The sequence below is a fragment of the Hydra viridissima genome, unplaced genomic scaffold (genome assembly GCF_058129835.1).
Source record: "Hydra viridissima isolate aposymbiotic clone 2 unplaced genomic scaffold, HvirCarnegie_v1 scaffold_3, whole genome shotgun sequence".
Lineage (NCBI taxonomy): Eukaryota > Metazoa > Cnidaria > Hydrozoa > Anthoathecata > Hydridae > Hydra > Hydra viridissima.
The window spans coordinates 6,598,703-6,742,881 of NW_028324302.1; the positions used below are offsets into that span (position 1 = coordinate 6,598,703).

Here is a 144,179-nt window from a genome sequence, read left to right on the forward strand (position 1 = left end):
ATCAGGTGTGATTGTACTTTTAAGACTGAAATATAATTAAATGTTTGAATAATTCGACTTCTTTTGTTCCTTCTTTAGGCATCTCCTATTCTTCTTTAGGATCATAAGTAATCTCAAAATGATCTGTCATCATAAATAATCTTTATCGTTTGCATCCTATGTTAGAGGGGTTGATAGGGTTTATTGAAACGCAAAATAAAAGTATAATGCAAAAAGCAAGGGTGAAGCCTAAGAGTGGCTATGGTTGCCACTATAGCATCATCAGAAGGAACTTTTGTAAAATAAAGAATTAATACTTTAACAAACATTATCAAATTAACTAACATTTTTCATGAAATCAAATCTTTCAAACAAAAACGGAAACCTTTTACTCACTTAATGACAAACAGGGCTGTCATCCATATAAATTTATAAAAGTGTTGGTAACATCTGCAAGTTAACATGACTAAATATTCGTAGTGTAAAAGTTTCGGAATTTTTTTAATCGGACTTATTAATTGCATCGGCGTTTGTAGTAGCTGTTTAAAAAATTATTGCTAGATCGTTAAAACGTTTAGCGTCGGGTGAAGCTGTCGGACATAAAGCATGCTTACATTGTATCGTATATCAATAAATACTAAAATGGTCGGCATTAAAAGCAGCAGCGGTCCTACTAGGAAAGCAATTCTGAAATAGTAACAGCGGGTAGCGCGTTTCGTAATTTATCTGGGGTTACAGATCATAAATTAATTTTTATTCCGAGCCCGTTCAGCCCGTTTAATTCTTAAATAACCAAAAGAACAAAGAAAAGTAATCCGCAGTGGAAATTTAAATATTCTTAAATGCTCAGATGTTATTTGATGTTTATTAACACAATTTTAATATGAGTATCGAAAGAGTTTTCATGGTCGTTTGTAAAAGTTTGTTTGAAACGATATGCGGCTGTTTTTTTTTCTTGTTCCTTTACTTTGTTATCCATTCTTTTGAAAACGCTACTCTTGAAACAAAATATCAAGTTTTTGTGTATCACTGGCATTAAAGTTTTTGAAGGAATTTTACCAAAGAATATATATATATATATATATATATATATATATATATATATATATATATATATATATATATATATATATATATATATATATATATATATATATATATATATATATATATATATATATATATATATATATATATATATATATATACATATACATATACATATACATATACATATATTCATTCTACTACATTATATCTTTTTATACTTTAGGTTTAAATGAATGTTTTAAATGAATTTTGCAAAGTTGACGAGTATTTTTTCTGTGATACTGTGTTAAAAAGGATTCAAGCATTTTCTGAAAAACAAGTTAAAAACAAAAAAGATTTTCTATCGAAAACAGCCAATTTAGAGAAAGCTAGCATACTGCTTTTTGATAAATGCTTGCCAAGAGGAAGATTCTTAATTCACAAATGTGCTGAATTGGTAGCAAGTGTGAAATCTGTATCAGTAGGTACAGAACCTGACAGAAGAGTAGTTATTTATCTAGATAATACCAAAGACAAGCTGATATCTGATCAAACAAGGAAAAGAAAAATTATGTCTTCAAAAGATACCAGGTAATTGCATTAGTTATATTTATCTTCAACAACATGATTTTTCTTCAGTTATTGAAAAAAATATCTAATTCAAGTAGTCATGCATACAAGGGTTAGATCTAGGTCCCTGTGAAGCTTAAAAAGTTGAAATAAATTGAATCAAAAGTTTTATTCAAGATTTTAATTACTCAAACTAAATGAATTGCATTGTAAACCTTTACATATGTAGATTACAATACGTAAAAAATATTTTTAATCTTCAAGTTAAGAAGATCTAAGTTCAGCATTATGTCAGCTATAAAAAAAGTGCTACTGACACCATAATTCTAACAGTATGTGTAAAAATGTTGTTTTGTGGGGTAAGTTGGCATACACTTTAAAGATAGGAAAGGAGTACATTATTAGGGATCAAATTTAACTACAATTTTTTTTTTTTTAAGAAAATTAATTATCTGTGTTACATAAAAATTACATAAAAAAATATCTTAGAAAAATAAGCATTATTTTTAAACTAATATTACTCAAGGTCATATCGTAATTAAAGTTATTAGATATATAAAATAAAGGGTCTCCATCTGTACCCAAAGCTTACATTGTACATTTAGATGTATCAACTGTAACAATGTCCTCAATTTTGGTGAGCTGTTATATTTGCTACATTTAACCTAAAATGACCCCTTTAAACTTGAACCATTTTTCTTGTAATTTGTATCTTACAGCAATAATATTTATTATAATATATTAAAGTAAATAGAGTCAGTTGATTTTTAATATTATTTTTTTAATGCTTTATTAAATTTTAAAGCAAACAAAAAAGTTAACCTAAATTGTTTTAATTTTATCAAGAGTGGTTCTATAAACAAAATAAGAAAATAAATATCTTTCAAAAAAAAAAATTTAAGATTTTTTTATGAGAAATATATACAACTGTTTAAAAAAACAAACAAAAAAACAGAGCAAAAATATAGAGTCAGGGTGCATTTTAGTATTTTGTATGCGCACCACAAACTTTCACACATGCACGAACATGTCTAGGCATAGATTCAACTAGTCTGATGCATAATTCCCTTGGAAGTTTTTTTCAAAGCTTTTCTAAGGCCTGCTGTAATTGTGCAACACTGGCTATGCTCTCTTTGACCAATCTCTTGTCTATCCAAGCCCAAATGTTCTTGATGGGATTGAGATCTGGAGAATGAGCTGGCCAAGGCATAATCATAATGTTTTTCCAATCAAGCCACTCTTGAACCAAGATTGCAGTGTGAGCAATTATGCCATCATGCTGAAAAATCCATTGTTGTCGTCTTCCGCGAAATGCTCTCGCTGTTGGCAAAAGTTTACTTTCAAAGGTCTCTTTGTAGTTGTACTGGTTAATTCTGCCGTTATAAATAGTGTATGACCCTGTTTCTTTACGGGAGAAGCATCCCCATATTACGACTGATCCTCCTCCACCTTGTATCCTTGGTACACAAAAATGCTCTTTGAACTTTTCACCAGCCAGCCTCTTGATGATTAATCTTGACTTGCGATTTATCACCTCAAAATTGGATTCGTCGCTGAAAATTACTTTGGCCCAGTTTTCTACAAACCAGTGAAGTCTTTCTCTACACCACTTTAATCTTTTTAGGCAATTTGAGACATGCAAAAGTGGTTTTCAAGCAGCAACATAGCAATCTAAGCCTTTCTTATTTAGGCATCTTTGTACAGCCCATCTACTAATACTACCATTACCAGGCGTATTAGTGAACCCTTCAGCAAGTTCGCGGTAAGAAATTTTAGGGTCTTGTCTAATCTTTGGATAGAGATAACTTTGGCCTCTTGAAGTTAGCTTTAAGGCCTACCAAGCCTTGGTAAATCTTTGACATCATTATGTAGCTCGTGGTTTTTCAACGTTGTTTGTACATATTTAAGTGAAACATTGCAAATTCGAGCTATTTCTCGTTGGCTTTTTGTTTTATCTTTTAACAGACCAACAATTTGCCATAGTACGTTGTCTGAAACAGCTTTTCTACCCATTTTGTCTTTTTACTTTACCAAATAATTACCAATGCAAATAACTAAAGATATAAAATTGATAACTTAATTTTATTTTCGGAAGAACGTTTATATAGTTCGAAAGAAATCAACCACCAAATTTTAGATCGCTCAGATAACATTTTGTGAGATATTTCAACTAAAGTTGTTAAATTTTAGTTGACTCTATATTTTTGCTACATTAGAAATACAGGTATGTTCTAATTGAATTAATAATTACTCAAGACTGGTTAACCTAACGAGTTTGAATTGTATACTATTCAGTAGAGAATCAATTAATTAACACAGTTAATACGCTTTTAATCATATTAATTTTTTGGTTTTAAAGATAATTTTGAAAAAAACAAGAATTTCACAAAAAACTAGTGACTATATTTATGCAACCCACTGTATAAATGGTTATAATAATTTTATTATCAAATCATTTTCAATATATTATTAAAACATATAATAAAGTATATTCTGTAACTTCATTGAAAGTAATAAAAGTAATATTCATAATGGCTTTTTAGTTATTTGCTTTCTATTTTTTTTTCCTGCTTTACCAATTTATCTAATTTTATCCAGACAACATTTTAATTTTGTTATTTTTTCCAAAATGATAAGTAAAAAGAAACTTCCTGGATTCTTTGTCTAATAATTGAATAAAGATAACTTTGTTACTTTTTTAGTTTTATAATCAAAATAAAATATGAAAAAATATTCTCTCAAAGTCAGTTACTTAAATGGCAAGTGTAAATTATTTTAGAATTGAGCAAAAAAGACCTGACAAAGAGATTTTTGTACCAAGATATAGGCGCATGGCAAATGCTGATTATGCAAAGCTTTTGTGTGATGTTGACACAAGTACAAGTAATCATAAAGTTGTAAATACAAAAGAGACATTTAAATGTAAAGAGACAAAATACCAAAAAGAAAAGAGAAAAAGACAAGAGAAAAAAAAAGAAAACACTTTTCAAAACTCTAAAGATGATACTAATACCTCATTTTGTGAAATTAGACAATTGAGTAAATCAGTAGATCATTTAGCGAATATCAAAAATGATCGAGGTGAGGAATTCACTAAAACAGTTACTGTATGTGATGGATTTATAAATAAAATAGAAAATGAGGTAACCACATCTTTACAAACTGAAAGCCTAGAGCATTCATCAACAAATAACAAGGATAACAAGATTTCATTAAATGATTCAGAAAAAAATACTTATTCAGAGTTCTTACATGATTTAAATAGAATTACATCTTTGCTCCATCATAGTACAAGTTTTATTGATATGGATTCAGAAACTCTTCAACAAAACAATCATGCTCCAATCCACTCAACAGATTGCAATTCCATTGCATTAGTTGATGTCATTCAAGAACTTATCAATGATATACTGAATGTTGTAGAAAATTTGCAGTATAATCCACATATTTTTGATGCAGCTGTTCCTTCATGTCAACAAACAGGTTTTGAAAATGAAATCAATTTTGATAATAGAATGAAAACTCTTAACACATCAATTGATTGTAATACAGAAGTTCCCAATAATAATGATAGTCAAAAAGATATTGGCTGTAAATCATTAAATGGTTTCTCTGCAGAAAGTGCTATTACAAAATGTAATAATAGTAAACAATCAGAATTAATTTTTCCCACCAAAATTAATAAAAAGCCTCAAAAGTTAAAAAAGAATATTAAAAAGCATTTTAATAATGAAATAAAATTTGAACCAGAAAAGCTACCTTGTGATAAAATTGCAACAACAGATGATCAAGATAAACTAGGAAATGATTGGGATGTGAATTGGACGGAGGATGGCAATTGTCTGAATAAAGATATCTTAGAAGTTAGTAGTTCTTATATTTGTTTAGACTTTTTGAATTGTGTTTTAATTATTTCTAGGTTGAGGAAAATGTTTGTAAGCCACGTTAAAACAACTATTTTTTATGATAATGGTTCAACATCAAAAGAGGTTCGCAAGTCTCCATCCAAAACCATTGGTCATTCAGAATAAGATCTGTCTTCAAGATTGAAATCACAACTATTGATAAGCTTAATCATTTCTGTAGGATTTGCAATACAACTGTATCTTTGCCTTTATCATTACAAATTGCTTTGGCAGCTACTTTTACATCTAAATTCTTTCTTGAAAAATGATGCAGCTCAAAATTTGTGATTATATAATTGACACAAAACTAGAGCAAAAACAAAACAAGTATATAAAAAAGCATTATTTTAATATGGCATACAAACCTTTTCCACAACCTAACATTTATTTACAAATATAAATTTTTGTTTTCCAAGTTTTTATTAGAGATTCTTCCTTCAACAATTATTTAGTTAATGCACTTTTTTTTTCTTTTTTTTTTTTCAGTTTTCTTCTTTGACTGGCATTGATAATCCAATGGTAGAAGAAGCCCAAATTATTGATTATTTACACTTTTCAACAAGAGAAATCAGCTTAGATGATGGTGGTGGGTATTTATAAAATGAAATTTAAGTTAAAATGCTTAAAGTTTTCTGATAATTATTGAAGTTTATGAACAATTTAAGTAAGCTTAACATAAAATATTGTTATTTGCATTAACAATATTAACAAAGCTTTATTTGATTGGTTATTTTAGTGAGTGGATGTGCATCAAATACATGAAAAAAAAAAAAAACTTTTAGAAGTAAATAACTTGATTTTATTAGAAAATGAATTTATTTGTTTCTTATGGTTTATTTGTTTTATGTTAAATTTTTACAATTTTATAGTATAAACTTACTTAAAGTTAGGTTCCCAAAAAGTTTCTTTTAATTTGTGTTGTGTTTTTTTTGAAGAAGAAAGAAAACTGTTTCTTGGTTGAAAATCAATCTTGAAGCTGTTTTTTCTATGAAGGTTTTCTTTTTAAAGGCTATTTTAAAAGTAATATTTAAAAAGTTTGACTTTATATGTTTGATCATTTAGAATTTGGACACATTGTTGAATTGTTTGATTTCTCACCTGTTTTAAAATCACAAGATATATTCAATGCTTTGAAAAGTGCTGGGTAAAAAAATTACAGTTTGAAAATATTTATTTATATGCTGAGCCAGTTACCCATTAAAAGCTTCTTGGAATAATTTTTTTTCCTTGAGATAGCAAATATTTTCTTAAATAAATTAAGTTTGCAAATATATATTTATTATCATTATTTTCTCTATCAGAAAAAGATTAACTGTAAAATATGTATTGGGTTGATTAGAATGTTTTTAAAACTTTAGAGAAAGTTTTAACCTGGAACTTTTAGAATCTTCTTACTACAAGGTAAATATAGGGGAACTCATTACAACTAATTAGATCTATTTACAGTACAAAATCACACTAATAACTGCTCACTTATTGATCTCTTTATGACTTAAAATCTGATGTGAATTCCAATTAGCTACATCCAATGATTTAATTAACATGTTGGTAAATGTTCAGGGTGTAAACGGTTTACTATCTTTGATCAGAGCAAGCTGGAGCTCACAGACCAGCCTTAAAGTTAGCAGATGTCAGAGAGACAAGTCTAAAACAAGTGAACTAAGAAATTTTGTTTTACCCATGGCTTAATAGATAACCACCTGTGAGCAATCAGCAAAGTCTGCAAGATAAACGCTGATGAAAACATTTTGCTCCTATCATAAAATGTACATTTGATTCGCTAACATAGATAGATAATTGACTGTTTAACACACAAATTATACTGGATGAAAAAGGACAAAGTAGCACAGGCGCAGCCAGATAAATGTTAGGTAGATATACATCAAAAAATGTTATATGGGATGTGCGTGGTATGATCCAAAGTCTGCAGCTGAACTCTGATAAATTCTCATCAATCTACCGAATTCAAAAGCTCACTTGAAGATCTACGAAAGCAGACTAGCTGTAGAAAGTCATTGGCAGTACTGAAAAAAAATTATATATAAAAGTCCAACTAAAGTTCTGAAAATATTTTAGACAACCCAATTGTTTAAAAATAACTTTGAATGACGTTCATATTCATAATCTTTCTTTTATGAATAGGATCGACGATTATAATATAACATGGGTAGACGACACGCATGCTTTAGCTGTTTTTTCGTCTCAAAAAGCCGGTAAGTTTTGAAGCACCCAATTGTGATTCTGAATTTAATTTTTTTTTTTTTTTACTTTATTTTGGACATTGTTTGGTTTTAGTTGTATATTTTGGTTTTAATGTGTGCCAATTATTTTGCTTGACACAGCCGTATCTTAGATAAAGAATCATACGAAATAAACGTGTTTTAGAAAGTATTTTTGGTGTTTTTCAACTTGCCATTAATGGTCTGTTTTCGTATTAAGGTTGTTCTTTTTCAGCTCACGAAGCAATAAAGAGTTATTCACCGATACTTCAAATGAGGCAAGTAATCAACGGAACAAGGCAATCAAAACTAAAAGCTAGAGAATTAAAAGGTGATTTTTTTTTTTTGACATCCTAAAGGTCATAAGGAATGAAAAAAGTTTTCAAATGCTTTCATTGTCGTAAAATATTTGCATGAAAAAGCACGTTTCCTAGTTTCTATAAAATCAGTTTCACTTTTTTCTTTCTAGACGTACTTTTGCCATTCAAGAAACGTCCTCCTACCACCGGATCTGTGGCGCGCAATTTAATTTCAGGGGCTTTAGGGATTAAGTCTAACCTAAGCCTGGAACAAAAAAGTAAAGAAAGGAAGTTGCTGAACGAAGCTCGAGGTATTTTTTAGGCGTTTCATTGAATAATAAACAATCGACAAATAATTGACAATTATGTTTTTTTTGTTTAACTTTTTCATTTTAGAACAAAAGAGGCTTAAAGCAAAGAAATTAATAGAGGTATGGGAAGGAGATTAGTAGTTTACTGGTCTATCTAAGATCTGGCTGTTGAAGTTGTTTTGGTTCGCTTTGCAGATTACCGTAATTATTTTTTCACCGTAATTATCGCTTAGCTGATTGCGCAGATCACGGAATTTAGTTTAAAGGATAAGGAATTCAATTGTAATAAATTATAACAACCTGTAATTTTTATTATATGTACGTTATTTAGTTTGTATATAGCAAGTGTTAATTCAAAATGTAAAATATTTAATTTTTATTTTAATGAATATTTATCTGCGTTATTCTTTAAAAGGTTTCTGAAAAACAATCGCACTAATTATTCCAATCTATTGGAATAATTAGTGCGATTGTGTTTTCACTGGAAAAATTTCTTTAACGCCAATGTAAATTGACCAAAAGAAAGTTTTTTATTGTTGACGCTGAAGAATCTACGGCATAAGTTTTTTATCGCTGACATTAAGTGAGGGCTGGTAGCAAGCAGGTGTTCTTTAAAGTTGATCTTTTGAATTTATCTCACTGTATTTGTCTTACTCATGTATATGTCTTATTATGAATTTATCTTATCATGAATTTATCTCACTGTATCTGTCTCACTGTATTTGTCTCACTGTATTTATCTCACTGTATTTGTCTCGTACCATGTATTACCTTTTAGGTTTCACTAAAGAGTCAAGCATTACAAAGAATACACAGCTGCAATCTGTTCATTGTAAAAGAGAATAATTTAAAAAAGAGATAAAAAGAAGGTTTTTTTTAAAAGAAGACTTAATTGAAAATGAAACAAATAACCGACTAGTTCAAAAGATAAACAACATAATTAGTAATTATTTTTGTGTGATAAAAAGATAATCATCAATTCGTAACAATCGCATAAATGAACCGTATGTTTACATAAATACTGGTTCTTATTAAGTACAGATCTTACTAAGAACAGAAACTCTTTACTCGTATGAATGAAAAATATTTTGGGATCAAGTTAGGCTACTAAACAAGAAAATGACTTTGGTAATATCCAAACATTTTTATTGAGCAATAAAAATGTTTGGTTATTTACCAGACAGTTACTTTACTGATGGCGGTCCTCAAGTAAGGTTTTGCATTACCGCACAGAATACTATTTCAGGGAAAAATGCAACGCGCTGAAATCTAAGATAAAATATTTGACTTGATGGCCATGCAACTATAATTTTAAAATTCAAATTATGTTTAAAAGAATTTTTATAGATATCCATTTGAATATTATAAGGTGTGATTATTAAAAGTTCCCAGAACCTTAAATTTATTCGACAGAATTAAATTATTTTCATTTCTATAAAATGACTTTTCAATTTTAGTCACTAACTGTTCGATAGACAAACAAACGACGAAACAAAGAAACTCACATGACTTTTATTTTTTACATCATAGTTATATTTATAAACTGAGTATGTTTTTTTTTTTTTTTAAGGTGAGTTTTAAAAGAATTTTTGATGTTCAGGATCTTAATTGTGCACCCACCGTTGTCATTTTGAATTTATTATTATTATTATTTTAAGAAATAAAAACTATTAGATCTATTTATTAATTATGAAATTTATTATAAATTGATTGTAAGAACTAAATCTCGAACAACATCAATTTTGAGATAAAATTTTAATATTTTCCAAAGATAAATTTTTAATCAAATACTCTGAAATAAATTACATAAAAGTTATTTACATTCCTTTGGTGCTTATAATTAATGTTCTCTTTCATTTGTAAATAAATAGCTTGCTGATGTTTTCATAAATGAAGAAGAGTTGTTATTTCACTCCATGTAAGAAAAAGGATTTATTATCAATGGACTCTTTATATAGTTATTTCATAAGGTTTTAGTGGATGCATAAGAATGAAGCATCACCTCTATGTCGTCATTCTTATGGGATTAGGTTCTCAATGTAACTTTATCATAACATAACTTAAGTTATTTTACTCAGGCAATAATTTCTGTTGTCGAATTAGACCTAAACGAAGCTGGTTTAAAAATTTGCCAAAAACCTTTCTTAATATCTCTTTGCTTTAGATAATAAATCACAGGATTAATGCAAGAATTCATTTGCATTAAGAACACAGCGCTCAAATAAAAAATTTGATGTGCTTCAATGCTGTAATCCAGTTTAATTAGCTCAAAGACCATCCATATATTTAAAGGAAAAATGCATGCAAAGTAGCATGAGATTAGAACCGTAACAGATTTTGCTAATCTTAGATGTTTCCTATGGTTTCTTAAATTTATGTTATGGAAATAATAAGCAGCTGATGTGGCTGACATGCAACTACCATCTGATGAGACTTTAGTGAATGATGAACAATTACCAGCTACAAATCGGCTTTTTTTACGTTGTAAAAACTCTCCTTCTCTTTTGCTAACTTCTTTGGTTATTAAAAAATAAAATACTGCTAGAGCAACCAAGGGAATTGTGTAGTTTATAATGCGCAAAATAAGATACGTTATCATACTAAATTGCTTAGCAATAGGTATTAATCCAGGAAATATCCAAGATAACAAAATGAGTAAAGCTGCTTTTTGATTTGTAATATACTGATTGTAGTTAGACAATTTCGTCAGTAACAAGTATCGATCGTATGACACCAGTATTAATGTTAACAATGACGAACCAACAAGTAAAACTACTATATGTCCACGAATGTAATGGGCAATACAATTTGATATTAAATCAGCGTCTAGAACTTGTGTAATTGTAAGTGGACCAAGTATAAATCCGACAAGCACATCAGCAATGCAAAGCGATAACAAAATATGATAGGATATTGATCTTTTTTTCATCCGCAAGATGATAATCAATACAAGAGAGTTGCAAACAGTTGCCAATACAGTTGCAACAGAAAGTAAAACAGCAAAGATCATTATTTTTGGTGGTTGAAGTAATTTTGTACGCCAGCAAATCATGGTTTCGTATTTCTTTCTAAAAATCTTTAGCTTATATTATTCCACAATTTTTATTGCTGTTTATATAAAGATAAGAAACTATTTACAATCTGCAATATAAGTTATGCAATATTTAATGGTGTGTTAGATATATAGCTCCGTTTGAGTTATGTAATATAGAATATTTGAATAATAATATTCAAATTTGTAATATAGGATGAAAAAATAATTGTGCTCCTTTATCATATAAGGTTTTCGGTAGGGGAGTCGAAGGTTTTGAGTAAAAAATTCGAGAGTTTTGGGTAAGGAATTCTTCTCTGTTGGAAATTTAGGTCAAACTAAACTAAAAAGTTTGAATTAAATATTTGACGATACTTCTTTATTTCTTCTTTATTATGGTTTTATGCAAGTACAAATTGCAAAGCAGAAATGTAGAAATACTTTCACCTTTAAGCTATTCCATCTTAAAAGCTTTCTTTCAGCAAATAAAAAAAATGGTAAACTGTTTTTAAGCTGATGAAAAAACATAACTGAATCAATTTTACATATTTGAAATTTTAAGTGTCAATTTTAAACTTATTTTGAAAATTTAAAAATTTAAGTGTCAATTAAAAACATATTTTGAACGCTTCAATTTAAAAAAATAATTCTAATACCAGAATATTCCAACATCAAGATGTTGCCTTATTTTTCAATTGATAGTTTTTTTTAAATAAGTAATAATCTAAAAAGACTCTATCTAATAGAGCTTATTATAAATTTATTTATTACAAAAGCTAAATCTTCTGCAGCATCAAAAATGTAGTAAGAATAAAAGTTTAAAATATTTATATATCATATAAAATAAATTTTTAATTAACTCTCTGAAATAAGTTCCAGGTTTTTCTGGAATTTGCTTTCTTATAATTCATTATTCCTCCATGTTGTTCCATTTCCACTTGAGAATAAAGTGCTAATGCGTGGCTCACATTGTGAAGAAGGCAAACTTGATTCCTTTAAATAAATCAAAAAGATCTGGCGTGTTTACTAATTATCGATTTGTTACAATTATAGGCTCAAGGTTTCCTCGAAAATAGTTAACTGGATGGACTATTATTAAAAGGTATTATTGCGGAAGTTGGTCTAGGGATAGTTATATCAGAACAACTCTGTTGTTAAGGTCAACCATGCCTAACTTGACTTATAAACCAGATTTCTAATTTAAGCTAAGAATGAGTAAACGGGACGTTCAATTGTTCAACACGAATTTTTTAGACTTTCAACTCTTCACACAAAACTTTTTTTTTTTTTTTTTTATAAATGGTCTAAAATTATTTTCTTTTTAAACATTTGATCTTGTATTCCATTAAGTAACTCAAAAAAAAAAATACTTTTAAGTTTCATTAACTACTGAGGAAATCCGCGACTGGAAGATGTTTTAAGATTTAAAAAATATTTTATCATTATTTTCTGCAGATGTAACACATAAAAATCATTTTAACGCTCGGGTAATTTATATTTTCTGTTAACTGTTACAAATCAACTCAGAACATGCCTCCACACTACCTTTATTCTTTTAAGCTTTTTTTTTCATTATATATATTTTTTCATTTGTTTTGAGAAAAAAAATTACCTATTTTTCAATAGGAAATGTTTTTTTATTCTTTGTGCGTATTAAAAAGCTGTTTAGAATACTGATTTTGTCATCATATCTAAACGATTGTTCATAGCAACGCATATAGCAACAACAACAGTTTGTAATTGCATCCCTTTTATCACCTATAAATAACATAAAATTTTATTGTATAAAATAAGCGAAAATAAAAAAGCTTATAAAAGAGATTTCACAGATAATCAAAAAAATAACGAGGAAACAAAAGCAAGTTCTGCAGGAAATTGTTAAAATCTAAATTTCTTGTTTTTTTCTTTGTTTCCGAATGTAGTAATCTTATAGGAATGATATCTCAAGATTTATATGTAGTTGAACAATTTTCAGGCGTTGTTCACTATACTCTTAACGTACGTACCTTAGGCAGAATCTTGAACAGAACATTTTTTTTTTAATCAATAAATTTTTGTTAAATCATGAACCTTTTGTTTACTTGTTAGAATGTTCAAAAATTTGGCAGCCGTAATGAAAGGAGGGAGTAATATAGAATGATTCTGCTAAAATTTTAGTTTTTAAACATGGGTTCTTTTCAAACTACAGTTCTTTTCTGTAATTCCCTTTTTGTACATTTTTTTTGCTGACTAAGCCGCTTAGTCAGCAAAAAAAATGTACAAAAAGGGAATTACAGAAAAGCCGCTTAGTAAGCGGCTTAATAGAACGTTTTCGATTTAAAACTTTTTTTTTTCATTCACATATATTTATTGTTCATATCATGGTTATAAAAGATTGAAAATAACTATAAAATAGTTTTTAGTTTTTTTTGCCCTGGATCCACCAAAAACGGAGATTTTCATTAACAACAGTAAACCACCAAGCCATATTATTGAGGCCATTAGTTGGTGTTGCACTGATGCAACGTAAAAATGAAATATTCTTCAAATGCTTGTATAGAAGAATCATTTTTTTATATGTTTTAGGTATCTAATGATATTTTCAAAATGGTAAACTGAATTTATTTACCTCAGCTTGATCTTATGATGGTAATAATCAAATTCTTAAAGTTGATAATTTTAATATTTCGAAATCACTGCAGAGTTTTTAGTTTTACCAATAAGAGATGACGTAACTTTATATACTTCTATTTAAGATTGGTGAATGGTTTATCATACAGAAAAATTGTTTTCATCTTTTTGAATTGTTTTTAATTAAAACAAGGGATTGCAAATGAAATTGTGTCAATCTTTATATTGATGGCGTATTCCTAAAAAATATTCTCTCTAAACTGTTAGCCTTTTTCTTCTTCCAGTAAATCAACATTGATTAGGCAGCAAGAGTTTTAGAACCTACTTATAGTGTATCTTCACTTTTCAGTTGCCAACATTTCTTCGCATTTAACGGTCTTTAGTGAAAATAATATCAAAATTTGCTAAAAATAAGAATTTTCCATGTTAATTAAAAAGCTTTACTGATTTTTTTTTTTTTTTTAATAAAGGGGAAAGGGGAAGGTGGAATAGAGTGCTCAAGTATCCCCAATGTGCAAGCGTTCGTGCATCCCCAATAAAATGTAATATATTATAATTTTATAATTCTTCTGGCCCACCAAGACCTAAAACCAAAAATTAAAATTTCGTTTCCGTAATTTTACATTTACTTAGTTTCACGGAATTTATTTATCAACAAGGGTTTCCATGAAATCAATGGATCAGCTGTTCTGCATAAAGCACTCTCTCTTTACTGTCATACCAAAAAAGGAAAAATAACAAATAATTCTACCTCAATTTCTATTTTCTAATATAACATATTCATAACTTTATCTATTTAAAAACATCATAAGTAAAGTAAATTCTTAGATTTTAGAAATATACTGACTATTAAAATTAATAAAAATTATCATGACTGCTTTCTCGTTACGAATTGTTGATGCAAACTATTACATGGAGAAACCTTTACAAGAGTTGGATTTATGTGTATCACAGTTCCGTCAAACTACAATTTATCATGTGCCTGTAATACGTATCTTTGGTACAACACCTCTTGGGCAAAAATCTTGTCTTCATATTCATCAAGTTTTTCCATACTTTTTTGTTCCTCTACACCCTGGTGTTGAAAACACAGTATCATTTTGTAAGCAGTTTGCAATGAGTTTAGATTCAGCTCTACAAATATCTTTTGGTAAAAGTATATCGCAACAGCGTCAACATGTTTATGATGTTAAAATTGTCAGAAAAAAGTAAGTAATAAATAAAAGACAGAAATTAAGAGATGCTCACAGAATCTGATTATTAAATTAAACAAGTAATTTATACAAATTAAGTAATCGTGAATGGTCACAAGCTAAATACCTAATACTTGGTTGGCATGCCCTTCATTTGTTTTTAATGCAAAGACCCTTCTAGGCATGCCAGTGTGAAATTAACAAATATCATCTTGAGGAATTTCTTCCTATGTTTCATGTAATAATCCTAAAACTTTGGTCTTAGAAGATATCTTCTTATTCTTTTTTTTAGAAGCTTTAGTTTAATATGCCACAAAGGTGTTAAGGTTAAATCTGGGACTGAGTTGGCCACAGAAGTTTATTGATCCCATTTTGTCTAAACCAATATTGAGTTGGGTAACATGGAGCTTTGGTTTGGCTGCAGTCTTTTAAATCAAACTCTTGATTACAGAGTCTCCATACCCATACTCTTTCACTGTCGGGAAATAATGCAAATCTTGACTCACCAGAAAAAACTTTTCCAAAAGGTCAAAGGTCTCTTCACCATCTCATGACAACAATCTTTTTTACACTTGATATTAGCTGGGTATAGAAGAGGTTTCCTTCTCGCACCTCTACCATATTAATCCAATTTGTGAAAATACCTAATAGGTGTTCTTTGACTGACATCAGCTTATGCTGCTATGTCAGAGGCCTTAGAACATGGATCCATTTCAATATTTCTTTTGATAAGATGCAAGGTTCTTTTAAAGGCCCAGGGTGACCTAGATGAGGTTTTATGTGCTCTTTGCCTTCTCTGGTGAATTATAATATTACTCTATTAACAGAAGAAAGGAGTGTTGAATGATTTTCAGATATTTTGCAGTGACTAAGAACACCTTCATGTTGACCCATGATATGTCCTCACTGAGATTTGGATAGGTCTGATACTTCTTTGGTCCTTGGCATGTTGCAATACTGTTATATGGAATTTTAGTCAAATAATCTAAATTGATTTAACAATATTACTACTTGTAAATAATATTAATCATGAATTAAAAATAAAAATAACATTTATCTTGGTCTGTGTGTATATTGTTATGTGTGTGTATTAAACCTCTTAATAACAAATATGACATAAGAGTTTCTATTTAAAAATCTTACAAAATAAGTCATTTATTAAAAAATCAAGAAAGCAAACCCAAAGTAACAGACAAAAGTTAATCTTATAAAAGTATTTATATGTTATAAATAGAAAAGTTGTTAATTTCATGTTTACTTTTGTAACAATGAAATTAAAAAATCCTAAGAAATAAAACAATTTAAGTTGTTTTAAAGAAGCTTCATCAAAATTCTACTTTCTTTCATTCATATTTGTACCCAGATTGTGTGTGCCTTATGAGTAAGATTCTATCAAAGACTATATTTAATATAACTCTTAAAAAAAAAAAAAAAAAATACAAAAAAAGAAAAAGAAAATAATAGTATAGTTGCAGTTAGCATGAATATTAAAATGTTTTAATAATATTTACAAATTATTTTAATATAAGAAATATGAGTTAAATCTTTTAAGTATTTTATTTTTTATTTTAGACCTTTCTATGGCTACTATGAAGGTGAAAAAGATTTTCTTCAAGTTTTCTTATATAACCCAGGTCATGTTTCATTGTAAGTACATTATTAGTATATAGATTCAACACTTGGGCTTCTTCCAAAAGATAAATTATGAAATCAATAATATATAAAATTTTTTTTTTAAATTAAAAGTCTAAAATTATATTTTTTCTGGTTTTAATTTTGTATTTTTTGGTTAAAAAATAGGCATTTATTAAAATTAATTAAAAAGTCTATGAAGTTGATGCTTATAATATCCTTTTAAAAAAAAAGATAAGTCTATGAATTTAATGCTTATCCAAAATAGGATTATCCAAAATTAAAAATTTAATAATTATTGTTGATGATAATAATTAATATGATTTAATAATGATAGTTATTGATTAATAATAAATTATTAATAATATGTAATAAATTACTAATAGTATATATTAGAAGTTAAATAGTAATAAATAAGAAGTAATAAGGTAATCATAAGTTAAATAATAAAAAGAACAAAATAATTAAGAACAAAGTTCAAATTTTCATGTTAAACTCTGCTATTTCCAATCAATTAAATTCATATTTACACATTTATAGTTAAACATTAATCTTGAATCTTTGATTAATGTAATACACCATCTTTACTAAGTAATGTACTTCACTTTATATTATCTATTATTTTATACCTTGTGTATACTCTATACAATGAAGTAAGTCTGTTTAGGTTTAAAGCATACACGGAGTGAACTTGTAATATAAAAATCTAAATTATTTTTTCAACTTAAACGTTTTTAAAATCAAAATTGAACTTTGAAGAAAACTATCTTTTAGCCTTGTTTTCCTGAATTAGTTGGTATATTTTTAAAATTTGATTTTTTGATTGATTAAAATCTTTATATATGAAACTTCTTAAAAATATTAAATCTATTTTTAAATAAGTATTAAACCTTTTCTTATTGTTTAGATCTAGTGATCTTCTTATAAATGGTTCTGTAATGAATCAATTCTTTCAACCATATGAAACACATATTCCTTTTATTCTTCAAGTAAGTATATATGTTCCAACTTTTCATCACTAAAGTTTTATAAACAAGTATTTTCAATGTTGTAAATATAGATTAGGTTGTTATGTGTAGAAAAGGTTTTTCATTCTTTTTTATTTAGTTTTTCATTGACTACAATTTACATGGAATGAACTTTATTCATCTTTCAAGTGTTTTTTACAGACCACCTCTACCCAAAAAAGGTTTTAATTTGCTTGGCAATTTTTAATTGAAGTTTTGATATATTATTTTTGAATCATTTTATATTAAAATCTTTCTCAATCCCAAGTTGTAATCTTACAGTAGTATGCTTTGATTTTATCAACATTCTTATTGTCATTTTTAGAACTTTTCAAGTTTTAATTACTTAGCATAGAGACTAAATATTCCATTATTCTGTTTGTATTTTTTCACTTGTTACAATAATAATAAATAGAAAAAGTATGAAATTTTTTAGCTAACTTCTTTTTTTTTCATAGAGTTGACATCAGTTATAGCTAGTTTGAGTCCGCACAGTTCTAACATGTGTCAGTCTCCAGGCAAATTAAAATCAAACTACGATGTATTTAACGAAGAGAATATTCCTGAGTAAGTTCTTTATTTAAGTCATTGGGTAGTAAATATATATGACTTTTTGACTAGTAAGTATGTATGACATTTTTTATGTATGTTTGATTTTTTGACTGTTATATGTAAATGCAGTTAATTTTTTAAATTACAGTTAAAGTTTAACTCTCTATATAAACAATTTTCTATCAGTTTTACATTATGCAGAACATTTAAATGAATATTTGCATGCTATTGAAAGGTTCTATTTTGTTTTAGATCTTTCTGCTTACGTGTTAAAAAGCACAGTACCTGTGCCCTGGAAGTTGATGCATTTGAATCTGTTATTTTAAATAAAAAAAATATTATGGGTAACAATTAAAAATCTATTAATAGGCAGTATAAGCAATTTTTTATCATGCAAGTCATACTGATTATTTTAAAAAAACCATGAATATGGTTGCTTTTTATATTTACACATAATTTGATTGAAAAAATTGATAAAAACCTTAAAGTTTGTTTTGCTTCAGAATTTTGTAAATCTGTAGCAAAACAAACTTAATTTTTGTAATCTATGTAAAAATACTAATATTCTCACCATGGATAAAAAATCTGATTTTCTAAATTATGATTTGATTTTACCAGGCAAAGAAAATTATATCCCTATGTCCTTTTATCAAAAGTAGATTTAATGATGAATTATGTTTCTTTGAATTTAGAATAGCATTACAATATCTTTTCACTAAAGTTTTTTTGTACATCGAAGGAATGTTGAATGAAAAGAAAGTATATTTTTAGTTTCTTAAAAAAAAAAAAGAAAGAATTGTTAAAACATATTGTAGTTTGGTATGTCATTTGTGTGATTAACCAATCAAAACCTTAACATTTGAGTTTCATGTTGATGCTAAAGGAGTATGATGTCAAACTGATTAAATAACTTGTTAATGTAAAGTGATGTTATATCAGTTATTTATGTTTAGAAAATATTGGGACTAATCCTGGCCTAAATGAATTGTGGGAAGATGAAAAGCAAAGGCTTAGAGATAATAATGAAAGCTCTATAATTGAGCTTAATGAATCACAAGGTATTATCTAGCTATTTTGTTAAGTTTTTAATAATTTGACATTTTGGAGTTTTTTGAATCAACCTTTACCTTTTAGTTTGATTTTCTAGTAAAAATCTGAGCTGATAAAAGTTTAGTTCTTGCCAACAGTCCTAAACTAATTGATTCAACACTTGTTACTGAAATACTTTTAAAATTACTTACTAAAATACTTTTTAAAACTTTTATGTTAAAACTAACATTTAAATGAAGTTGAATTATTCAAATAAAATGTTTACAATTTTAAAAAATATATAATGTTTGGAATATCATGCTTAAGTTATAAAAAGTACACTTTTACACTTTTATTATTAGCATAGTTTTTAACACATTTAATGTGTTAAAAATTATGCTAATAATATAACATTTTAAAAAGTATACAAGTAGTTAAAATATTTTTATTACTAAAAACTTTTAAGTTATATAAATAGAACAATTAAATGTGAAAAGAAATTGCTGGAAATGATAAAAAAAAAATTCAAACCTTAGTAAAACTGTTTTTTTTAGACAGAGAAGGATTTATAACAAATGATGAAATGGTGAGTGTTGGAAGATTGAAGGATATCATAGAAGAAAGAAGACTTCAGGTGTAAGTTTGCTACGTTTTATAATTTGCAATTAGTTGCATTGTTATAAGTGAATAAAATCTAAACAAGTTTACCTAGGTATGTCAGCAAATATAAAAAATGAAATATTTTTAAGATTTAAAAAAGGTACTAGATATTTTAAATAATAGTGCACTTTGCATACCTTTTTCCTTTCATTATCTGGCTGGATATTAAAAAAGCCATGTTAAGGTGCATCATTTGTTTTAATTTTGTATTTTGTTCTAATTTTTAGTTGTGAAGTAAGAAGCTCTTCTGAAGAAGATTCCCATTTAAATAGTTTGTTTTTAATTTGTTTTTTCTAATAAACATAATTTTAGTTATATTATATTACTATTGTTTATGCACTGTAATTACATATTTGCTTTTAGCCCTAATGTAATTATAATGCTTTTCATAAGTTTAGGATTTTTGATAAAAATTATGTAAATAGGGAGTGACAGTTGATTTTTCCTTTTTCAAATTTATTTTTATTATTAATACACAATTAAATTCAAGGTACATGTCATTAAAGATCATGGTTGTTAATATTTTTATGAATAATTTTTCAACTTCAAGATAGCAGAGATCCTTCTTGGCATTGAATTGTAGATATTTTTACATACAGTTAGAGAGATAAATATCTTACCACAAAATTTTATTTTGAAAAATAAACTTTGGTGAGTTATTCAGAAAAAAAAAATTTTTGATGAAAATTTTTATGATTATTCTGAAAGTAAATTTAATCAAGATTTCAGATAACAAAACAAAATTAGGTTAATTAACTTCCTTTGCCCAAAATTTAATGATTCCTTAGGGAGCGTTGAAATCTTTACAAAAGATAATTATCTGAACATAAACAATGTTCTCTGAGTGTTATTTAAAAAAGATTTTTTAGCAATAATTCAAGCCATTTTATCAAATAATGAGTAACCGCTAATAATCCACTGATATTTTTCAAAGCTATTTGGTTTTTCATTGAAACCATCAAAATTGGAGTTAAAACCAAGGAATGGTCACATGCTCAGCACAACTTAGTTATTGACTTGTTGAAACAAAGTAAAATATTCTGATGAGTACAAGAAGTGACTGGAATTGCATTAGGAACCATCAATGACTTGGTTAAAAAACACAAAAGATTTGGATATATGAAAACTCCCCCAGATCAGGATCAATGTGCAAAATGACCCAGAATTGATTGGCTATTGTGAAGATGGTGCAGAAAAACTGATTTTTATCAGCACCAAAAGTATCAAAAATTCTTTACAAAGAACTTGGAATTCAAGTGAGCCTATTTACTATTCAAAATCGATTGTAGGAGATTGGATTTAAAGCAAGAGTTCCACACAAGAAACCATTCCTTTCAAAAACCCATCAAGAGCAAAAACTCACATTTGCTAAGTAACTTTTAAATAAGCCATTTTCATTCTAGAAGAAAGTTTTGTGGCTATTAATAACCTGTATCAATTTAAGTAGGTTTGTAAAAAGCCTGTGGCCTTATTAACTTTCTAATAAAATTTTATAAAGCTTGAAAAATTACCAGTTTCCTTATGAAAAAGCTTGTTACAATTTCTGTTTTTTAGCAAATGAATCTGACCAAAGTCTCGTCAATATTCTTTTAAACATGGCTGAGGAAGATGTGCTATCCAATACTCCTTTATCTGAAACAAATTTAATAAATAATGGTTAATTTTTTTACATTTTTTTTATTATCAACTTTTTTCTTTACAAATCCACATGTTATGCATCTCACTAAATGTCTGAGTTTCAATTTTGCAATTTTTTATATTATAAGATAAATTATCAGTTAAAATGTCTTTAATGAAGTTGATGTGAAATGTTTTTTTATCATTCATTATTTTTTTACATAAAATTTTATAGTTAGTTTTATATCTCAATTAGGTTTGGATCATGAAGAAGACACAGAACAAGAAGATGAGGAAAATGAAAGCATTCTTATGTCACAAACGGTGAACGACATTCTAAATAACTCAGATCTTGTGTTAGTATTTTAAAGTAATCATTAGTTATGAAATGACAGAAATCACGGAAGTATCTCATGAAATTTAAAAAATATTCCTGATTCCTTGAGGCTCAATTTGCAGATTGTGGCTATTATTTCTTATAAACTTTCCTTTTGTGACCATTACTTTAGTAATTTGAAATTCATCAGTTTCAAAATACAAAATTTATAAACTTCAAAATATCGCAATTCTGAATAAATTAAGCAAGCTTGTATCATTTCATTCACACAAAGTCAGAAAAAAAAACCTATAATAAATGAACATGTAATTATACTTAAGTAATGTAAAAAAATATACTTAAGTAAAATATAAAAGCAACAAAATGAACCTTAATTGTTTTTCAATTTTTATGTTTGTAGTGTAAATTAATTAGGTAAGATTTCATTATTCTGATCAAGAAAAAAGTTACTGATCTTGTTATGTAACCAAAATTTATAAGAAGTAATAGCTATTTTCTATATTTTTAAGCCAATGCAGTTCAAAAGCACTTACTAAGGAGAAATACTAATAAAAAAAAATAATAGTAGTAATAACAATCATGATAGTAAAAATTGCTTAAACATTTTATTCTTAAAGTTATTTTACTTGATAAATGTTACCATCTACTGTCTAATACAAGTTCTTATCTAATAGGTCTTGTCTATGGAGTGAATCTTTCCTTGATGACCAAGAACATCAAACTGTAGAAATGTTAGATAATAAGCAATTAGTTAAATTTGAAAATGATGTTTACAAAAGTTCTGGAGAGAAAATGGATGTTGATAGATCAATAGTAAATAAAAATTTTTTAATCCCTCAATTGGATGGAAGTTCTGATTTATGTTGTCAAGAATCATCAAGTGAGGAATTTCAATCACCTTTAATGAAGAGAAAGCGCAAACGTTTAAATAATCATAAATCAAGGAAAAAGCTTTCTTCAAGCTTTTATGTTAATGATAAAACTTTTGATTGTTGCACAGATTCTTCTTCTCACATCACAGGAAATTCATCAATTTGTAATATTTCAGAAAAAAATGCAGCAAACTCCTTAGAGAGTAATGAAAAAACTGTTTTTAAGAACTCAAAAAAAGGTATTATGTTAGAAGAGAATTTGTTTACCCCAAAAGTTTATCCTAGTCGTGCTAGAATATCTAATGTTAAGTTTGCTTTCGATAATTTATCTGATGGAACTGTTCTCAGTTCAAAAAGTGACAATTCATGCTCTAAATTTAGCCCAAAGATTGTCAAGAAAAAAAGACCTGCTAAATTAAGTAAGTCTACAAAAAAAACACAAGAGCTTTATAAAGATGCAGAATATATACAGAAAAAATATAATTTGAAATCTTGTCAAGTTGTTTTGAACAAGCCTGATAATGAAATTTTTCGTATACAGACACAGAGTTCAAAGCCTAAAAAGTACAAAACTAAAATGGAAGACAAGTTAGTTTCAACTACAAACCACTTTTCAAGCAAGCCTCAAAGATACAAATCAAGCCTCATTGATTCTAAACCCAAGTTTAATTTACAAATACCAGTTGATGGTATACATTCTAGTGCTTTTGATGTTGAGGCTAATGAAGAAGCTTGTCTCATCTCAGAAAGCTCTTTTGAAAGTGACAGTTCAGAAAACTGGCCAAAACTCACTGGTGTTACAAGTTTAACTCCATCAAAAATCATTAACACTTCAATAGAAAATTCTTCTTTAACTTACCCTGAAAATGACTTATTAAATTCAATGCAGTTATTGAATAACTTACCAAACATGACAATTGCAGGTTTAGATCCAATTTGCAGAACCACTAATAACAAATCGATGACTAAATTAAAAACAGATAGTTATTGCAAAAAAGAAAAGTGTACCATTGTTTGTTCTGTTTTACTAAAAAATATTGCTGAGGAATATAACTTAAAACAAGCTCAAGATGCTAAATTGAGTCCAAGTTCTAATCCAGACATTCTGCAAGACTCAGAGGTGGTAAAAAAAGAAAGTAAAACCTATAAATCAAAAATAGAGAGTAGAACTGATGAAAAAAATTCTCTAGTTCCTTCATCCAAAATTGATTTCTATTCTCCGATTGAATTTGATGTGACAAAACAATCCAATGGTTACAGAAATACTCTAGACAACTCATATATCCCTAATAAAGAGCTGAGAATTGACTCAAAAGGTTCTCCTTCTCTTGCAAACAATATCAAGGCCAAAAGAGTATCTTTAACAAGACAATTATATAAAACTACACCAATTGAGATAAAACAATGTTTTGATAATTCATTACAAACTTGTCCACATACCAGCCTTGACTTTGAGTTAAGTAAGAATTTTCTTGCAGAGACATATAAAGACAAATGTAGTGATAAAACAAATAATGAAGATAATAAAAAGGAAGAAAATTTTAAATCATGTAATTTATTATCTAGTTCTATAAATGAAAATCTTGAGGAGTTATCGTTTAAGACACCAAATTGTTGCAATCCTGCTAAACAAGAAAGTCAATTAGCAATTCTTTCATCAAAAGTTGATGTAATAAATCCTTTAGTTTGCAATTCTGATCAAACTAATTTAAATTGTTTTTTACCAGAAAACTCTAACAAACTTACAGAGAGTACTAAAGCTTGTCATAAAGCTTTAGAGTATCCATTTTCCTCTCTACAAAGTGGTTCAGCAGTTTCATTCTTGGATAGAAACATTTCAAACAAATGTCATATTTTTACTCCTGTGAAAAAAGCTCCTAAGTTTCAAGACATTTTAAGTTCTTTGACTAAAAATAACCTTCAGGAAGTGATATATAAAGCACCATTTTATAGTGACCAGAAAGACGCCACTGATAATGCCCTTGGGTGAGAATTTTACTTTAATGGATTTGTTATAAGATTTGTTTTTACTAATGAGATTTTAACATCTATATGCCCAAAATAAAACGAAGTACCTCTTTAAAACATCTTACTATTCTCAGAATATATTTGATTATAATGGTGTATTTGTTTGTAGATCTTTATCTGAACAGCACATTCCCAGTGATAGAATCAAAGTAAAGTATATAATTTGACAGTGGCTGTTTACATTTATTTATCATTATGCACATTATCAGACAAATTAAAATGAATAAATCTAATAATTATTTATTCTTTTAGAAATTTTTTATTTTGTCAAAGATAATTTTAAATAATTGCATAAAAAATTCCTTCACTACAAATAGTTTTCTTTAAAATTATTTTTACAGATAGATTGACAGTTTTATTAGTATGATAAATGGTCAAGAGTTTTTAAAAGCAACATTTTTGTTATTGACTTTCATTTTATTTTCTTTTACTTTGGAAAGTTTTGTAGTTTAAAAATATTTTTAAAAGGTGAAAAGTCTTCCATTATATTCCACAAAGCTTCAAATTGTAACACTTGATTTATTGAAAAAGAGGCAACTTCTACAGGTTCAATCAGATATTTTTAGATCTTCAAGTGAGTTCACTTAAAATATTTTTGAAAGTATAGTTTGTTATTATTAGAATAGTTAATTTAATCAAAATTAAGTTAGTTACAAATTTTACTTTTAATTGTTAAATTCTTATTTTGATATCTCAAACTTTTTAATTTTTGTTACATTTAAAGATGATTGTAGTGCAACCCAAATAAACCCTTTCTTGACTGACATGCTTCAATCAAATAAAAAAGTAATCATAACTCCTTGCATTCAACCACCTAAATATTCTACGGTAATGATGTGGTTACAAAATAAAAGTTCTAAGGAATGCTCAATTCAAAACCTGGTTCCAAGATTTCCAACTCAAATTCAATTACCTTTTAAATCTGAGACTGGACATATTGAAACTAGTTGTGGTTTAGAGCAATCAATACATGTTCAGATGAGTCCTGATATACAAAAATCTACTCACTTTTCAGCAGAATTTGGAACTCACAGCTTTACACCTATGTTTTCATCCTTATTATCATCTCCTGCATCAGGAAAAAGTAGTGTAGCTGAGGTATTTACTCCAAGCTTTGAAGACAAGTATACACAAAACACTGGTGGAGAAGATGAGTATCAGGTAAATTATTAACATTAAAATTTTTTAGTTATACTTTGAAAAACTTATACAATTTCCATAGTAAAAGTTTCTCTTTCAGGGAAATAAAAAATCAGTCTTTAAAAAAGTCAATTGCTCAGATATTGAGGGGATAACACCTAATAATACCTATGCCTTTAAGACAACTCAACGAAACATGACAGATGCCAAGGCTATCCATTTTGTAGGCTTTGTTTTTGATTTTATATTTTAGAATTTACTATTTGTTTCATAAAGTTCTAAAGAAATTTACTTTATATCAGGTTTTAGTCATTAGTATGATTTTATTTATTTTACTAGAATCAATCTTTAACAATTATCAGTGTGGAGCTTCATATTCAAACTAGGCGAAAGCTGAAACCTGATCCTACTATTGATCCAGTAGTCGCAATATTTTATTCTATGCACCAAGAATTGTTTAGTATCAATGTCACTGGAATATTTGTTGTTGATAGTTGTTTGAAAAATGAAGGTACAAGCTCCAGCTTGCTAAATAAAGCTGGTATAGTTACTCCAACTTTACATTGTTTTGCTGATGAGCTTCTTATGCTAAAAGGATTTGCATCATTTGTCCAAGAGCATGATCCTGAAATCATTGTAGGCTATGAAGTTCAAATGCTATCAATTGGTTATTTAATTGAGCGAGGGGCCTTCCTTAATTATAACATGTGTCATGCAATGTCTCGCATTAGTAACAATGAAGTTTACAGTAAAAATGCTACCAAAGATAAAGAAGACAATTGGTTTGGTCAACTTATCTCCATGGAAATAACTGGGAGAATAATATTAAATGTGTGGAGAGTTATGAGAAGTGAGGTTAGTGGTTTTTATTGAGTTAGAGAAGAAAAAAAAGGAAGACAAGTATGGCTATATTGTGAATTTATTATAAAAAATATAGCATTTTATAAAAGATTTATTATAAAAAATATAGCATTTGTAAAAGATTTATTACAAATAAAAAGTGTTTTTGTTCAAAAATTACATTTGAGTAAAAACCATCTATGTAAACCAAGGCTAAAAGAACTAAAAATGCTCCATATCTTTGAAATATTGTGTCTGTTTCTTATATTGTGATGCAATTTCAGATGTTTGAAGGCAATAAAACCTGCAATAAAAATTAATCTTTGCTTGTATCGATTAGTTATTGGTTCTAACAATTTTCACACATTGACAAATTAAATTGAATATCTAATTCACCCTCTTCACAATGAAGCTTTACAGGAATTATCAATACTAAATTTCTCTAAAAAATTTTACAAAGATATGAGGAATGTGCCTTCTGATCATTACCTGCATTTTCTAAACTGTTTTTCTATTGTATCCAATTGTAAATATCCTAATTATATGGCATACTATAACTAAACAAATACTTTGCACAGTGTGTTAGATGTTAAAAAGTTTTTAAAGCATAACCTTTCACAAACTTTCTCAAATCAGCTGAAATTACCAAATGTTCTTTATTTTAATTCAACTCATAATACAAACTACAAAAATTACAAATTATTACGGTTAATTAAAATTTAATCTTTTTTTCAAAAGACTTTGGTACAGAAGTTTAGAAACAGTGTCATAACCTGCAATTAAATCAAGTTTTTGTAAACAAAAGCATAATTAAAGGCCAAAATTTTTGTGAAATTTAATAATTCAATTACTTTTGAGATATTTTAAAAGTAGTGGAGTATAACTAATTATCAAAATATTTGTGAAATTTTATAATTCAAGTCTATTGTGATATTTCAAAAGAATGGGAAAAGCAAAGGAAGTTTTAAATGAAATAAAGAAAACATAAAATCTGTGGAAAAAAATGTCTTACAGAAAGATTTCTGAACTTTATGATGTTTCAAAACCATGAGTAAGTTGCATTATCAAGCAATTTCATCAGTGCAAAATTAGTTAAAACATGCCTTGGACTGGAAGACTTAAAGTTACAACTGAAAAGGTATTCCATGAATGATCCTCGCAAGACTACTTTAAAACTTAATACAATTATGCATCAGTTTCTTTGCACAAACTGTAGTGTCGATACAACTAACCATCGATTACACCAAAGTAGTCTGTATGGCCTCTGTTCTGTTAAAAAACCATTGATATCTGCAAGAAATTTGAAAGCCAGAAGAAAATTTTCAATAGATCAATAGGTCAAAAGTTCTTTTCTCTGACAAATCAAAGTTTGTGCTATTCAGTAGTGATGGATTTAGGTATGCCAAATGTCCAGTAGGAGATTTGGCATACCTAAATATCAGGAGACTCCAAAACATCAGTTAAACATAACAAGCAAATATTATGGTTTGGGGATGTTTTAGTCGTGACAATGTGGTTCCCATTCATTGGATAGTAGGTATTATGGACCAGAGAGTTTATTTACACATCATAAAGAATGTTATGCTGCTACAAGCAAAGAGTAAAATGACTAAAAAGTGGATCTCACAACAAGATAATGGACCCAAAGCATTGTGCCGGATCTGTTAACGACTACTTTAAATCACAAAAATTGAAGTTCTTGAATGGCCCTCACAGAGCCCAGATCTCAATTCTATTGAGCATTTTTGGGAGTACATCGACTGCCAATTAGTTGGTAGAAAACAAACTAACAAAGACCATTTATTTGCTTTGATTAATGTTGAGAATTTTGGTATAACATTCCTCAGGATTTTCTCATTAGTTTACTTGATTCGATGCCTTTTTTCTGTGATGCTGTTTTGAAGTTAAAAGGATATGCCACCAACTACTTTCTTATTGTAACTGTCTTATTAAAAAATTGACATTTTAATAATTTTTGAAATAAATTTTCATCAATGTTAAGTTGTTCCTAAACTTTTGCACAGAAGCTTTTTCAAAAAAAAAGGATTTAATTTTAATTAACAATTATAATTTATAATTTTTGTGGTTTGTATTATGAATTGAATTAATGTAAACAATTTTTATTTTTAAGCATGAGTTGTATACAAGAAATAAAATCTTGTTAGAGTTATTTTCTAGAGTTATTACAATTATATGTTAATCTCAAATTTGGTTATTGATCCATTCTTCTTATATGATACTAAAATTTTTTTCTTTTGCTACACTCTTATTACTAATCAAAATTAAAAATCAAATTAGATTAAATTAGAGTAATCATCAATGGATTCAAAACCTAACAATGAATAAGCAGTTGTAGCCTGTGCAAGATGTCCTTGGTGGTAAACTCATTTATTGAGGAATACACAAAGTTTAGAGTTTTCTCAATCTTACTTATTCTTCTTTAAAATCATATTTTTTGTCTTCTTTCCTATTTCTTCAGAATTTTTTAGGTCACATTGCAGATTTACACATTTGAAAATGTTTTTTATCACATTTGTCATCAAAGAGTAGCTGCTTATTCATTTAGCAGTTTATCTGAGTGGTGGCTTACAAATGGCTTACGCTGGAGAGTCATTGATTACTACATCAAAAGGTGCCAAGGAAACATTAAGCTATTAGAACATATTGATTTTATAAACAGAATAAGTGAGCTGGCAAGAATTTTTGGGATCTTATTCTACTCTGTTATTTCACGTGGCTCACAGGTTTGCTTTTTAATAAAGTGTTTATCAATCAATATTGATCTTTTTTAAAAAATATTTCTATATCTCTGTAGTATCATGTTGAACTATATCTTTAAAGTATCGTGTTGAGTCAATGATGCTAAGAGTTGCAAAACCAATGAACTACATACCAATGTCGCCCAGTCCTCATCAAAGAGCAAGGTGATGAAAAAAATTATACAAAGACTAATATTTTTTGATTTTAAACTTTTTATATTATGTGCTTTTAAAATCCACACTAATTTTTGAAATGATAAATTGTAAAAACAAGTAAGTAAGAAAATACTTTTGGCGAAGTAATTTATTTCATGTCATTTTTTCATGAATTTCAAATAAGTTTACTTAATATGTGAACCTTTGGCCCTGATCACAGCCTCAATTCTGGCCTGAACCTTTTACATGTTTTTAGGACATACTTCTTGGGTATGGCATTCCACTGCTTGATTACAAAGGCTTTTAGAGATGCAATATTTTTGTGTGGAGATGCACAGGCCTTTGACTCAAAATATGCCCATATAGATATATGTTGTCCAGAGGGTTTAAATCTGAGGAGCTTGGTGGCCACAAAATATTCTCCTAAAATAGGGGCATATTTTTTCTGAGCCACTCCTACTTCTTTCTGGGTATATAGGGTGGAGCTCTAAATACCCAAAAAGAACTAGGAGTGGCTCAGAAAAAACATGCAAGTTTCTTACTTTTTTCAACTTGTTTGGCCTTGAATTCTTCAGTAATGAGGTGCCTTTTGGATCTAGCTCTAGACTTTGCCTTCAGGTAATATTTAACAAATTTCTGATTGTGTGCCACAGAGAGTTCCTTGGCAATCATCCTCATGGATCATACTGGATTGCACTGAATACGGCCTTTGACTTCAATAATTACCCTTAAAGTCCTCACAGTCTTGTCTTACCACTTCCTGGTTTCCTTTCTATGTGACCAAAGTTTTTAAGTTGTCTTAAAATATCATATACAGTTTGTTTAGCCATCTCAAGTCTTGTTATGAGATGTCCTTGGGCATGACACTCAAGAAATGAAGATCAATGGCTATCTTTTTTTGGCAGTCATTGGAAAAAAATTCATATTTTTCATTTTATTACTAGTGTATATATTAATCAAAGGTTCCATAAACATAAATCAAAACAATGATTCTTACAAAAAAAAATTTAAAAAGGGTGCCAAGATTTTAAGGGTACATGCTGTACAAAAAATTTCATTCAAATGCAGGAAATCAAAGTTCCATTTAAATCCTTATAAAAATACTTTTGAATTGGGCACATAATCAAAAATCATTTCAATGCAAATATAGTTTTTGATTCTTTGAGCAACAAACAATTTATCTTTTCATATTAATTAGTAAATAACATACAAATAATATACAAATTTATTTCACAAAGTGAAAATGATTAGTATAGCAAAATTACATTATGTAACAAAAACGAATAAAGTTTTTGTTTGGCTTGAATTTTTAGTGTTTCTAGGTGAAAACAGGGATGCTGGTTTCAAAAATGCAATCTGTTTTAGTGTATCTATGTTTACAATAGAAAATAAGAAAAATGAGTAACAAGCAAGCATCATTGTTGATGCATCAGCAAAGCTGATATAAACACAAAAAAATGAAATATTATTGAATAAAATGTTTCCTGTTTAACTCCATATGTTTTAAAAATATAAATCCATAAGTATTAAAAATGTACAGACTTACTGTCCAACATAATAAATAGCATAAGAGATAACTGTCCCTAAAAACTTAGAGCATGGCTTTCTTTTGCATATAGAATCATTATCCTGTAGCATCATTTGAAGGAAGAACTAAAAATCAAAGAGATTCAACATCTAATTAGTTTAATTTTAAATGCATAAACTATGTACCATTTGTTTTGATTTATCAAAATGATATAGACTTATTATTTCTGTCTACCTTTTTACTTATGCAACTTTTGTTGGGACAAAGTAGACTTTTGTGACTGGCTTGTAAATAAAATTATTTTTATTGATCAGAAATTTCTATATAATTTTGACTTTTAGGAAACACCTTGTATTGGAATCTCTTTTATAATAAAAAAAAAATTAATTTGATAATTGCAAAAATTGCTCTGATATCATAAACATAATCAATTTAAAGTTAAGTTTTTTTATTTGTTAAATTCAAAAGTTTATGTTAATTTTTTTTGACAACTACTTTTATGCTGTTTATTTAGAATGGCTGCTCCTGAGTGTATTCCTCTTGTTATGGAACCAGAATCATGCTTTTATGTTGATCCTATTATTGTACTGGATTTTCAGTCATTGTATCCTTCTATTATCATTGCATATAACTATTGTTTTTCAACTTGCCTTGGAAAAGTAAAGCATTTTGCTCAGTAAGCTAAATGTGAAGACGTTACATTTTATCATTTAAATAAAACAGTTTTTTGATAAATATTACATCTACTGTGATTTCAACATTTTTTTCAGTTTTATAATTTTGTTTTAATTACTAGAATGTAATAATTGCTGAATTATTAATATAGATGCTTAGTATAAATAATATTGTTTTATAAGTAATTTTTGCTTTATGCTAATTTTTGTTGTTATATTTCAGAAATGAGTTGTTTAGTTTTGGTGCTTCATCTCTGAATCTACCATTTGATGTACTTAAGGTGAAAACAACTTTTATTTAGCATTAAACCTTTTATTTTAAAATTTTATTTCCAATACACTAAATGGTATGATATGGTATGAGAGCTTTTTAGAAACTTTTAAGTGATTCAAACATTCATATTTCTCCAAATGGTGTTGGTTTTGTAAAGCAAAATGTAAGAAAAGGTGTCTTACCTAGGTTAGTCTTTCATAAACTAAAGGATTGTTTATTCTACTAAATTTTTTAATTGAATGTGTTATAAAAAACCTTCTAAATTCATTTTCAGATTTTGCAATTGATCAACAATTTTTTTCTAATTCTTCTTTTCTTCATATGTTAGAATGTTAGAGGAGATTCTATCTACTCGTGTAATGGTAAAATCATCCATGAAAAAAGCTAAAAACAATAAGGTTTTTAATTTTATTATATTTATTAGTAATTCTTTTAAAAAATAAATTTTTAGCCATAGGTATTTTTATTTAATTCATACTAAATATACTTCTAGTCTGCACTCACTCTTAAAAATAGAGAGAAAAAATTATACCTGCTTGTTTTTTCTAGACGTTATATAAGTTGCTAGACTCTCGCCAATTAGGATTGAAGTTGATTGCCAATGTAACTTATGGCTACACGGCTGCTAATTTTTCTGGTAGAATGCCATGTATTGAGGTCTGTTTTTTTATTGGAATAAATTAAAGTAAATACAAAGTCTTTTTCAAAATTCTTATTTTAAATGTATTTGTAATAAGTTATATTGAATGAAATAAGTTTATTGTGCTTTATTTTTTTTTTTGTTGAATAAATTTTGTTGTGCTTTTGAGGTTGCTGATAGTGTTGTTAGAAAAGGAAGGGAGACATTAGAGCGTGCCATACATTTAGTTAACTCCACAGAAAAATGGAATGCCAAAGTTGTTTATGGTGATACTGACAGGTTAAAGTGTAAAAGTTTTTTTATGTTATTTTATGCTAAAATTTTATTTTTACAAACAAATTTAATGACATTCAAAGAACATGAATATGCATTTGATGAATATGCATTTGATGAATATGCATTTGATGAATATGCATTTGTAAACATCTTCTCAACTCAAACTAACAAATACTTAATACTGAAATTTTAGTTTGTTCGTTTTGCTAAAAGGTGCTTCAAAAGAAAAAGCATTTGCTGTTTCAGCAGAAATGGTAAATGCAATCACGGCTTTAAACCCAAAACCAGTCAAATTAAAGTTTGAAAAGGTGGGAGTGATGTTAAATTTTGATTTAGGAGAAGTATTATATTAACGGAAAGTTTATTACTTTTTTTTTTTTGTTGTTGCTTTTGTTGTTGTTTTTAGATTTATCAGCCTTGTTTCTTGGTCACAAAAAAACGTTATGTGGGCTATATGTATGAAAGTCTTGAACAGCAGGTACCGATATTTGAGGCTAAAGGCATTGAAACAGTTCGCAGGGATAATTGTCCAGCGGTTGGTAAGGTATACTCTTATCTACTAGAAGCAGCATATTTACCTGTTCTCTAATTCCAGCTTTAAAAAAACATTTTTGCTCTTGGGTAATTTCATGTAAAGCATGACAGCTGTTTAACTGGCTGCACAGATTTTCTAAGAAAAATGAATTACAAGCTCTTATTTCCTACTCCTTCAAAAGTGATAATTTTTCAAAATTGGGGCTAAAATGCTTCCTTTTTTTCATATTTCTTATGGGTATTACTACATAAAGAAAAGCAAATGTAATTTGATTGGAAATATGTATCTTACCATTTTTCAGTGTGAAAAATTCAAAAGTGGGGTCAAAAATTTGAAGTTTTAAGCAGGACTTATTTAAGGTTGTAAAAGTAGCTACAGGCCAAGACAGTTTTTGGGTTCCATAACATATGATTCTAATATTGTTAAACCAAATGTTTTTAAGATTAGTTAATTTTTTTCCGGTGTGAAGTAAAATCACTTCTGATTACTTTTTAGTTTGAAGTTCATTAACGTTTCCATTAAATGTAATTAAATGTAGAAGACTGTTTTCAGTAAGTTTCAAAACAATACTACAGTCCAGGTCTATGTTTAAATTGGATTTTATATCTTTTATATCTAATTTTAATAGCAATTTCAAATCTAATTTTTAAGGAAATTATGGAAATAAAAAGTCAAAAATTCAAATGATATTATTTTGAATTATAGTTTGTTTTGAAATTATTTTAAAAATTATTTTGAATGTCTAGAGACAAAATTCAAAATCATATTTAGTTCCTTAAAAAGCTTAAACCAAGACACAAAAAAATAAATCTTTAGCAATTACAAATTGATAACAGTTGAAATTAAGAGTTAAGCGCAGTTTGATCTACAGCAGGTCCAGGTGCCATCTTTTATTGACACTGTCTGGTAATTGCCATATCTTTTGTTTTTAGTGTGTTATTTTTGACGATACTGGCTCATGAGGAATCAGTCCATGAGGAATATCAGTCCATTTCTATAATTTTTATCAGTATCATTTTTTTGTCTTCCTGTGTATCTTCATTTTGTTTACAATTATATCATCTCTGGGACATGGACTTTGCAGACGCATCATTTTCACATTTTCTGAAATTTTAAAAATTAAGTAATAAAGCCTAATAAGTTCAAATTTCAATATATTGCAGCTTTAAATTGAATGCGAGAATATACATTTACTTAATTTATATTATTATTTCTTCATACTGTCAGTATGTGTTTCAAGAAAATCTGAGGGGATGTGCTTTATTTGAAATTGCTCTCTATGAAGCTTTTAAAAAGTTTTAATAGTATTGGATGTATATGAATACAGAATAGATTTATGCAAATAATCTTCAGTTCTTTAGCAATCTAATAACTAAGTCTAGAACTTCTATAACATTCACCAAGTGGTTGTTTTATAATTTTGTGTGTAATAATATAAAGATATATGTACAGTAAAAACATCTTTACTGTATCAGCTCTTGGTAACATTTTATAGGTTCTGGAGAAATCATTGCGAATTCTCTTCGAAACAAAAGACTTAAGTTTAGTAAAAAAATATGTACAGCGACAGTTTGTCAAGATCATGGAAGGAAATGTCATTTTACGTGACTTTATAATTGCCAAAGAATACCGTGGTTGTGGCAACTACAAGCCTGGAGCCTGTGTGCCTGCACTAGCTTTGACAAAGTTTGTTTTAAAAGTTATTTATGATTATTGAGGCGTTGTAAATTTCTGTTTGGTCTTTCAGACAATAATAAATAGGTCTTTTTTATACAAATCTAGAAAAGGTTTAACTTTCCCAATATGCAAATTGTCTTTCGTCCCAACTTTATACCAAAGACACTTTCTAGATTGCTTTAGTGCCTTTTTTTTTATAATAATTACTGTTTTCTTTATAGTTTGACGAAATATAAATTACTCAATTTAGATTATCAGTTGTTGATTAAATTATGTCTGCTGATTAAACAAGAAAAATTATGTCTGCTAGCTAAACGAGAAAACAACGCACCTTACAATCATGTCTTACTTGCAAATTGATTGACCTGATACAATCATTTCTGAAAATTTGCAATGAGTTGTGACTTTTTATACTTAGTTTTAATATCATCTCATGGTTCCATATCAAGTCTAATTCGACGTGTCAGCTTTGTGCATCATTGAGTAAGAAACTTGACATTGATCATCAAAATCTCATCTGTCTAGTTTTTCAGGATAGCTGTTATTTTTTCATTCTGAGAGTTCTTGTGAGCAGGTGTTGGCAATCTTGGAAAATATCAGGATCTTTTCTTGACACTATTTCTTCTAAGGTTTGAAATGTTCTTTACATTGACAGAACTTATTGCTTTAACAAGAATAAAATTAAATCTTTCAATCTGAAATGCACATAAACATGGTTGGCTGGGAAAGGTAACTTTACCAGTACTTTAATCCTTGTCGCTCACAAGATGGTGAGAAAAAGCGTTAAGAAAATTTCTGCAGTATGCGAAAAGGTTCATGGAGATAAATCGGGTACGGAGTTATCCAAACTGAAATTGGAGAGTATAGAAGCAAAACAGATTTCTTTGAAATAGATTTAAACATTTTCCCCCTCCCCCTAATTCTAGTACTGATTGTTTTAAAAAAACAATATTATTGTGATTTATTAATGTGATATTATTAACTGTACCGTGCTGTTTTTATGTCTTGTTTTTAATGTGTAAGACATGATAGTGACTTTTACAATATCTTTAATTTGCATTTTGTCTGAAAAATCTATTTAAATATAATACTATCTCTACGATTTGTGGTTAAGGTTTCTCTGAGAAGTCTAAAATTTCTTTGTGCCACGCTTTAATGAATAATTTTTCATTTACAATTTAATATTGAAGTGGTATAATCGAGTTAATTCTTGTTCTCACTTTATCTAAACGCAGGAAGCTTTTGAAGCAAGATTGTCGGGCAGAGCCTCGTATTGGTGAACGAGTGCCTTACGTTATTGTTCATGGAAGTCCTGGATTAGCACTAATTCAACTAGTGCGAAGGTAATAAGTATCTAAGAATCTAAGATTTAACCTTATCTTTTAAAATTCGAATGAGATTATATTCACTTTTTTAAATTTCTTGGATTTTTTTTCTTGAGTTCTCTTTTCGTGTTTTTTATTATTTTAAATTTATTTCCTTTCTTGTTTGCAATATTATATTTCATTACGTTTCTTTATTTTGTACTGCTTTTTTTTGACACCCTGAAATGTTTAATTTAGCCCGATGGAGTTTATGTCGAATAATAATTGGCGGTTAAATGAAGTATACTACATTACAAAGCAACTTTGTCCGTCTTTAGGAAGAATATTTTCATTAGTTGGCGCTAATGTAGCAAAATGGTAGGACTTTAGAATTGTTATTCTTGTTTTCATGTCGTTCTTAAGCGGATCTTTAGCTTACAATGCATTTATAACAATTGATTTGGAGAACGAATAAAATCTATCTGTTTTTGCTTTTTTCTTAAAAATCTCTTAAAAAATGAACTCGTGTCCATTCTCACAAAATAATTTATTATTTACTACAGGTTTGTTGATTTACCGCGAATAACTCGGGTTAACGACCGTGAATTTGAGACTGAAGATAACAAAAAGGTTTCTGTTTTGTGCTTATTTTATATTGTTTGCTTTGTTGAAGCACATTTTCAACAAAACGAGCGGTATTTTTTGGTTATTGCTTATTTGCATTCTTCTTTCAGAGGATGATTTCGCATTATTTCTCCAGCAATCACTGTTTAATTTGTTCACAACTAACCAACCGTAAGATATGCTTCGATTGTCGAAACGAATCTCAACGCACCGTCGTCCTTCTCAATTCTAAGTGTAGAGCGATTGAGCGTCGATATATGCATTTCACTACGGTAAAGTGATGGGTTTTATTTTCTTGGTGATTTTTATAACACTGCTCTTTGTTAAAATATTTAAAGAGATAACCTATCTATAAAGTATCGAAAAGAAAAGTTTGTAACAAAAAAACTGAGAAATTTATCGAAATAAAATTTATAATTCGTGCGTTTGTGCGCTAGGGCGCATATACTGATGACATAAGAGCCTAACTGATCGACTTAAATGCTAACATAGTGGCTCTGATAATATACTCACGTAATTAATTTCCAGACTTTGATTCTTTTTTTTAAATACGTATAAATATAAAATTGTTTAAATGTTATTTGATTTAAGAAAATGTTGTTTGGTATACAATAAAATAGGTTTCTTATATACAATAAAATATAAGATATCCAATAAAGTCGGTTTCAATAAATGATATACAAAAAAATAGGTTTCTGTTAGGTTTTTTTTAATTATGTCAAATTACTTAGGTTTTCTTTTTTTTATTCTAGTTATGCCAGCACTGTACAAACACCCGTTTGAACGACTCTGACTGTATATCCATGGACTGTCCGATTTTTTTTAAACTTTCAAATATATCCCGAGATCTTCAAAGAGTTAAAGAAATACGTGATGTAGCTTCAGAGTTTTAAGTTTTCGCGCTTTTTCTTTTATTCTTAAATCTTACATAATGTAACCAGTTGTCATTTGATGTTAAAAATGGATACTGTTTTTTTTGTTTTTTTTTTTGCAAGTTTTTTCCGTATTTGTTCCGTATTTGTTCCGTATTAGTTCCGTATTTTTTTTTTGTTTCTAATGGTGATACGTAGTGTTGTTTTACAAAATTGAATGCAGATTTTTCTGTGGCTCTCGCCCTATTTACTTTGTAAGCAAACTCATGTGTCGTTGCTGAGGTTCATAAAGACATCATTTCGTTCACCGATTCTATGGAAGTTCGTCTGGTTTTTTTTTCACGTCTAACATCAATATCTTACACTGGTTGGATCGTTTCCAGCCGTGTAACGAAATAACTCAAGAGGCCTTCATTAACACTACGGATTCAATAATAAAAAAAGTTGAATTCCATCTTGTAGACACGATACGATAGGATAGGATAATCTTTCGAAAAGTACAAATAACTTTCCATCATCATTAATTCTTTTGATCTCCTTTCAAACTCTTTGCACATTCTGACCTCACTTGCGAACTGCCAACTTTATGGATTGCTTCACTGCCTCAGATCCTTCATTATTATCAGAAAAACATATAGTAACAGGGTGAACCAAACGATCGTTAAAAAAATACTAAATCCTGAGTTTAACTTTAACTTTAACTTTAAAATTAACTTTCGAATAGTTATATTTGTATTGACTGACGAATCGTTAACACATGGTTTTCGTGTCAATCTATTTAATGAGAAAAGTTATCGATAGTATTAAACTCTTTGTAAAATCAATTTATAGTTATTACTTTCTTTACAAAAAATCTGATTTGATTTTTTGAGTAAAATTGAATTACTAAAAAACAGAAAAAAAAAGGCAGACTTTCTGTAGAAGTAAACTTCAAGTGATGCAAAAAAAAGTCCGCGTAACAAATTTAAATTACCTATTGTTTTATATTCGAAAAAAACTGAACCTTTTTACACAAAATAATGCTGGTTACATCGTGGAAACCAAGCTTACACATCTTCATTTGATATCCCAATATCTTTTGTTGTTGATTGATGAGATGTTTTAACAAGGTTCAAATTGCTTAAACTGCGCTCTGTTGTTGCTACAGTAACACAAAATGTAATTTCTAGATTCGCATAATAGTGCTGCAAAAGTTTTAATGATAAATAGTTTGACTTTTCACTTTTTATTGGTTCTTAAGAAATAAAAAAACCGGACACATGCTTCCATCACATTGGGATACGCTTCATTTCCAAAAATATCTAAAAAGTTGTAATTTCATCACCCTGGAATTTAGAATATCTATATTTTTGAATTCCAGGATGCGTAAATAATTTTTGCTTTGAAAATGGAATGTACAATTAGTAAAAACCCTTTGTCCAGTAAAAACTTGTTAAATTGATAAATTTGAAAGGCAAATTTTTTGGTTTAGCACACTCATGGAAAGTTACATAATTTGACTAACAAAAAACCTGTGTAATAAAAATATTTTGGAGCCTCATTGATCAGTGAGGCCTTTCTCTTTAGAGTGGATGGTTTTGACCAAGGCTCTTACGTTATTGTCCGGTGAGAAAGCCCTGTAATGATGTATGTTTTGTTTATCAATTGCTTAAATAAACAAATTAAATAAGATTCATTTCAGAAAACTTTTAGCTTACTTGAGTACTTAATCCTCTAGAACTACTTACAAAAGGAAATTTCTCCACATTCTAGAAATATATAAAACTTTCCAATTTTGGTAGTTAATCAAGTAGGTAAAATTTTTTTTCTCAATTTTACTTTTAAAAATTTTTTATTAAATAACTATTTTAACAAAAATCCAACCATATTCTGAGAAAGAACTCGGTAACAACATATAAAAAAATAAAAAATAATTTTATTAGTTGTCATGTTTACCAATTTAAATAATCATTAAAAAAATGTTTGTGCCACCCCCGCCATACTATAACAGTAACCAAAAGCATTTAGGATATGAAATTTTGGCAAATGGCTAACAACATGTTGATCTGCAAGCTGCAATAAAATTATTCTAAAAAAATAATTTATAAAGTATTTCACTTACATTGAAAACTTTAAAATGGTCTATTAAAAGAAAAAATTTTTTTGAGATCAAGTATAAATAAAAAAGTTTTTACGATATTGTAAGACTTTTAGTTTCAATTATAAAAGTAGATGCAATAAACGTTTGATGAAAATTTCATGCAAATTGAAAATACCATTATTAAATGGAAAGGTCGGGAGGTCAAAAATTTACATATTGAGAAAAACGCATTTAAATAAAATATTCACAATTTTGCCAAACATTTTCAGTTAAAATCTTAATTTAAAAAAGTTACTTAACATGAACCAGGATCATAAAGGTTACTTTCTTGGTCATTACCTGCATCTTCCTTTTTTTTTTTGCTTTGTTGCTGTTGTCCGATATCGATATTCTGCAAAATTTAGACGCTTTTTGTTCATGATTGAACAGCCTTAAAGAGCATATATTCCAGGCATCATATTCATCTTTTCAAATAAAAGAACACTTGCTCTTCAAATATTAAAATTTAAAACAGCATCATAAGTTTTTAACTCCAACTGTGTTAACGAAACATACTTTGTTTTGGGTATACGCAGCCATATCATCCCATTAAAATTTTTATTTTGGTTTTGGGTCTTACCGTAAAGGCATGAGTTCTTCTTGAGATAAATCAATATATATAGGTTTTAAATTACTGACAGCTGAGAGTGAAAGGTTAATGCCTGGTTTATAGGTAGAGATTTTATCAGCTTTTTCCTGTTTATAACGACACCAGCTATTGATACCATCATACCATTAGTTATTTTCAGCTGACGAGGCTTCTTAAAAGAATGTTTTAACTATTGCCTTTTTCACGCATTTAATCAATTGTTTTATAACTTACAACAATTGTTTTTCTTCCAAAGCATGTCTTTGAAGTATAAAATTCAACTTTTTTTTTGCAGTTAGGGCACCAAATGTATAATATTGAGCCCAACCCTTTTTTCTTAGAAAAACGTTCTAAAAAATTTAAAATCAGATTGTAGAAATTTTTTACAATGCAATTGATAAATCACACTATGTAAAATTTCCATGTCAACAATACGATATCAAAAAGGTTTATTTTACTTTGTTGTGGTGTCTCAATTTTTTCAATTTTTTTTTTTCGATTTAAAATTTAATGAAGTGTTTGAAAAAAGACATTTTTCACAAATAATAAAAGGAACTTCTGGCAAAAGTTGAACCATTCAGCAAATTTCTGGTTCATCTATTTCCATGAAATCTTCTTGATTTTTTACTTTTAGCACTTTGTTTTACTCTGTATGGCTTACCAATTGTTTAAGTAATTTTATAGATAAAAAAGTGATAATAAAATAACTTGCAATTCTAATTAAAAACTCGTTGCTATGTATGATGTTTAACAGACCAAATTTTACCCAAACAAAGGAAAAGTTAGATATTTAAAATAATAAATCAAATGATCTCTCAGCAGCCAACAAGCTCTGCAGCAGTATTTACTTCTTAAGCTTTTCCGTAAAAAACTGCCTTTCTGCTGTTGACTTTTCCACAAAGTATTACGTCATTCGAATCAACCTTTAAAAATTTTAAGTAAATATTGTTCTATATGACATCATCAAATCATTTTACTATTAATTTTGTCAACTAATGGATTAACACGTTTGATATATACATACATACATACATACATACACACATACACACATACATACATACATACATACATAAATACATACATACATACATACATACATACATACATACATACATACATACATACATACATACATACATACATACATACATACATACATACATACATACATACATACATACATACATACATACATACATACATACATACATACATACATACATACATACATACATACATACATACATACATACATACATACATACATACATACATACATACATACATACATACATACATACAGTGAGTCCAAAAATTTATAGCCCACCCTTAAATAACTAATTTACATTTGTTATCATATATTGCTATAAGAATTAAAGGGTAAAATTACAAAGTGTTAGCATCATTGTGCTGTCTGTTATCATTAGTATATATACTATAACTTTCAACTTTTCAATTACTTTCGTTCTTGTTTTATTGAAAAAACAGTACAAGTTTGTTCAAATATAGCATGTAAAAATTGTTGGCCCAGAGGAAAGAAAAAGTTTTTTGTTCCTCGCCAAACAGGTATTTGATCAAATCTAGTATCCTATTGGGTAACCTTTGCTTTTGATACATTCTAGTAATGTATTTGGTACTGAATCGACAAGTTTCTGAAGAATAGACAACTCGATGTTATTCAGTTCATTTTTCAAGAGGTCCCAAGTTAATGGATACTTTTCAGCTTGTGTTTCTTCATCCTCCGTTCAATCTCATCCCATAGATGTTCTATGGGACTGAGATTGGGCGATTGAGATTGGTTGAGCCAATCTTTGACTAGACCTGATGCATGTTTCGGATTATTGTCACGGATAAAGAAAAATTCTCGTTCAAAATTAAATTTTTGGATCGAAGATAACAAATGAATTATATATTTTGGACCATACAAATCATCGATAATAGAATCGATCTATTGTATGGTCCAAAATATATATAATTCGCCAATTCCATTTCGCGTGAAGCAATCCAAAAACGGTAACAGAGGCCCCACCATATTTTACCATAGCCACAGTACAACGTGGATCAAATTCTTCCTTGGGTATAGATTATAATGAAACAATATTAGACAAGTAGAGGTTAAAACGTGGTGTGCAAGATTAAAAATTATATTTTCTGCGCGTATGATAACCTCCAGAGTATTTTCCTGCAATCAGCTTATGTAAAATGGTTAACTTTTGTTTTAATCTCTCAATGGATGTTGTGCTTTCAGCAGTATGTTTAAGCCTGCGAAGAGCAGAAATAAACTTTTTACATTCAAGCATTTACATTCAAGCTTTTACATTTTATCTTTCATAGTTGGAAAAGTATTTTCTCAAAAAACTGATTTATCAATAAAGTTATAGAGAACTTAATACCGACGGTAGAATAACAACATTATTGCCAACGTTAAATGAGTTAAAAGACAACAACAAAACATTTCATTTCAAACATTTTTTTTTTTAAAAAATATTAAAAATGTCTAAAATGAAAAACAAAAACAAAAATAAAAAATTGAAGCCCCAAATTTTGAACATTTTCGTTGTAATTCGTTTGTGCATCTTGATCTTGGTACAAATGATTTCTAACTTTAAGAACCACTTATTTTCTCGAAAAATATTTTGTTACGTCAGTTTTTGGCTTTATTTTTTAAAATTCATTACAACATATATAGGAAGTTATTATCTTAAACATTTTATGAAATTATTTCCCTATTAACCCATTAGTTGTTTTAAGTTTATATATTATTTATATTAACTTTTTTAAGTTTACATTTTTACCACAATTCTTTTTCATTCTTGTGTAATTAGATCAGATGAAAAAAACTGGTAAGTTTTGAGTACGTTAATAAACGAATCAAGTCCTTTTACAAGACAAGGCTCCTGATTAAGTTAAAATTTTTTTTTCATCTTTTCTAACGTTTTTGATATAGACGCAGTTGATTACCGAACTTGATATATTTAATTGATTAAAAAACGTAAAAGGTTGTTAACATTGCATGTCTAGGTCAATTAAATTCAGTTATAAAATAACAAATGTCAAGTATATTCTTATTGTTCTGCGGTAAGTACTTTCTGCATTCTGTAAAATATATTAGCAAACGTAAAATTTTTATTTATTTATGATATAATTGTTAAAAAGTGAAGATGAAACGATTTCCTCAGAAACTTTTGAAAAGCTAATTTGTGACACGTTGCAACAATTTTGACATCATGCATTAATGATAGTAAGTATGACCTCAAAACCGTTGTTTTTAAACCTTTCTTAAAACGAGAAAAAGAAAAAAAAAATTGTTTGAATGTTAATTAATAGCATGATATAAGGAGATAGTGGGGTTTTTTTAGGAGATAATAATTTGGTTTGTGAAGAAATAATGTTAAGACATGCATTTTCTACTCATCAAAAGTATATGAGATAATCTATCGCTTCTGTTATCTCCATATGAGAAGATCAAAATTATCTTGTGGATTATGGTAGCATTCGTTATTTTTACGATGTTTTCAAATTAAGAAGACAAGTTGACAGAAGTTTTATTTGCGCATTAACATATACTTATAACCATCAGAGAGATCTGGTTTTTACTTATTTTACTTATTTTAATAAAATTCTTCTACCAGATTAGGTAATCTATTACAATTTTTGTTGCTGTAGAAATTTCTAATTTTTAAGACTTTGGATATTACTCTGAGAAAAACGAATCAAAAATTAAATCTTAGAATACACGTTTTTTTTTTTTTTTAATAAGAAAGCAAGCAAATGGTGTAGAACTAGAAAATTTATCATTTTTGAGAATACTTTTTTACAACTCTAGTACTTAAAGTAAATAAAATGCAATTTAAAAACAAGTTAACAGGAAAGTTAAAATATTTTACAATTAATCCACTAAAATTATTTGAATTCCATCAATATCATTCAATGTTATATAATCCTCAGGTTTGTCCCTGAACAGAACACAAATTAGGAAATATTCCTTTAACTCTAAATAAAGTAAGTTTTTTTTTTATCGAAAAGTAAATTAGTACAAATAGTTTCTTAAGATTTTAGACTTTTAGTAATAATTTCTTATAAACACGTTTCTTTAAAAAAAAAGAAAAACGTTTAAATCTGCGTCCTAAACTTTCGTTTTACACGGATTCATAATATTTTACTGTTGATCTTGACTCCCCTACAATCATATCTTAAAACGTGCGTCTGATAAACAATCAATAGTTAATGAAATGCCAGTTTTAAATACTTATTTTTTAAAAAAAATAGAGTTAAAAACGAGGTGTTCTAGGGCGTTTTGTAAAAACTTATGTTGCTTTTATGTTACGCTTTAAAAAGGGCCAAGTTTTGATTAAAGAGTTCATGGGAAAATATCTTAATGCTGGATTGTGCTTGCTCTGTTAGCTATAGCTTATAAAAACTAAACCAATGAGAAGAATAATAAATGGCTGAATCTAATGGTGAAAGTGAGTGTTCTTCCATGGAATCATTCTCAGGTATTTATTTCTTAAAATGATAAGTATAACAAAGTTTAGCCAGGCTTGCAAAAAATAATTTTTTTTACACGAAGGTTCATGGGTTAGACTTGACATTAAAAACAATAGCAGCTTACATGCATCTCCTAAGTTTTCTGATGATGAAGAAGACATGGTAAACTGTTTAACTGATGCTCAAGCAGAAGTCTTCAAAAGGTTTGAGCCTAATATCTGGCTGTGATTTATGGTTTGAGATATTTTATATGTATGTATGTGTGTATATATGTATGTATGTATGTATGTATGTATGTATGTATGTATGTATGTATGTATGTATGTATGTATGTATGTATGTATGTATGTATGTATGTATGTATGTATGTATGTATGTATGTATGTATGTATGTATGTATGTATGTATGTATGTGTGTGTGTGTATGTGTGTATGTATGTATGTATGTATGTATGTATGTATGTATGTATGTATGTATGTATGTATGTATGTATGTATGTATGTATGTATGTATGTATGTATGTATGTATGTATGTATGTATGTATGTATGTATGTATGTATGTATGTATATGTATGTAATGCATGTATGTACATCTATACATACATTACATAAATTACATATACATATATTACATAAATTTTATATACATCCATTACATTACATAAATTACATATGCATAGATGTATATATTATAGCTATTTTTTTTTCTTTTTTCTAATTCTTTTTATTTCATTTTTTTAATTTATTTAGTGATTATACAGCAAAAGATAGAAAAGATATGAATTCCGAACAAAAAGTATGTTGCAATCTATGTATCATTTCATTAGAGATTTTGTCTTTGGCAGCTAATTATCAGTTTACACTGTGCTGCCTTCATAAAGAAATAACAATTTAGTGTTTATAGAGCTTTGTGAAATTTTCCAGATTGAGAATTAACTTGTACACAAAGCTGCTAAAAGCACTTCACCAAACTGAATAGCAAATGCTCTTAACAGTTTTTCCTGATTATTATTTCTGTGAATACATTTAAGTTGGATAACCTTTTTTGTTCTCTGAGTGCTTTTAAGAGAGTGATATCAACTTAGATGTCATCTGGTACAAGACTGTTATGATGCTGTCTCTTTCACTATCCATTAATAAAATGCAGTGTCAGGTTGGTGCTCACTTACAATAGATCTTGAGGTTGAAGCCAACCAATCGCATCAGCCAACCAATCGCATCAGCCAATGACAAGGTTTAAAACATATCTTGAAAAACATGCCTGCTTTCATACTCACCATAACACATAAGCTTATTTTTATTAAATTAAAATATGCCTAATATCTGAGATGTGTCATGCTAAGAGTCTTAAGTTTTTGAACAAGTGTTGTTTTTTTTTTTTAGAGAGAAAGTGTTTCTGATTGGATGTCTAAATGCACAGATCCAAAGGATGAAAAAGCAGAATACAAGTAAGTATTTGACGAAAAATATTGATAAAACAAAATAACTGCATCATCTCAAAAATTGCTTTTTTCCTTTAATGTTTTTCTTGTTTAGAAATTATTGCAGTTTGAGAGGTTCCAAAGTTCTCAACTGGTTTGTCTAAATTATATGTTTTGTTTTCTATTATTTGATTCAGTAATTCATTACTTTTACTGTGCTACTTATTTCAATTTTCGTAATATTGATTTTAGTGGGATAAATCTTGTTCGTTCAAAAGCGTTTTACATATCTACTTTGTTTATAACACACACTTTAGTGTTTTCTCTTGGGTGAGATGCTTTATGTTTTTTTATACTTTCTTTTCACAGATCCAATAACCAACGGAGTAATGTAAGGCTTTAATTGATTTTTTTTTCCTCCTTTTTCTCTTGTCAGATTATTGCTGGGTCAAAAGATGATGTCCCCAACCCGGACATAAAACATGGTTAAAACAACATGTGCTGATGTTGTAAAGCTTAACGGTTATTTATTCGTTTTTATTGTTGAATATGTAGAATAATTGATAGGATGTTTTTGTGAATAAAGTAGTCACATTTTTAAGGAAATATTTTAAATGTTTTCAACTAACATTTGCTGTAATTATCTAGAGAAAACTCCTTTTCATATATTTAACAACCCTCTTATTTTAAATATTGTATGATAAAAATCGAAAGACTTTACGCAATTTAAATAAAAATAATAATTTATTATCAATCAGATATAAAGATAACATTTTGATGTTTTCTTTTTTTTTTTAAGATTTTTTAAAACGTCCATTTTCAAATAATGAGTCTTTTTATACTTCTACTTTGTCAAATTATTTTTTCGCATTAAACGACAATTTATGATCAAGTGCTTGAAATAACGTCCGATCAATAATCAAATACCATCCAATAATAAGATACATAAGTATCTTAACCTGTAAATATCATATGATATAATCTTTTTATCTTAGTATCAATATTAAGATGCTAGTATTCGGACATTATTTCGGGCCCTATATGATTATTAATGACCACATTCATAACACTCTCCCTTAAAATGTTCGCTTTTCATTCAGGAATATTCCAGCAATTATGTTTTGAGCTAATTTCCACTGCTCTCGATTTTTTTGATTCTTGAAATAATTTCAATAACTTTTAATTTAAATTATATAGTGCAGTAACAACAGTCACCAACTGCTTCTGTTTGTAAGGAATTGAATCAAAGTAATCTTGAAATTTATACCGCTCCCAATCGTAATTTAGATTCTAAATTGATATTCCTTCAAATTTCTTTCCGAACTCGCGAAATCTCAGATTATTTTTCAAACATCCAGCGAAATCTCCACAAGCTTAAAATTAAATATTCGTAGCTTTACAAATGATATACATTTTTATCACATTGATCAACTCCTCTTAAACTCTTCTGCAACTGTACTTGCGCAAACCATCAAGTCAATTGTTTTTGTGCGGAGTGAACAAACATACGCTCTCCCTGCTTCTTCAAAAAATTTATGAAACAATCATCATGGTTGAATACACCATGTTTATAAGTCAACACCTGTGTAAAAAAATTCGGCTGCTTTTTGCAGGTTAAGCGAATGTTATTTGCTTCTCTCTTTCCGTAAGTAATTTGACAAATAATCTTTTCGCTTTACACAAAATTGTACTCGGGAATTCATTATGAAATGTACTTATTGAAGTTAAGTTTAAAATAGGTTTAATTTTGTATTTCTTCTTTCGTTTTATTCCGATAGTCCACTATACTATCTAACACATTAGGATGTTTATCATATTTCGTTATTCATTCCCATACTTTCATATTTTTTATTAAATCCTACAAAATAAAAAATGATGGGTGGCAGAAAAAGCCCTCTATGGCGCTGACAACAATAAAGTGTTGGCTTATAAGATAATTATTTAGGAAAATCATAAACAAATATGTAACGTGAATTGTTAACGTATCAATAAATTCAGACTACTCAGTAGATGAGCAAGATCTCATGAGTATTTGTTGAGATAAATCAACGGATGCTTTAAGTCAAACTTAGAAGCCTTTAAGCGACTTTGAGTTTTTTGACTCATGTGTCAAAAACAAAATGGCATTACTAAAGCATTAAAAATTGTCTCAAAATCAGACCTATGTATTGAGACCGCGAAAGCAAGATTTGCAAAGCACCAATTGTGACAACTAAAAAACCTTTACGTGGCCTATGCATAATTAATGACACCGACCGTTGCATCTGTTACTAAAGTTATGAACACGGTTTTGAGAACATGCTTTTTAACCAATATGTAACGAAACATGTTGGACTGAGAAACTATTTTTTAATCTCCCCAGATTTCTACATGCGATAATTACGTCATAAAGTTACATAAAAATTTTTGTTCTTTACAGTATAGTAAACATTCTATCTTTAAATTCTTTAAATATTTTTGACTTTTCTTTTTTTTTTTGTAAAAAACTTTAGCGCATTTTCGTCAACGGACTGTTTCCAATAACATCAACTGGTTTAAAAAACTTCCTCATGAAGGCGAACAATCAGAATGAGTAAGAAAGTACAACTTAAACACTTTCAAGAACCAGAACCTAATCAATAAAAGAGTCCAGTAAAATTCGATGGTCTTGATGATAGAAACTGCTGGTGATTCGGTATCAATAGTGAATCAGTTCAGGAACTCTTTCTCAGGTTAAGAAGCTCTAAAGAGTTTAATTAATCCTTCGTTGGGTCGCAGAACACCGTTAGGAGCACATCCTCTTTACAAAAGAAAAGCTGTTCTCCGTAGAGGAAGCTCACAACTACCAAGACGACAGAACCTAGTCCCCATAGCCTCCCATCAAGTTGACTATTGCGTTAAACCATAAAAAATCACAGACCATCATGGTTCGGGGATTTTGCACTAGTGGTAAAACATCCCTTATTTTGCCTTTTTTTGTGGATCAAAATCAAAATTTCTTGGGAAAAAATCAACCGAGGCTGCGGTATTTCCGTGGACCCGTCGGACGAATTTAGAATTTTAATAAGACTCCGCTCCGCTCCTGCTCACAAGGTAAAAATGACGCAGCAGTGATACAAGATCCATTTTTAGGGTTTTGTTATATCACGGCTTGAGATCTGGAAAATAGGCTTGCCATATCTCAATCTAATTGGCTGAAACCAGTGGTCATTTTTGGGGCCAGGGCCAGTGCTAAGACCCATACAAGTTTTGGAATCCCTAAAGCAATCCCTGCGGCGGAAGTGGGACCAAATCATCACCGAAAATTTCTTGACACATTTAAGGTTCTTCATCGACACAAAGATTTCACTTAAAAACTATTTCGAAACCGCTCTAATATGTCGTTACCAAAGGTCCATATTAACAATTTGGACCTATGGTTTAACAAAGCAAAACAAATATTACCATCGTTGTTGTTTTGTTAAATTTCATTTGTTTAACAAATTTACATTAGAAAATGTTTCCATCATTTTTCTTTGACAGTGTTTATTCATATTTTTAATAATTAAAGGAAAATGCTACAACTTTTGATAAACATCATTTGGCAATACTTTCAATCCACATGAAGTAAGCTCTTATTTTGCCTGTTTCAAATGGTCTGACCATTGAGTTCTCATCACTCTTGAGAAAACTAAATATTTATCAAGAAAGATTAATTAACCAAAGAAAACAATAAAATCAAAGATTATTATGGATGTCTAAACGTATCCAAAATCTGTCTTGGATAATTACTTGAAAATACTCATTTTGATGGTATTTGATGATTAAATAACAAAAAAGTATATAATCTGTCAAATTTTAAATTATTTGTACCAGACGATGTCGAAAATTTGATTTGATGTTTTGAAAGAATTCCAAAAATCTTTTAAAACTTTATAGCTCTCTTAAAGGACCAAAAAGTTTAGGAATAGCCTATCACCTAATTAGGAAGTATAAAAGTAGTTATAAAAGTATCTACATATTACATATTTACAAACAAATTTAAAAGTTTACATCCAAATGAGTATTTTGCTTTAAATAAACTGTAATTGATGTAACAATGACAATAAATTGTCTGCAGTTTACAGTAAATTGACTTAAATTTGTAAATTTTCTTTATGAATTTTTAAGTAGTAAAAATGATTGTAGATAAAATATAATTTAAATAAATAGCTTAGGATTAAAAATATTCTTTCTTGGGAAAATTACTTCTTTATCTTACGAGCCTTGTTGCAGAAGACAATGAAATGATTAAAGTTATGTTATTTTGTGTTTTCTTTTTTAAAAAGATAAATATGCAAGGTAGCTCTAAATTAATACCCAAATTTATTCTTGTGCAACCTTCCCCTAAACATCTTCTTAAGCATTTTTTTCCAGTCAATTTTTTGTCTTGTTATATCCTTTAAAAATTATATTTTAAAATTTAGTATACAAAAAGTATACTACACTGCTGTTGTTTAAAAAAAGATAACTATCAGTCTTGGTCTTAAATTGTGTTCTTGTTTTTAATTTTTATAAGTTTACTTATAAGTTTAAAAAGTCAAAAAAAAAATTTTTTTTTGAATGATTTAGTTTTAGTATTATATATAATGAATGTCCTTGTTCCATGGGGTGAAATAGAAGAGGAAGAAAGGATTGATCTATCAGATGAAAAAGCAGGAGAGAAACAAAAATATACTTTAAACTCCTTTGAAATACCTCCATTATATGAACCACCATTGTCCCATAAGCACTCCAAGAAAGAGTATATATATATTTTTATAGATATTTTTTAAACTTAAAAATCTATTTCTAACATTTGACTTAATATGATAAAATGTATTTAATAATTGCTGTTTAGTTTAAACAAACGCCACTTATTATGGATGAAACCACCACTTGATAGTATTGGACAAAATCATTTGTTGCAATCTGTTGAGCTCCAACATTATAAAAGAAGAATACGGTGTATGTTGGCTGCAGCACGTTCCCATCAAACTGATATTCAGGTTTTATTTAGTTTTTTTTTGTCTTGAGTGAGGAACATTTACCTTTAAAATATTTTATTTTTTTAAAAAACTTCAATTTAAATAATGATGGTTTAAGAGTAAATATTGGTATATATTGTAATTGTTATGTAACTAATTATATTGCTACAAATAACTTTTCATAACACATCTCCTTATCTCTCAGTAATCTTTAACTTAATTAAAAGAATTATTAAGACCAAGTGCTCCTAAGAACTGCCCTAATGATAAGTTAAATTAAGCTGCCAAAGTCATGTTTGACTCTTATAAACTTTTTTTTTGCTGTTTTACTTATGTTGAATGGTTATACCATATTCAATTTATATTTGCATGAACTATTAACTATAACCATAATGCACTCATGCATTTCATTTTTTTCATATTTTCTATCCATGGATCTTTCCAAGGTTATTGTTTGCTTTTTCTATAATTTCTTTAGTAAATTTGTAATGGATTTCTAATTCATGTTTTTAAGAATTAAAGTTCACTAGGAGGGTCCTAATGGTTATGTTCTGTGTACAATTTTTCTATAATAAATTTAGTCTTTCTTACTACTAATTATTTGAGTAATCACCATGGCTCCAAAGTCTCACAGTATAATCTTTGATAAAGCTTCTTTCTATTTTAGTGCAATTAAAAACATTCAATAAAGTTGGAAAAAAAGTCATTTGATATTGAATTACAATAATAACATATCTTATTCCTAATTCTTATAACATGGTAAAACTTACACAAATTGCTTTTTATATATTTTTTTTCTTGAACGTATTTTATATATTATTGCACATTTATTTAAAGTTATTGTTTAAGAAATGAACTTGATGTTAAGTTATAAAAGTTCATTGAACCTGATGAAGCTTACAAAGGGCTATGAACCTGATGAAGCTTACAAAGGGTCATGAACCTGATGAACACTTATAAAAGTCATTCAATTTTGATGTGCTTAGGAGCGTTTTTTTTGGTGCTGCTCAATCAAATAGGTTCAGTAAGTGAGGTGTGACAATGTCTGTAACTAAGTGATTACAAGACTTTGGAATCTTTTTAATAGCCATGAGAAACTATTTGAGTTGCACAAAAAATGGCAATCTTGTCGTTATCACTCTTATCATTGTTTAATTAGGATATGTAAAATCTTTACAGAGATACCACAAGTTATACATTTCACATTGAAAATTTCTTGTCCTAACTTAGCCACCTTTTTGACCCATTAAAGCTCCAGTTCCAGTTAGCAGCATCAATATATCAAGCATTTTTTCAATATCCAAACCAGATGCATTACAAGCATGTAATCATATTAGGTTCCATTTACATGTGCATTTTACCATCAAAATGTGCAACAGTTAAAAGCTTCTTAATGAAAAATACAATTTTGAACAATCCCTCTAAAGACTGAAATATTTAATAATTTGGAGTACTGAGGTTTATTTTATATTTTGATCCATCATCCAATATTGCTAGATTATCATTTGAATTAGTTTTCATTGCTCTCTGAGTATAAAGAATATAATTACTGCAACTTTTGATAGGATTGGTTAGTGCATTGTATTGCTTATGACAATATTTCTCTGTTATCCCATGAGCCAGACAGCAGCAGTCAAGCTGAGGTTTTTTGCAGCAACTTTCTTTCTGGGGCAGATTACATTTTTTTTGTCTTTGTTGTTCGTAACTTCAAATCGTTAATTACAATAATTAGAAATAAAGTGGTGTGGTTTAATTAATGATTTATCATATTTAAAAAAAAAAAAAAAAAAAAAAAGATAAAAATACTTCATCTTTGTAATTTTACTGTAAATGGTAAATTTTAGAATTTAAGTTAGTTGATTATTTGTTATTAGTTAAAAAAAATGAAAACAGAAGCACATTTAATATATGGCATCTTTATGGTAGTCTGCTTCAGTGTCTCCAATAACAACAGTTAAATAAATACTTTGTAAGTATGTCAAAGTTAATGTTCACAAAAAAGTTACATATTGTAAATTTTACCATTAGTTACACTGAATCATGAGCAAAATCTTAAGAGCTGTTGGTAACCTCTTTAATTTTTAATTTTGTATCAAATAATTGGGTGTGTAAGACAAAACTAAAAAACCATTAAAGTTCCTTACAAAAGATGTTGATAGCTAAAAAAGTAAGCAACTTTTTGGCAATTTGAAATCTCTTTATGACATCATTTGTGTAGCACATTTTAAAAGGAACATGGAAGGTACTTTTACAGTGATAGATAAAGAAATTTAAGTTAAGAAGAGCTACTTTTTTGACCTGATCATCTTAAGGGTTTGATGTCCATTATGTACATGCATTTGTCACCAAGTTAGTTGGATTGTATTTTTTTAAGTTTGTTGCCCTGTCTGTATGTAATGAGGTAAGATTGTATTTCTTTTAGATATAACTCATAAATGAAAATTAATCTTTAGGAGCAAATATATTGAACAGTACAAATAGGCTTCTGAAGCAACAATAGGAACTTCATACAATATGAATACGTGAAGACTTTCACAAAGTTGTTCGATCCTTTCACTTAACATTTTCTTGATCAATAAAGGATTTGTTATTGTTTTGATAAGGGCTTCTTGGTTACTGTAAAGTGGGGTTACTTTGGACAGAGACAATATTCTTTTGAACTTAATGGCTATTTTTTTAAAATTGATAAAATTAAGCCACAAAGCTGAACCAGGGTGGTATAAAATTTGAATGTTTTCTGAATTTTTAGGGTAACTTTGTGCAGATTATTTACTGTAAAGTTGGGTAAATGGGCGGCTTGCGAGTAAATGGCCAACTGATAAAGTTATAATTTTTTAAATTTCATAGAATATGATAAATCATCCTGGTATAATTATTACCAGAATGACCTGCTGCAATCTCATTCCATGAAACATTTTTTTCTGGGAAAACATTGCCTGATTTGCTTTGCTTATTAACCACAGGGTTTTAAGTAGGAAATTCACAAAGTTCTGAAAAGCATTGGAGAACTAATGGGAACATAGCTCTGAGCCGTGAAATCACCAGGCAAACTGCTCTTTAAGTATGAACTGTCTCCATCTCATTTCTAATAAATTTGCATTATCCATGTCTTAAGTTGTGTTTTCCAAATTAATTGTGATTTTCAAGAGTAAGAATTGTCTATTTTTCATTTTTTCTTTATTCTTAGGCATTATCCAAAGTTTTCCTGGAAAAGATTTTAGATGTTTAAAATAAAAAATTACTTTCTCAAAGTTTATCTGAATTATATATTAAGAAAGTAATTTAAAAATTTGTGAAGCTCTTGATAGATTTTACTAACTAAATGTTGATTTGAAGTGAGTTTGCAGCCTTAGTACTTCTAGAGAACCAGATTCAAAAATCTTTTTGGCTGAAAAGCAAGCAGAATATTTGAGTTTTAAAAACATGTTTGATGTACAAAGTTTGCTCTTTATTTAAAATAACTCTGTTTTACGATATTCTAAATGCAGCAGAAAAATACGTTCAAATATTTTTTATCACTTTTACACATATTTGTTTGCTATTCCATTGTTATTTTTTTAGCTTATAAATACGAAAAAAATTCATTTTCCATATATTTGCATTAAGTTGGCAATCCAATTATGAGATATTAAACTCACCCTCTATTTTGGTTTTGTGAGTATCTAGTTTATATAACCACATATTATGCTTCTATATTTATGTATGAAAATTTTCTAATTTTTAAAAGAAAGTAACCAGTGAAAGTCAAGCTCTGCCACCGCCCCCAATACTACCTAAAAGGTTTTGTTCCAGTGAAGGCCAATTAGTGCATTCTATTACTCCAACATTTTTATCCACAGAATTTGCTGTTAAAGAAGATAAACTCGAAAATAAAATCGAAAAGAAAGTGGAAAGTTGTCCTTACCTAAGCGCTTTGTCCTCGAGACAATTGTTGTTAAAATCTATAGCTACCATCATGGCGCATGTTGGGTTTGAAAGTAAACAGCTTCTTTCGTTTTCTTGTAAATACCTGTATAAAGTAAATTTTCTTACTAAATATTTTTCAATATCTTTATAGCAGCATCAGAATCGTCGTTGAATACATTTACAGATGTGGCAGTTGAACATCTTACGAAGCTCTGTGCTTTATTGAGAGAGCGTTTAGAGCATTCGTCGCCCGATGCAAATGCAATGGTATTTCATTTTGCAGTTGGTTTTTCATAAACGGATAAATCTTCTTTTACTATGAAAACCTTAATTTAAATTTTTTCAAGTTGATAAATAAGAGATTTTTTTTTTTTTTTTGCTGTTTTCTAAACTTAATTTCAAGGATATCATAAACTCGGTTTTATCTGGAGCCTTAATGGAAAGTCTATCTTCGTTGCAAGACTATTGGTTGAGAAAAGTAAAACAAGTTGCTGTTAAATTAGAAAAAGAAAATGTTGCGTTGCTTGAGGAATACAATCTTCTTAAAGTATGGTTTAACTGCAATTTAAAACCTGCATTGTTTTTTGAGCAAAACTGATTTCTTTTAACAAAAAAGAAATTAATATTTCGAGCATATAAAAACATTTTAAAAGTTTACAAGAATGAAAGATCAAAGTTCTCTTCAAAACTGTTTCTTTTTTTTTTTAAAAAAAAAACAAACTTAAAAACATTTAGTAAAATCTTTTTTTCAACATGTTTCTTAATTGTACTTTAGGGATCTTCTGCCAAATCTTCAGATGTTAAAGAAGAAAACCCATAACGTTTAAATCTTCGGTTTTATGCCATTGGCGTTAAATTGTTAAAGTATCGCAACATCGAAGTTTACTGACTTTTTTCATTTCACTAACCGTCGAATAATATCGAATGAGACCTTTTGCGTATATGTACAGGCCTTTTACATAAACTATCAGTAGTTCAGATACGTACTAAAGAAATTCTTATCCAAAGCCTTTTGAATTTTTTCATATTGGTGGATGTCTCGTGAATTTCGCGTGCTGAAAATTCTCTGAAAAGTCTTTCAAAAACACTCTTTAAAATAGTGAGATGGATGATAAATATGTATATTTATGACTATAGAATGAAAATAGTTATAAATCTTTAACTTTTTAAATTATGTTAAGCGTTTAAAGTACATATAAACTACCTAATTTATCTCGTAACTACTTTATAGAAGAATAAATTTTCTATAGTTGGTATAGGTAATAAATAGTTGCCATAAAGTCCACAAATGTATGAAGTACAAAAAATATATTTTAATTCTTTCTAGAACTTCCTGTTCTGCTCCACTGTGAAACTTTTTTCTAATTATTTTTACAAAATTTACTTGACAGGCAATTCCTTAATATTTACCAAATATATCACATAGACCAGTTCAGTTACTGCGGACCCAGTGGCGACATTGGTTTTACTTTTGTTAATAACTACATTTTGCATGGTTACCATTATGTATGTATGTATGTATGTATGTATGTATGTATGTATGTATGTATGTATGTATGTATGTATGTATGTATGTATGTATGTATGTATGTATGTATGTATGTATTTATGTATGGATGGATGGATGGATGTATCAAAATTTATTTTAGGTAATTGCTCATAATGAATTTACCATTCAGCTACAAAATGGCTCAGTAAATTTTCCGTGTTCTTAGATCATCTTTTTTCTACTGTTCATAATTAGTAGCACTCTCTAAAAGGTTTCAGATCATTCGAACATTAGAACGATCATTCGAACATTGCAACGATCATTAGAACTATGGAACGATCATTAGTTTTATAATAAAATCTTGCGAGAAAACATATTAACTTACAACATGTCGAATAAGTTCTCAGTGTTACCAAACCACAATTTTTCAGTTGCATCACATTCCAGACAGGATTTTCCGCCTGGTGATGGATGTAGAACTTGATAGCCGCACACACCCTGTAAAAATGACAATACCAACTTCATGTCCGATGGGAACCTCTTTAGGGGTAAATAGTAAATGATTACAAGGTTCACCACAAGAAATTTTAAAAGCAAAAATGGCCGTCCGAGCAAGATATTCACATTCAAAGATTTTGGTTCATAATTCTCATTTTCGCCATATAGATATTGTCAAAACTTAACATATTTTTTTTTTTTTTTTTTCTATATTGAGAAGCTATTTATTGCTACTAATAGAAACAGCAACTGTTTCACATTGTATCCTGTCAATTCAAAAGCTTTGAAGTACTCCTTTATGGAGCCAATTCTTCGGAGAGCCCAAATATTGGCAAGATCTGTTGATACAATTGACACCAGCAGCAAGGGTGACTACTAGCTTTTGCTTGGATCCCACAGATAATTTTGGCAATCTTCAGATCACAAGAAACAACAAAAGGTACCTTGTCAATATGAGGTCCAAGATTTTTTTGATATTTTCATAAGCTTCTGGAGCATGAAGCCTCTATAAAAACCCAAAAGAAATTCTCTGGAAGAAAAAATAATAGCAACAGCTGTGATAAATATTCAGAACCGCTTCTTGAACATTGTGAAGGCTGAGTTTCAGCGCCACGATGAATTCAAGGCAGCATAGAACCAATCCCATGCGTGAGCCTAGGGCAGATCAACACAACCCTGGTATCAGTAGGACAGTCTGAAAATCTTGTGGACCTAACTATCGCGATCCAGGCCTACCGAAACGCTCTGGGTGCCAGTGCTGATGCAAAACTAACATTACCATGCCCTGAGCCGGTGTTCACCTATGTCGTTTCAGACGAGATCATCCTGATACGCGACTATTTGTCTGTTTCATGTTTTGTCTTAAAATTAATGATATGGTTAAAACGTACACCCTAGTATATCCACTCTGCCAAGTACATGATTGTGGTGCCCATTTGCAAACAGTTGCTGTTTCTATTAGTAGCAATAAATAGCTTCTCAATATAGAAAAAAAAAAAAGAGTTTATTAAGTTTTGACAATATCTATATGGCAAAAATGAGAATTATGAACCAAAATCTTTGATTGTGAATATCTTGCTCGGACGGCCATTTTTGCTTTTGAAATTTCTTGTGTTGAACCTTGTACCCATTTACTATTTACCCCTAAAGGGGTTCCCAGAGGACATGAAGTTGGTATTAATTGTCATTTTTACAGGGTGTGCGTTTAATGTCTAAAAAATATTGAATACCATTTGTGTTTAGCAAAAAGGTATAAGAATTGTTAAAAAGTTATTAAAATAGGCATTCAAAATTATGGAATTCATAATTAAATATACAGTTGTGGACAAAATAATAGTAGTGGCTAGTAAAACAATCATTTGTGATAATAATTTTATGTAAATTTAAATATAAGTTAATAAATTTAGGCATAACAGTAATACAAACACTGAATAATGAAATGGGAGTAAAAAATGTTGGTAGCACTGTTAAAATTACTTTAGGGAAGTCCCGAATTTTATATACGAACATATCTAGATTTGTAGGTTAAAATAACATATCTGTTGTTTCCTGTCAAATTATTTATATTAGCTTTTTGTTTATTTGGTTTTAGTAAGACTAATTAAAGGTAAGATTAATTTTAGTGTTAATTTAATGAAATATATAAAATAATCGTATAAATTTATTTTATAAATAGGAGTTATGGGTCGTGCAAAGCATTGTAGTGCAGAAAAGAGACAACTAATTATTAAATCAAAACAAGAAGGAAAAACATAAAAATTTATTCAAGAGACATCAGGTTATTCTCCTATGAGGATTAGAAATGCTCTAAAATGGAAAAATGTAGGCGAAACAAGGGGCCGAAAACAAAAAACAACTGAACATGAAGACAGATTGATAAAACGTGCTGCTGTTGCCGATCCTTTTATAACATCCCACCATATTAAAGAAGATTTAAATTTAAGCGTTTCTTCGAGAACAATACGTAGGCAGTTAGTACAAAGTAAGTTAGTCGCCAGAAGCCCAAGAAAAGTTCCCCTTTTGAAAAAAAAGCATGTGGTAGCAAGATTACATTTTGCGAAAACACATGCAGATTGGCCTGTTTCAAAATGGCGTAATATTTTGTGGTCTGATGAAAGCAAAATTGTTTTATTTGGGTCAAGTGGACGCAGGATGTATGTAAGGAGGCCACCTTACTCTGCATACAAACCGCAATACACCATAAAAACTGTAAAACATGGCGGAGCAAAAATAAATATTTGGGGTTGTTTTTCTTATTATGGCGTAGGGCCAATCTATAAGATTGATGGTCCATAATGACCAAGACAAATACCTTCAAATATTACAAAATACCATGTTGCCCTATGCAGAAGAAGATATGCCCCTAAGATGGGTTTATATGCAGGACAACAACCCAAATCATACCAGTCGCAGGGTAAAAAGTTGGTTCATTGAGAATAGGGTTGCAGTTATGGATTGGCCTGCACAGTCACCGGATCTCAATCCGATCGAAAACCTTTGGACCAATGTAAAAGAGGCAGTTTATAGTCAAAAACCAAAAAATCAGCAGGAGTTATGGCAAGTTGTCCAGAATGCTTGGAACAACATTCCTTTAGAACGTTGTCAAAATTTGATTAACTCAATGCCGAATAGATGCAAAGTTGTGATAAAAAACCGGGGGCATGCGATTAAATACTAATTTTTTACTATTGTTTAATTAAATTTATATCATTTTTTTGTTAATAAAATAAATTATTTGCAATATAACATTAAATAAATTAATACTACTATTATTATGTCCAACCTGTTTTTTATACTTATATTATTATTTTAAATAAAAGCAAAAGTTTAAAATTTTCTACTAATTAGTTTATCATCTCACACCTATTTAATTAATAATCCAGTATTACAATTTCATTTTCAGTAACTGTTTAAAGATAATAATATTAATTCGTTAATTTTAATCATACTACTATTATTTTGTCCACAACTGTATATATATATATATATATATATATATATAGGTTCTTTAAAAAGCTGCTGAGCAATTGAAAGTTCTGAAAATTACAAGCTAGAGTTAAAAGAAAATCATCATCATCATCATCATCATCATCATCATCATCATCATCATCATCATCATCATCATCATCATCATCATCATCATCATCATCATCATCATCATCATCATCATCATCATCATCATAGCAATCACTACTTTTTTGGTATTAATGAAAGTACAGTAAACCTTTTATTCTCTTTCTTTAAATTTCCCTCCTTATTCTGGTTTCTCAGAACGTTAATCTTCAAGGAATTTCACTTCAAGTTTAGGAACCTTCATATCGTCTGCAACTTCAGAGAGAAGTAAAAAACCTTTAATTAACCCTTACTTTTTTTGAGTGAAGAACAAATCCTCTTTTAGATGGTATTTTCTGCAGGATCAGGCGTTTCATATACACTTTAATAGCACGGTCCTTAATCTTTGCAAACTGTTAGAGTACCAGCTAGCTTGTATTGATATCGTACTTTCTTCAAAATTATTTCTGAAATAACATCGTTATCAGCCTTCTTTTCAGTCAGATTTTCAATCATCCTTTGCTACTTTTAAAACATAAAACATTTGTGCAGGGTACAAGAACAGCTACTGAATATATATGGCTTTTGTTCAATCCGCTGATTGAACAAAAGCCATATATATTCAGTAGCTGTTCTTGTACCCTGCACAAATGATTATTATTTAGTTTTTGTTATCACACAGAGTAGCTCACAAAAGTAATGAGCAATTTAAAATTCAATTCAGGTTGATAAATGAGCAGTTGAAAATGTTTAAACGTCCAATGACTGTAAAATGAAACTCAGTTCCATAAAAGGTTGTATTTTAGTTCCTGAAAAAAAAAACAGAATTAATTTAGTTACTTATCGATTGGGCTCAAAACTTTCCGGTCGGATGTAATTAACAATAACTCGAGAAATACTCAACAAGTTAATTCAAAAATTATTTTATAATGCCGTTCTATATAAATAATTTAATTGTATTGGTGTTTTACTAATACAATCAGTTTACCGGTCTAAAATGAGTAAATCATTGAATAATCGGAAAAAGGTTTTGGAAACTTTTCTTCAAAATCCAACCTCACATTCAAAAATTGCAAAATTGTCAAAAGTCGCTAAATCTTCAGTCGGAGACATATTGAGGAGATGCAAGGAGACATACTGAGGAGATACAAGGAGACTCAAACTATCGAAAGAAAAAGAGGCGGTGGAAGGAAGAAAGATTTTGTTGATAAAAACAAAGCGAATTTGATCATCCAGTCAATTACAAGAAATCCATGCCAATCCCAAAGAGCTCTCGCTAAAAAGTTCGAATGCAGTTGTTTCCTTGCTAGAAAAGCACTCAAGAGCAAGGGTTTGAAAGCTTACACCAAGAAAAAAATTCCAAAACGATCAATTGATGGAGAATAAAAATGAATTTAATAATACGTGCTGTAGAGAAGAAGATTCCTTATAAGCAAATTTCTGAGCTTTGCGATGTGGTTAAAAATAATATGGAGAATAAAAATATATGGAGAATAAAAATATATGGAGAATAAAAATATATAGAGAATAAAAATTCGCCGCGCAAGGAAGCTCGTTAAACTTTTCCACCGAGAAAATTTTATGCATTACGAGCTGAAGTTTCCCGGGAAAAAATTAAAAGATATAAAATAAATAAAATTTAAACTTATGGCCATCCTAGGTCAGGTGACTACACAGATGATTTTCTTTTCCTTAACTAATCATAACTAGCAACTTTTAATAAAAGAATTTCCCTGTATGATGGATCCTAGGCAAATTCAGGGTTAACCCCACACACATGCTTAATCTTATTAAGGGGTCACCCAATGTTCAGGTGACCACCCTGATAGTTTTCTTTTCCCTAACTAATCCTAATAAACAACTTTTGATAAAACAGTTTTCCTGTATGATCCTTCCTAGTCAAATTCAGGGTAATCCTCCCCCATACCCTGAACCCAATTAGAGGTACACTCTAGGGTCAGGTGACCAAAATGATATCTTTTATTTTCCTTACTAATCATCACTAACAACGTTTACTAAAAGCATTTCCCTGTATGATGCAAGGATTGTAAAAGTCTATTTGGGCTTTCCTTGATATGATGGCAATGCGCCCGGTTTTCCAACTATTAAATATAAGGCTATACTATGATAATCAAAAATACATTTGTAGCAAAGTGGTTTTTGGGAACTAAACCACACTATGGTAATCTAGGTTTTTCGCAACAAACACATTGATAAATCGCAATAATCTCTCCAAACAAAAAACCTGTTTTACAAATTTTCTCGTTCATTTACATCGTACACTTTTCCTAAATCGTCATAAAAAACCGCTAAAACATATTTAGTTTTCAATGGTAAAAACTATCAAAATTATTAGCTCCATAATCACTTCCTCGCCCGGGCAAGGAGAGTTGGAGGAAAGTAGAACTTTGTTCACTTCCCTGTGAGAAAATAGACCAGTGTGCAAAATTTCTTGAGGATCGGATCAAAACTGTGGATTTGTATAGCGCACATGCACACATAATTTAATCTTTATATGTAAGATTGAGAACGACGAAACATACTGCAAAAAGGATTTCTCACAGTTTCCCTGCCATCAATATTATTATCAGTCAAAAGGTATCTATGTCAGCAACAAAGTATACTCAAACAGAAAAGTTTATTCCGAAGATCTTTGTGTGGCAAGCGATTTGCTCTTGTGTACTTAAGGGTTCTCCATTTGTCACTCGAAAGACTTTGACTTCAGATTTTTATATCACCAAACGTCAAGCGTAATGATGAAAAAAATAAAAAGACTTATTTACTTGTCAAGTAAATAAATGGATGAGTAGGTATAGCAAAAAAAAAAAAAAAAAAAAAAAAAGCAACAATGGAAAACTACAAAATCTCAAAAATAGAGTTATGAAGGGCTTCTTTTTGGATGAACAAAAAAGAGAAAAACTAAACAGTTTTTTGGGAGATCAAAGTTTTTTTTGTGAAATCAGTTTTTAGAGAGAAAGTTTTTGCGATTGACGAGTTTTTGAAAACACAAGAAGTTTATAGGTAAATAAAGAAGAAGAGCAAAAAAGATTTTAATAAATAGAAGAAGAATAGAATTCAACAGAAATAAGGAAAAGTATTTATCAAACAAAAGTAAGCGGAAATTTGAAAACTTCTAATAAAGGAAAAGAAGAAGAGATATTCGTTTAAAGAAGAAGAATAAAAGAGAATTGAAAAAAAAAATATTAGACACTGCAAGAAGAAAAAGAAAATATTATTTGTATTTTGTTAACGTAATAAATAAAAAAGTGCTAACCATTACACATTAATAAATATTATAATGAAAAGTGTAGAATATTAGAATTCACTGAGGACGGACAACATAACCCTAACCCTTTAACAACCAGCACTTCCCCTTTCCTAACCGAATAGTCCCCAGACCCTCAACCTCAACCCTAACCTCTACGATCCTTCCATTTAACCCAAGAGCCCATACCTTCCTTAACCTCTTAAAGCCTCTATAATCCTCTATCATAAAATAAAACGCATAAGATCGCCCTCACGCAATTTTACAAGTTCGTTAATTAGTTAAAAGCTTCCTCTTTTTTTCTTGTTTTTGCGCGTAATAAATTGTCTATAAAAGGATAAGAACTGACCTTGATAGAATACAATCGTCTAGATAAAATAAGAGGTCAGTCAGAACAAGAGATTGAAACTCAAGACAAGAACAATGCTACCCAAATGGAAATGTTTGTTAAATGACTTGCTTCAATATTCCCAGTACCATTCCACGAAATGCAGCTATAGTTCATTTCCTTAGAGCTTACTCGCCAAAACTCTTACAAATGATGAGGCATGGGCAAGAAACAGTTTTTACTGGAGTTTGGAGAAACAATCTATGTGCTGTATAGCGTACTATATTGCCAACAAAAGTAATGGAAATCTGTCATCTTTTTGGGCGCAATCTGTCAATGGACGGAGAAAGTTAAAAGATAAGATGCCGTCTCATAAAAACTCAACTTTACAAAACGCAAAATATGTAGCATAAAAATCAGTCAGGGGCCTGAAAATGTTAAAGAAGTCTGGGCCTCACTTAGCCTCTGTGAGGCCCTGTATGTACCTGACAAAACCTCAACGACATATTGTCTCTAGGCAAAAACATGGTTATAACGAGCAGGCTGAACCGAAACTTTGACTCTGCTTCGTAGTAATGCAAACGCTGAGGCTACTATAACACCGAATGTCAATCTTTTCACCGTATTTTACAAGAACTCATCTCAGTTCTACGTATCACTAGAATTGAGCTCTCAACCAGCATGAACTGTTCCATCCAGCTCGTTCTGTGACCTGCTTGAGTTTTTGCTGATTGGTCACATGTTGTCGTTGGCATCAACACCAGCGCGACATTATACCATTTGTTTAACAATATTTCCCTGCAGCTCGAAACTATGCGCTCTTGTTTACTTGCTTCTAGCATTGGAAGCAACTGGAAAACTCACTTTGTCCTTCGAACGAATAGCCCAGCACCGAGGAAAGAACGGTGCTTCTCTTCAGACAAATTAGGTTTTCAATGTAAACATCGCGTGTCAATCATTGAATGTAATGATTATGTGTCTCAGTACTACAATAAGCTCAAAGCGTTTGAGCATCTTTTGATGTGTCATTATTATCAAAGCGATTGAGCATCTTTTGATGTATCATTATTACCAAGAGTCCAAAATATTGAAAACGCGGGTGTAAATCCATAATGTCGTGGAATATGAAGGGCAGCGTTATTGTCCAACAAGATTGGGTTTTGGTTTAAATTTGGCGCCCAAAATAATGACCAAAATTTTAAAAAAGGTATTATCCTTAGACAAAGTTGTCGAGGCTTGGAACGGACTCATTTATTGATGATATCATTGTCAATAATAACAGTGACAAGTTGCAGAGTTCGAGAACTCTTGGAAAAATATGGCTTGGATTCTAAGTTGCCAGAAAAACTTGTCGGCGGTCGTGTGCTTGGATTGCGAGTGTACAAACAACGCAACCAAGTCCGTTGGAAACGTGACAACATACCTAAAGTTCCTGAAGGAAAAATGACACGTCGGCAAATCTTTTCTTGGTGCGGACAGCTGACCGGACATTTTCCAATAGCAAGTTGGTTGCACCCTTCGTGCAGCTATCTAAAAAGGGTTTCGAGTAGTTGTGGATGGGACTCTTTTGGGGACGAATGTATTGTCAAATTAGTAAACAGTTTAAATGAAAGACTTACAAAAGAAGATTCCGTTCATGGGTCATGGAACGTCAAAAACACTTCCGAAGCAACAGTGTGGTGCGATACAAGCAGCTTAGCCGTTGGCATAGTGTTGGAAGTGGCTAGGGAAATAGTAGAAGACTGTTCGTGGCTGAGAAAGCAAGATGATTCGGCTCACATTAACCTTGCAGAGTTAGAAGCCGTGATAAAAGGAATAAATCTAGCAACAAAATGGGGATTCGAATGTATTACCATAAATTGTGATTCGGTTACTGTTGCCGGCTGGTTGAACTCCTTAATTATCGGTGACAAACCCGTTCGAGTACACGGTCTTGGAGAACTACTTGTCCGTTGCCGGTTGTCGTTAATTGAAGACCTTGTGAAGGAGTGCGGTATAAAATTAAAACTTTTTCTGATAAAGTCAGCAGAAAATAAAGCCGATGTTCTTACGAGAGTACCGCAGAACTGGCTGCATTTAAAACATTCTGCAATGACAGCAAGTGTTGTACCGCCTGATGTGAAGTCATTTCATAATCTTCATCACTTTGGAGTCAATTGAACCCTTTATTTGATGAAACAGACATATCCGAAGGAGAAGGTTAGTAGAAAAGATGTTGAATCAGTCGTGAAAAGTTGCGAAAGATGTTTATCAGTGGATCCTGCGCCAATTAAGTGGGAAGAAGGAAATCTTGAAGTTGGAAAGAGTTGGCACCGTTTAGCTATCGATGTTACCCACTATAAATCAGAGATTTATTTGTCTATCATTGACTGTGGAAAAAAGAGCAAGTTTGCAATTTGGAGAAAGCTACAGAACAAGAAAGAAACAACAGTGTGCTTCCATTTAGAGGAAATATTTCGAGAAAGAGGGCCTCCATGGCAAGTTCTACTTGACAACAGCAAGACATTTCGCTCAAAACTCGTTAGTGAATTATGCGCAGAATGGGGAGTGTCCATCTTGTTTCGTTGCGCTTACAGGCCATCAGGGAACGGAATTGTTGAACGTCATCACCGCACTATCAAGCGAATGGCAGCCAGAAGTGGCAAAGATCCGCTAAAAATGGTATATTGGTATAACGTGGCTCCCAGGAAAAATGGCGAGAAAACATCGCTCCCCTACAAAGCTATATTTTCTTATGAGTGGAAACCACACACAACTTCTGCCAAAACCAACGAAGAAGTTCTCCCAATTATTTTCAAGGACAAGAAGTATTTGTAAAACCACCTGACTCGAAATGTACGAGCGAATGGAACAGAGGAAAAGTTTCAGATGAAGGACGAGGAGTTTCGGTAGAAATCAATGGATAGCCGAGACACATGTCGGACGTCCGTCCTGTTCCCATCGTAGCCAATTTTCCTACTAGAGGATCGGAAGAACCCATTGCGGACAACCTGTATCGCCGAAGATCGACGCGAGTGCGGAAGTTTCCGAATAGATATGCAGACTTTGTGATCTAGAGATCAAGGGGTGTTGTAGTTGCGTCATTGTGTAATTCATTGTGCACAAGGAATATGTAGTTCAATGACCATATACATGGCTCGTTGTGCATAATTCATTGTGCACAATGAATTTAGAAATGATATTTAAGTTGTAAAAGCGGATGAACTTGATGAGGAAATATAAAACGGATATAGAATTTAGTTGTCTTAAAATTACACGAACATCATCGTTAAGCTCAATTTTGCATTAGGAATTCATTAAAATTTTTATGTTCAGATTTTTTTTTTCTAAACCTTAACTTTCTTTAACTATCTTTAGTTGTGCTTTAGCCTTATTTAGTTTGCCCTTGTCAATCAAGATGTGATTGATATTAACATTTCTCAAGACATGTTTAATATCAGGTGGTAAAGCATTTGCAAGAGCATCACCTAAGTTTTTTCTGACTAATTCCAAAGAAAATCTTGAAAATTATTTTATCAACTGAAGAAAGTTGATATGCTCCCTTTGGATCAGTTTTCTGCATCTTATCTTGAAGATAAACTCTATTTTCAAGAGGTACTTTCGAATTTTGAAAGCAAACACATACAACATGTTATTCTGGGCAATTTGGTTGTTATATGATACTTTTCAATCATTGAAAAGTATGTTTTTCTTAGGCTAGAACTAGCAGAAAAATCAAAGATCTTATCCAAATATACATTTAGATTTTGTTTGGTTATTGCTCTACCATGCTTGTAATTAATGCAGCCCAAATTGATTTTAAAGTCTTTTTAATTCACTCAGTAACATCTATAGTATCTGCAGCTGGTTTTACATGAGTAAGATAATATAAGCACTGAATAACCTGTGTGAAAGTACTTTAATTCACTTTAAATAATTCACATGGGCCACCACCATTAGTCTAACTAGACAATTATGAATAAAAAATAAGACAACTATCAAAAAAATAAAGTTACCACTCCTTAAAATGATTAAGTCCTGGTTTATCCACAGTTGCAATTCCAAAAAGAGGCTACTACTATAATAATGTGATGTTATGAGTTTGGTGGCACATGAAAGTTATATTGTACTCTGCGTTATTTGAAGCTTAGCAAAATGTTATTCTCAACAAATAAGACGTTTCAATGAAGAAAATGTTAGAAAAAATGAAGTAAATGTTAGAAAAAATGAAGTAAATGTTAGAAAAAATGAAGTAAATGTTAGAAAAAATGAAGTAATGTTAGAAAAAATGAAGTAAATGTTAGAAAAAATGAAGTAAATGTTAGAAAGAAGAACTGGATCAGGTCATGGAATGCAAAAAGATATATTGCTGAATGACATTCCTTATCCACATGTGCAATCACAAAATGCAATATTTGAATTAGGCTGGGAGGTAGAGCCACATTCTGCTTATTCACCAGATTAAACACTACCAGATTACCGTTTGTTTCCCTAAATTGAATATTCTCTTAAAGAGCAATTGTTTAGAAGATGGGAAGATATAGAAAATTTCTTTGTATCTTTTTTTGGGTCCAAAAATAGAGTTTTGACTAGTATGTTTAAACTTACTTTTTGAAATAAAGTTGATCCAAAAAAAATAACAAAACTTTTGAAATCTCCATTATGATCCTGAAATAGTCATAAAAATCATTTCTAGAATGAGTGTGTGGTTTGTTATTATTTTTATACAAACAAAAGTTCTTTTAAATTCAGTCCCCAAATCACGGTTTCCAAAAACATAAATTCTCAAACAATACACACACACATACACACACACACACACACACACACACACACACACACACACACACACACAATTTTATAAATATTTTTAGCTTTTTAAGTTAGCTATACTTAAACTTCTTAAATTTTCCATTATTTGCATTAATTTTTTTTCGATAAATTCTCATACTATAAAATTCTACATTTCTCCCAGCTTAATCACGAACTGTTGGTTCAAAAATAAATAAATAAAATAGTTTGCCATAAAAAAAACTGTTTTCATTTAAAAAACAATATTTTTAGTTCCTCTTTGCTGCGAATACAGAAATTCAGTTAGAACCATCCTGGTTGCAATAACAATTGATGTTGGTATTGCTAGTTCAGCTGCATTATTATCATCTTTCATCAGCTGTTGCTCACTTTGTTTTTTGGAAGAGCAAGTATATGTAAAAGAAATTCATATTTCAATGAAAGAATGATTCTATCAGATTGGTGACAACTTGATTTCTTGTTTGTCACTTTTAACAATTTTTACCATTTTAAAAAAGATAAAGAGTTTTAATTTCCCTTTCAAGACTCACTCCCAAGCTCTTTAACTTTGATAAAGATTTTGCTTTGTTTGAGACCTTACGAATGCACTCAGCTGCAACCCTACTTTTTTTTAACAACCTGTTCAAAGTTGCTCTACCCATGACAATGTTGTTCGAGAATCAAGAAGTTTGTCAACGAAGTGAAGAGCTGACAAACCGCTGAATGAGATGATTAAAAAAAAAAAACCCTGATTTTCTAAATTATTGAATACTTATGTGGCTGTTCATTCTTGTTAGCTTTATTGATTTAAATTGTTTTTACTTGATTTTATCTGATTTTATTGGCTGTGATGACATTTTGCAGAATCTGGTTGTTCGTATTGCGTTCTTCTTAATAAATTATCTTAATTAATAAGGGCATTTGTGATGCTATAAGTCAACTTAATGTTGATCTGTAGCTAATACATTATGAGCTTTTATTTTTAAGCTTATTTTTGAAATGACGATTGTTAAAACAATCGGTAAAATCTATAATATTGAGAACTTTTTTTCTTTCTAGAGGTAATGGACATCTGAAATATCTTCAGATATGTTACAAAGTTAGCACCTGAAGATAATTCACATATACATTCTACAAAGTCAGGAAACTTTCTTTTGAAATGCAAATGATAAAATGCAATTGATAATATGCATTTGATTATTGATAAAATGAATAGTAATATGCATTTGATTATTGGATTTTGACAAAAAATGTAAACGAAAAAAATGTTGAGTCAAAATTTACCACAGCTTTTTTCAGAGATCACCATAACCCCCTGAAACCCATATTTTCTTAAAGTGGTTTTAAAATTTTTGTATACATTCAAATGATGTCAAAGTTGTTTAATATCAATTTTTTTTCCAAAAGTTTTTGTGACCTTGACCTTCTTATTCAGTTTGTTTCACAGGTGACCCACTGGGTTTCGTAGGTTTGTAAATGATATACTTTTATACACATTAAAAAAAAAAAAACTTTGATGTTTAGAAAAATTTATTTAACAAAGTTGAATGCTTCTAAAACAATACCTTTGCTCTGTATAACAAAGATACACTTTACATTTTTCAAAAACGTTGTTTGTCTTTATGCTCTACTGCGGTCCTATTTTCTCAGAGTCTAGTTCGTAACCCTTATCATCAGTAGAATTATTATCCAAATCACTTTCATTGCAATCAGTTACTTCAAAAATATCCACTACTTGTGTATTGAATTTCTTTTCAGGTGGAGCTGAAATTCTTCTACAGAAAATAGATAAAAACTAAAATATTAAAAAGCATATTAAAGATTATTAATTGATTAATTATGCAATTTAAAAGACTTAAACCAGAATCATTCAAATGTTTTTTATAAAAACACTTAATTATTTTATTGAGTGCTTTTTTATAACAATACTGATAATTGTTGACAACAATCTTAATCAACATATTATTCGTCCCTAAAGCCGAACGGGTCACATGACCCAACAATTTTAAAAGTGTTCTGAATAAATAATAAATATCAAATCCATATTAAAAATTATAAAAATTTCTTAAATGCATCATTTAGATACATAGTAATACTAAATTTTATGTTATATCTTGTATAGAGTAGATATTATACAAGTCAAATCTGTCGTAAATTTACAATTCTATCATGCATAAGAGTGGTCATTGGCAAATGAGATTTTACTAAGTAATCAAAAAAGTTTATTGTAATTGTTAACTCCCCTGAGTTCCATTGATGGAACAATGGACTTTAAAACTTAAAAAAAAGAATTTAAACATAGAATAGACTTTTCTTAAACGCACTGTTTTGTGATGAGTCAAGGGTGACCCGGTGGGCTTTTGTGGGATGGTAAAAGAATGCTTAGAGTTCATTTTAGAGTTATTCAATGCTGCTTCTAGAACGCTATAATGCACTGTTTCTGTTGCTTGTTTACTACAGAACTCAAGAACTTTTTTACTGGTTAAGCAGAGAAGTGCAACGTGATTAACATAATCGCATGCACCTTTATTATTGCTGTGAAACAGTGTTAGTTTTGACTTAAATTGGGATGATGTGTTTTAAATTCAAGTATGTCACTATAAAGATATCATCTTTCCGAACATCTGGTACAAGATTCAGGAGTCTTCTGCCAAATGTGAAGGAGAATTATTAAACTTCTAAACTTCTTTTACTTTCAGTTTAAGTTTTCTTATTTATTTTTCTTTTAAGTCCATTTTGTCCGACTCTAATTTTTGATATTTCGTATTGTTTTTTCCCCTTTAGTCAATAGTTTTCGTAGTCCTTTTTTCATTTATTTTCTACGAAATAGATAAATCGTTTACAAGCTTACATGGAAGGATTGTTATTGAGATTTCTGATAGCCTACAGAGAATTTGATACAATCTTAGTCGTTCAATCAAAATTTCTCAGAAAAGCGAAGTTAAAAAGTATTAAAGTTTTTCGTCTGGGAATAATCCAATCACAAACCATCTTTGAATATCCCAAAAATATAGTCTATCGCCACCATAAAAGACCCAAAGCTCTATTTACTCTAGCCTCACTAATTAATGTTATTATCAAGTGTCTTTTCATAACATTTGGTTTTAAAAGTTGAAATTCATTTTTCAATTTCTTACAGCTAGGCAGCTACTTTATTTAAATTCGGTTTGCGTCACGGGTTTAGAATAGAAATAAAAATTTAATGATCCTAGAATGTTTGACTGCCACTTACACATTTGTCAATGTACATATCGGCAAGACCTTTTAACTTTTTTTAAACGTAATGGAGTGCTTCTCGATCTAATGGGTAACTGATGTAACAATTACGAATGGGAAAAAGCAAAAAGCGTGACTTCTTAGACTTATAGGTATACACATTTGAAACAACCTGTTAAGCTTTTCTCCATTTCCTTCATCGTCAGTTTTTTCAAATGTTTCTGATAAACCAGCACAAAGGGATGATATGATGACAAGACTTATACTTATATAACTACAAATCGAGACCTGATCGCTACGTAAACAATTTTTAAACAATTTTTATAAAACGTTAAACTTTCGTTACACTTTCGTTAAACTTTCGTTATACGTTCGTTAAAATTTCGGTTTTCTACGCACTTTTACAATTTGCCGTTACATTTTTGAACCTTAAGTTATATTTTGAGAGACTCAGGGTGGAATGCAAGAACCGAACTTGAGTCAAGTTCGACTTGAAATCTCAAGTTCGACTTTGTCAAGTCAGACTTGAAAAATTGACTTGAGCGAATGCGTAAACGAGACTTGAAAATTTCAAGTTCGTGCTTGAGAAAGTCGAACTTGAAAAATAGTCAAGGCGTTGAATTTAGGGCATTTATCGGAAAATGCACTTCGCAACCAATAGCGGTAATGGATTTTTTTTACGGGAAAAACCTTTTACTGAAACAAATTCCGTGTAATGATATTTGTATAATATACGATTAAATAAAAAGTTAATAACAGTAAAAAAAAAAAAAAAGTTCTTGCTATGTATTTTTCATCAGAAAAACAAATTCATCTTGGCACTTTCAGTTCCAAATCCTAAGTTGTTGGTAAGCAACGGTTGGTCATATGTACCACTTAAGTGATCAAGACAATTTCTCTTGATTTCTCCATTTTAACAGATTCCATTTGAATTAAAATACATGGAAATGTTCTAGAAAATGCAGAATCTTATTTTGACGCTGTTTGGGGATGATACTATACTAATGTATTTTTATTTATCTTTTTACTAATACTTTAATGAAAATAATGGTTTTTTTTTAAAAATACTGAGAATATATATATATATATATATATATATATATATATATATATATATATATATATATATATATATATATATATATATATATATATACCTACACATATATATACCATTTACATATGTAAGTCAATAGAGATCACATATGGAGACAGGTCTTCTGAAATTATTGGGCCACTTATAGAAACAGAAAAGAAAACTTTTACTGAGCCTTTAATTGCATCTGGTTCATTAACACATGAAAAAGAACAATGCTCAACATTAAAAAAGATATCTCTCTCTAAAAAAATCGAAAAAAAGCAATATAATGAAATTCATGAACTTGATAAAGAACTAATGCAAAAACAAATAGAAATAGCTAACATAAAAATAAACTTACTCCAGCAAAAGCAACAATACAAACTAAAAGAACATGAAATTAAAATGGAAATTTACCAAAAAAAATTGTCACAGTTATAAGTATTAAAAAAAATACAACAGAATAATTCTAATTGAGGAAAATTATTTTCAAACGACATCAGATCTAGTGTTTTTTATTTTATGTTTTAAATTATTATTTTATTTCTTAGTGAAATTGTTTTTTGATATATAGTACTAATTTGAAATGTATTTTTTTTTTTTTTTAATAATATGCAAATATAACTTTTATCTATAATCAGACACACAAAAAAGATTTTTTAAAAAAATTGGTCCACAATTTGATTTCTTTTTGCTTCTCCATAAATATCTCTTGTAAATGCTTCAGCGCCATCTTCTTGATTGCTATTTTGTATTTCATTGTCTTCCCAATGATCATTTTCTAGAAGGGCAATGTTGTGAAGCACAAAACAGGATACAATTATGGCTATGGAATTTTGTAATTTAGTTCGTAAGGGAATGCTAAGACAAGGAAATCGTTTTTTTAATATACCAAAACAACATTCAACTGCCATACGTGTACTTCTCAAACTGTAATTGTATTGGATTTCATTTTCATTTTTTGGGTTTGAAAAAGGTGTCATTAAATATTGTTTACAAGGATAGCCAGAATCACCTATAACATGAACATGTTGGCGAGCTTCTAAAACTTCTTTAATAGCTGAGTTGGAAAAAACTCGTGAATCATGAACACTTCCAGGCCATTGAACACAAGCAGATAAAATTTCTTTTGAAAGACCTGCAATGACCTGGCAATTCAAAGAAAAAAACCCCTTTCTGTTTCGATATATTTCTGGGTTTTCTCCACCAGGGTTTATTATAGGAATATGTGTTCCATCAATTGCTCCTATACATCCTGGGAATCTTTGAATTTGGTAAAATCTAAACAATGGTTGACAAATATAAATATTTTCGTTATCAAAGAAAATTTTAAAGTTTGTATGAAATAGCAAAATGCAAATATCCATGAAAACTTATAATCACCTTTGTTGAATTATCAAAGAATCAGCTTCTGTTGGAAACTTTATATACTGATATCTTTTGTTGGCAATTTGAATTGAAATGTTTTTAACTACTCGACAAACCGTTGACTGATTAACTTTCAGCTCCTCCAACTCTCCTATTACTCTCTAAAAGAGTGTACTTAATTAGATCAAATCATACAAATTTAAATGTGAAGTACTTTATTTATTGTTACTTGAGTATATGATTACTTTATTTGTTGTTATAAAATGGTGTTATTTAAAAACATAATACAAAATCTACAATAAGAATACAATAAGAATACAATACAATAAAAAGGTACCATTGTCTAATACCATTTCTTGAATATCTACTCACTTGGAATGAACCAGTAGCATAAAACCGAAATGCAATAGCCAGTTGTTGTACAGATGAAAGAGGGCACCCTCGATTGCTAACATTGTTGTTAATAATGTCATTAGCCAATATTAAAAAGGTTTCTTTGGAAAATCTGTGGCACCTTTTAAATTCTATATCATTATAAACTTCTAAAGGATTGGCTCTGTCAATAATAAACCTTGGAATGAGATTTGGCATATTTCTTCTTCTTCTTCTTCTTCTAAAATTCAGCTCATACCGATTCATTTTTGAACGTTTTAAAACAATTTTTTTTTAATACTTCATATTATAACTACTTCTTCTCGTGAATTCTCTTTTACTCCTTTTACATGTATCACTTCTTTGTATAACTGCAACTGTTTATTACTAAATGGAATTTACTTTTATACTGTATCACAAAAACGTGCCTTAATCAACAGCTTTTATAATGGTAGGATGTTCGACATTTCAAAAAGCTAATAAACATTTCTCAAAATATGACATGTTGGATCATTACATACGAGTTACAGGATGTTTTAAAAGACACACGTTTTCACAATGTTGGTATTCAGTTTTCTGTAATGAATTCATTGACAAATATACTTTCACAATGTAACCTTCTAAATTAATTAGGTGAATATGCCCAAGTAACTACTTTTGCTTGTTAAAAACTCATTTTCATACTTGCAAAGGTTGTAATAAGTTATATAGTAATAGTAAAGTTTTGTTACGCATCAGCAAAATGATAATGGCGGTCTGTTTTTTTTTTCAAGTTTGGTTTCAAGATTGGTCTGGAGCAGACTTGAAAAAATGACTTGAAAATTAAAAAATTCTCGTTTTTCAAGTCTGACTTCAGTTCAAGTTCGCTTCTTGCATTCCGTTCAAGTCAGACTTGAGATTTGAAGTCTGACTTGAAATTTCAAGTCCGCTTCTTGCATTCGGAAGGAATTTTTGCTCTCTCAAGTCTGGTTTGAAGTCAGACTTGAAAAAGGTCTATTTTTAGCGGTTTTCAAGTCTGACTTGAGTTGAAGTTCGCTTTGTGCATTCGCTCAAGTCGCACTTAAGGTTTGAAGTTCGACTTCAAATTTGAAGTTCGGTTCTTGCATTCCACCCTTAAGGTTTGAAGTTCGACTTCAAATTTGAAGTTCGGTTCTTGCATTCCACCCTCAATTCTTTCGTAAAGTCATTGTAAATCATCTACCTTCTGTTGCTCGGTAACAGATAATACACGACTAGTTATAAAACAAATGTCACTAAGTAGTTTATTCATAATCATAACTAAAGTTGGTTAGTATTTTTTTCTTTTTACGATATGGTTTGATAATAATTCTTGTTTATTTCTAAAACGGTCTTAGAGTATAAAGCAAGTCCATCGAATTTCAAAAAGCGAGCGAAATTCAACATACTTTTATAAACTTTTGTTTGAGCTGAGTTCAAAATGTTAGAGAACTCTCTCAAGCTCATTTAAGAGCTGTTTTTTTTTTTTTTGTTTTTTTTCACATGTTTGATAGGCGAGGGTGTAGTTTTAAAACTCAAAGTTTAGTAACTTTTATGGTTATGTTTTGTAATTATCACTGTTAACTCACTGAAGTTCATTACATATTCAGTTTGTATTTATGTATACAGAACCCAGGGTAGAGTAAGATTAAAAAGCACGGTTCTGCGTTTCTCAACACATAGAATATCTAATCATTAAAACTAACGGCAGGCAAACGAATATACAGTGGTGGAAAAAATAGTAAATACTTACACCAAATACCAAAATAGTAAAAAACCTACACATTTAGAAAAATACCTTCAATTCTCAGTAATTGATAATAACTTATATAACTTTTTTTATTTTTATGTTTAGTGTTAATACATATATCTATAAAAAAGTGTTAATACATATATCTTAACATTATATATACTAACATATATCATAATATATGTTAATACATATATTGTGTTAACACATATCTATAAAAAAAATTACTAATTTCTCTTTGATTTTTCTTATGTAACTAAAAATTATGCTTAAAGTAGCTGGAAATTTGGTGGGATAAATATTAAATAAAAAAATAGTTAATTGCTATTTTTCTTTAGTTTTAAACTGTTATTGCTATTAGAATATTTGTTTGACTCCGTTATATCACAGACATATGAAGAGGGGGCGGAGGGGTGATAACCTCATAGTTAGTCAAAATGAGAACTCTCTGCTACCCCTCCTCTTCAAATCCAATCAAATTTCAAGAATAATTGAGCGTCTTGTTGGAATAATCAAAAACGCTTTAAAACCAAAAGAAAGTGTGGAACCTAGAAGTCGCAAAAGAAAAACAGCTTACCGAGAAGATAAATTAATTATTCGTGAAGCTAAAAAGGATCCGTTTATCTACAGCAACACCATTTTAAAAAGTTTTGAGTCAAATACAACCTCACATCCGATTAGAGGACGCTCAGTTGAAGAAAATTTGTTTTCAAGATCAGTAGAAGTTTACCTTTGTTAAAAAAAACGACATGTAAAAGCTAGAAAAGAGTTTTTTCATAAATATTTTGCATGGATTAAAAAAAAAATGGAGCTTAGTTTTGCGGACAAACAAATCTAAAATTAACATTTTTGGATCAGATGGTAAGCGATTTGTCCGCAGACCACCAAATTAAGAGTTTGACCCACAAGAAAACAATAAAGTTTGGTGGAAGTATTATGGTACGGGGATATTTCTCGTCATCTGGTATTAGTCCTACGTATTTAATAACAGACTTTATGACAGCTGACATTTATGTTAATATACTTCAATAAATAATGCTTCTGTATGCTGAGAATAACATGCCTTGCTTTGGATGTTTCAACAAGACAAAAACCCAAAACATACGGCTTCTATCACAAAGAGATGGTTCCAAAATAATGGTATAAGACAGTTGGATTAACCAGCACAATCGCCGGATTTAAATCCAATAGAAAATTTATGGAAAATTCTAAAAGATGCAGCAGGAAAACAAAAGCCTATGAACAAAAAGGATCTGTGGGAGGTTGTAAAAGCATCATGGTACGCTATTCTGTTATCAACTTGTCAAAAACTAGTCAACAACATGCCCAAAAGACTTATTTAAGTTTAAAAAAATATAGGACACGTAACAAAATATTAACAAATTGTTGTAGGTAATGTATAAAGCAATAATATACCTTTCGCAAAGGAAAAAAAAAGGTTGTTTCTGTTGTTAATTATTTTATTATTTATTTTGACTATTTGTTATATAAACGTTGAACTTTCTTAATTTTTCTCAATATAAAACAAACTAAACATCTCTGTATTTATCATTTTTTCCACTAAATTTTTGGCTACTATAAAACATAATTGTTAGTTACATAAGAAAAATCTTTATGATCTTTTTAAAGATATGTATTAACACTAAACATTATAAAAATAAATATATATATATACTAATTATCATCAATCGCTGAGAATAAAAGGTATTTTTCTAAATGTGTAGGTCGCGTGTTCTTTTTTTTTTTTTTTTTCTAAACGTGTAAGTCGCATATTCTTTTTTTCTACCACTTTATAAACCAATAATCACCAATTAATCCCTCGACAATTAATCATTTAATGAACTTCTATCAAATCTCTTTGATTGATTTTTTTAAAATACGTTTTCAGGCGGTAAAATAATTTTGAAGTTGTTATTATACTTCTTTTAATTTTTCAATTATTGACGCGTTTTAATTGCAATTGGAGTTATTTAAACACTTTAAAATCAACTCGCTAAAGGGTTTGCTATATAGTTTACTTATATGGTGAATCATAGAATCCTTTTGTTACATTTCTGATCTTACACATTAATTCAATTATTGTAAAATAGTTGTAGATAGATTTTCTGAGAAAAAGTATATGTAAATATTCGTATGAAATTCGGCTCCGTCAGAATTACATCTTACTCATCGCTACTTAATTGTCTTTGTTTTTAATGTAGACGACTTTGATAAAAGCCTTGTTAGATATATTGAAGCAAGAAGTAACTAACAAAGAAAAATTTTAAGCTTACCTTTTAAATAAATCTAGTCTACTAAATTTAGTTTTAACTTTTTTAGTGCGTTAAAATTGTTAAATTTTACTAACATCCCTCTTACGTTTGTCGTCCAAACTGCACAAAAAATCTTAATCGTTATACTAATTATTTGAAGTCATCGCCATAACTCCGATAAGCTATGATGGCTCTTTTTTTTTTTAATTGTCTACGATAGTAGCTAAAATTAATTCTCAACTGACAATCGTGCTGGGCAAGATGTTTCCATATAAATGTTTGATAGGAGGAAAAAGTGAGTATTTATTTACAACTTTCGATATGGTATTCTACATTTTAAAGTAAAAAATTCGTCAAAATATTTAAGCATGGGTTTTCACTCGGAGAATAACTTTATCATGCCAATTAAAAATGCTAATATGAACAATTAGCTTTTTTCCTAGTCACTTTTTTTTTCATCTCAACGAACCTCTAGTAGTGTTATTTTTGAACAGAACGAACCTCTTGTAGTGTTATTTCTGAATGGAATGAGCCTCTAGTGGTGTTATTTTCGAACAGAATAGACATGCACTTAATCGCTTAAAATGAACTGCTTATTCATAATAAACTAACAGACGAGTAAAAATAAAAAAATGACATTTTATAAAAAAGGAGCTGTATAAAATGTCCCAGGAATTAAAGGACCTCATGAGTGACTGTCGGAGTGCACAACAAAACATTTATTTATGATATTTTTACCATAACTTGAATAGCTTTCATCTGCATAAAGTTACCTACAACTCAATATACAAAAAAGAACGGCAGCGCAAACAGCAAGTTCATTATTTGAAATCATTTTTATAGTTACTCATGATTAGTAGAGACAAACGAAAATCGCGGTAAAAGAATGAAAAAAGAAAACCACGGAAAAAGCGCAGTAACAAAGTATCACATTCTTATTAAGAACTCTTAAGCACAGCAATAAAATGCTACATTCTTTTAAGAATCTCAACAAAAATGTGGCATTTTCTTGCTGTGCTTTTTCCGTAGTTTTCTTTTTTTTTTTACTGTGGTTTTCTTCTGTCACTAGTGATTAGGAAACATGAACGAGTTTAGGGTCCACAGATCTTTACAAAAACAGATAACGAGCTTTTTATTCAATTTAGGAATCAATCTTTGAAGTAGATATTGATTGAGAGCTCTTATCTTTTTTACACATGTGGAATAAGAAATCCCAGTTTCACAAGCAAATAATTTGGTCCAAAGACCGTAAAACTCTGCTTAAATATAATGGATTATTTTACGGTCTGTAAAACTTACACCTTTTGAAAAGATCAAATGTAATGCTATGTTAAATATACTAATACTTAAGAGAAAGTTGTATCACGAGATAACTGTAAAGAATTATTTGTACGCATGCTGTTAAGAGATTAGCATGTAATATTAATAATCATTATATAAGCTTTATACTGTGCTACATAATTGGTTCGATGAGATAAGCTGATGATTGTAACTTGAAATATAATGAGTTAATCTCTTCATGCAACATTAAGAGCTGAAGCTTTTATTTAACACCATTACGTAGTTACAAAGTTTTTTAACAAATTACAAATAGCAATATATGTATGACTTTTTTATCTTCTCTCTATTATAAGTTGTGCATAGGCGTTACCATACACCAAAAAATTAAAAGCAGAGAAAAAACTGCATACTTTCAAGAATTATCGCCTTGTGTTTCTTTTGTGTTTGATTTTGTTTTATCGAGTGATATCCGTTAACTTTATGAAATAAAACCCGTGACAGTTAGTGGTGACGCAAATTGATTGTAAAACCGCGTGTTAGAAATAAGCCATGTGAGCCTTAACTTTGCAAATTTAAGGCCAAGAATGGTATAAAATCGGAGTATTACTTGAAATAGATTGCCGAATTATCTGCACGTATTACAGCATGTATTGTTTAATGTAATATAGGTAGATGCAAATAAGATTACTTTCTTCACGTCCATTGAATAGACTCGCCTTTAAGGTTGATTAAGGCTCATCCTTAAAAAAAATAAAATTTTTGATTGTTCTTTCAGAAAACCAATTTTTAAAGCCCTATTTCTTTTGGTACTTTTTTGTAAATTAAGTTGAATATCTATCTACTACAAAAATAAATGGTAATAGGATGGTATTAAAAAAATGCTACTAGTAATTCGCATTAACAATTTTTTAACTTTTCCCGCCACCAATAACTAAAACAGTTAAAACTATAGAAAAACACATCCCTATCAAGAATCGTAATATGACGGAAAACTTTTGCAGAGGTAATAATAGACGTAAATAAAGATTGAGAACGTTCGGGCCAAATAAAATATCAACAAGCTGATCGATCTGGTCACAATGCATTTCCAATGACAAATATTGAGATGACCAAAAGAACAATAACAACTTTTAATTTACGAGCTTTTATTTCTATTATTAAATTAATAATGATTACGTTTTTCAAAACATTTATAAAAGAGTTGAAAATATTTACTTTTAATTGATGGGTATATTACACCAAACTACCATTCATTTGGCTATGTTATAGCAACTAAACGTTCACTGCAGTTTTTAGAAATTAAAATCCTTGGTTTTAAGTGAGTTAAAAGAACAATGTTTTAACAATGTTTACGTTTTTTCTCTTTTTTTTTAGGCATTCATCCATATATTCAGATCCAAAAAATGTCACGAAAGCTCAGTGACTCTTCCATTCGAATACTAAAATCAACAGCACCAACGCTTTCAACTGAGGGAACCAAAGTGACGTCAAGGATGTATGAAATCATGTTTAGCAAATACCCGATTGTTAAAAACCTTTTCAACGGCTCTCACATTCAAAAATTAGGGAATAGCAGAGCTGTTGCTCCTCAAGTATGTTTTACAATGATGTTTGCTCGTATACGAGCTATTATGAGCTTACATTAGATGTTTATTATATAACAAAGCTAAAATTAGTTTCACAAGCTGACAACTTGGCATCAAAAATGCATTAAGAGATGAAAGTTAGTCACGAGCTTGTTTAATAATTGTTTTTATTAATAATATTTTAATAATAAGTATGTAACTTTTTCACATATATTTTAGGCACAAGCATTGGCTAATGCCGTAATTGGGTATGCTGCCAACGCTGACAATCTAAGTGCGCTTCAAGAGGCGTTGCAACTTATAGCTCATAAACATGTCAGTTTTAATATACTGCCTGAACACTACCCAATCGTTCGAGACTGTCTGCTTCAAGCGATCAAAGACGTTCTTAAAGATGCAGCAACCGAAGAAGTTATGGAGGGCTGGAAAGAAGGTTACAACTTTTTGGCCAATTTGTTTATTGATATGGAAAATAACATCAAAAAAGAAAACGAAAGCAAAGGTGTGAGTTTTTTTGTGTTTTTAGATTTAGGTGTTTTTGTGTTTCTTTATATCAATTTGACTAAATGCAGCTAAAGATACGCCAAGTAACCTCGGCTGCCGGTTTTTATGGGATGTCATTTTTGATTTTTTCTGAAAATAGTTTTTGGATGGTACTTTCGCTTGTTATTGCTCTATTTAGCAATAAATCTTTTAGCAATAAAAACTAGTTGCTCTTTGTGACTAAATTATCATTTTTACATTTGCAATTTGAATCATAACAGACAAAAGAGTCAAATTTATAAAAAAATATTATTAATAAGTTTTCAGATAAATCTTTTGGTAGCCGAAAAAAATATTAATAATAAGTTTTTCTTTTGCAAGCCGAAAAATAATCCCATTTGAATAAATTATTCTTTTGTTCATCAAAACTTGTCTAATAATCAAAACTCTTTTCATGAGCAAAAAGTCATTTCATAAGCAAAACACTTCTTAAACTCTTAACTCCTTTCTTAACCAAAAAAAGCTTTTACTTAACACTAAACACGCCGTTAGTTTACATATACCTATTTTAACCAATCAATTGACCCATGTTTATAAATTCTTGCTTTTTATATTTCACATCAAATTATTTCAAACTTTCCGTGCACTTTTTACACATGTTGAAGTTTTTTGAAAAAACATTTACCACATATTTGTTACATTTGGAAAAAGCTGTTATAGTTTTGTTTTTTATGCAATATCTTATTTGATACCTGAATACCAGAACTTTGTTGTTTATCTTAAATTTATAAACTGTGAGTGTACAATTTTCTGATTTGTATAGTTTTGCTGAAAAAAGGGACTTGTCATTTGTTGCCTGCATGGCAAGTTTTGAGACTTTTTTTTATTCACACGCAAAGTCCCTACAAGAGTAGTTTTTCTCGTCTTTATTATCTTTATCCGTGGACTCACATCCTTCTGTGGTGTCAGATGAATCAATGCTGTTTTCTAACTACTGCGGTTCGCTATATTCTGAACATTCTTTGTTTATGTTCACGGCGAGCCTGCTTATATACCCTATTATAGATGTAATACAGCAAGTATATGATGAAACAGAAAACGTAATATTATCAACCCACAAAAAATATAGTACAACATACCAAATATATGGTGTTTAGAGTTGTCCTACGCTGTGTGTTTTAGAGTTGTCCTACGCTGTGTGTTTAGAGTTGTCCTACGCTGTGTGTTTAGAGTTGTCCTACGCTGTGTGTTTAGAGTTGTCCTACGCTGTGTGTTTAGAGTTAAATTGCTTTTTTATATATTTTTTAAATTCCATTTTCTAAATTTTTTATTCTCCTTTATTTGTAAACTTTTTATTTTACAAGTTTGAAAAAATTGTAATATAAAAAACTTTCATACAAGTTTGGAAAGCTACATATAGATATTTTGAAGTAATTCATAAACGAATTAAACAGTGAATTTGCGAATTTGCGAACATACATTTAACAAATGAACGTTTTTCAGGTGGCTGGGTTGGCTTCAAACCGTTACTTGTGTCGGAAAAGATCAAAGAGACTGAAGAAATCACTTCATTTATACTAAAAGATCCCTCTGGAAAAGATCTTCCTGAGTTCTTACCTGGACAGTATATTTCCTTTAGGCAAGAACTGTTTGTATAACTTTTGTATTGTTTCTACATTTGCTGCTCTTTTATTTTACAGTTTGAAATCATTCTTGCAACATTTGAGCCGACATGAACGCACAATGTTTCTTAAAATAAACTTGAATAATCGACTTTTTGAAAGGAAAAAATATCTTAACGAGCACCTTTTTTTTTTACTCAGAATTCCCAAGGGAAAAATTGAAAAGTTTGATCATGACATTGTTCGCAACTACAGCTTGTCAAGCATGCCCAACCACGGATTCTACAGAGTTTCCATTAAAAAGGAGCTCTCGCATAACGTCAGCTCGCCTGATGGTGTTGCGTCCGTCTACTTTCATGATAATGTCAATGTTGGTGACGAAGTTCTGGTAAAAGTCTTTTTTCATATCTTACTCTTAGTTCTATCAACGCTCTGTTGTTAATCAAAGTCAAGAGGACCGTGGTGTATTCTGTAAGATCCTGCACCTCTACGATAGAAACTTTACGCGCTGGTACTCTAAGTATACGCGAGAATACACGCGTTGTCTTACAGCAACACCGAGATGTTTGTTTTGATTTGTCATTTATTTGCTGTTGTTTAGGTAGGAAATCCGTGTGGAACATTCGTTTTGAAAGCAGTCGGACCTCGACCGCTGGTTCTCATTTCTGCTGGAGTGGGGTTAACTCCGATCATAAGCATGATGGAGTATTTACTTTCCAATCAAAACGACAGCAAACCAATAGTTTACATTCATTGCGCAAAGAGTGAAGCTCATTTTGCTATGAGACTTCATGTCGAAGAGCTATGCAAAAACAAAAGGCTGACCTCTCACGTGTTTTATTCAAGTTGTGGAGCGGGGGCGTCGGGATCTAAAATAGTAGTGAGTAAACTTGTTGATTAACAATCGGTCATTTAGTCAGTATTTTTGTTTTAAACGTTTTCCTAATTGGTTTATGTTTTTCAATGGATTTAGCTTTTCTCTTTTAGACTCACAATAGCCATTTGACGAAAGAAGCTTTGGAATCAATCATACCACTGCCATCTAATGAAAACGAGTTTTATTTCTGCGGCCCCCCACGTTTCCTTCACTTTTTTAAGGGTATTCTTTCAGAAATGGAAGTTCCGGCTGAACAAATAAACTATGAATATTTCGGACCAACGCAAGAATAATTTAAGATCATCAATTAATTTTTGGAGTCCTTTTTTTTTTTTTAGATCCATGTGTAGATTTTCATGAAGGTAAATAAGAATATGCAGTTCTTTACAAATTTTTCCTTCGGGATTTACGAAGTCTAAATTTCAAAGACACTTAGCGTATACGTGGTCTTCTCCTTGTTATTATTTATATTTTCGATATTTGTTACGTAATTAATATTTGTAAAACGAATCTTTATTAATGTTGATTTAAAGAAATAAAAAGTCAGAAATAATTCTTAATAAAAGTTGAACACCATTAATTTGATTTAAATTTTTCCTAGTAAGGTGTTAGCAGTATATTGAAAATATTTTAATTATGTTTGACAAAATCTGTAATATATTTCATTATTATCATGCGCAATCTATTTCAAGATTAAAGTTCCCTTCCCCTTCTTTCTCTCTCCCCTATCACCCTATATAAATCCGGGAGCGATGTTAATAATAACTATCAAACACTTGTGTAAGAATCTCGGATATCATTTTATAGCAACATGCAGCTTACGTTAAAAGATAACTATTTAAAACTGAATTTTAATTAGTGAATGTACTTAAAAATATTTGATAAACTAAAAAAACATCACAGTGTCACGGCTGGTTCAAATAAAGCGCAATATCTGGAAGTTCAACTTTCGACCACTTTTCAAGTTTTTTATATTAACAAAAGAAGTCAGTAACTGTAGATGTTTATATTTTGACCGCTGACTAATGTTTCTCTGAAACAAGTTTTTCCTGTTGTCTTTTGAATAGCGTTTGTTTCTGGTCTCGACTTTTTAGTAAAAAATCCTAAAATAGTTACAGAATTGTCGCCAACCTTACTAATCGAGCTATTATTATCTGTGTAGATGCAATTGAATTTCTTCTCTTTTTTAATTTTTCGTTAAGAAATGTTTAGTTCGTTAAGAAATGTTTGGTTCGTTAAGAAATGTTTGATTCGTTAAGAAATGTTTGATTCGTTAAGAAATGTTTGATTCGTTAAGAAATGTTTGATTCGTTAAAAAATGTTTGATTGTTTAAGAAATGTTTGATTCGAGTAAAAAATTAAAACTTATGTTTTTAATTTCTTCCGTTTTCCTTCCTCACAATTTTTCAAAAGAAATTGTTCAAAATTCTCTTGAAGTGGAAATGGTGTGGAAGTGGAAGTGGAAGTTGGTGGAAGTAAATTTGACAAAGACTTCAACTTCAACCAACATTTTTTAGGTGCTCCTTGCTCTTTCAACAAAAGCTAAAATGTATATTAAATGTAGTGTTGTTATCAACTTCGACTAAATCGACTAAAAGTCTAGTCGAAAGACGAAATAAGTCGACTTTTAAAAATCGAATAGTCGATTTAATCGACTTTGGGTCTCCTACTAATCGACTAAAAGTCGATTTAGTCGGGTAATCATCCTAAAATTCATATTTCAATTTTTTTACTTTAGTTTTTTTGTTTATTCTCTTAAAGTTCTATTTGTTTCATAGCATCTAAAAAATAAATAGTTAAGTAACGTTAAAGTATATGATTATAATATTCAAGTATTATAATCTTACACTTTAATATTGCTTGATAATTTTTAGTCCATTTATTTTTGAATGAAAAATTTTATTTAAATATTTCGACTAAATCGACTTTTTGTCGACTTAGTCGATTTTTAAAATGTATTAGTCGATTTAAATAAAATCTAAATTTAAATAAAGTTTGAATATTTCGACTAAGTCGACTAAAAGTCGATTTAGTCGAAATATTTAAATAAAATAAAATTTTTTATTTCGAAAAATACATTGATCGATTAATGTATTTTTCGACTTTGAAAAATACATTAATCGATTTAGTCGACAGTCGAATAATTTCAAAGTCGTAACAACACTAATTAAATGCCATCCTTATTATTTTAAAACTTTTCTTTTACAATAAAAAGTTTAAAAAAAGAATTTCTTTCAGAAAAAATGTTTCTATTTGTATTGGTACTTAAATAACTAGCACCATCTGGAACTACTAAAATCTTCTCTGAGAATAGAGAAAATGAATTAATTTTAAATAATGCAGAAACAATTTAGGATTAATCACTTTTTTCCTATATTGAAAACGTGCTTGGAAGAAATTCTGTCGGCATTAAGATTGCTTTGTGTAGAGTTTAGCACTCAGAGTTAGATGCTGTGTTCAAGTTGAAATAGTTCAGTTTTTCAAATTCATCTAGAGTGAGAAAAATATATCACCTTAAGTTTGCAAGCAATTCGAAGAAGTAAGTAGAATTAATGTTTCTAAATGTAGAGAATATGTCTTGTTTTCTTTTTAACACTCCCAATTACAAACTGTAAAGAGCTTTTTCAAAAATGACAAGAGTTAAGAATGGATCCTCAATATTAACTAGTTTTTTAAATGTACGCTGGTTAATGACACTTGAAAGAACTCTGATACACGACTTTTAGTGACTGCTTCAAAAGTAAAAAAAGTTTCTCTTTGAATTGTGTAAACAAAAATTGTTTTTTTAGTTTATAATCTAATTGATCATTACTTTTAAATCAAGTGGGAGTCAAGGGGGCCCAATATTTTCTGCGTTACCCAATATTTAGTGTTTTGAATGATATTGCTATTTGAGAAATTCAGGCAATACAAACTATTCCTTCTGATTTTTTGGTAAATTTTTTGTTGAATTATGCATACTTCATTATAATACATATAAACATCATGTATCTATTAAGTCCACTGTGCGTGCTTAAAAATATTAAATTTTCTGTTATGACAATCAGAAGCACTATCTGCTTCCCAGTTTGCAAAAATTAAAACAGCTTCCGGCCAAAATTTATGATAAAATTGTACCTGGCCTATATTTTCTTCTCTAGTGAAAATCGACTTTGATACAACCTTGGTACTAGAAACTCAGCAGGTATGAATTCGCCGAAAATTACCTTTTTGGAACATTATTTTTCTAAAATTTTTTTTCAAAACTGGTAAAAACTATAAAAAAAGATTTAGATGACTTAATTTGTGAGCTGTTATTTTATGAGGAGATTGACTTTGAATAAATTAATTCAAGAGAAACATTTATTTCGTGCTGATTGTAATCGCATTTTTCAAAACAAAAAATTTTTGGAATGGAGTTCAATATTTACTTACAAGTTTGTCTTTAAAATATGAAATGAGAATCTGTTTCCATTTTTAAGATTGTTCTTTGTGCGAATTCTTATTTGGTTGGAAGTAACTGTTCTATCTTTAAGTAATGATATTCATCGAGAATGAAAATCATTATTTAAAGATAGAACAGTTGCTACCGTTCTTTAACAGAAGCATGGTATTTTTACAGAGGCATACATACATATATATATATATATATATATATATATATATATATATATATATATATATATATATATATATATATATATATATATATATATATATATATATATAAGTGAACACCAATGATGTCTCATTATCGGATTTTTAGAGTTATTCCCACTACTATATAGCAAATTTGTTGCTGCATCATTACAGTTATATAAATCATTAAAAAAAAATTAAGTAACCCGTAAATTTATACATGAAAAAAGTACCACATGTGGTAAACCAGTGATGTTCATATCTTCCAAGCTCTAAAAGAGCACTGTTCATATTAAAACCAATCAAAATCTGAAAGACTGAAAGACTGCCAATCAGCACTGTCAAGTATGCTGACTTTAAGGTTTTAAAGGCTTTTTGCACGCCTGAGGCCAAGCAGTTCTTTAAAGGCCTGCCTCAAAAAGGTCAGCTGGATGATGATGAATCAGTGTCAGAACTGTCTGAGCTGAAATGAAGTTAAAATAACATTAGCATGTTTTTGATTGACAAAAAAAATATTTATTTTGAATACATAGTATGTATTGCATAAATTATGTCATCAATCAAAATATTTATTTTTTTTAATGTAACGATTTTTTTACACACCTCTAATACTATGCGTTTTTTTTCTCTAGCTGCCATATATGTTATATGTTTTTACCTCGAGAGGTAAGCAAGGGTGTGGGGGATCAAAGGATTAACAAAATAATTGAAATAAAACTTTAGTAAAAATTTTTTAAACAAAATGTCACAGAAAAAATATCAAAATATTTAACTGAAAGAATAACATCATTATCCTGCGGTGGGATTTCTATGGCCCCTTTACCCAAATCCCTGAACATGTTTATGGTTCAGATTTAAAAGTTTGGAGACTTAACTCAAGAGCAGTGCTTTTTAAGCTATAATAAGCAGCATATTAAATGTTTATTTTGATGATAAAACTAAGATTTATAATTTAAGGGGAAAACCAGTGATGTTACAAGATGACACCTAATTCTTGCACGCTTCCAGAGACGATATAAATAGATACTAAATAAGGCATAAGAAGTCAATGACTTAGTTTTTTTTTATTTATTTTCACAAAAAATGTTTGGTTTTTAGTTACTTCATTGCAATTTCCAGTGATAAATACTCTTATTTCATTTCTAAAATGGTCTGTATTTTATGTATTAGGACCACATTTAACCAAAACTCATGTATACTTTATGTATATATATAAATATATATATATATATATATATATATATATATATATATATATATATATATATATATATATATATATATATATATATATATATATATATATATATATATTATGCATACATACATAATATAATATAATTACAACCAAGTAACAAAACTCTAAAAGGAACCTCTGAGTTATGGTTACTCACAGAACTTAGCTAATAGTTCAGCATTTATAACTTTGTAGTATCTATCTGAAGAACTAATGCATAAAAAATATTTTATCTTAAAAAGAATCTCAGCTGCCTACCATGCTGTTGTGCTATTAACCTTCTAGCACACAGCATGGGTTTGTTAAGAACTAAAAGATACTTAGACTATATAACAAATACTAGTTGTTTGTAATTTTAAATTTTTACACAAGCAATATTGCTTGTGTAAAAGGAATTTATTAATATTAATAAATTCCTATGTCGATAACTGACAATAGTTGCAAGTTAGTTAGCAATTATCATTTTAGACCTAATAACTACGTTTCTTTGGACAACATAGTCAAGCTAGTCAGCAGTTGTCAGCTTATACAAATTTTTTCTTTACTTCTATTAAACAAACTGAAATTAAAACAAACTGAGAATACTGAGAATTTGTTTTTTTATTTAATTTTTTTGTTATTTAATCATTTTTTCGTTATTTATTCTAAAAAACGAAAAACAGAAAAGTTAACAAGTTATTTAAGAATATGTTTTTATTAAACAAAAAAATATATTTATATTTTAAATTTATGTAAATATGTAATATTCCGTTACTTTTAAGAAAAAAAATCTTAAACAATAGAAAAGATTTTTACTTGCCGTATTCTCTATCAAGTAATATTTTAGAGCACGTTGTGCTGTTAATTATTCCTTAAATCTTTAACTGTTCGTTATTTACTCCAGCTCATTCAAGGTTATAAATTAAAGGAATCTCAAATGTAGAATATCGATATTTGCTCAGGCGCTAGAAGAGCTATATACTGCTCTGTTTTATCACTCTTGTGAAATTTTATTGAAAATTTCAATTTATAACTACAGTTACCAGTCTTTTAAGCTCTTTTTGTTAATCCTTCAATCTTTTTATCACTGTTGTCGTTTCATTTTTATAAGATTGCTGTTTCAACAACCATAAATGTAGCTGGGAGCAGCAAATTTTTATAATGGGATTTTGTGTAGCATCATCATTGACCCCATTACAAATATAGTATTGTGGGTAAATACGATATTTCTGTGAATAAATATAAATATTGCATACTACCAACGTAAAATTTATGCATATTGATATTTTAACAAATTAAATAGAATAGTTTTGTGTAGATTAGAGATAGTAATTGCTTTAAAATAATAACTTCATCCCCTAAGAGTGACAACCAAATAGAAAAATCTGACGGTGAGTCAAGATGCATAGATAAATGCTTTTTTATTCTATGTTTAATGGAACTATCGTCTTATTGTTCAGTGGATGTAGTATAAATAAACACAAATCTTTATTGATTGTGCTGAGATCGGTTATTTTATAACGAGATGCTGCACGGATTATGCTTAAACCACATTTATAAGTAAATGAGTATCAACTCAAAAATTTTGGTACAATTTAGTGAAGAAGTTTTAGTTGATGTACAGAAAAATGTGTTCTTTCGGGTGTTATACCTATAAAGTGAACATAGAATAGGCTAATTAAACATATTAACTAATTATATTATATTTGCAACATTTTAACTAGTTATATTAACTAAATAAACATAAAATAGACTAAAATAATATTAAAGACTTCAGGCGCGAATCCAGGAGTTTGTAACTGTGTGGCCAAATTTTATTTTCACGATTGAAAATTTGATAAAAGATCGATGTTTTAATTTTTTTTTCACAGCATTTATTGATTGAATAAAACATGTGTAAGGTATAATAATAACCGTTGTGGCCATGGCAGGAATCTCTATAGCCAAAATCCGTAAATTACGGCAGGCAAATTTAAATTTGTAGGGATATTCCACCCCTAAGATCCGCTCCTGGACTTTCTTTTTTCAAGAAAACACAAAAAAAAGATCATTTTAAAAAAGAGTAGTTGCTTTAAATCGAACAGATTCCTTAACTAAAGTATTACATATAATAAAAGAAATATTTCACTTATGACAGCATTCAATTTTGTTTCTGCATGATTATTTCCTTAAGTTTTGAAAGAAATATTTCATTTTTTACATTTTTTGTTCCCGTAAGTAATTACAGAAAAAAGATTTGTAGGTTTTAAAAAGTATCATTCATATTTTTCACTCTCGAAAAATCTGGATACTTATGTAATTGTCCTCATTTGATGGCACTGATGGCTGTTTTAAAAGCTATTAATCACTGATGCAGATAATTTATTTCCTTCGACCCATTTTTCAAAGTTATTTGTTCTGTTTTAACAATATTAAGCTCCTATTCTTTAATGTTTAAATTAATAAATACAACTTTGATCTACTCGAAAATCTTTGAGAAACGAACATAGTTTATAAGTTAAACGTCTTAGAAAGGTCTGTTATTTTAGCAATTTCCTCCGAAGATGACCTTTTAATGAAAAGTAAAGTAGCATTAGTTAGATTCAGAAACCTTCTTATGATACATATAAAACATATGGGTAGGTATGATTTTTAATAACATGATATTTAAGCATTATCTTTACAAAAAGTTATTTGTTATTTGTTTTTAAATGAACCATTTTATTACAATTTTTAAGCATTATCTTTACAAAAAGTTATTTGTTATTTGTTTTTAAATGAACCATTTTATTACAATTTTTAAAAAATTTTCTTCTTTGACTTTTCTTCGACTGAGTTTTTTATCACCTTATCATAATTTACTTTCCAACGACAATATGGATGAAGCATTAAGAAGTTCTTGATTCATGGTTAATCTGAAGTTGTTTTTAATTCTTGACAATTTCGGAAATGATCTTATAGATGACGTATTTGCAACTGGATTGCCAAATAAATTAGTTAAAAAATAAATTTGAAACGCGTTGTTGAAGTTGGGAAATGTTTCTTTAAATCCGCTTTCTTGCAAATTTCCAGGGAAGATTTAAATTTATTGTTTAAATGCGCTTTTAAACGAATTCTTTCCAGAATGAATAAATCATCTAAATCTCTTTCGTAAATATGTATTAAATTTTTCGCTTTTTTAATTTTTGTTTGATTGTCAAAGTTCCAAAAGTTTACAAGGACGAAAAATCGCTCCAAGATATAAGCGTCGTTGCGTCGTTTTTGATCCGTAGTTAGTGTATCAATGATGAAATGAAAATATAAAATTAAAAAAAAAAATATCCTAATTTTTATATCAAAACTGTCTTTTGTTGTCAACACTGCCATCAAACTATTTCTTTCTATCTTCTTTTTACGATTTTGAATGATTTTGATTGTTTGATATATTTTTGGCTTCTTCGTAAGTTGCAATGTCGTTTCTTATTAAAACTTTTTTAAATGCTTTTAATTCTCAAACCACAGAACCCAGGTCAAGACCAGGTTTTTGCTCGTATTTATATGGTTAAGATCAGGTCTTTGCTCGTATATATATTCGTTTTCTATAAAATTTAATACCAAATGATAGCAATAAAAAAGTTTTATCTCGTTAATTTTTTTAGAGATGGCATGTGCTTCATGTCTTACAGTTTGTCTTTCGTAATTGTTCTGCTCAGATATCAAAACTTTAATTTTTTTATAAAAGACCTGTAGTTGCACCCGCCTTGCTGATCACCTAGTTTATTTAACTGAGCAAACTACAATCATAGAACAATAACAAAAAAGAAAAAGCTCGTTAAGAATAAGAATCCGTTTACTGCAGTTATTTTACTCAGCGAAGGATTCGACTAAACTAACAAAAACGTATAAAAGACACCTTATATTTGGGACCAAAAGTGGATATGCTCAAATTATGTATTATATTATTTTTGGCAATATAAAATCACCTAGAACAAATGCAGGAAAATTTTAAATAAGATAAATGTTTCCAAAACATCATCCCTTCCACCAATAAACACTGAAGAGTATTGTTAAAAAACAACATTGAAGTGTTTCTTTAATTATTAGAACTAGTTTTATCTACGTCCCCCCCCCCCCCTCCAACGGCAACTGCGTTTCTTGCCTAATAGATAATTTGGCGCTAGCTTGGTGGCACCCACATTCTGGTCAACTGTTACTTTCCGTTGACACAACTAGAACACAGAATCTCATAAGATGTTGTTTTGGCCGGGAAAAAAAAAAACTCCAACAAGAAAACCTCTTTCAAAAACGAGTTATGATGCTTCTCATGACCTTTTAATTAAATCATGTTTACAATTGAATTCTTTATGTATAGTTGAAACAAACCATAAACCGCTATAATCTTAAATTTCATTAACAAGAAAACATTTTTGAGCAATAAAGAGAAAGTTGGTTTTTTAATGAACTTTTTTTTAAAACGAAGAAGAAACATGTTTGGATCTTTATTTATTTATTTATTTTTATTAAAAACGGTCATTTTTTTATTAAAAACGGTCGAGATTTGCATTAACTCTGTTGTTTCGTCATAAATTCTTTTAAACGGAAATTAATGATTTTAGCGCATTTTTTACCGAAAGTTACGGACTTCACGCGCATAAAAGATTCTGTAGCAATTTTTACAGGGAAATCCTAAAGATAAAAAACGAATTGCAAGATGTCTGTACTTCATAACATGTTTTTAAAATAAAGCCCTTGCTCTTCCTAATTGCTTAGGTTTAATTATTATACTGGCCAAATCTCTAAGTACTCTTAATCTAAGAATTAAATGCGAGTAAAAATAGTTTGCGTAAGATATATACTCCTCTTTATTTAAAAATTCTGGGTCAGGTCATTATGCTAAGTATACAAAAAAAAAAAAATAAATAACAAGTATATTTTGAAACCTCTAGTAACATCGTTAACATTGCTTTTCAACCATTAAATACCTGTGGCCAACCTACAAAAGCCAAATTTGTGTTAATTACATCAATATCGAAATAACTTACGAAAACTTTTAGAAAATCGTAAATCTGAATTGAAATTTGTGAAGTACCGAAAATTTTTTTCTAAAATCTTATAACTTTGCAGGTCTAAGTATATAAATTTTGTTTTAAACTTGATTTATTTAAAATGTTGTTTAAATGCTGTTAAAATGAAGTTTGTATTTACATCCGTTATTATTAATTACTAACGAAAAACCATAACACACATCCTTAAATTAAAGTGTAAAAGTAACGTAACAGTGACGTTTTTAGACAACCCTCTAAATGAGTTGTTATAGAGTTAGAGTGGTTTTCAAGATTCTTAAAAATCTTTTATTATGCTTGTTTTTTGTTTTGATAAAAATTACACAAAAACAATGTGTCAATATAACTTTATCTACAAGTTTTTCTCTTATATTTCATGTTATCTTGTTATCAATTTACATCTGAACACGGCCTAACGATTTTGATTATATTAAAAATTTGCAATGCTTGGATTAAATCGCCTTTTTTCCTCCTTCAAAGGTAGTTTTTTTTAACCTGTTTAACTAAGCTCCGTATTCTTTCAAATAATCTTGTATGACCTTAAGGACTCCAAACTGAGAAACAACAACATTTATTTAAAATCCGTTGGATGCAGGACTAAGCAGGAATAGAAAGCAGGACTAAGCAGGAATAGAAAGAAACTTTTATATTAAGATATATTTACATATATATAAGATATATATATCTTAAAGTATATACCAAATTTTATGTGTAAGCAAATATATAAACTTGAGTGTTTATAGTTTTATACAAAGAACATTTCAAAATTCAAATTGCTACAAAATAAGATGATTCATGAAGTATATTATATAGTAAGAAGGCTAGTTACGTTTAAAGTCTTTTTCTTATTATTTTAAAGTTAAATAAATTATTTTTCCAAATGTATACTGAAAATGTCTAAGATTAATGTAACTACGAAAACTTTTTTTCGTAAATACGTTCAAAAGTGCTTTTTAATTAGGCGTAAGACACTTATAAGATAGACTCCTGATCTATTAACAATAGAAATAGTCAAAGGATATCATAAATTGCGTTTAAATATTCAGACATTTACAAAATACGGGATATTCCGAAGCTCATAAAACCTTGTAACCTTGACTTCTCTCATAAACAAACTTCTGAAAGGTTTTTTTTAAAAAAAACACATCAGTATTTCGATCAGGAAGGGAACTCACCAAAAATTAAAACGCCCAAATTTTGTATAGTTCTAGTGTTAGTAAAGTATTTCGAAAATTTCGCATAAATCTTGCGTCTGTTTTATTTTTCGAAATTTGAAATTGTAAATTTTTAACTCTTACGCCCAAAATTTTAAGTTTTTCTAAATATTTTGTGTAAGTTCAGCCTTAAAAAAGGGATAATAGATCTCACTCTTCATTCTCTTAAATTGGAGAAACTCAGGTTACCTCATCCAGGTTGCCGTAGTAAAATTTATTTGTTTATGCTTAACTTTCAAAAAATTGCGTCGGTTTGTTTATTCACAACAAACTAAAACGAACGAAATAAAATGCAAATAGAATTATTTTAACAACGCAAAGATTTTTTATTGCGCTAGAAATACACCAAGCAAAGAGTGTAAAGTATAAATAATAGTATAAACACTGACGCTTTTGATCTTTTGGGAGTGTTAATCTGAAAAACACCGGTTTATTTTAATTCGGAATTTTGGAGAAATACCAACTCGAAGCTTGTTTTAGTGTAGTTAATTAAACTTTTGATCTGATACATTTTATTTCCGTTCTTCACGTTGTTATTTTACTTCGCTAATGATCGGAAAGCAGCATGAAGTAATGATTTTTTGACATAATACGTGCTTAGTATCCTCATTCCTAGCTTTTCTTTGCCAAGAGAGGCTTACAAAAGGGGTTACAGAAATTATACGATAATTTTTCTGTTCACTCAAAAGCGTCAGGAAATAAAAAACCCTCTTGTGCTATTTATTATGCTGCTTAAATGATCTTTAAGCCATTGATCTTATTCGTCATTCAGTTTATTAAACTCAATATAAAACACTGAGAAGTGTTTTTGGTTAGGAATTACCATTTTAACCTTGGCATCTATTTTTGTAATAGTCAAGGAGATTCAATGCATTTTCGAAAAGTTATCTAAGTTGTTTATTAAGAAGATTTTGAAGAATGAGAATGGTTTGAGATAATCTGAAGATAATTTAGCATGTTTAAAATCACTAATAATCACTTTCTTCATGCAAATTTTTAAAACCAATAGAAGATTTAAAACATAAATGTATTTGTTCTGTTTGTTTTAGGCATTTACGACCAAAAAATGTCAGAAAACCTTAGTGACTCTGCAATTCGTATACTGAAATTAACAGCGCCAACTCTTTCAACTGAGGGAACCAAAGTGACAACAAGGATGTATGAAATTATGTTTACCAAATACCCAGTTGTTAAAAATCTCTTTAATGCCTCTCACTTTCATAAAGCTGGGAAAAGCAACACCGTTGCTCCTCAGGTAAGTTTTTTAATTTTATTTTTTTTTTTCACGTAAATATATCTAAGTTTAACTTGAGGAAAAGACTTTGAATTAATATTACTCGAAAATCAAATAAAATACGCACATCAAACTCCTGGTGACGTCATCTAAACCGTTTATGATCCAACTGGATACTTTAATATTGAAAAAGATAATATTTACTCTATTATCAATCCCTATGTCAAAACAATAATTATAATCCTCACAAGGTATTTTTTGATTGTTTTTGAATACCTGTCTGCTTTAATTTGCATTAATGATTTTTTGTAGGTGTGCTTTCTTACTCCTATAAAAACTCTTATAAAAAATTTCGCTTACACATGGTGTTTATCTAGTAAACTAGCATGCGCCTTATAAATTTCTACACAAAAAATTTAGATGAAACGAGTGAAATTAGAAGATTTTTAAACTGCTAAAAATGTAGCATCAAAAAAAAGATGACGAAAGTCGCTCTCGAACTCGTTAACAAACCTCTATTTTTAGCTTTTACCTTAACAATAATGATGTCACTTTTTCATATATATTTTAGGCACAAGCATTGGCTAATGCCGTATTTGGGTATGCTGCCAACGCTGACAATCTAAGTGCGCTTCAAGAGGCGTTGCAACTTATAGCTCATAAACATGTCAGTTTTAATATACTGCCTGAACACTACCCAATCGTTGGAGACTGTCTGCTTCAAGCGATCAAAGACGTTCTTAAAGATGCAGCAACCGAAGAAGTCATGGAGGGTTGGAAAGAAGGTTACAACTTTTTGGCTAATTTGTTTATTGGTATGGAAAATAACATCAAAAAAGAAAACGAAAGCAAAGGTGTGAGTTTTTACGTATTTTTAGATTTAGGTGCTTTTGCTTTTCTTTAAATAAAATCGACTAAATGTACTTTTTATAAGCAAAACTCGTTTCATAATCAAAATATTCATTAAACTCTCAACATCTTTCGTAAGCAAAAAAAGCTTGTACTTAAATTGCTTTTATTCTCTTGCAATCTTTTATTCTCCTTTATTTGTACTTTACAAGTTTTGAAAAACTTGTAATATAAAATTTTTTTTTTATAAGTTTAGTAAATTATAAGTTAAAAGATTTAAATGCTGCATGATCTGTTTCAGAAACTAATGTTTAATGTTCTGTCTAATGTAAACCCATTTCAAAGTAAAAACTTAACCTTACGAGCAATAATGAATGCTTTTTTCTTTTGCATACTTTGAAGTAACCATAAGTAATTTAAACAGTAAATTTGCGAACATACATTTAACAAATGAACGTTTTTCAGGTGGCTGGGTTGGCTTCAAACCGTTACTTGTGTCGGAAAAGATCAAAGAGACTGAAGAAATCACTTCATTTATACTAAAAGATCCCTCTGGAAAAGATCTTCCTGAGTTCTTACCTGGACAGTATATCTCCTTTAGGCAAGAACTGTTTGTATAACTTTTGTATTGTTTCTATATTTGTTGGTCTTTTATTTTACAGTTTGAAATCATTCTTGCAACATTTGAGCCGACATGAACGCACAATGTTTCTTAAAATAAACTTGAATAATCGACTTTTTGAAAGGAAAAAATATCCTAACAAACACCTTTTTTTTTTAAACTCAGAATTCCTGTGGGAAAAATTGAAAAGTTTGATCATGACATTGTTCGCAACTACAGCTTGTCAAGCATGCCCAACCACGGATTCTACAGAGTTTCCATTAAAAAGGAGCTCTCGCATAACGTCAGCTCGCCTGATGGTGTTGCGTCCGTCTACTTTCATGATAATGTCAATGTTGGTGACGAAGTTCTGGTAAAAGTCTTTTTTCATATCTTACTCTTAGTTCTATCAACGCTCTGTTGTTAATCAAAGTCAAGAGGACCGTGGTGTATTCTGTAAGATCCTGTACCTCTACGATAGAAACTTTACGTGCTGGTATTCTAAGTATACGCGAGAATACACGCGTTGTCTTACAACAACACCGAGATGTTTGTTTTGATTTGTCATTTATTTGCTGTTGTTTAGGTCGGAAATCCGTGTGGAACATTCGTTTTGAAAGCAGTCGGACCTCGACCGCTGGTTCTCATTTCTGCTGGAGTGGGGTTAACTCCGATCATAAGCATGATGGAGTATTTACTTTCCAATCAAAACGACAGCAAACCAATAGTTTACATTCATTGCGCAAAGAGTGAAGCTCATTTTGCTATGAGACTTCATGTCGAAGAGCTATGCAAAAACAAAAGGCTGACCTCTCACGTGTTTTATTCAAGTTGTGGAGCGGGGGCGTCGGGATCTAAAATAGTAGTGAGTAAACTTGTTGATTAACAATCGGTCATTTAGTCAGTATTTTTGTTTTAAACGTTTTCCTAATTGGTTTATGTTTTTCAATGGATTTAGCTTTTCTCTTTTAGACTCACAATAGCCATTTGACGAAAGAAGCTTTGGAATCAATCATACCACTGCCATCTAATGAAAACGAGTTTTATTTCTGCGGCCCCCCACGTTTCCTTCACTCTGTTAAGGGTATTCTTTCAGAAATGGAAGTTCCGGCTGAACAAATAAACTATGAATATTTCGGACCAACACAAGAATAATTAAAGAACTTCGATTATTATTACTGTATCTATTTTAGATCCATATTTAAATGCATATTTTTTCAAAGTTCAAACTGAAGTTGTAAATCATTTTGTTGTTCTTAAATCTTTTTTTTTTTCTTTTATTTCCCATCTGCTAATTAACATTGTGTCATCTGTAAGTTTTAAATTACTAAAGAAACTCAGATAGTCTTAAACTATGAGTTCAGGTATTAAAAAAAGGAATGTAAATAGGCTCTGGTTTATCATTATTATTATTATTTTTATCATAATAATAATAAAAACAATAATAGTAGTAATAATCATAACAATCATAATAATTATTGTTACAATAAAGTTAATACTAATACTAATAATAATAATAATTACAATAGTTATGATAATAGTAGTAATATTAACAATGATAAAAGTAATAATAGTGTTAATAACAGTAGAAGTGATAATAATAACAATGGCAATAATAATAGTACTAATGATAATAATAACAATGGCAATAATAATAGTACTAATGATAATAATAACAATAATAATGATTATAGTAATAATACTAATCATGATGATTACGGTAATAAAAATAACAATTACAATAGCAGCAACAATAACAACGGAAACAACAGTAGCAATAATATTAATAACAAATACAGGTGCCTTAAAACTCAGTGAATATAAGGAAAAAATGAACTTAAGAAGCACTCTTCACTGAAAGTCTTAAAATCACGGTTGTTATGGCAGTTTGTAGAAATTAGTTCCTTAGCGTTTGGATGACTTGCGAGACCATTTATTTTACACTATTATACACTGTAGTAATTTTATCATTTTCAATTTACATTTCTGTTAATGAGATATATATTGAATATACTTCTTTAACTCTGTTAGTGAAAAAGTCTTTACAACTGAAAAAAGTTCAATTTTTGAATAAATAAAGGAAATCAATTTTTAGTTAATTATTCAAGTCGCTAGTTAAAAAATAAGAAACATTCCACTGTTTTAAAAGATAATTTAGTTAAAAATGAAAGCATGGCTCATGAATTAATTATAGAAAATAGTGTCCCCACACTTCCTTTTCTCTGATTTTTAGGGGATAAAATAACAGTTTTAAATCTTTTTTCTTAAAGCGTAATTTCCTTCCTTAAATACTTTACAGGCGACACTTCAATGAAATTTGATGTCACATTTCTTCCTATTAATTCTGGAAGATCATCTTGGAACTACTGCCATAATACTAAAATCATTACTATACTTTTCAAATAAAACACCAAGATCTTGTTTAAGAAATATCATTTCAATAAATTTACTAAAAGTTTGCCACACAAGTTGTTATTTGGAATATAAATATTCCAGTAACACTTTGATTGCAACAAACCTTGTTTAGTGGTATCAGATTTCGATTTTAAAATTCAACAACTTTAGAAATACGACAAATAACAAAATTTTTTAATTAAGTTCTCTAAGTGGAGGGCATGATCCGCATGCTCTTTGCAAAGGAATGTAAAACTGTGAAATGAATCCTAAACCTTTACCTAAAAATATTAATTTGCTTTATAAAAGTAGATTCCATTTTACAAACATGGGACTGTTTTAAGAATTTGGTGTAAACAACTTGAATAAATACTTAAAAAACAATATAAAAAAGTACTTGAAAAAATATTTTATAGCATTTTTAAATTGCTTGTTGAATTTTAAAACTTTTTAAAAATCTTTGGTTTTTCAACTAAAACTGAATGAAACTAAATCATCATTTAGAGATGTTATTTTGACTTTACTATTAGCTTTCTATGCAGAAGATCAACATTTTGGTGCTTTTCTCATGGGAATTATTAAAAAATTAGAATTATTCGCACGCTATTTTTCCTCCAATCTTAATTAAATAGTATTTAACAGCATTTACAGTATTAAATAGTAATTATATACATAGGAGAATGTTTATATTCAGTTCAATTAAAGTGTTTACTTCAAAGGCCAACCATTATTGTGCGCCTAATAGGATTTAGTATCATGATCTTGACAACTGTATAAATGGATTGTATAGATGAACTGCATAAATGGATTGTATAGAAATCTCTTTGTTTTATGAAAACCCAGCTGGCACACGACATTATTTCAATGTTAATATATGGTATATTTTAGGGTTTTGACGTTGTTTCAATCCCATTATGTCTGCTGGGAATGTTTAGATAAGACGTTCTAGTTTCAACATGAAAATTTCGAGTTTTTAACATAAATTTTTATGCTTATTAGATATAAAACTTTCTAAAACAAATTAGTTCCAAAATGATTTAGACAACTGTAACAAGTGCGTTACATTCATAACCAATGAAATTTCATCCAAAAAAAACGTAGGCTTTTCAATGTTGAATTTTTCAAGAAAGTGTCGGTTTTTTATGTTTATCATGTATTGAATTATCTCAAACAAGTTACCTCTCAAAGGTGTTTTCATCCAATAACACCTAAAAATTACTGTCGCTCTCAAATAATTTACACATAACAATAACTCGGAAAACATTCCATGACTTTAACATCATATGACGAAACTGAAGTCTGAATGTCATTTGTATAGAAAATAAGATTTTGTGAGCCATTTATATAGAAAATAAGACTTCAAAAAACAAATTTATTGTATTTAAAAGCCTTTTATTTTTGAAAATTTATTTAACTTTATTTAAATTAAATTAAATTATTGCGATAAATGTTCCTCTAATTTTACTCGTTTTAGATAAAATCAATTATGTACTAAAGTTAATCATTGATTTTATCTCCACATGATTGATTTTATCTCCACATGATTGATTTTATCTCTTTATTATTTCTTATGTAAATGTTTTATGTAAATAATGATATAGAAAAAAAGGTTTTTTCCTCATATTGCGCTTTTACACTCTCTCCGACGTACTTACTTTTTGTTCTCCCTTCTCTCTCTCTACTGCCGCAGATCACTGATTTTATATAAAACTCAGTTCAATAGATACTTGACATTACTCACAACTGTTTTAGTGATTTTCCAGTTACTGAAATTTAAGATTATACTGGTATATGATTTGTCTAAACTATACACAAAGAGTTCAGTTGAAGACTACACGGAAAAACCAAAGATATCCAAATTCATAAATTTTTGCATTTGCTTCTTTTTCATCAAGTACTGGTGCTTACTTATTACTTCTGACAATATCCAACTAAATTAAAATTAGTGTGTCAACACAATCAACAAGGCTGTTTACTATTAATATATTTAGCACCAAGTTCAGCTACAAATATATCTGAATGAGAAGATTTATTTTCATATCGACGTGATTGCTATCTTTGCTCAGTCTCTTTATATTTTAAAGTTAAAGATTCCTCTAGTTGAGATTTATATAGTGATCCAGTAATAATTTACGCTTCTTTATTTACCATTTGTTCACGGTGTATTCTTAATCTCAAGTCCAGCCAGAGTTACAAATGTCACTCCGGGTAAAATTTCTCTAGCAGTAGCGAATTAAATGATTTCTGTAGTATACATGATGAATTAGATGTCAATAATGCTGAATTAAAGAAATTAAACGAAACTCAAGATTTCGTTATTTTAACACCTAACTTGTAAAAAATAAAGTTTAACTTAGGAACACACTTTTTGGGAAACTTTTATTATGCTAGTAAAATATATTAGACAAGTTTATTCAAGTAATTTGCTAGATAGGTAAAATTATACACTGATTATTTATATAAAATAATATTTAATAATTGTCGTTTACCATGATATAAAATAAATAACCTTACTGAAATTCGATTAAGTTCTTTTGCAGAAGTTGAAGGTCTGTTGGATGCAGCATTTATCACAGTCTTCAATGTTTAATTTAGAAGTTGTTGAGATGAAGAGGAGGTGATCAATCTTATTCAGTAAACATATTTCTTTCACATGGTTATATTCCGCTTTTTTTTTAAACACCAAATAAGTCTTCAACCTCTAGTTCAGTTACAGGATGACTTAGATGATGACAAAGTCAAGGACCAAATTCTTGACCATAGAAAACATTAAGACTTGTAAAGAACAAACATCAAGTGGTTGAAGTTTGTGCGTTCATTGGAATAGCAGCGATAAGATAATCACATTTGCGTGGCCTTTTTAACAACATAAAAATTTCTTGTATGACTTTAGTGTTTATCCAAAATAAGAAGCCATGGCTGGTATCTTGCCTGTGGCTGCTCAGCATGTAGGAAATGATCAAACCGTTTTTCAAATATCTCAGTTGTTATTAAGTCATTTTTGCTACCACAACCTACGGGTGCATTATCCTGAAATTCAGGTCTAAATCGAATATGCGTATAAATCAAAACTGGTAGAACTTAAATCAACTAGTTGACTGACAAGACATTAATATAAATGCTTTTCTTTTTTCAGCGCTTTTTAAACCGCCAACATTGTTTATCTTTAATTGCAACATCTTTTCCTGGCTTGTTACATACAGACAAATTTGAGTCATCTACATTGCATAAGCTTGATGAAGAAACAACTTGTATGTCATTTGTATTAAGTATTATTTTTCCAGTCTGTGTTAAAAATATTTAAGTTTTGCTTTATTAAAATAAATGACACGCCACAATTAAGTTGATGAGCACTTTTACAACCAGCAAATTATCTTGTTTTATTATTTCATTCTTAATTCTCAGATCATTTTTTTCCAGCTGATTTAGTTGCATTAAACTGCATTAAAATCGCTAGTTTTAGTGAATCATTTAACCAATCACCATATTTTCCACGTTTTGATAAAATTTATTTTATAATGCTATAATATGAAAAGATTAATTATAATCAAGCATAAACAATGTAATGGTAAAGGTTAATTTTAGCATCGTAAATTTCGGGAAAAAAAAGTTACACCGCAATTACAACTGTACTACAAATGTCATTTTAATTTGAAGACATTAATTTCTAGGGGAAAACGTATGAGCAAAATATTGTATTTCAGATAATAAAGAAATTAAACAAAGCAATTAGCTAAATCAAAAGCTATTCTCTCAAATTATTAGTTGTTAAATGATTATTTTATTTACTTTAAACTTTTTTTTTTTAATACTAAACATGAAAATGATATTAAGTAAATTATCTTAAATACATATATTACAATAGACAAAGAACTGTTAAAATAGTTAACCGGAGTTTTCAATTGTAAATGAATCCATTTTTATTTGCATTATTCTAGTTTATTTTTAGTATATATATATATATATATATATATATATATATATATATATATATATATATATATATATATACTAAAAAGTATATATATATACTAAAAAGTATATATATATATATATATATACTAAAAATAAACTAGAATAATGCAAATAAAAAATGGATTCATTTACAATTGAAAACTCCGGTTAACTATTTTAACAGTTCTTTGTCTACTGCGTTTCAAAAAAGCTGTGTAATGAATAAGATTTTTTGAGATGATTCATAAGTGCATCTTATTGTGACAAGTTGTTTTGAAAAAAGAGAAATCAAGCTTAAAAGTTAAAAATTTGTAAAAGCTTGAAAAAGATAAATTTAATTCTTTTAACAAGCAGAAGGCCAATATCATATGTAATTTCTTAAGTTGCTAATTCAAGCTGCTTCTCGTAATATTGGGGACTGGGTTCGTACCCAAACCGATGTGATATATCGCGGGAGCTTTTTTTAATGCTAAAATATCTTAATGAGGAGCAAATTTTTTATTCATAATATTTCTTTAAAAGTTCACCGCTCTTATGTACAAAGTTTATTTTAACAGAATACTGGCAGTACGCCGTTCTGGAAATAATTTATTTAAAAAAAAAATGTCAACCAGAAACGGTTTGCTTTTTCGAAATATGTCAAATAAGAATGGTTTACCAAAAATTTCGATGATCGGAGCCTGGGAACTGTATTAGCTAGAAAGATCGGTCTTTCCTGTCCAAATGAGAGTGAAATAAAAAAAATTGAACTTTTTTTGAAGCATCTTAAACTTTGATCAAAATCCATAGACAAAATTTAAACATTGTCAAAGGTTTCTTATCGCTTAAAAATAGCGCCACCGTGTAGTTTGGAGAGGATGCCAACTTAACATTATCATAACTTTTGGACGTTTAATAATTTTTTCACTAAATCAGCATTTTACAGATGAGTTTTTATAAAGTTTATAAAACTATAGTTTTTCTCAATTTTAATCCCCCCGTCCTCCCCCCTTCTCCCCCTTCCTCCCCCACACACATTTAAACCTTGGGGGCCAAATTTTAGGGTAAATGTTAAATAAAACGTTAGTTATGGTAAATAACGTTTAAGTTGCAGGTTTAAAATGTAGCGTAGAAAGAAAATTTATCAACACCAAATTACGTAAGTTTTTTTTTTATCTACTACAGTAGTTAAAAAACAACACATATCGTTTTGTATTGCTCAGATCATTGAACAGGATAGAAAAGTTCTTTTTTAAATCATTTGATCTCAGCAATCGACATTTTTCTTATGGCACCTGTGCTAAATGTAGAAAAGCTTTAGAAAGACTGGGAAAGGAGATCAAAGAAATATTCTAAGTAAAACGTCAAAGTTAGTAGATTTTTATTGAACTAAGATTACCCACTCTCTGAAAAAGGGTAGGGCGAACCTTTTACTGCTGATTTAATATTTCAAACTTAAAATATCTAAAAATAAAAAAAATTTTCGGAGGAAGGAGGTAAAATTTAGGTTACATCCAAATTAATGTTGAAAATGATTCTAGCCAGTTAATTTACTGAAAAGTTATTAAAAGACATGTCGAGAGTAATAAAGGAAATTTAACGTCGCAGGTGGATTTTTAAATTTAGTCAAGTTTAGGTTTTCAAGGGTCAAATCTGCATGGTGGTCAATCTAAAGCTTCATGGTGGTAATTTAAAGGTGGAGAATGTTCAAAACTCCTGAAAAATATTCATCTGTTATAAGATTTATTTGAAACCATCGAAATTGGAAAAAGATGCACATATCAGTTCCCTTTATTGTTTAAAATCTGTTAATGTTGCATGTCTTGGGTTTAGATTATTATCTGGATATGAATCACCCATTAACGAGTACAAAGTAAAGATCAAACAATCGAGAGCGATGAGTTTCGAATTCGAAGACGAAGCTTCGACGTCGCTTAAGGTTGTGTATGAAAAGTGTTTCATAATTGTTAAAAGTTGTATAAAATTTAATTTGAAGGTTTTCAAAATCTTTTTTAATTCCAATAAAATATATTTTCGGGGTTTTCAAAATCGTAAAAAGTTGTATAAATTCGAAAGTGACGTATTTCAAAATTGTTTCAAGTTTCTAACGACTTTTAAAGTCGCTTCCCAAAATATAACTGTTTTTGAAATCGTTTGTGCAAACCAAGCGAATGCGTACGAAAAGTAAACAAACGAACGTCGCGTGACTACGTTCAGGTTTTTGGCTCAATGACTTCAAGTTCAAGTTCATTGAACTCAATTTCAGGTTCTTAGACTTCTGGATTTAAAGTGAAGTTAAGTGATAACTAGTGGGGTATAAACTAGTAATATCTTCCCTTCTAAGTTCTAATTTTTAAATGATAAAAAGTTGCAGCACACACAACAGTAACATTACAGAAATACAGAATACACAAAAGATGAGCTAAGATCCTTGCATTTATTAAATTATTCCAACGTTCATTTTATATTCTGCCTCTTCAACTCTTTCCTCCTTGGCAGCTTCTGCCTCTTCTCGTGTCTTTTGACTCTGACACATTTCGATGAACTCATCCTTGTGATTGACCGCATGTGACTTAGGGTTGATGTTGATCCAGAAGTCATCTTTAGGTCCCTTGTACTCCTTCAGGAAGTACTGCCAAACCAGCAAGCGATGGCTCTAGGGCATATTTATTCAATATTTTACAAGTTGAAATAAAGCTAAATAATATACACAGAGTCATATTTTTTCAAAACTTAATTAAAACAGTTTTACTTTAAAATTAAAAAAATATATCACAATAAGTATGTGTATCTTTTGGAAACTGAATATATCACAATATATGTGCATCTTTTGGAAACTTTTTATTTCAAATCTAAATAAGTATATATGTATATATAAAAATAACGGTCAGGATTCGTCACTCTTGACACTGATGATCAATGTTTTTAGTTTTAAGTAAATCAAAACAATTTTTTTATTCTAATTTAGGTACAAACTACAATTGCTGTACCAAGCCATGAAAGCTCGTCTTTTTGAAATCTTGGATTAAGAACTTCCCAACTGCAAGCTGGTGGCTCTAATGTTGGATCATTGGACCTTTCGCTCTAATGATGCCTATCAAGCGACAACCTTGCACTACATCAATGATAAGTTCAAGTTAAGAAGGTGGGTTCTGGGTGTTAGTCCCTTTTCGATACGCCACACTGGCAAAAATACCTCGAGAAAAAATATCTTGCAGAATACCTCGATAAACTAATCGAGTGCAACGAAGCCTTAAACTCAGTCAAGCGTTGAGTTGCTGTAGTTGACCAGGCATACAACATGAAAACTGCACTCTCCCTTTCCCTACAAGTGGAATCACTAAACGAAGGTTCAATTCAATATGCAGATCACAAATTGAACACGATTCTCAGCAACTCCATTAAGAAAGGCTGGTGTCTTGAAGTCTGCTATTGATACCGGGACGAAAGTGACAACCAGGATACATCACTCTCCTCTTGCACAGCTGTAGCTTCTTGCAGAGTGTGAAGCTATCCATTTTGAGTTAGTTAAGGCTTAGAAAATGATTTAAAGTAGTTATGAAACAAATTGAAATAGTTTAATTATTTTAACAAAAAAATAACAATACGGAACTGATTGAAATAAGTACTTTTCTTTAAGGCAAATACATGGTTATCCCTGCCCCGGTTGCTACCCGTTGGAACAGTCATCAGATGATGATCTCTGGGCTTACACAGCTGCGGGAACCACTTGAGCAGTTAAAACAAAACACTCCTGGATGGGAGAATGTGCAAACTGCTGATGAGTTCAACCTTCTGAAAAAAGTACTCATGGTCCTGTCATGTTTCAGGGAGACAATCTTCCAGAAACGATATGAGGACGTAGAATCGGTCATCAGCAATGAAAGGGATGCACTGGTGAAGAAGATTATTGAAGAACACACTTCAACAAAAGCTTACCATGATCGCCTTGACAACAAAAACAACGGTGCTAATGCTGACCTACAAAGCCAAGAAAAGGACATTGATGAAATCTTAAGAATGTATTTGGATGAAATGGTTTTCCCAATTGGACCTGAAAATGAGGATCAACACCCTCCATTGGAAAGAGAATTCAAAAGATACTTTGCCTTCTCAAAAGTTGACCTAGGCGTAAGCTTAATTTGAAAAGAAAAAGATTTTAACTGATAATTTGTTATTAGAAGTACATAAGATTTCTTCAGTAAATGTTGCTGATAGTTTACTCGCTCGAGCATAAAAATAAGTTATTAACGGAAACTTGTGGATAACATGTGGTTGTGCTCGTTTTTAAAATTTATTTTTAAAGTTGTGCAAAATTTTTTCTTAACGTTGACCCTCTGGACTGGTGGAGATCTATTAAGAAGCATCTACCGTTTCTTGCTAGTCTGGCACATGCATTCTTTTGTACTTTGCCCACATCATTAAGCTCAGAGAGGGCCTTTTCACAAGCTGAGTTCTTGGATTTAGAGGAAGAGACAGATGATGAAGAATAGTTTTTTAGTTTAAAATTATAAAAATTTTAATGACAGTTTCAATAAAAGTGAAAATGTGCTATGTATGTGTATAACATTCTTTAATAGTACGTTAGTAACGAATGAGTTTCTAAAAAAAATTTGAAAGTAGTTATCGTAAAAATCGTCAGTTTCGAAATTTTATGATAATTTAACGGAAAAGGATCGTAACAATTAATCGATGGTTTTCGTAATTAACGGAATTTTCATGCAAATTAATTTATTTACGTAAGTTATAACAAACTTTCGTACAAATTACTTGAAGTTGCGAATTAATTGAATCATTTACTCGTCGGAATTTCAATATTACAATTTGATTGATACCGTTAATCGTTGCGTTCGGTTAATATTACGAACGTACATAATTTTATTCTTTAATCGTTACGCTCGGAAAATTTTCGTAAGTCTTTCCTCTAATATGGAACCATAAAGCAAAATATACGGCTGGTAAGAAGTACGTCATGTCGCGCAACTCAAGAAAAAAAAAAAAAGTTACCTCACGTCCTTTATTCTTGTAATAAACGTTTTCCTAAAAAAATAAGTTTAAACGTGTCTCTAATTCTCAACAGATGGATTATTTATATTGCTCTTTTTCCTATAATAGATACTCGTATCTGTTTTTCTATGTACATATAAACAATATATATATATATATATATATATATATATATATATATATATATATATATATATATATATATATATATATATATATATATATATATTCTATAACTATATGGTTTCTGTATTTATAGAAATAAAACAGAACAACATGGTGAAGCTCTATGCAATTGAATTATTTTACAAATCAACAAAAGTCATACCATTAAAGAGTGCTCATGATTTGCAGTCTTTTAGTTTTTTTCAACGTTCAACGTAAGATTATGTACATGTTTAATTATTTTTTTTGTAACATCCCCATAATATTTATATTTAATTAGTTAATTTTGCATAATATTTAACATAGGACTTTTTTTATTTTTATTGTTTAACTTTTGCATGTTTGAGAACCTTAAATTTCTTTACTCTTTTGTAGTTCTAAACAAAACTATTTTTTGTTTAATTTAAATTTAACATAAATCAATTGAATTATTTAATATACTGTATATTTTCTGTATAAGTATTGGTTATTTCTGTTAAGTAAGCACTAAATAAGATGACCATTCAAAATCTTTGATTTTTTGTGTGTAAATTGTGTAGAATAAATGAGTTTTTTTCTTTAAATATCTTCTGCCCATTTTTTTAACAATCTTTAGATGTGTCAGTGGTCTGGCTTAAAAAGGTGTCAAGTTTCTTGAAAAAAGTACTGTATGTACTTTGTGTGTACGTGTGTGTGAGAGAGTGTGTGTTAATAAAAATTAAAATAACTGCTTATCCAAATTTTACTTTTCCCAATAACCATTTTTTATTCAATTTCTGTTCCTTATGTTTTTATTAACTGTTAAATTGTTTAAATGTTTAATTAAGAAAATGTAGCAGGAGAGTTCTATTTGTTTAGGGTTCGTGAGTTTATGGATTTTACTGGAAAAATTATTGTTGAAAGAACAGCTAAAGGTGTAAGAGCATCTGTAAAAGAGCAAGGTTAAAGTTTGTTTTGGATTTGTTGTTGTATTTATGAGTTTTTTTATATAAGATTCCTTTTCTTTACACTTTAATATGACTAATTTTAAATAATCTCATTATTTATAAAAGTTGACCATATATATATATATATATATATATATATATATATATATATATATATATATATATATATATATATATATATATTTAGACTACATGTGCCATGTTTATGTATCCAATGAAGGAATTAGTGGTGTTGCAATAGCTGATAAAGACTATCCACAGCGTGTGGCTTTTAATATGCTTAGTAAAGTAAGTTTTATATCTTTTAATTGTGCCTTATTCTAAAAGTAACAACATAACAGTACTTTAATCTTTTGATAAAAGATGTAGTTAAGCAATTACTAAAAGTGTTGTAAAAATAATTGAATATTTTTATTCAATTTAAATAAAGAAAAAAATGGTGCAATCTAAAGCTTGTACTTTCATTCACAAAGTATCAATAAAAAATGAACATAAACTTTTACTTTTAATTGGACTTGGCTGGTTCCACAATACAGTCAGAATGAAACTTTTCATTTGATTTTCAATGGACAAAGGTTGTTTTATCCATCATTAGTTAAAAGATCGACTCATCCAAAAAGCAAACCCAGAACAGTGCTTATTTTAGTGACAAGCACATGTTGTTAAATAGATTATGAACAAGAGTGTGAGTAATGATATTTTCAAAAAATACCTTTTCCTTATCCTCAACAGACCAATAATGGTGATTTCAAATCTACTCTTGTCTTTTTTTCTTCATGGAAGGGGTTAGTTTTGGTTTCTTAGCTGGGGATGACACATTAATCACTCTTTTTTTAGTCTTCTTTGAATGGTCTAGTTTGACAAAACTGAAAATTTAAGTTTTAAGTTTTGTAAAATGGGTACAGTTAGGTATCTTTAAATAAAATTTTTTTAAAGTGCATAAAATTTTTTGTTTAAAGATAAACACTTACTAATTAACTATTAATGAACTTAATGAAATGAAACACTTAAGTTCTGAATTACATAAAAGTACATAAAAATTTTAATCAAACTAACAAATAGAATTAACCCTGAATTATCCCAGACACACCAGAAAACTTTGTTTATGACAAACAATTGCTGACAGTCAGAGTTGTGAATTAACAAAATTTTAATTTAACTTTACTACAAATAGAGAGAAGTTGACATGTAACAAAAAAACATTAAAACATTTGTTTTTGCAATTTGCAAAAACATCAAATTTGTTTTATCACATGTGAATTTAAACCATCTAATTATAATAAATGTTTTTTAAAAAATGTGCAGTCCAAATGGCCAACCACTGTAGTATAAAATATTGGTTGATCTAACTTCTGAATAAACTTCTCCAAACTTCTCCAAACTTCTCCTTTAGGTTAATTCGGTACCAAAAACTTAAGTAACTTTTTAAAAACTGTATGTTCTGAACATATAAAACACTGAATACAAAAGCCAAGTTTTACTTATGGGGTTTAAGAGTTCTTTAAAGCCGGGAAAACTTAAATGTTAGAAAAAAAAAAAGCTTAGAAGATTTTACTAAATGAAAAGTTTTAAAAAAGTGTTGTTTATGAGCTTTGAAAGGCCTATCTTTAATGATGCATGAGAACATAAACTAATTGTGGAAGCTTTACCCACAGTATATATTTTCTAGTTTACATGTTATTTATTCAATAGAATTGTTGCTGTTTTTTGAGCAATATACACACATCCATTACAAGTTATTATAAACATAATTTTTTCACCTACTAAACAATTAAATCTATATTTGGTATTCCATTTTATGATATATTTAAAATGTTTATGCAAAATAAAAAAATTAATTTTAGAAAGTGGTATTTTCAATTTTTTTTTTTTTTTTTTTTTTACAGATTATGGATGAATTTACAAAGACTGTTCCTTCTTCAAAATATACAACAGATGATCCTAGGTCTCTTTAAATTAATTTGTTAAAAAACACTTTTGTCAATCTATATAATGTGCTATTTTAACATTATTTCTCGACTAATTCTAAAATATTAAATTGATTTTTTCTTTAGCACTTATAATTTTGACCTATGTGAAACTTACCTTCAAAAATATCAGGTAAAATTCATTTTAATCTTTAAGAGCAGTTAGAGGTCTCATAATAATTAGAGGTCATAATCTCATAGCAATATACTTTTTATTATCCCTAGAATCCCACTGAGGCTGATCCGATGATGAAAGTCCAAGCAGAGTTAGATGAAACAAAAATCATTGTGGTACGTAATAGCTTAGAAATTTTCTAATAGTTCTTAAAGACAGCTTATGGAAAATTATTTCAAACTTTACAGTCTCTTCTTTGTTCAAAAAAACGTCTAATTTTTGTTCTTTGTTCAAAAGAACGTCTAATTTTTGTTAAGTTTATTGCTTAGTGTCGCTGCTAAATTTTTGCATCTAAAGTTATTAGTTTAAAAAATCTAAAATCGTCAGTTTAAAGCATTTTAAAATGTTTTAGTATAACACGATAGAGCAAGTTCTTCAACGTGGAGAAAAACTTGACGATTTAGTTGCAAAATCTGAGGGGTTAAGTACAACATCGCAAGCTTTTTATAAAACGGTAAAATATCAGTTTTTAGTAACTTCATTTGCAAATGTGGTCTTTTCATCATATAACGGTTTTTGATATTTCGTGAAATTTTAGGCTAAAAAGACGAACTCTTGCTGCGGTTGGTAACATCTGAATGTGGCTCACCCAATATAATATTAGGTGTGAATATAAACGAAATGCTTAAAAGCTAAGATATTTATGTGAGTACATAATCAGTCAGCTTGATAGGAGTATATTTATACAACTGTATTAAGTAAGCTTATCGTTATTCAGATTTAAAAGCTGATCTTATCAATTTCCTTTGTAAAAAATCAAGACTTTTTAATTAAATCGTGAGTTATCATTTTACAAAGTACAGTTTGAAATTCTTTTATCTTTCTGTATTTTGATTGAGTCAACTATAGTTATATATTTTTGTAAATTGATAATTTAATATTTAGAATAATAGCTAAATAATACACAGTTTTTTTTTTTGGATCGCACACAAAATTACCCTTCATCCACCAAGTGTCAGGAAAAAAGAACACCTAACGAACGATAAGAAAAAACGGCTGTTTTTGTTTCTATTAGATTCCATTAGGTGAAAATGTTTAACAAAGTATTTAATATTTATATGAATTTATTTCTGGCTACATTATTTATGACCACTTTTAAACCAGGCTCAGCTCAAAGAGACTGAGTAAATTCGAAGAGACCACATATATTACTAATAATACGCGTATTAGGCTGTCTCTCTCTAAATTGATTTTTCAATGCCTAAATTGGTTTTTCAACCGGCCTCTTCTAACAAGCATCTGTTCAGAATTGTAAAATGTTGAATGCTGTTCGAGAAAACTGAATGGCAGAAACAAGCAAATCCATAAATTAGCCTAAAAGAGAATGTTTTCTTAAAATTGCCAAAAACTTAACTTTGGTGGCTTGCTTTCTTTGACATGGCAAGGGCAGCATGAGATCTATATTACTGTTAACTGCTTCTTTTTAGAAGCTTTTTTTTTTTCTTCGTACACGTTACTTACCATCCTCCTGTGTCAAATCTTTAACAGAAATATCTTCTTCCACAAACAGGTTTTCAAAAGATCCAGATATTGAACATCTATTTTAAAGAGACCAAATTTTACTTAAGTTTCTGAATATTCCACTTGTTCTGAATCTGTATCAAATTTGTGTTCTCTAAAAATGGGGACTAAGACGAGAATTAGTAATAAATCTGGTTTTTATCTCAGATCATGTTCCAAGCTTACGCTGCAAAAAGTTGGAACATGTTTTAAATTTTAGCTTAAAAAATAGGTTTAGGGGGAAATTTGTGTATTAAAAAAATATAATATTTTGATAATAAACAAAAACTTATGAAAAGAATATTGAATCTTCGCAATTTCTGTTTGGTTAAATTTAGATCTTCTGTTTATATCATTTAACTTCTTATAAAACTCTTACAAAGCCGTCGTTTTCTCACTGTTTTTTTTCTTTATTGATCACGGAACCGTAGTCGGACTAGAGTACCGTACTCTAGAAAGCTATGTGGGTCATTCCATGCCAAGTGGTGCAAAGGTCCCTTATGGACCATCTCAGATTTTATTGAAATTTTTTGATTTTGTACATATATGTGTTAAAAGCATGTTTTGAAAACTTTAGATCAATATCTAATATGGTTCTTGAGAAAACGCTATTTAAGTAGTGGGCTATTTTGCATAAAATTTCACTCTACAAGAAAAAAGGGTTTTTTCATCATTTTTAACAGCCAATAACTTTTGAACAAGTTAGTTTTATACTTCAATTATTATAAGATAGCAAGTGTGCTGTGGATACTTTGAAAAAAGAAAAAAATATTATTTCTGGCATCTTAACTTTTTCCATAACGGCGGGCTAAAGTTGATTTTTTTGTTTTAAGAATAAGTTTTTTTGTGATTTTAAAGACCTTAATCTTAAAAACTAGTTACAAAGTTAATACAAATCAAATTGCCTGCTGATCTACATGTGGTGGATAAACATTTTTAAAAAAATCAGTTGATTAAAGAGCTGCATTCAAAAGTTATAGGTCTCCAAAATGAGTCAGATCGAGATTTTCGTAAAATTGATCTGTGATGCAAAGCATCTGTTACCTAAGATGGCACTTTTTTTTTTTTATAAAATTTTTTATACGCATCAATTAAAGACTGTTAATTAATAAAAACCAAAAAAATTAATGGGCGCTTATTTATAACCCCCAAAAGGTAGTCTCTAAAAGTCAGGTAAATTTTCCATAAAAAATTATTACTTTTTAAAAGTTTAGTTATTGTTTCATTTAATTCTATATTACTAGTATGTCAATCTAAAAAGTACTAATAAAACCAAATAAATTGTTGTATTTTAGAACTAATTAATAATAAGTAATATGCCTGAGCTTTCTACTTGCTGTATTGGTAAAGCATTAAATGAACAGTGCTATCTATCTAATAAAAGTAAACGCTACCAAGAACTGTCTAAACTAAACCAAGAGCTTATTTCTTTGAGAAGCAAAATAAATCCCATAGATTTTATTTGTAGCTATCACGAGAAAGTTTACTTGTCGAGGTATGAGAATGAACATCGCAGGTATTGTTGTAATCCGTTGAACAAGCATGCAAAAAATGTGAAAAGTAAGTTTCAATATTTAATATCTTAAGTTAATAAAAATACCTTAATAACACTAAATAAATAAAAAAAAAATATTTAATAATTATTTCCGTTATTTTTTAGATTCTCTTAGAGTTATCAGTCTTTCATATGCCAAAGATTTTGGTTTAATACCTGGTCAAAAAATTTGCACTAGTTGCAGAAAAGTTCTGAATTGCAAACATAATACAAAAGAAAATGAACTCCAAGAAAAAGAAATTTGTGTTGACAACCATACATTAAAAGAAGATCTTAATTCAAGTATTGCAAGTTTTGGATGCTCACCTCTAAAACTTGTTTCAAAAAAAGATAGAGTTGCATATGGAAAGCGTAAAATTGATAGCATAAGAGCTCATACACAAAAGGCTGTTGCCAATGTGCTAGGTATAGAAATAGCTGCACTTTGTGAAATTGAATCACCCTCAAAAAAATGTTTGAAAAAAACAAACACAGATTTAGACAATATTATGACTAAAATTAAGTCAAAATTTGAAAAAACATTGTCAAATTCTGAAAAAATCACACTTCTTACACTCACTCCAGACAGTTGGTCAATAGAGAAAGCTCAGAAGTTTTTTTTTACTTCAAAAAGATCTGTAGTACAAGCCAGAAAATTAAGTAAAAAAAGTGGAATACTATCAAAACCTTCTCCAAAATCGGGTAGAAAACTAAGCGAAGATGTAATTACAGAGGTTGTTCATTTCTACGAATGCGATGAATATTCAAGGGTTTGTCCAGGAAAAAAAGAGTTTGTTTCAGTTAAAGTAGATAGTAAAAAGCAACATATCCAAAAGCGCCTTCTACTAGTCAATATGAAAGAGCGACATATTGAGTTTAAAAAGAAATATAATTATCTTAAAGTTGGATTTTCAAAATTTTGTGAGCTAAGGCCCAAGTGGTGCATTCCTGTGGGTGGTGCTTCTGGTCTGCATGCAGTTTGTGTTTGCCAGTACCATCAAAATGTAAAGCTCCTTGTACAGAAAATTCCTGGAATTTCTGATTACAAAATCTTATTAAAATTAATGGTTTGTAGCATTGAAAATAGAGATTGTATGCTGCATAGCTGCGATAAATGTCCTGCTAAAAAGGTTTTGTTAGACTACATTGACACTTTGTTTACAGAAAAAGAAATTAGTGAAGTTAACTTTTATCAATGGCAAAAATCAAATTACCAATGTACTTTAGTACCAGCAACTCTACCTTTAGATGAATTTATTGAAATGGTTTATGAACAGTTAGATAGTTTACGAGTGCATCATTTTATATCAAAAAGTCAAGCCACTTACTACCAACATTTGAAAACTAATTTAAAAGAAAATCAAGCTTTGGTTCTTCTTGACTTTGCAGAAAACTATAGTTTTCTAATACAGGATGCAATGCAAGGTTTTCACTGGAATAACAGCCAAGCAACTGTGCACCCCTTTGTTGCGTATTTTATAAAAGATGGAAAACTTGATAGTCAAAGTTATTGTGTTATATCAGATCATCTGAAACATGGAACAGATGCTGTTCATTGCTTTATCGGTAATGTTATTGATAAACTTAAACAATTACAAACATTTGAACACATTATCTATTTTAGTGATGGAGCTGCATCACAATATAAAAATTACAAAAATCTTATCAACTTATGCTACCATAAACACGATTTTGACATGACTGCAGAGTGGCACTTTTTTGCAACATCGCATGGTAAAAGCCCTTGTGATGGTGTTGGTGGAACAGTGAAACGCCTTGTTGCACGAGCCAGTCTACAATCACTAAACGATCCTATTGACACACCAAGCAAAATGTACAGCTGGTGTGTTCAACACGTCAAAGGAATATCTTTTTTTTTTGTTGACAAAGTTTCAATTGAAACACATACTACAAACTTCAATTTGGAAGAGAGATATCGTTCTTGTTCGACAATACCTGGGACACGAAACCACCACAGTTTTATCCCAATGTCACTTACCTCAATAAAAATAAGAAGAGTCTCATTTGATATTATTTGCACTAATGTGGATTTTTCTACTTGCAGAATTTAGAATTCAGAAGATTTTATAGTATTGACTTAAAAGAAATCAATGAGATTATTTTATTATTTGAGAAATTTAACTTTTTGTAAATTTTATTATTTTTGTTTATTTTCTTAAAAACATTTTGTTTGTTTTTCATTAAAAAAATTATTGTATTATAAAGAGGGGAGGGGACAGAGGGGAGGGGACTTTATCTATTGGGATTTAAAAGTTCTTTATCTAAAGGGATTAAAAGGCTTTAAGCATTGATATTTTTTAATTGATATTTCATAATAAATAACATTATATAATTCAATGCATTTATTTATTATGTCAATTTTAGAATTTTATGGAAAATTTACCTGACTTTTAGAGACTACCTTTTGGGGGTTATAAATAAGCGCCCATTAATTTTTTTGGTTTTTATTAATTAACAGTCTTTAATTGATGCGTATAAAAAATTTTATAAAAAAAAAAAAGTGCCATCTTAGGTAACAGATGCTTTGCATCACAGATCAATTTTACGAAAATCTCGATCTGACTCATTTTGGAGACCTATAACTTTTGAATGCAGCTCTTTAATCAACTGATTTTTTTAAAAATGTTTATCCACCACATGTAGATCAGCAGGCAATTTGATTTGTATTAACTTTGTAACTAGTTTTTAAGATTAAGGTCTTTAAAATCACAAAAAAACTTATTCTTAAAACAAAAAAATCAACTTTAGCCCGCCGTTATGGAAAAAGTTAAGATGCCAGAAATAATATTTTTTTCTTTTTTCAAAGTATCCACAGCACACTTGCTATCTTATAATAATTGAAGTATAAAACTAACTTGTTCAAAAGTTATTGGCTGTTAAAAATGATGAAAAAACCCTTTTTTCTTGTAGAGTGAAATTTTATGCAAAATAGCCCACTACTTAAATAGCGTTTTCTCAAGAACCATATTAGATATTGATCTAAAGTTTTCAAAACATGCTTTTAACATATATATGTACAAAATCAAAAAATTTCAATAAAATCTGAGATGGTCCATGAGGGACCTCATTAAAATTTGCACCACTTGGCATGGAATGACCCATGTAGTTCTACTAAATGTAACTGCCGGATTTTAAAAGTGCAAACTGTAAAAATGATATTCAAGATGTTTTTCAATGGCAATCCAAAAATATTTACACGACTTGGAAGTAAATTAAATGCAGTTTAATTTTACTCAAGCAAAATAGACTAACTACTAGTTTACATTAAATCAGTGAATAAAAACAAAAAAAAAAAGACACCAAAAATAAGCTTTTCGTTTTATTTAGTTAATAATTAGTTTTAAGATAATATTAACTTAGGTTACAGATGAATAAATAATGTATAAGTTTAGCATTTGATTTGTTAAAAACGAAAATGAGTTATTTTTTTAAGGTGGTAGACTGCTAAAAAACATTGAAAAAAGTAGTTTTTCAAAAGTTGATTAGTTAAAAACTTTAACTATTGCTGTTTTTAAAAACATACATATTATTTTACAAAAAAACATAAAAAGGCCTAAAAAAACAGTTTAAACTTAGTAGGGTGATTTTGCTTCCCCTAGCAACGTTCATAGCAACGTCAAAATAAGGCAATTTTAACTAAATTTTACAAAATCTAAGCACTCAAACCAATAGCTACTTCTTTGTTTTTTGTTTTTCTATGTTTAAATGACATGGTGTGAAAGAACAACGTTGTTGAATTGGTTTATTACTATATATTAACTCGATAAAAGTGCATACTATCAACATGGGTTCTGCAGAAAGAAGAAATAAGTCTAAAAGCAAAAAACGTAAATGTTATAGATTACTTGCGAATAAAATTCACTTGACTTCTGAATATACTACTTCAAGTTCAAATAATACATCAAATAATACATCTCTAACAAATACTTCTTCAAGCAAATCAGCATCTGCTGAAAAGTTAAATTTACCTACTTCTGATACTCCAAGTATTAGTCAAGATAGTAATCCTGAATGTTACATTATATTTAATTCTGATGTCTTGAGTTCAATTTTAAATCTTGTTGGTTCTTGTCCAAAATGCCAATCTTTAATAAAATTGAATAATGATTTATCAAGAAAGAAAGGATTTTCACATCAACTTGTTTTGTCTTGCACTGCAAAAAAATGTCAATGGCAAAATGAGTTTTTTACCTCAAAAAAAATTGAAAAAAACAGTGATAATGAAACACAAGGCATGAAATCGTTTGACATTAATATCAGAATGTGTGTAGCTTTCAGAGAAATTGGAAAAGGTTATGCTGCAATGGAAAGTTTTACCAGGACATTTTACTAAAAACGGTTTTCAAAATAGTGATGTGCTACGTGAAAAGCTTATGGACATAAAATCATCTGAAAAGTTTAAAAAACAAAGAAAAAAGCTTAGAGCAACAAGGAAGGGGTTTGATGATAAGCACAATGATGAAGAAGGAACATTATATGAAAAGGGGGGGGGGGGGTTTAACCTGTTTTCAAGTGTTAATATATTTGTATTTTCAAAATATAAAGTTTTATTAGCATTTTTCTCTGTTGTAAAGTTTTTCATATTCTGGATAAGATTGCGGGAGCTGTATTTGTCGAATTGATTTGAAATTTTGTACAGATGTTCATTTTTATGAGCTTTATGTCCTGAGATAAAGAAATTTTGGATAAAAATTAAAATTAAATTTTTTGGGCTGTTTTGGGGTCAGGAATTTGGCCTAAATTTAGACGCATAGAAAAAGCTTATGGTGCATCGAAATTGAAAAAGATTCAAATTTTTTGTTTATCTCAGGACATTTATCTACTTAAAAGGTACACAACTGTAAAATTTTGAGACTTGATATATTTTACTTTTTGAGATATCTTTTCCAAGAACTTTGCACTTTTTAGGCCTAAAAACACTTAAATTTGCCCAAAAATTAGAAAGAGGAAAAAAAAAAAAATTTTTTTTTTTTTTAATCCTATTTATCGTGTTTAAAATGAGAAAATCAATTGGAATAATGTCAGATTTTAAAATTTTTTTTTAGCAGTCTACCACCTTAAACCCTAACATAATAATAATAATAAAAAAGACATCTTCAATATCCTCCAACAAAAAGTATTCACTTATTTGAAAGGCTTTTCCGCATAAATGCAAGTGGCAAACTTTTTTTTTTTTCCACATTAATGTTAGGGGCGACCTTTTTTTTTTTTTTTTTGTACACTCCTTTCTAACATAAATTAATAATTTAGCACTGGGGTTTACTTGGCTCGGCAAAGGACGGTGGCTCTTGGTGCATTTCTATCAATTTCTATCAAGTTTAACGGTTTTTGCACACTAATGGGAATATACTTATTCCGCCATTGCCCATGCCAACCACTCGTTATGTACATCGTCATCTTCTTATTAAGATGTAGCGTAATGCTCGTCAGATATATTTTTTATTCTTGTTTTCTAAAATGTGTACAAAATTTTCTGCTGAGAAACTGAATTATAATGGTTTATAGTAAATAATAGAGGCCAACGCAAAAAAACTTTCTACAGTATTTAAACACGAATAATTACAACCAAAACGTGGGTACCAACCTTTTTTTGATTTAAACAATGAACGAAGCAAACTTTGGCCAGTAGTATTAAGCTATTACTTTAATCCTTTAATACCAATCGAAATAAATTATTAAAAAGGTACTGAGTTAATCTTTAAGCACAAAACAAAATAACTAGTGTTTTAGATTTTCCTTATTCTTTTACTTGAATGAGGGACAGACAACACAATCAAATCAATGACAGTGATTATGAAGAATGTTGTTCCTCCAGCCAAATATTTCAGCTTAAAAGCATTTTTCTTGATCTCTAAAAGAAGTCTAAAAAACGTTTTATTACATACCATAAAGCGTTATATATTCATAGGGCATTTCATAACGATTATCGTCATTTTAGGAAGGTAATGATAGACTAAACAATGCCGTTATGAAGAATATTGACCTTAATAGCCAGTTTGTTACCAACTGGTTCGGCGGTCTTGAAAGTACCTAGTAATTCTGTTTACAATATCTTTAACTAACCCCATTCGTGACGTAAAGCCTAGATTATTCTGACATAATGACTTTATATCAATTGTTTTTTTAAGGACTTGGGAGGTTGTCAAGGCATTAAAAAATTGTAAACTCCACGATCTTCTTTTAGTGACGCGCAGCTTCCTTTTTCGTGAGTTAATTTTCTCTGTAACTAAGCAAACAAAATAAAGTAACTCGCCGTTATAATTTACTACAGCACGATTATGTTAAAAATCTGTTCAGTTTTTGTAAACTTACATATAAGTAAAAAGTTTAGTACACTTCAGAAAAATGTTTTGTTTCAAACTCTAATATTTATCTGAAGTTGTTAAAAAGTTTTAAAAATATTATCCTGTTATAATTTTGTTACATTATTAGAAAAGTAATCTGGCTTTCTTTTTGTAAGATCTAAAATTACTTCTAAAAAGACTTTTCAAATACATTAAGGTATTGTGAGATCTTACAAGAGAAAAGAATATCAGTATCAGTAAGGTTAAGAAGTTCTACGGAGATATTTGGTCTGTACAAAGTATTAAAAGTTTTTGATAAATTATTGTATCAGTGTGTGTCTTATACACATAGCTGGTATTTGTTAGAGCACGAATAACAAGAGTTAACTTGTGGTTAGAATGAAACATGTTAGTTGAAATAAAATCATATCATGAAGCAGAAAAGTATAACAGACAAAATAAGCAAAGTAATACAGTTTATGAAAGAAAAGAAAATTAGTATAGGATATTGTTACAGTTTTCCAAGTCAATAAAACATCATAAAGATTGGTCAAACATTTTAGTTCAATTCAAAAATGTATTAGATGTTTGATTAGTAACTAGGAGGAAAACAAATTAGAAGTCTTGAGTTAATTAAAGTCTTGAACTTAATGATATTTTGTCGGTGTAACAATTTTTGAATAAAAATTATCATTTATGGCAATTTTAATGTTATTTATGACTGTTTTTGGAAAAAAAGTTTTGTGTTGTTTAAGTATGTTAACAAATCAAACAGAAAAGTCTATAAAAAGTTTAAGAATAATGAAACGAAAGTACAACCCATTGCAAAAATCATATTCTTCTTTGGACTTATCATCTTGTTCTTTAACAGACTTAAAGAACTTGCCACTGTTAAATTTACATAATAAAGGCAATTTTTTTATAAAATCAGTTGTTTACAATAACTCAAACAGTGCAAGAAAGCCAGCTACAAATTACCAAGTTTCATCTTCATCAATTAAAGGTTTCCAGAGTAAAGGTAAAACATTTTACTTTTAATTCCAAACAAAAATATTTTCATCACATGGAGATTTTTTTTTTTTTTATCATATAAAACATTATTTTTCTTATATAACTGATAATTTCCTATTTGAAAATTATGTATAAAGTTTTTTTTTGTTTTAAGATTGCATATAGTTAATGTTCTATTTTCATCTTTGCAATCAATAAAATCAATTAAATTTTTTTTAGAAAATGAAGACTCTTCAAATGATATTCAAAACTTGAAAATCCAGTCAGAAAGTTTGAAATTGCATAATAACCCAAGTAGACTGCAACCCCCCCACCATAGCTCATTTTCAAACCTAAGTAATAGTACTGGATTCATTTCAAAGAAGTATGAAAATTTTTTGTTTTCTGAAAGAATCAAGAACCAGAAAACATCTAATAAACATGACACTTTCTTGAAAAATTCTTATTCAAGAGAAAGAAACACGTTAGGTGCTTATTCACCTGTTAAAACAAGAAAAGTATTTTACTCTGATCGGCAATCTGATATAATTTTCGGAGTGCCATCTGCTCCACCATCAACACCTTGTAAGGGTAGAATATTTGTAACGGTTTTATTTACTTAAAAAAAACTATGTTGTTGTAAACAATGGATATGGTTTTTGATTTTATTGAGTTTAAATTGGATATTGGTGTTGTTTTATTAGCTTTGTTTCATCTTCACTCATTCAGGTTATGTTGTGGATTTTTTTGCATCACTTTCTGATTTGAAAGTAAGTATTTCACTTAATCATACTAGCTTGCACAAGAAGATTAGCTTAACTTTCTGGCATTTGATTATTATGTGCTCTTAATGTTAAGAAGCTTTAATATACATGATAAAAATCTCTAACATTAATTTACGCTTAAACATAATTTAGAGTCAAAGAAAATTCCAACATCAATTAAAAAGACTAGGTTTGTATATTGTTAAAAACTTGCATATTTGTTGAAAAGATGAAGTATTTTTTATATCCTTGTGTTTGTATATAGACAAAATAATGACAATTGAAATAATAAAATTTAAATAAATGTCAAATATTTCTAGAGAGTATTCGAAATGCACAATCACAAAAAATCATAAATAAGATTAGAGATGCAGAAAAGATAAAAGCAGAAGTGATGTTGGAGCAAAGAAAGTTCTACCAAAGACAACAGGTTGCTTCTCTTTAATTATTTTATTTGTCATAATTTATGTCAACAAAAACTACTTGATATACTACTTGATACTTTGAAAAAGTAAAATGATTTTTTTAATGTTCCAAATGCACATTAGTAATTGGTAGTGTATATATTTGTTTATATCTGTGTTTTGTATAAAGATTATGTTTGTTATTTTTTTTTATATTTAGATTTACATAATGAATAAGTTAATGACAGAACTGGAAAAAAATCAATTTGAAGAATTTAAAATGCAACAATTAGGTGCCCCTGTATAATGTTACTTTTGTATGCTGCTCATTCATTTATTTATATTAGCATATTTAAGTATGCATATTTCCACTATATTGATGAATTTTTTAAATATTGATGTATATTTGTAAATCATAAATCTGAAAAATGTTTTTTGTACATAATAGGAAAGAAAATTACATAGATTACTAAGTAATTTATGTTGTATTTATTTGAGATTTAAGTTGATACATCCGAAATACGTTCACGGTATGTGATACTTGACGCGTTTATCATCTTCCGCTTACTCTCCTTAAGAGAATACTTAAAAGCGATTTTGAGGTTGTTTTGAATCACTGACAGCTTATTTCCTCTGTCCTACAAAATACAGTTCTGTAAAAATAAATATATATAACCGGCTAGAAGAAAAGGTACCATAAGTGCGGTCACTAAATTATGAGAAAATCAGTAAAATACAAGTTGAGGTCAAATTTTAGCTATTTTCATTCTTGATGTTTTTTGCAATGTATGAACTCTGAAGTATGTTTTGCACAATTTTTTAGATTTTTTTTTATCACTAATTACTATTTATTAACAAAAAGTTTCAAGTTATGACTGATTACATTATCTTACATTTTTAAAGTCGTTTTTGCAAAAAATGCATGTTCGAATATTATCATTTGTAAATTTAGTATCTTCAGAATTTGTTGGAATATCATAGTGAATGTTTTTACATTAATTTATTTAAATTAATTTTTTTACATTAATTTTTTTAAATTAATTTTTTTACATTAATGCCAATGACTACAGTGAATATATTTGCACTCTTAACTCCATCCCGCACTTTTGTTACCTTTTCTTCAAGCTGGTCACATATTGAGCAATTTTAAACTTACGAACTTAAATCTGTTCATCGCTAATCGTTGATGCGATTTTTTTTTTCTCCTTTCTCTCTCATAAATAGTTTAGTGTTACATATCATACTTCTTTAAAAGTGTTTAATTAGAAAAACAAACATTTAAAATGTTAAAATAACTTATCTAAGAAAAATTCAGAAAATTCAATGTTTTTACCATAAGGGTGAACGGATTGACAAAGCGAAAAAAACAAAAAATTATTGCATAACCTTAACTTATTAAACTGCGCTAACCCTTTTGGTCATACTGCTGACTGATTTCTGGCATGTTGATACCAGGAATTCACACACCTGTAAAGTTCATTAACACCAATTCATCAACATGAATTGGTATTAATGAACTTTAAAATCTCCACATTTATGTTGTCATCACGAAGAAGAAGGAAAGAAACGACATTTGTAAACAAATGCAAAAACGACCCCCTTTCCATAATCGACGACTGCCAACGAAAGCAATTTTCTGAAATGGTCGTCAGTGACGATTTAAATAATCAATTGATCTTTAGTTGTATAATCTTTTCTGTTTTTAAAAAATGATTCAATTTTTTAACGGCTCAATTATGACGGAAAAAGATAAATCTTCAATTTTAACCCTAAAATTATTTAGTCTTCTGTCAATTAAAGAGAAAAATATATTTGTTTTCGGCATATTAAAAATTCGTCGATTGCGTTAAATTTAAGGAAACCTCGATTGACCTCTTTCGAAATTTCTAGTACAAATGCGCAATAACATGACAATGTACACAAAATACTAATGCGAAAAAAATCCACTCTTTAAATTTTTCCGCGAAAAATTAAAATAGTTAAACTTAAAATTGTAATCACTATCCGGCGAAATGGTGGAAGATTCTTTTACACTGTCTGGAGTTCCACAGACACCTATATGACAATATTTTTTGCTATTGTAGACTATTTTTCTATTAACTTTGTAATAAAACATCCGACTATCATCAAATTTTCAGGAATCGTAGCTTAACGTGAAGTTTAACAATAAAATAAAATTTTTATGTTTTCTCTAAAATGTAAATAAAAAAATTACTAAAAAACCATGTGGGGGAAAAGTTTAAGGACAGTAGTGACCTCTGTAATTATCTTTTTTGCAATCCTTACTGAAAAATGTCTTACTGAAAAATTCATTCTAGTCTTATTAAATTTTGCATCTGTCAGCATTACCTTTTCAATAATGTCCTAATTATTATTATTATTATTATTATTATTATTATTATTATTATTATTATTATTATTATTATTATTATTATTACTATTATTATTATTATTATTATTATTATCATTATTATTATTATTATTATTATTGTTATTATTATTATTATTATTATTATTATTATTATTATTATTATTATTATTATTATTATTATTATTATTATCACTATTATTAAGTTTATAATATATGGTATAAGGGTATTCTAATGATCTTATTCCAATTAATTCTTAATTTTTTTTTTTTTTTTTTTTTTTTTTGAATAAAATGAAATTTGAGATTTTTATTACTTAATTACAAAGAAAAAAAAAAAAATTACTTCTCCAGTAAAAAAATTGATAATTCGTGCTGCAGAACGTAATCTTTCAATTCGTCAAATTTCAACTGAAGTAGATATCTCCAAAAGCGCTGTTGGAGCCATTTTACAAAGAAATTTCGTGAAACAGGAAGTATTAAGAACAAACCACGATCAGGCAGCCCAAGAATAACAAGTGAAAGAGAACGCAGATTGTTAGTGAAATTATGTCGCAATGATCTATCGAAGGATGCCATCGAAAAGAATAACGAAACGGCTAAGAATTATAACATGAAGTATTTTATAACAACGACCAGCGAATTAACCATTTGTTTCTGTCAAGATCCGTAAAGCCCAAGTAAGGTTTACAAAAGAGAATTTAAATAGGACTCCACAACATTGGTCAAAAGTTTTATGGAGTAACAACTTCAAGTTCATTATTTTCGGCTCAGATGCTGTTTTAGGTTCGTTGTCCATCAGGTGACAGATTCAATCCCAAGAACCAACCTCTAACTGTTAAGCATGGCAGTGGTAATTTAATGGTGTTGAGTTGTTTTTGTCGAGATGGAATTGGTCCTATTTACCGTATTATTGGAATCATGGGTCAATACGAATACGAGGACATTATTGAAAAGGTAATGCTGACACATGCAAAAGTTAAAATAAGACGAGCATGTATATTTCAGTAAGACAAAGATCAAAAGCATAAACATGCAGCAGGTTCTATCAAAAAAATTTTGATCGCAAGAAAACAATGAAGTCCTGATCTTAATCCACGCAATTAACTCATCGAAAAGTAAAAAACGTGAATGAACTATTCAAAATGATTCAAGAACACGGCAAAAAATTCCACTCGATGTGCTTATCAAAATAGTAGATTCAATGTATCGCCGATGTTGATGAATTTACTAAGGGGTACTAAAGGTGAATTATAAGGGTTACTTTACAAAGTACTGAGATAACATTTGAAACACTTTTTTCTAAATCTTTTGTCCACAATTCAATAAAAATATTAGATAATAACACTCGTCCTTAAACTTTCCGCTGCACTACTTTTAAATAATTTTTTTGTTAAATTTTAGACAAAACAAAAAAGTTTGTTTTTATTTTTAGATGACTGTCCTTAAACTTTCCGATCTAAATAAATAAGATAAAATAAAGAAAATACAAATGTAACATTAAAAGTAAATTAATCACATAATAAAAGTAGAATTTCACGAAATTCATACAGCAATACCACTTATAAACAGTCTTTTAAAAGAATTAAGATGTAGGTAAAATGAATGTAATGTATTAACATATTTCTATGTACATGTGCACAAATATACAAAGAAAAATTATAAGATGTACATATACACAAAGAAAACGTTATAGAGGTTAAGAATGAAATTAAGCGTAACTTATTTAGGTAGGAATGATGGAGTAGTCACTTAAAAGCAGAATCTTGGATCTAAGAATAAAATCTGTTTTTGGGTGTTCGGGAGGGTGTTTCAAGAAAGGATATACTGGAATGTAATGGAACTAATTCCATGTTGAATTGTCTGTTTTCTAAGTGACTGATCTTACATTATGTCCACACGTTGTCCTATTGTTAAAGTAGTTATGAAACTTGGTTGGAAGGAGACCGTGTTGTTGATCCCAGACAAATGAACAATTAAGAACTGGAGTAAGTCATAGAAACGAAGAATTTTTTTTATGTAAGATACAGGATGTCATTATGGAAATTTCTTTGGCAGAACTTTTCATGTTGCTCTGTTTTGAAGTGAAACTGATGTTGAATTTTAGAAAAACGTTTTTAGATTGTCTACAAACTTGATATGCACATCGTTTTTAGATTGTCCACAAACTTGATATGCACATCGTAAATGTGACTCAAAAATTGTGTGATATAAGCCAACTACGTTTTAAAGTTAACATTTTTCTCGAACTTTGGCTAACATGCAGTTGAAACGGCTTAATTTTGAGAGTTCAAGTCAATAATTTGTGTTTTGAAAAAAATTTCCTCATCTATTACCAAGATAAGTTATATTACTTGACAAATCGCGAGGTTAGAGTTATTTTGTTCTATCTCCAATTTTAAACGTTAACAGAAAGTTTATGATTTTTTTCTAAAAGTAAAAATTGCTTAAAATTTTAGTTCTTATTTTTAAAGAAATAATAACTTATGCTTTAAATAATTTATGTTTAAACTAATTATTTAGAAAAAAATTTAAAAAATAAAGCATATTTTAAAAGTAATCATTATTTACTAAAATTAGTAACTCATTTTCTCCCAATTTTTAAAATGGGAATAAAATAATTTTAATCTCGCGAAATACCGTATTTGGCTCCTTATTCTAAAGTTCAAATATTTTGGAATTCTTGGCAGTTTTCTTAGAAAAGTTCGTTGCGTCTATAAGTATTATTACTATTATTTTTTTTAGTATTCATAGAGATTTTATTTTCTCAAAGCAATTGAACAAGACTGGCCATATCCTGATTAATATATTTATTTAGTTTTTTGAGAGAGTTTGTTATTCATTAAAGATTGCTATCATCAGAAAAATGATATTTATTTGAATGTTTGATACAAAGATTAAGATCATTGATATGCACGATTAAGAGAAAGAGGCTTAACATGGATCCCTGAGGGATAACAATGCAAACGCTTTTAACATCTAAGCAAATGTCATTTAAAGCTACAAACTGTTGACGATTAGAAAGGTTAGATTTAAACCACTGCAAGGGTATGCTGCAATTTTTGCCCGTATTCAGTATGACTAGAAGATCGACAATCATTGGGTCTTTAACGAATCTTTTGGAATTATTTTGTTTTAAATTAAGTTATTAAAAGGCTAGGGATAAAGTTAGGTGTAATCAAAAAAATTTTAATTATAAAATTGTTAGTTTATGTGACATTTATAATTACAGTAGCGTGCAACAGCTAAATTTTTCAAGTTTTTTTTATCATAATTTTTTGATTTTTCATTAAAAATAAATGAAATTTTCAACAATTATTCCTATAATGTGATTACATTCTAAAAATTACTCAACAAAGTGATAACTTGAAACGGAAGAGAGAAACTCAAGTTTTATTGAAAACATATTCGTGCAAAAGTTTATAACCAATTGAAAAAAATTCAAAAAAGAGGTACAATTTTTAATTCCTCCACAATATTTCATCACAGCACATTAGTATTTTGTTGCCTCTAGACTTTATTATTGCCTAACAACAACAATGTATAGAGTCAACTAAGTTGATTAGAACATCTATGGGGATAGTTGATCAATTTTTCGCCTTTCAATTGACAATCGAATAATTCTCAAAGATGTTCTGTTGGGTTTAAATCTGGGTTTTGATAAGGCCAGTCCGAAATAAGAATTTTTTTCAAATTGAAAAAGTTTTGATAGAACTTGAACGGTGCTTTAGATCGTTGTCTTTCCGGAAAGTCTAACCACGAGGCATTTTGTCCTTTCCATGTGGCAGCATAACATTCTTGATTATATCTAAATTAAATTGATGCAACAATTTGGATGTATTTAAATATAATCGATGCATTGATTTACTTTCAGTCTTGATTCTATTGATCCACTTCATCGCATCGGTTATATCTAAATATAATCTATGCGATGAAGTGGACCATTAGAATTACGATTGAAAGATCGCAAACCATTATTTGCCCCACCAGATTTAACTGTTGGCATTTGATACTTAGGAGCAAGTCTTTCATCTCTCGGACGTCTCATGTACTTGATACCATTGCTACCAAACATACAAAACTTTGATTTATCATTTGATAAGATCATTTGCATTGGACTTCAAAAGTTCAATGCAAATGATCTTATCCAAGATTTTGCAAGTTTCATTTGGGCTGAGCGATTATTTGATAATATTAATGGTTTCTTAGCAGGACGATGACCAAAAAAATTATGTTGACAAAGGCGACATTTTGTAGTATCTTCGCAACATATTTATTGCTCAAAATGCTTTTTAATTCGACAGCACTTTTGCGGAGATCTTGATTTAATTTTCTTACAAAAGATCTGTCTTGATGCTCTGTAGTTATCTTTGGCTTTCCAGAACGATGCTTGTTTTCAAGTGTCTTTTAATTTTTATATCTCTTAACTAGCACGGTAATTGTTGTTTTAGCCAAATGATAAAACTCACGCGCCAAAGTCCTTTACACTATGAAGGTTTGTTATCGAAGAACGAGCTTGTCTGATTTATAAAAACTTCTTTTTCTAGTTAAGTTTTCAAAAAATTTATTCCAGACAATTTAAAAGGTATGCATCACCCAATCTGCAGTTATCTTTCACAGAATAATCAATTGCTTTAAAAAAAAAACAAAGGTTTTTGAAACGACTCAGGAAAATCATTGAGCAGTTGGCAGATTTATTCGACACGAATAATATTGTCTAGACAAATATGTTTTGAATTGGTTATGAAAAAGTGGAGTTTTTCATTACCAATACCACACATTTCTTTTACAAGAATTTGCTCAAGTCAGAGCCAGTAAAATTATGTTTACTTACCATGGAATCCATTATGGATTTGATAGTTAAATAGAAGGAATGCGGTGGTTGTGGCTGAGGCTGAGGATCTTGGGGCTGATAAGGGAAGGGCAAGGTTCAATTAATAAGAGGTTAAGGCTATGTTGTTCGGTCTCAGTAAATTCTAACTATTGCAATTCTTAGTAAAATGTTCTATTGATGTGTAAAGGTGGCTAGCACTTTTTTCTTACTCTTTTTCTAGTGTCTTCTAATGTTTATGTGCAACCGTTTTTATCAATAACTCCTCTTTTGCTCTTCTAGCTTTTCTTTCAACGAATATCTCTTCTTTCTTTCTTTTTTTTTTTTGTTATTAGAAACGGCAAAACTTCAGCTTACTTTTTTTTTACCTTTATTTTTCTTTTCTTCTATCTTTTTTCTCTTTCTGTTCATCGAAAAATTTCTTTTTTTTTTCTCTCTTTTCCCTTTTTCATTCAACCAAAAGATTACTTTAGTTTTTCTTCATTTTTATTGATCCAAAAGTCTTAAAGTTTAAAAGTTTTTAAAAGTTTAGTTTGTTTTTTTTTTCGTTCATTTAAAAGCCCTCTTTTTTTTTTATCCAAAAAAAGTCTTTCTAACTCTATTTTTGAACTTTTAAAATTTTCTATTATTGCTTGTTTTGTTGCTATGTATACTTATCATTTATTTATATAAAAGATAAATAAGTCTCCGTGTGTACGACTTTTCCTAATCGCTGTTTTTAACTTTTTTTTCTTTACACTTTATCTTCCTATAATTTATTTACATGAGAGGATAAATAAGTCTTCGCGCGTACGCCTTTTCTAATCGCTGCTCTCAATTCTCCTTGTTCACTTTATAAATAGGATTTACTATAAAAAATCACTTATGATAAATTAGTATTTAAAACATATTTGCTTTTTTTTTGTAATTATTTGCGCACCACCCGAAAAATCAAAAGAAGCATCGGTCAGAGGTCTATTTAGACTAATGTAAAAACTCACCAAATTAAAAAAATAATTTACTAGTACTTTAAATTTTTGGTGCATCACTATACACAGTTTGACTAATATTCTGATCATATGATACTATGGAACTATTTTCAAATCAACAACAAAGAAAAGTATTTAAAATAAAGGTAAAGAAAAGGGTAAAAGTTAATAGAGAAGCTCGCCTTTGAATGAAATTCTTTACAATCTGTTTTGCTAACTCGCCAAAAACACGTGATAGCTGTGTAACCTAAAGAAAAAATATATTCAAAATAGGCTCGTTGAAAGATTTTTTACTTATAAGTTTTTGTATTACAAGGTTGCAACTAATATTATTGAAAGGTTTTTAGTATTGAATGGCTTTTAGTCCTGAGTTTCCCCTGAGTTTTTGCTACTATTTTTCGGGTTTTCCTTGAGATTTTGCTAATAATAGCTTTTTACAAATGAGTCAGCAAATAAATCTTCTTACAGAAAGAGAATAAATCCATATCTCAAATTTTGTAAACACTTTTAGTAAAACTAGTCACATTAAAAATTTGGGATATAGATAAGTTTTGGGGGATTTACAAAAGATGAAATAACTAACATTAAATCAAGTGTTGTAACGACTTTGACATTGTTTGACTGTCAACTAAATCGATTAATGTATTTTTCAAAATCGACCAAAATCTATCAATACATTTTTAAAATCGACTAAGTCGAATAAAGTCAAATTAGTCGAAATATTTAAATAACATTTTTCATTCAAGTATAAATCGACTATAATATTTGAATATTATAATCAAATACTTTAATGTTACTTGACAATTTATTTTTTAGATGCTATGAAACGAACAGAACTTTAAGAGAGTAAACAAAAAAGCTAGGTGGTATGCAACACTATTATAATAACACATGCTATTGTTTTATCAAGAGCATTCCTTTGTTCAATTTTAATTCATCTAATCTATTAGATGAATTAAAATCGAATAAACAAACAAAATAAAACGGAAATTACTATCGAAAAGTAAAGAAAAAAAACACGAATGAGCATTTCATATCATTTTTTACAACAACTAAAGCGAAAAATTAACAAAAGGTTTTATAAAAAGTGGTCGCGTAGATAGGTGGGAGCAGATGCGGTGGCTAAACTTTTTTGGGGTAGCAGATTTATAAAACTTTTTCGCATCCTTAACTGAGTACCATAACACATTACTTAACATTACTTAACAGTTAAGTTTATGTGATACGGCAAATTAGCTTCAATATTCAGATATTTTGATTGAATTAAAAAAAACAGCTATGAATGATATTCTTACGCATGGCTCAATGTTTATAAGTAACTTATCTTTACTAGATAAACTTATAAAAATATCTCTTTACTAATTGATCAGCATCATAACAATATTAGAGATTGAAAAAATTAATTCAAGTGAAAAAATTGAAATATGGATTTTAGGATGATTACCTCACAAAATCAACTTTTATTCGATTAGTAGGCGACCCATAGTCGATTAAATCGACTATGGGTCTCCTACTTTGGTAAACACATGGGGATAATGCTGCATCAATAAAAACGTGTGAGTACTGGTTTTAGCGTTTAAAAAATGGGGATTTTGACACTAACGACAAAGAACGCGAAGAGAGACAAGGTAAGTTCGAAGACACTGAGCTGGAGGTCGTTATTGGAACAAGGTTCATACCAAATTCAGGAGAAGCTCGCTGAAACCTTAAAAGTGACTGAACAAGTGATTTCAAACAATCTCAAGGTGATGGGTATGGTGTAAAAACAAAGAAAGGAGGTTCTGTGTGATATTAAGCCAAGAAGTGTCAAAAATCATTCTTTCACGTGCGAACAAACGCTCCAAAAGCAAAATCGGAAGAGCTTTTTGCATCGAATTGTGAGGTAGGACCAAAATCGAATTCAAAATGACAAACCTTCAACGGCAAAACTGAATATTCTTGGCAAGAAGCTAATACTGTGCATCTCGTAGAATCAACTCGGATCAGCTAATTTACTATAAGCTACTCTATGTGATGTATAATGGATTTTCCAATTTCTCTGAATAAAGCTTTGAAGGTATAAAAAAAAACCCTCAAAACTTATTTTTACTCCCAATAAAAATAAATTAACAGAAAATATAGTTCCCTGAGTTTTGCATTTGTAAACAAACAAATGAAACATTTACCCCAATTGTAAGTTTTCTCTGAGATTTATGCTTTTTCAAAATTTTCCAGGTTGAGTGGCAACCTTGTATAAACATCTGACAAACTTAAAAAGTTTAAACACTTCTTGGTCTTGAAAAACAAAGATCTTAAAACTGAAATTAGGCCTTATTCATTAACAATTAAACATTTATTGAAATTAAACCCACCAGCTCTTGAGTAAAACCAGTTTCTTACATTTGTAGTTTAAATTCATTTTGATCTTCTATATTCGTCTGCTAAGTCGGATCTGCAATTTTGAATGCTCTGAGAAATTTTTGGACTGACCCTGCAAAAGTGACTTTATTATACAAACTACCGTGGTGTGACCTAACAAAGTCCTATGCTTTAAGAAAGTCCTAATTTAAGAAATGACAAGTTTCGTATACATAAAATAAACATTTAAAGAAAAAAATTTAGTTATTTTATCTAACTAGATATCTAGTTTAAACAACAGAGTTATTTTCCGCAAATGATTCTTTTATATATACGAAATTTGTCAATTTTTAATTTAGGACTTTCTTAAAGCATAGGACTTTGTTAGGTCACACCACGGTAATTTAATGATTTTGTACTTGAATTCTACAAAAAGTAGAAATAAAACAAAAGCAAAAAGAACAATAGTTTTCCATCTAACCTTCACCGAAAATTTTTACCGTCAACTTTTCCTCAACACTAAAATTTTGTGTATTAAATAACACTTGAGTAATTGAATGACGGACTGTTGCTAACGAAACTGGGAGTTTATGATTAAAGATAATGAAACCCAATAAAAAAATAATTTACTTCTGTTACTTATCAGGAAGTTATCTCTTTCAACAACCACATTGGAAAGCTCCTTATTCCCTGATCCACAAAATAACTTGGTTCTTCTTTTACTCTAGGGAAATTTAGAATAAGCCATTGAGATATCATGGGGAGATTGAGAACTTGGTTTACTTACAGAAACTCGAACTTGTGACTTATGGAGAATAGTAAATCTCTTTATTATGGGGAATAGTAAATCTCTTCACTATGGGGAACAGTAAATCTCTTTATCATGGTGAGTAGTAAATCTCTTTCTTATGGAGAATAGTAAAGAGAGATGAAGAATGTGAATAGTATCTGGAAATTTCCACTGGGTCCTTGAATCAGATTGAGCTTATTTGGTGTTAGCTCTGGAAAATGTGATTTTTTTTCCTTCAACTTAGTGATTAAATGAGCCTATTTTCACCTGGTAAAAAATGCCGCTTCGGTTTTAAAGTTGTAAATTCTTCACATGCAATGTGAAGTTCTTTTAAATTACGTACTAGTAAATTTTTTTTTTTTTTTTTTTTTTTTTTTTGTTAAGCTAAGTTTCTTAACATTATTAAACTTTATTTGAATCTTCAATTTATTTTGTAAGAGTTTTCCGCAAAACCTATAAGAATAAAAAAAAAAAAAGATACAGTTGGGGGGGGGGGGGGATGGGTCATCTTAAATAAAGAACAGGTAAGAAAAAGTTATTTGTTACTAGAAGTTAAAAGGATGGCTATTAAATGATTATTTTATCAGAGATTGAATTAATGCTCCGATAGTTTTGCATCAAGATTCTGTAGGCACAAAAAAGATCAATTTTTGATCGGTGATCATCCTTAAATTCTTTTTTATTTAATGCGCTTCACGAGAATTGTTTAGTCGCTTCTATAAAACGCAATAAAAGAAAATAGAAATAAAGAATATTTGAATTCAATTGGAAGTGCGTATATAGTTTTTAAAAACGCTATTGTGGCATGTGTACGTCTACAAAACGTCTATGTAATAAATTTCTCTATGTGATAAATAAAAGCCTTTGTACCGAAATTAAATGTCTTAAAGGTCTTTCTGGAATGAATTTAACTAACAAATATGTTTTGTGGAAAGTTATATGTGTGTGTATATACATATATCTAGATAGAATAGAGTGAAGTTTGGTGTACTGTAGAATAGTGTAAAGTTTGGTGTACTGAGAAAGACAAAAAAAAGTCTTAAGTATATAATACTTATATCGTAGCTTAAATGTCTAGATTTGTATGTAATTTAGTTTTTACCGTAAAAACTAACTTTTTTATAAATATACGGTGGTTTTTTTGTATTCATAACAATACGAAATTTTTTAATTAAAAAATTTTTTTTTTATGTTTACAGCGTATTGCAACTTTTTTCGTTGTGTTTTTAGCGTTTATAGCATAATGAGCTAATTCAGCTTTAAGTTTTCTTGATGTCCGTCGTGAAAGTAGTTAAACAAAAATTTAAAAGCACATTTTTAATAGTTAAGAAGCTTTGTCACGTGACTCCATCAATGAATTGTAAACAGTGTTTTCCGGAATTCCAAACGGAAACTTGGACAATTTTATGTATTCTGCAAAGATCGATTTTTCTTTAGGTGTTTAGTGAGAGATATTTAAATGATATTATGACATATTATATTACGACAGTTTATTATTTCAAAATATTTGAATTTTTACTCTTATCATGATTTAACATTTTTTAAAATTTTTTTATTCATTATTATTATTTTTTCTCTTACATATAGCTTTTAAACCTGGCTAAAGTTGCACTGTTTTAAAACTGAAGTTAGGCTATAGTCAGCTACATACTTAGCTAAAAAGATTTTATAAAAAATTAAATAATTATGTAATTTTACTATAACAGTTATGATTACTGTTTCTTTTTGCATTCCAGCAATTCTTTGTAAATTCAAGTTATAAAATGCCACCTTCTATGAATTTTAATGAAAATAAATCTGTGTGGACTCCTGATGGGCGTAATGGTTTTTGTCTTGGAAAGATTGTAGATATTGGAAGTGATGCCATAACATTGCAATTGCTTGAAAATCCTCAAAAGGTTTGTTATATTTATACAAGAAACTTAACTTGGATTTTTATTTAATGATCAAATTGGTAGATTTTAAAGCAGATTGGTTGCAATAAAAAAATGTTTTCATACTTTAAAAAAATAATAAACAAATATAAAATTGTAAATTAAATATAAAACATTCTAAATAGGTCTTTGTTTTTATATATGATTTTTGCCCAAAATAAATTTTGAGCAAACCCTTACTTAAAAAAAGAGCTGTAGACATATTTATTATCTAAATTAAGCCCTTATGATGCACTAAATTTGTATGGTTGTGATAGTTGATAATAATCAGTGATTGTGAAATTCATAGGCACCAACTTTTGATTTTGACTAAAGGGGCAAACAGAAATGCTAGGAGGCAAAAATTTCCTCCTCTCTTCCATTCCCCTTAATCTACTGACATCTTTTATAAATCCCCCTAACTTCAATAACAACAAAAGAGGCTAATATCTATTTGAAATGCAAAAAATAAGAGAGAAAATTGATTTTATTTTTGATACAAGTTGAAAATAAATAAAAAAGGTACTTGGTAAGGTACACATATTCATTCTAAAGTATAAATGATAACAAATTTGAATTTTTGAGAAACTTAAAAAAAGACGTTCCTAAATGAATAATTAAAAATGTGTTTTTTTTTTAACTTATGAACTAACGATTTTTATAGATAAAGTATTGCTTCAAATGGTTGTCTTTTTTCCATTTATATTTTGTTCTCTGTAATCAAGAGCTTAATTGCAAAACATCTGTAGCTCTAACTTTTAAAACCGACTCAAATTTAAAGCTTCATCTGTATGACCTTGAATGGTGAGTCCTTGTCTTGCAAGTAAGGCAAGAGTGGAATTAATTTTATCGAAAGCTTCTCTTGATTACATCATACATTTTTAGAGCAAGGATGAATTTTGTCTAGATATATTTATACCTTTATCTTTATATGATTCTTTGGTAATATTTTGTCAGTGGTTTACTGATTTTTCAAGCAATTAAATCTTTCAATGACTTTTTTCCAATTATTAAATCCTCCTGTGGTACAAATGAACCTTGAAACTTCAGTATTCTTTTAAAATTGAATTTTTGAATAGTTTTTTTGTTAGGGTTGTTTATAAATTACGCAATGCTAAATTTAAGCAATAGAACAAAAAAGTTCTTCACACGTAGAAGCCGTCAATGCAAAATCTTTGAAGGAATTTAAAAAAATTTATGACAGATTTTATGAAAACTTGCATTGATACTTGAAAAGGCTGTCAAAGTGTGCAATTCACACTTGCTGGTGCTTTTACCAGCTACAGCATTAAACTGATAAAATATTATCATAGGTTATCACAGGGGTGAAAGATTCTCTTGCCCCTGTGCATAAATTTCTGGAGGGGCCACTCCGCCTGTTGCCCCCATGAACTTGGTGCCTATGGTGACATTACAATACAATAATTTTTACATTGAACTTTTTCTTTTTCATATAGCTCTGTTTTACTAAGTTACTTTCTTTTTATTTAGTGTGTAACTGCACCTTACAATCGAGTTTATGCTTCAGAAGATGATGGTGACAAAGACTATGAGGATAATTGTAAGAAATATTTCCTCTATTATTGAAAAATCTCCTGGAGCTTTATTGCTAGTTTTCTGGGTTTTGTTAAACTTTAAGAAACATTTTTATTAGGATGAGGTTTCAATGCTTTGAAAATGTCTAATGTTTAAAATAAGTTTACAATTTGATAGCTTAAATTCAAAAAGTTTATCTTAACACATTGACTACAGATGATGAGTGCAATTGTCATTAGAGATTTTACATACAAATGACAAGTTTACTTATTAAACTTTAGGTGACATTTTTTCTTAATCAAGATTATTTTCCTGGTTTTTAAAGGATTTTATATCAAAGAAGTACTATTACTCTTAAGTATTTTATTTTACAATTCTTTCAGTTATGTTTTTGTAACATATTTTTAAATATCTTTCAGTTATTTTTGTAGCATATTTTTAAAGATAGAACATAAAGTTACAAAAACAAGAGTTTTTACTCTACATTAAGTTAAAAAAATGATTACTTGAATCTTCACTTTCAATTTTTTTTTTCTCTCAGTCATCCAGTTACTAATTTTGTCTACCTTCTAAAAATTCCTTTGGTGCTATTTGGTTCAGAGTTTGGTGCAAACATTTAGTAAAGATAAAAAGCACTTGGTCACTTTGAAAGATTTTGGTAAATGGGGTTTGATATTGTTAGAACATCACATTTGTCCTTTTATTTGTAAAACAACAATATTTTTGTTTGCTCTCCATTTCATCTCACCTTTCTTTAGCTGGCTTGTTTCAAATGTTTTGTATATCCTTTTCTGTCTATTCTCAGTATTTTTTTAGATACCTGACAGGAACCCTGAGAATAGACAGAAAAAAACTATAGATATCTCTGTTGAGAGGTTTTTTTTCAAATCTGATGATGTCAAGCATTTCCCTGTTTAAATAGTTTTTAATCATACCAAGTTTTGCTTAATTAGTTATATTCTTGAAGATTAAATTTTTATAAAAGTTGAAGAAAAGTAAAATCAACTCAAAATGTTTTCTACTCATAATGCAAGGAAAGTATGTTTACTACTCATAATGCAAGGAAATTATTGATTTCTTTCAAGGTAAACCTTTTCTGCAAAAATTTTTATGAGGCAAAGATATTAATCCCATGCTAAAAATCCCTCTGATAAAAACTTTCTAACATAATTGTAACATCTTTCCACAATTCTTGCTTGGATCTTTGCTCCCTATTGCTGTACATCACTCTTTGTGTTTTTAAAACTGTTGTTCTCCTTTGTAGAGGGGGGTGGGGTGGGGTGGGGTGGGGTGGGGTGGGGTGGGGTGGGGTGGGGGTTGGGTGGGGTAGAACAATTGAAGACCGTTTTTTCAAAAGGGATATAAGTCACATTTTAAATATTTTGAAAAAACTAAAAAAAATTAATAATCTATTTAAACTTTCAACAAATAAAAATTTTTCTTTTTGTAAGCGGTAGTTTATTGTGATTTTCATACAAATAATTTTACAATTAAAATTTTTCTTTTTTTGAAGTATACTTATAACGGGTTAAAATGTAAGAAGTTTTTCAAAAAGGGCATAAGTCCACATTTTTTTAGAGAAAAATAAGTATTTGTGACAAAATTATGTTTTAAATTGTTTGCGAATTAAGTTTATTTGGATGGACTTACAAATTTGTAACGTAAGTTCTTAAAACACACCTAATATTTTGACCACCTCATCCCTTGTTACATGATAAGTGAAGACCCTCTCTGTGATTTTTCTTTTTTTGTAAAAATTTAAAATTCATACATACGCTGTTTAAAATATAAAAAACTGTTGTTTTATGCCAGAAATATGTTTAATGGAGATTTGAAAAGCGAAAATATTTTAAACGTTTTTCGATGGTTTTCAGCCATACCAGTTCAAAGCATGCTGCAGATCAGTTTTTTTATTTTCATAAAAATACTAAATTGAGTTAATCAAACATTGGTTAAAGAGTTTTTAAGGAATTAAAGATGCCTATGATATAATTAAATTGTTTAATTAAACATTTTTGTTTTAATTCAAAATTTTACCAATAATTACCATCTGAATTAATTTACTGATACTCCCTTCAGCAGAGACGTCATTAGTACCCCTTTCAGCAGAGACGTCATTAATGTATGAACCCTTAATGTTTGGGACAAAAAATTATTTGAATGGATTTAATATTATATTCTTTTAGTACATATTTTTAGACAATCTCATTTTAAGACAACAATAGAGAACATTTTATAATACAAAAAAACAAAACAAAAGTTTAGTAAAATTATTTTATTAAGTTTAAACAAACGGTTCATTTTCATCAAACTCATCAACATCATTCTGCATTACTCCCTCAATACCATCAAGAATACAGGCATAGAAGTCCTTTGCATCATATGGTACCTCAAAGAAAGCCATTAACTTTTTTACATCTGCTTTCTTTTCCTTTTTGACTTTGTTTTCTAATGGTCTTGGTATTGCTTCAGTCATTTTTGCAAATAACTGTCCTTTTTTTAATAAAGAACTAACTAGACAAGGCTCTGCAGAATATGCACTTTGCACTTCGATTTTCTTTTGAGAGTAAATTATAATTTTCTGATCTCTCATTGGAAATGGCTTTTTTTTTTTAAGAATCTGTTTAGCCATTTTTTGGTAATCTTTAAGAAACCAATCTTCTCCTAGTTTTTGCACTGCTCCATGCTCTGAAAATATTTTGTAATATTCCAGAGGAGAAAGAATGGTTTCTTTTTTGCGTACCACTTTTTCTATACGCCCAAAAACTCGATCAGGAGGTAAAAAACTATGACCCCTGATTGGAAAAAAATGTTTAACAGCATTAAACATAACACTCGTTTCCACAAAGTTTTTCAAACAACACAAAACAACAAAGTTTTTGTTCTGTGATGAACAAGCATCAGAAAATAAATGTAGATCTAATTTCACTTTAGCTCCTCTTTCTGTAATTAAATCTTTTTCCAACTTAGACAAATAGTGAACCAGGGCTGAAGAAACTTCATTAGATCCTCTACCACTCTGAGTTTCCAACCAGGTATAAATAAAAATGTTATCTTTGTTTTGTACTATTTGATCATGTCGAACAAATGTTAAATTATAGAGCCAAATTTGTCGAGCATAAAATACTTCACTAACACTTAATTTAGGAAGTGGTTGGTTTTGTTGCATGTCAAAGCACACTTTAATGACATTTTCATTTTTCTCTTTCATAAGAGAGTAGAATTTTTTTGCTCTTAATTTGTGCAGACGATATTTAGCAAACTCTTCTCCCTTTAACTTTGTATCAAATGTTTTTCTTATCAACTTCTTTTGTGCTTCACAAAAAGAACAGATATCTGTTCTTGGGTTTCCAAATCCAACATTAAACTTTGTGTAAAAAATGTTTTTAAATTTAGAAAGTGATGAAATACCCATATTTTCTTGGTTTCTATGAAGTTTCCAGTTTCTCCATAACTTTACAACATTTAATTCAGGTGAAAGGTACACTCTAACACTTTTCCCTCTCCCATAGTGTGAAACACAACCTTTATATTGACTTATAAAATTCACTATTGAATTGGTGATTTCTTTATCACCTATCGTTTGTCTAAATCCTCCGCGTTTTTCAGGTCTCAGACACCCATTTTTAGAGTAATATTTTATAAGATTATGCAATCTTTTTATTCCAACACATGTTATGGAAAGAAATGTTTTTTTACAAACTGGAACTGTTTTACAACTTCTGTCAGCAATACTGTAGTTTATTGAATGTTTTCTCAAACAAAAATATTCATTCCTTGGCCTGTGTCTTTTAACTTGAGTTAATTTAACAAACTTCAGAAGAAAATTATTCTGTTTAACTTTTAATTCTTCATTGTACAGCTTCTGGAAAAAACCTAAAAAAAATTTTGGTATGTCAAGATTGATATAATAAAGAATTATTTGTATTTTAAATTCATAGTATAGATTGAAACTCATAGCTAACTATAATAATTCTGAACTAACAAAAGTGGCTAGTGTAATACAACTGAGCTCACCAACAATATCCAGGTTGCCAAGATTGCCTGCTTTACATCTTTTGTTGTTGTGCCTACAAGCTATGACAGGTAATTTTCCAAGAGATGAATATCTCTGGCGTTTTTTCTCTCCTGTTTTGCTTATTTTCGATCTTTTCCGACCATGTCCAGGGGTTAGAGAGTAAGAAAATATTTCCAGTTCTGAATCTATTATTTTAGATACCATTTTTAGATAAAATTTGTTACGGAAGTTGCTACTGCGCAAGCGTGAACTTAAGTTTTTGCTATACTTTTTTCTAATGCTGGGACTTATGCCCTTTTGAAAAAACTTGGTGATTTTAATATTGAAAGTAAAGTGGATAAATAATTTTCTATCCATGTTATTATAGTTAGATTTGTTCCATTTACACTATAGAATCCAAAAGTAAAAAAAACTCGATTTCAGCAAAAATGGACTTATATCCCATTTGAAAAAACGCTCTTCAATTGTTCTGCCACAAAATTCATTTTCCAGATCAGAATCCATTTTAGAACACAAAGAAGAAGTTTCACTAAACTCTCATCCAAAAAATTAGCTCATTACATTTTTTCAATCATCATTCATGCTTCACATGCCTCTTCTCTAGTGTCAACAACCCACTTTTTATTTACTCCACAACCCAGCCTTTT

General features: G+C 29.2%; 11 protein-coding genes, 1 long non-coding RNA gene and 1 pseudogene across 29 annotated transcripts in view; 11 read left to right on the forward strand and 2 right to left on the reverse strand.

Annotated features, from left to right (window-relative positions):
* Nucleotides 1-1,226: 1,226 nt before the first annotated feature.
* LOC145180378 (uncharacterized) lies at nt 1,227-8,701 on the forward strand. Its single transcript, XM_090082751.1, has 8 exons — nt 1,227-1,599; nt 4,358-5,441; nt 5,970-6,069; nt 6,546-6,627; nt 7,626-7,696; nt 7,938-8,033; nt 8,172-8,312; nt 8,398-8,701. Exons 1-8 carry the CDS (start codon nt 1,259-1,261, stop codon nt 8,448-8,450), a joined length of 1,968 nt encoding a protein of 655 aa, XP_089938877.1. The 5' UTR covers nt 1,227-1,258; the 3' UTR covers nt 8,451-8,701.
* A 1,439-nt stretch (nt 8,702-10,140) lies between these two features.
* On the reverse strand, nt 10,141-11,463 carry LOC145180449 (alpha-1A adrenergic receptor-like). Its single transcript, XM_080055339.2, has one exon. It carries the CDS (start codon nt 11,362-11,364, stop codon nt 10,387-10,389), a length of 978 nt encoding a protein of 325 aa, XP_079911465.2. The 5' UTR covers nt 11,365-11,463; the 3' UTR covers nt 10,141-10,386.
* Nucleotides 11,464-14,584: 3,121 nt separating this feature from the next.
* LOC145202105 (DNA polymerase zeta catalytic subunit-like) lies at nt 14,585-38,279 on the forward strand. 10 transcript variants are annotated; one of them, XR_016451306.1, is made up of 33 exons: nt 14,585-15,161; nt 16,719-16,793; nt 17,686-17,767; nt 17,886-17,967; nt 18,244-18,352; nt 18,590-18,681; nt 19,291-19,395; nt 19,921-20,002; nt 20,254-20,297; nt 21,581-21,682; nt 21,900-21,999; nt 22,655-24,838; nt 24,990-25,029; nt 25,349-25,454; nt 25,605-26,041; nt 26,121-26,243; nt 26,360-26,875; nt 29,350-29,604; nt 29,702-29,784; nt 31,818-31,979; nt 32,201-32,258; nt 32,352-32,437; nt 32,580-32,649; nt 32,801-32,908; nt 33,061-33,170; nt 33,361-33,475; nt 33,574-33,706; nt 35,198-35,388; nt 36,615-36,722; nt 36,942-37,061; nt 37,247-37,313; nt 37,418-37,579; nt 38,060-38,279. XR_016451306.1 is itself a non-coding variant. In XM_090083481.1 (33 exons), exons 1-33 carry the CDS (start codon nt 14,824-14,826, stop codon nt 38,198-38,200), a joined length of 6,591 nt encoding a protein of 2,196 aa, XP_089939607.1. In that variant the 5' UTR covers nt 14,585-14,823; the 3' UTR covers nt 38,201-38,279. The 10 variants fall into 10 exon arrangements, 8 of the variants coding, with proteins under 8 accessions (XP_089939607.1, XP_089939613.1, XP_089939615.1 ...); XM_090083481.1 differs by having other exon boundaries at nt 33,574-33,711; XM_090083483.1 differs by lacking the exons at nt 14,585-15,161; nt 16,719-16,793; nt 17,686-17,767 and having other exon boundaries at nt 17,886-17,966; nt 18,242-18,352; nt 33,574-33,711.
* Nucleotides 38,280-45,125: 6,846 nt separating this feature from the next.
* Nucleotides 45,126-47,455, forward strand: LOC145202613 (uncharacterized). Of its 3 annotated transcripts, none has more exons than XR_016451000.1 (7): nt 45,126-45,386; nt 45,461-45,581; nt 46,131-46,614; nt 46,764-46,828; nt 46,917-46,955; nt 47,054-47,131; nt 47,238-47,455. XR_016451000.1 is itself a non-coding variant. In XM_090082645.1 (7 exons), exons 1-7 carry the CDS (start codon nt 45,335-45,337, stop codon nt 47,278-47,280), a joined length of 444 nt encoding a protein of 147 aa, XP_089938771.1. In that variant the 5' UTR covers nt 45,126-45,334; the 3' UTR covers nt 47,281-47,455. The 3 variants fall into 3 exon arrangements, 2 of the variants coding, with proteins under 2 accessions (XP_089938771.1, XP_089938772.1); XM_090082645.1 differs by having other exon boundaries at nt 46,131-46,176; XM_090082646.1 differs by lacking the exon at nt 45,461-45,581 and having other exon boundaries at nt 45,262-45,386; nt 46,131-46,176.
* Nucleotides 47,456-50,786: 3,331 nt separating this feature from the next.
* LOC145202610 (STAGA complex 65 subunit gamma-like) lies at nt 50,787-56,830 on the forward strand. Of its 2 annotated transcripts, XM_090082643.1 has the most exons (6): nt 50,787-51,542; nt 51,639-51,786; nt 55,493-55,742; nt 55,823-55,938; nt 56,075-56,218; nt 56,447-56,830. In XM_090082643.1, the coding sequence occupies exons 1-6, from the start codon at nt 51,388-51,390 to the stop codon at nt 56,489-56,491; spliced, it is 858 nt and encodes a 285-aa protein (XP_089938769.1). In that variant the 5' UTR covers nt 50,787-51,387; the 3' UTR covers nt 56,492-56,830. The 2 variants fall into 2 exon arrangements, with proteins under 2 accessions (XP_089938769.1, XP_089938770.1); XM_090082644.1 differs by lacking the exon at nt 50,787-51,542 and having other exon boundaries at nt 51,663-51,786; nt 55,605-55,742.
* A 22,441-nt stretch (nt 56,831-79,271) lies between these two features.
* On the forward strand, nt 79,272-85,534 carry LOC145180649 (uncharacterized). The gene is made up of 7 exons (XM_090083350.1): nt 79,272-79,400; nt 81,761-81,978; nt 82,192-82,474; nt 83,959-84,094; nt 84,279-84,465; nt 84,679-84,957; nt 85,065-85,534. Exons 1-7 carry the CDS (start codon nt 79,367-79,369, stop codon nt 85,245-85,247), a joined length of 1,320 nt encoding a protein of 439 aa, XP_089939476.1. The 5' UTR covers nt 79,272-79,366; the 3' UTR covers nt 85,248-85,534.
* Nucleotides 85,535-87,311: 1,777 nt separating this feature from the next.
* LOC145202552 (uncharacterized) lies at nt 87,312-99,949 on the forward strand. 4 transcript variants are annotated; one of them, XM_090082554.1, is made up of 7 exons: nt 87,312-87,493; nt 97,073-97,278; nt 97,829-98,111; nt 98,572-98,707; nt 98,894-99,080; nt 99,294-99,572; nt 99,680-99,949. In XM_090082554.1, exons 2-7 carry the CDS (start codon nt 97,090-97,092, stop codon nt 99,860-99,862), a joined length of 1,257 nt encoding a protein of 418 aa, XP_089938680.1. In that variant the 5' UTR covers nt 87,312-87,493; nt 97,073-97,089; the 3' UTR covers nt 99,863-99,949. The 4 variants fall into 4 exon arrangements, with proteins under 4 accessions (XP_089938680.1, XP_089938681.1, XP_089938682.1 ...); XM_090082555.1 differs by lacking the exon at nt 87,312-87,493 and adding an exon at nt 96,363-96,386; XM_090082556.1 differs by lacking the exon at nt 87,312-87,493 and adding an exon at nt 96,572-96,593.
* An 8,316-nt stretch (nt 99,950-108,265) lies between these two features.
* On the forward strand, nt 108,266-109,590 carry LOC149890776 (uncharacterized). Its single transcript, XR_016451268.1, has 2 exons — nt 108,266-108,557; nt 108,675-109,590. It is a non-coding gene; the product is annotated as an uncharacterized LOC149890776 (long non-coding RNA).
* Nucleotides 109,591-109,986: 396 nt separating this feature from the next.
* Nucleotides 109,987-114,136, forward strand: LOC149890777 (synaptobrevin homolog YKT6-like). 2 transcript variants are annotated; one of them, XM_090083426.1, is made up of 9 exons: nt 109,987-110,059; nt 110,301-110,421; nt 111,044-111,126; nt 111,320-111,420; nt 113,019-113,077; nt 113,187-113,232; nt 113,325-113,390; nt 113,627-113,728; nt 113,813-114,136. In XM_090083426.1, the coding sequence occupies exons 2-9, from the start codon at nt 110,318-110,320 to the stop codon at nt 113,843-113,845; spliced, it is 594 nt and encodes a 197-aa protein (XP_089939552.1). In that variant the 5' UTR covers nt 109,987-110,059; nt 110,301-110,317; the 3' UTR covers nt 113,846-114,136. The 2 variants fall into 2 exon arrangements, with proteins under 2 accessions (XP_089939552.1, XP_089939551.1); XM_090083425.1 differs by lacking the exon at nt 109,987-110,059 and having other exon boundaries at nt 110,283-110,421; nt 113,813-114,134.
* A 1,817-nt stretch (nt 114,137-115,953) lies between these two features.
* On the forward strand, nt 115,954-117,959 carry LOC149890778 (uncharacterized; annotated as a pseudogene). The gene is made up of 2 exons (XR_016450601.1): nt 115,954-116,334; nt 116,435-117,959. The product of XR_016450601.1 is annotated as an uncharacterized LOC149890778 (transcript).
* Nucleotides 117,960-122,379: 4,420 nt separating this feature from the next.
* LOC149890779 (uncharacterized) lies at nt 122,380-125,248 on the forward strand. The gene is made up of 6 exons (XM_090081329.1): nt 122,380-123,631; nt 123,844-124,188; nt 124,333-124,373; nt 124,521-124,557; nt 124,688-124,797; nt 124,992-125,248. Exons 1-6 carry the CDS (start codon nt 123,310-123,312, stop codon nt 125,076-125,078), a joined length of 942 nt encoding a protein of 313 aa, XP_089937455.1. The 5' UTR covers nt 122,380-123,309; the 3' UTR covers nt 125,079-125,248.
* Nucleotides 125,249-137,774: 12,526 nt separating this feature from the next.
* The window catches only part of LOC145180610 (unconventional myosin-VI-like), a 25,281-nt gene continuing 18,876 nt past the window's right edge, over nt 137,775-144,179 (forward strand). Inside the window, exons 1-2 of the mRNA XM_090081317.1 lie at nt 137,775-137,963; nt 139,470-139,539. Of these exons, the coding sequence (XP_089937443.1) occupies nt 137,829-137,963; nt 139,470-139,539 (205 nt within the window). The 5' untranslated portion in view covers nt 137,775-137,828. The remainder of the gene's footprint in view (nt 137,964-139,469; nt 139,540-144,179) is intronic.
* Nucleotides 141,695-143,958, reverse strand: LOC149890780 (uncharacterized). Its single transcript, XM_090081320.1, has 2 exons — nt 143,532-143,958; nt 141,695-143,390 (listed from the first exon to the last, which is right to left on the reverse strand). Exons 1-2 carry the CDS (start codon nt 143,887-143,889, stop codon nt 141,799-141,801), a joined length of 1,950 nt encoding a protein of 649 aa, XP_089937446.1. The 5' UTR covers nt 143,890-143,958; the 3' UTR covers nt 141,695-141,798.

Coding starts and splice junctions, on each gene's coding strand:
- LOC145180378 (XM_090082751.1), top strand. CDS start 1,259: ATGAATGTTTTAAATGAATTTTGCAAAGTTGACGAGTATTTTTTCTGT. Junction 7,697..7,937: donor TTTTTCGTCTCAAAAAGCCG/GTAAGTTTTGAA, acceptor GTTCTTTTTCAG/CTCACGAAGCAATAAAGAGT. Junction 8,034..8,171: donor AAAAGCTAGAGAATTAAAAG/GTGATTTTTTTT, acceptor TTTTCTTTCTAG/ACGTACTTTTGCCATTCAAG.
- LOC145180449 (XM_080055339.2), bottom strand. CDS start 11,364: ATGATTTGCTGGCGTACAAAATTACTTCAACCACCAAAAATAATGATC.
- LOC145202105 (XM_090083481.1), top strand. CDS start 14,824: ATGACTGCTTTCTCGTTACGAATTGTTGATGCAAACTATTACATGGAG. Junction 25,030..25,348: donor TTCCCAGTGATAGAATCAAA/GTAAAGTATATA, acceptor TATTTTTAAAAG/GTGAAAAGTCTTCCATTATA. Junction 32,909..33,060: donor GTAGAATGCCATGTATTGAG/GTCTGTTTTTTT, acceptor TGTGCTTTTGAG/GTTGCTGATAGTGTTGTTAG.
- LOC145202613 (XM_090082645.1), top strand. CDS start 45,335: ATGGCTGAATCTAATGGTGAAAGTGAGTGTTCTTCCATGGAATCATTC. Junction 45,582..46,130: donor CAAGCAGAAGTCTTCAAAAG/GTTTGAGCCTAA, acceptor TAATTTATTTAG/TGATTATACAGCAAAAGATA. Junction 46,829..46,916: donor GATGAAAAAGCAGAATACAA/GTAAGTATTTGA, acceptor TTTCTTGTTTAG/AAATTATTGCAGTTTGAGAG.
- LOC145202610 (XM_090082643.1), top strand. CDS start 51,388: ATGAATGTCCTTGTTCCATGGGGTGAAATAGAAGAGGAAGAAAGGATT. Junction 51,543..51,638: donor CATAAGCACTCCAAGAAAGA/GTATATATATAT, acceptor ATTGCTGTTTAG/TTTAAACAAACGCCACTTAT. Junction 51,787..55,492: donor CCCATCAAACTGATATTCAG/GTTTTATTTAGT, acceptor AATTTTTAAAAG/AAAGTAACCAGTGAAAGTCA.
- LOC145180649 (XM_090083350.1), top strand. CDS start 79,367: ATGTTTCCATATAAATGTTTGATAGGAGGAAAAA. Junction 84,095..84,278: donor GGACAGTATATTTCCTTTAG/GCAAGAACTGTT, acceptor TTTTTTACTCAG/AATTCCCAAGGGAAAAATTG. Junction 84,958..85,064: donor CGTCGGGATCTAAAATAGTA/GTGAGTAAACTT, acceptor TTTCTCTTTTAG/ACTCACAATAGCCATTTGAC.
- LOC145202552 (XM_090082554.1), top strand. CDS start 97,090: ATGTCAGAAAACCTTAGTGACTCTGCAATTCGTATACTGAAATTAACA. Junction 98,112..98,571: donor AAAAGAAAACGAAAGCAAAG/GTGTGAGTTTTT, acceptor AACGTTTTTCAG/GTGGCTGGGTTGGCTTCAAA. Junction 99,081..99,293: donor ATGTTGGTGACGAAGTTCTG/GTAAAAGTCTTT, acceptor GCTGTTGTTTAG/GTCGGAAATCCGTGTGGAAC.
- LOC149890777 (XM_090083426.1), top strand. CDS start 110,318: ATGGTGAAGCTCTATGCAATTGAATTATTTTACAAATCAACAAAAGTC. Junction 110,422..111,043: donor AGTTTTTTTCAACGTTCAAC/GTAAGATTATGT, acceptor CTATTTGTTTAG/GGTTCGTGAGTTTATGGATT. Junction 111,127..111,319: donor AGCATCTGTAAAAGAGCAAG/GTTAAAGTTTGT, acceptor ATATATATTTAG/ACTACATGTGCCATGTTTAT.
- LOC149890779 (XM_090081329.1), top strand. CDS start 123,310: ATGGCAATTTTAATGTTATTTATGACTGTTTTTGGAAAAAAAGTTTTG. Junction 123,632..123,843: donor TAAAGGTTTCCAGAGTAAAG/GTAAAACATTTT, acceptor AATTTTTTTTAG/AAAATGAAGACTCTTCAAAT. Junction 124,189..124,332: donor TGCTCCACCATCAACACCTT/GTAAGGGTAGAA, acceptor TCACTCATTCAG/GTTATGTTGTGGATTTTTTT.
- LOC149890780 (XM_090081320.1), bottom strand. CDS start 143,889: ATGGATAGAAAATTATTTATCCACTTTACTTTCAATATTAAAATCACC. Junction 143,391..143,531: donor TGGCAACCTGGATATTGTTG/GTGAGCTCAGTT, acceptor AATTTTTTTTAG/GTTTTTTCCAGAAGCTGTAC.